The sequence below is a fragment of the Medicago truncatula genome, chromosome 5, assembly GCF_003473485.1.
Source record: "Medicago truncatula cultivar Jemalong A17 chromosome 5, MtrunA17r5.0-ANR, whole genome shotgun sequence".
Classification (NCBI taxonomy): domain Eukaryota; kingdom Viridiplantae; phylum Streptophyta; class Magnoliopsida; order Fabales; family Fabaceae; genus Medicago; species Medicago truncatula.
This window is the reverse complement of record NC_053046.1, coordinates 35,937,821-36,058,126: the sequence shown is the minus strand read 5'-3', so window position 1 is coordinate 36,058,126 and position 120,306 is coordinate 35,937,821. Positions and strand designations below refer to the sequence as shown.

General features: G+C 32.8%; 11 protein-coding genes across 14 annotated transcripts in view; 4 read left to right on the top strand and 7 right to left on the bottom strand.

The window, feature by feature from the left end:
• Positions 1–6,856: 6,856 nt before the first annotated feature.
• On the bottom strand, positions 6,857–9,692 carry LOC11409665 (uncharacterized). Its single transcript, XM_003616474.3, has 6 exons — positions 9,431–9,692; positions 8,563–8,620; positions 8,294–8,448; positions 7,973–8,048; positions 7,778–7,832; positions 6,857–7,092 (listed from the first exon to the last, which is right to left on the bottom strand). Exons 1-5 carry the CDS (start codon positions 9,572–9,574, stop codon positions 7,816–7,818), a joined length of 450 nt encoding a protein of 149 aa, XP_003616522.2. The 5' UTR covers positions 9,575–9,692; the 3' UTR covers positions 6,857–7,092; positions 7,778–7,815.
• A 16,079-nt stretch (positions 9,693–25,771) lies between these two features.
• LOC112422169 (protein FAR1-RELATED SEQUENCE 5-like) lies at positions 25,772–27,004 on the top strand. Its single transcript, XM_024784980.1, has one exon. It carries the CDS (start codon positions 25,772–25,774, stop codon positions 27,002–27,004), a length of 1,233 nt encoding a protein of 410 aa, XP_024640748.1.
• A 7,002-nt stretch (positions 27,005–34,006) lies between these two features.
• On the top strand, positions 34,007–35,125 carry LOC11426528 (probable glycosyltransferase At5g20260). Its single transcript, XM_003616469.4, has one exon. It carries the CDS (start codon positions 34,125–34,127, stop codon positions 35,046–35,048), a length of 924 nt encoding a protein of 307 aa, XP_003616517.2. The 5' UTR covers positions 34,007–34,124; the 3' UTR covers positions 35,049–35,125.
• Positions 35,126–36,369: 1,244 nt separating this feature from the next.
• On the bottom strand, positions 36,370–38,459 carry LOC120580687 (cucumisin-like). Its single transcript, XM_039834747.1, has 6 exons — positions 38,364–38,459; positions 38,159–38,247; positions 37,433–37,527; positions 37,107–37,272; positions 36,737–36,869; positions 36,370–36,639 (listed from the first exon to the last, which is right to left on the bottom strand). The coding sequence occupies exons 1-6, from the start codon at positions 38,457–38,459 to the stop codon at positions 36,370–36,372; spliced, it is 849 nt and encodes a 282-aa protein (XP_039690681.1).
• Positions 38,460–41,997: 3,538 nt separating this feature from the next.
• LOC11406697 (sister chromatid cohesion 1 protein 1) lies at positions 41,998–47,868 on the top strand. The gene is made up of 21 exons (XM_039834200.1): positions 41,998–42,196; positions 42,289–42,357; positions 42,440–42,498; positions 42,582–42,626; positions 42,775–42,794; positions 42,901–42,977; positions 43,665–43,776; positions 44,195–44,273; positions 44,356–44,425; positions 44,681–44,784; positions 45,513–45,586; positions 45,669–45,815; positions 45,907–46,081; positions 46,181–46,260; positions 46,348–46,483; positions 46,585–46,675; positions 46,828–46,946; positions 47,033–47,114; positions 47,196–47,320; positions 47,436–47,523; positions 47,631–47,868. Exons 1-20 carry the CDS (start codon positions 42,144–42,146, stop codon positions 47,516–47,518), a joined length of 1,800 nt encoding a protein of 599 aa, XP_039690134.1. The 5' UTR covers positions 41,998–42,143; the 3' UTR covers positions 47,519–47,523; positions 47,631–47,868.
• A 784-nt stretch (positions 47,869–48,652) lies between these two features.
• LOC11408143 (folylpolyglutamate synthase) lies at positions 48,653–54,097 on the bottom strand. Its single transcript, XM_003616465.4, has 16 exons — positions 53,915–54,097; positions 53,637–53,782; positions 53,279–53,344; positions 52,784–52,893; positions 52,411–52,471; positions 52,171–52,254; positions 52,011–52,067; positions 51,809–51,869; positions 51,617–51,663; positions 51,420–51,497; positions 51,079–51,243; positions 50,706–51,002; positions 50,483–50,561; positions 50,118–50,273; positions 49,828–49,979; positions 48,653–49,178 (listed from the first exon to the last, which is right to left on the bottom strand). The coding sequence occupies exons 1-16, from the start codon at positions 53,925–53,927 to the stop codon at positions 49,119–49,121; spliced, it is 1,632 nt and encodes a 543-aa protein (XP_003616513.1). The 5' UTR covers positions 53,928–54,097; the 3' UTR covers positions 48,653–49,118.
• A 1,440-nt stretch (positions 54,098–55,537) lies between these two features.
• On the bottom strand, positions 55,538–64,038 carry LOC11411297 (protein NEDD1). The gene is made up of 10 exons (XM_003616464.4): positions 63,663–64,038; positions 63,438–63,550; positions 61,588–61,848; positions 61,386–61,490; positions 60,830–60,895; positions 60,473–60,694; positions 58,357–58,917; positions 56,408–57,028; positions 56,004–56,174; positions 55,538–55,934 (listed from the first exon to the last, which is right to left on the bottom strand). Exons 1-10 carry the CDS (start codon positions 63,823–63,825, stop codon positions 55,827–55,829), a joined length of 2,391 nt encoding a protein of 796 aa, XP_003616512.2. The 5' UTR covers positions 63,826–64,038; the 3' UTR covers positions 55,538–55,826.
• Positions 64,039–69,193: 5,155 nt separating this feature from the next.
• Positions 69,194–74,048, bottom strand: LOC11406064 (serine/threonine-protein phosphatase PP1 isozyme 4). Its single transcript, XM_003616463.4, has 4 exons — positions 73,678–74,048; positions 72,308–72,867; positions 71,984–72,206; positions 69,194–69,627 (listed from the first exon to the last, which is right to left on the bottom strand). The coding sequence occupies exons 1-3, from the start codon at positions 73,901–73,903 to the stop codon at positions 72,018–72,020; spliced, it is 975 nt and encodes a 324-aa protein (XP_003616511.1). The 5' UTR covers positions 73,904–74,048; the 3' UTR covers positions 69,194–69,627; positions 71,984–72,017.
• Positions 74,049–98,816: 24,768 nt separating this feature from the next.
• Positions 98,817–110,529, bottom strand: LOC11406609 (uncharacterized). Its single transcript, XM_039834746.1, has 5 exons — positions 110,455–110,529; positions 99,418–99,682; positions 99,218–99,314; positions 98,997–99,124; positions 98,817–98,905 (listed from the first exon to the last, which is right to left on the bottom strand). The coding sequence occupies exons 1-5, from the start codon at positions 110,527–110,529 to the stop codon at positions 98,817–98,819; spliced, it is 654 nt and encodes a 217-aa protein (XP_039690680.1).
• A 2,932-nt stretch (positions 110,530–113,461) lies between these two features.
• Positions 113,462–117,910, top strand: LOC11408235 (protein DA1-related 2). Of its 2 annotated transcripts, none has more exons than XM_003616459.4 (12): positions 113,462–113,763; positions 114,175–114,329; positions 115,030–115,117; positions 115,211–115,334; positions 115,438–115,561; positions 115,658–115,741; positions 116,163–116,282; positions 116,397–116,609; positions 116,696–116,758; positions 116,881–116,996; positions 117,206–117,264; positions 117,344–117,910. In XM_003616459.4, the coding sequence occupies exons 1-12, from the start codon at positions 113,712–113,714 to the stop codon at positions 117,658–117,660; spliced, it is 1,515 nt and encodes a 504-aa protein (XP_003616507.3). In that variant the 5' UTR covers positions 113,462–113,711; the 3' UTR covers positions 117,661–117,910. The 2 variants fall into 2 exon arrangements, with proteins under 2 accessions (XP_003616507.3, XP_024639792.1); XM_024784024.2 differs by having other exon boundaries at positions 113,463–113,763; positions 114,993–115,117.
• A 120-nt stretch (positions 117,911–118,030) lies between these two features.
• Positions 118,031–120,306, bottom strand: part of LOC11406696 (mitochondrial substrate carrier family protein B) — a 6,239-nt gene continuing 3,963 nt past the window's right edge. Inside the window, exons 7-8 of one of the 3 annotated variants that reach the window (XR_003012297.2) lie at positions 119,748–119,914; positions 118,754–118,891 (exon numbers count right to left, since the gene is read on the bottom strand). Coding sequence is in view for 2 of the 3 variants with exons in the window: in XM_003616458.4 (XP_003616506.2) it covers positions 118,653–118,891 (239 nt within the window). In the remaining variant the exon portion in view is untranslated. Of the gene's footprint in view, positions 118,892–119,747; positions 120,044–120,306 lie in introns of those variants that run through there. The other 2 variants (XM_003616458.4, XM_024784025.2) reach the window with 2 other exon arrangements.

Here is a 120,306-nt window from a genome sequence, read left to right as displayed (position 1 = left end):
AATAATTATTTTCTATCATTTGACAACTAAGATAATTAAATTTTATTTACCAAAAGCTTCGACAAAATAAAATTTAATTTTTAAGAATTTTTATTACTCATAACAATGAATATTAATTATTTTTTATGACAAAATGTCAATTTTTTAATATGATCCTTATAAACAATGAAATAATGGTTTTTCTTATGAAATGATGTTTTCTAAAATATAAATATTGATAAATACCTTTTTATTTCATTAAAGTGATTGTTAATTTATAAATTTTGAAATAACAGTTTGTCCTTATGAAATAAAAAAAATAAAATCATATGTTATACGTTCATAAATTTTGTTCTATTCCAAAACCTAGAACACATGTAACGTGCAATTTCTTCTTCCCATCTTGATTGTTCAATTCTCTCGTTCTAGAATTGTCGCCGTTTTCCTTATCGTGAGAATCGTTGCCGTCCTTTTGATTCCAGACATTGTGAGGATCAATGTTGTTTCCATAATCACATCAGGTATCGTGACTTGATTTTTCTTCTTGATTTGATTTTTCATTTTCGTTTCTTTCTCACTACTAGTATCGTGACTTGATTGCAACTTTGGCATGAATTCCAATGATGCTTCCATTTTTAACTTGATTTTTCTTCTTGATTTAACACTTATAATGTGACAGTGGTGACTTTCAACTTTGACATGAATTCCAATGATGCTTCCATTTTTATTTAGGTTTTGAGTTTGATTGAGTTGTTTGAAATTATATAAATTTGTATTTTATCACACATATTTTGCATTTGATTAAGATAACTGAATCTTCAATGTGTTGATTTTTTATTTTATTTTTGGTACAATATTGATTATTAAATTTACTTTTGGAATTTGTTTTATTCAAATTTATTATATTGTGTTGTTATGTTGTTTCTGCTCCGGGTGAATTTTGTGTTTCCGAAATGAACATCTGTTGAGATTGTGAACACGGTGTGAGGTCGGTTAATGCGATGGAAGAGAAGACAAAGTGAAATTAATAAATAATAAATAATGCTAATACAAACATGAATTTCATAAGGTGGGTGTTAATTCATGAGCAATTCGTGGATATAGCTTTTGGAAACAACGACGATCTCACGATAATTGAAAACGGCGGCAATTCTGAAACGAGAGAATTGAACAATCAAGATGGGAAGAAGAATGAAGAAGAAATTGCACGTTATGTGTGTTCTAGGTTTTGGAATGAAACAAAATTTATGAACGTTTATGATGGGTGGAATTTGATGTGAAATTTTAATTGTTACAAGCCCTATAGTGTAAATTAATTAAGATTGTATACGTAAATATAATTAAATAAAAATTAAAAGTTACCTTAATAAAATTGATTTCTTTTTTATAGAATTTTTTTTTTGAACAAGCCAAAATGGAATTATATACGAATTAGTAGTTCCAAACGCACAAGGTGTGCCTTTAGAGACTACCTCAGAAACCAAGAGTTACAACGATTACATACAAAACACAACAGAAAAACCTTAGCCAATACCCAAACAAACAAGAGGGCTTGACCACCACTGCTGAGTCCCAAAAACAAAGGTAGCTTTTTTAGCTTTCAACCAACCTAGAGACAACAGCTTAATCTTATCAAGTAAACAGGGGATAGGGGTAACAACATGGTTAAACATACGGTTATTACGTTCATTCCAAACAACCCAGGCACAAAGAAGCAAATTGATTCATTTATTTGACATTTAATGTTATATTTGTATATTACATTTTGATTGGTTGATATCTTGAAAGGGTAAATACTCCCTAAACAAAAGAGGGTAATGTAGGCCTCACCAACTTTTTATGGATTGAACTTTCAGGTCCCGCTATTTTTGTATTTGCTGGAAATTTGTCCAAACACATATTTTTAGCATAAAAAAGTTAATTTTTAGCTTAAAAAAGGCTAATAGTAGAGATATGATTTGTTGAAATTTTAGCCTAAAAATGTTTATTTTAATATCCTGGTATGATTTTAGCCTAAAAAAGTTAATTTTAATATCCTGATATAATTTGTTGGAATTTTAGCCTAAAAAAATTGATTTTAATATCGTGAATCAATCACTAGTTCAATTCAAAGTAATGACATAGGAAAAATAACCATGAGATGAGAGCAAAGCATTAATAAAAAAGGGAAATTAAGCAACAAAAAAAAATTAAAGTGTGAATGATGATCAATTAAGGAATTGAGAGGGACTACGACACTTCACTGAATGAATACTAAGTAGCAAAAACACTTTGCACACATACATTTAGGGTTGGCAATGAACCGAACCAACTCGAAAATAGTGTGAGATTCAATTCAATAATTGATTCGTTGAACTTGATTCATGAATCTAATGAGTCGAACTTGAGTTTAAAATTAAGCTCGTTAAATAAATGAGTTAAACTTAAACTAAATATGGTTCGACTCGTTTGGTTCATGAACCAGCCCGATGAGTGTGTGTGTGTGCGCGCGCGCGCGTGTGTGAGAGAAGTGCATCTCAATTATAATGTAAAAGCTATACATGTAGTATATGGATTGTGCTGCAGTAGTAATGTACACTTCATAGTTTTACTTTTTTTTTTTTTTTTTTTTTTTTAAATATGTCAAATATTTTTGACAAAAAAAAGGTTTGTGAAATATACAATTCGAGTAAACGAGCTGAACCGAACTGTTCGTGAACAACGAGCCGAACTCGAACTTAAAAAAATGTTCGCTTCGAACTCGAGTCAAGTTTCGAGCCGAACCAATTCTTATCGAGTCGAATCGAACTCAGACAGATTCGACTCGACTCGACTCATTTCCAGTCCTAGTTATCTAATATCAACATCAATTGGAGGAAAGGTATCTAGATTACCATCCACATATTTCAAGACCGTGTATTATCTCTTTCAAATTTACCATCTTAGCAGGGCCGTCCTTAGGTAATTGGAGGCTCGGCTCTCATGTAAAAATAGGCCCCCTAATAAAATAAAAACATATATTTTTTTTAAAACAACAGTTATCTTTTAAATTGAAAATAAGATCTTTTTTTTTTTTTTTTTTTGGTAGATAGACGAAATGGCAAAGCCATTATAAACTCACACACATAAGTGGAGGTACCGGGGTTCGAACCCCGGTCATGGCATCCGGCCTAACAATTTCGGCATTTTTGCCAGTTGAGCTTAAGACTAAAAAAAGGTGTTTATTGTAACTAATACATAAAAGATCAATATTCTAATCAATTATATAAAATTAGAATTCAAGCGAATATCTTTATCAATCTTCTAGGTTATATTTTTCCTTAGTTTGTACAAAGCCAAAAATAAAAGGTTTGTAATGTTTTTTTAGAGAATAATTATAATGTTTGTTCTTGCAAATAAAAAAATTATAATATTTGTTGTTAGAGTTTAACTATCTTATACAATAAGCATCGACCAAAAATTACAAGAAGTGTTCTAACAAAATAAGAAAAAATAATTATATTATGTTTTCATTTGTAAATATATAATCAAATATGTTAAGGATAATTTGGCTAAATTGAAGAGATGATAGATGAACTTCAAATTCATAAAAAATAATGTCTAAGTCAAAGCCTTGTCATACTACAAATATTAATTATAGAAGCAAAAAGGAAAAGAAAATCATAAAACATGAAATGTGAGTGTTGAACCCATGACCAAAGCATTACCAGCTTTTTATCATAACACTAGGCTACTTCAACTAACATGATATATAATTAACGCTAAATATATTTATTATTTTTGACTGGGCTATAAATTTTTATATGAGGCCCATACCTTAGGGAGGCCCAGCTCCATTTAGCTGTTTGCATCCCTAAGGGCCGGGCCTGCTTCTTAGGTGTGACAGTGAAATTTAATTTAATTTGTCATCAATAACAAAATAGAACTATATATGGGAGATAGGGTTGGGAATAGGCCAGGCTAGCCTACAAGGGCCTACGGCCTGACCTGTTTTGGCCTGGCCTGACCTGTTTAGTTAAATAGGCCAGGCTTAGGCTTCCAGAAAAGCCTGTTAAGTCTAATAGGCCGGCCTATTAATACTTATTTATTAAAAAATATTTTTATATTAAAATAATTGCATACATTAAAAATATAAACATCTTTTTCTCTATCTATTAGTCCCTAAATAGGCTTTGTTGTTATAGGCTTTTAAGTAGGCTTTAATCTAGTTAAAATTTACTTGTAGTTAAATAAGCTTTTAAGTAGACTTTAAGGCATGTTTAGCTTATTTAGTAGGCCAAATAAACTATTTGATGACCTTAATATAAAGTAGGCCTGTAAGTAGGCTTTCAGGCCAGTCCAGGCTTTTAAATAGGTCAGGCCAGGCCAAGAAAAACAGCCTATAATAGGCCACAGGCCAGGCTCAGGCTTGTAAATTTTTTCGTAGGCCAGGCTCAAGCCTATCAAAGCCTGGCCTATTCCCACCCCTAATGGGAGACAACGACCATGAACCACGTGAATGGACAAAAAAGCATGAGCCATGTAAATGGACAAAAATATTTTAAAAAAAATACTTACTAAATAAAGGGATCACATGCAACCTTAAAAAATCATCATATCAACTTTAAATAATTAATACTGAATACAAAATACAATAGAAACTCGACAATTCTAAATGAAATGCAAAAACTCAAAACAATAAATGTAATGTTCCAATTTGAGTCCAAAGAATTTAAAACATTTCCATCTCAATTAGGAATAGATCTTAAAAAGTTTACTTGAACTTCAACTATAATAACTTTAAATAACTTGAATTACAAAATACGTTTACAAAATTACATAAATAACAAATTTAAACAAAAACGACAATGTTAAAAGACTGTAAAACTAGACTTTGACTGTGATCCGATCTTAGATGATACTTTAAAACGGCTTTTACCTGAAAAATGGAAATCAACATTGGGTGTGATATGAATTATCTCAGTGAGCTTCCCGACGTGGAATAAAATACAATCTTGTCATTGAACAAGATTTTCCATAAGATATAATTATAATTAGGAAATTATATATACTCGATCATAAGACATTAGTTAATTATTCACAATTAACATCACTATCCAATCACTAAGCAATCCTCTAGGTTATCAAAAGTGGGAAAACCTCAATAACCTAAACCATTATATAAATCATTTGGTAAGGCGGAGATAGATTAACTCCGATAAATGGTGTCCCGTTTACCCCTTCTTGCACGTCCCGTCGTAGATAGAGAATCCACCTAGCTAGGGAGAGTCCTAATACTCCCACTCATCTTATCAGTCATCTAAACAATTATGAGACATTTACATATTACATATAAGAAATGTCCAAATTCACATCGAATTCACCTTTAGACCAACCGTCACCATTCACTTAAATTTCATCATTTAAGACCTCTTAGAAAAGCATAGAACATGAAAGTATACATAGTGATGGAACAATGTATGAAATTAGAATGAAACCAGCACTTAAAACTATGTTCAATTGAAGAAGATGGAATTGAGATTCTGGGTTTCTATGGTTTTTAGAGAGAAAAGAGATATGAGTAAAAGATTTGTGTAATTTTATTGAATGAAAATTGTCATTTATTTACAACACATGAGTGAGTATATATACAACTGAACTGGACGTTGTAACAAACTCCTCTAACAAATTAACTACCTTGGTTAACACGCTAACCAAAGTTTATTACTAGACTCTGCTTCTGAAGACATCAAAAGCTGCACATCAGAAGTTGCACTTCAGAAGCTGTACTTTAAAAGGGGGGAGAAGCTGAATGTTAGTAAGAATAAAATTGGAGATGAATGAAACAAACGATAAGAGAATAGTACTTATGAGGGGTTGAGTTGAGTGCATATCTGAGTTCTTTTTGCTAAAACTAACAATTAACTTTTCCAAAAAAGTCAGTTTCCCGACTGCACCATAGAAGCTCCCTTGCAATATATACCATTTATTCTCATGAGAAGTACACAGAAATATTAATGTGAAATAAAAAACCTGAAAATGTACTCTAGTAATGCTTGTGAAAGATGTAAAGAGAGGAAATTTCTAAAAATTGTATAATGCACTTTATCATCCATGCATGCATGCAGGTTTATATTTTTAGAATGTGATGATTTGAAAATGTTGTAGTCCCCCGTAAGACAACTTAAACCTTGCAATTTTTTTTCCTTCAATTCAAGATAATCATAGAGATATGATAATTTTTTTTGTTTTGCTTAATTACACTTTCGGTTTTTCTGTTTTATCATACTCACAAAATTATCCACCTTTTTATAGATTGAACTTTCAGGTCCCACTATTATTTTATTTGCTGCAAATTTTTCCAAGTACAATATGGCTCGGGGAATGCCATCCCGCCCAGAAATAAATAGCGCAGATCATCAAATACAAAGAATAACTCGTCATTTATGCGAATATTATCGTTGCAACAACTCTTATTTGAACTTGGCATCAAACTATCTCAACCACAACCACCAACAATCTTCAATGACAATATTGACGCCAATTATCTATGTGAAAATCCGGTTTTTCACACAATTCTACAAGGTTTGAACTTATTTTTAAAAAGGACAACAAATTATGAAATTTGATTAGAACAGCTATTCTGTTTATTTTTCTTTTTTAACTGCAAAAGTTGTTGTTTATTTACCAATTACATGATGTCTCCAATTGCCAAGGACAAAATTTAAGTACATGAAACCTTGTTTTGAGTAAACGATCTTTTTTTAGAAAGCTTAGAATGTTTAATTTATGAATGTAAACTTTATTTTACCATGTATTTATCCAATCAATACAGTATCACTATTTTTGTCCAACCTGTATACCAATAACATATACTATGAGCTGAATATGAAGACCCAGAAAACCAAAAACGATCATATCATATAAATAAAATATAAATATATAACTTTCTTATATATATAAAATAGAAAAAAAATACAAAGCACGACGTTGTTTTTGCCCCAAACTACCTTAACGGTTTAGCTAACAAAAAAAGAACCCAACTTATGGGATGAAAGGGTAGTAATAACATAAACGATCTATAATAGTACATTAACTTATTTATTTCCACGGAACTAAGTAGAGCATACTCTAGTTATGTGGCCTATCTTCATCCTGCAACAAAAACAAAATCATGAAGTTGTAATATCTTCTTTCATTTGCATGCAAAAGTAATAAAAAATTCATAAAAAAAAGCACTTCGTTTTCACACTAAGGATCTCGACTATCACTCTTAATGTATGTTTGGAACTGCGTCCAAAAGCTTCAAACACACGTCCATATCTAGGTGTTTACCATGATTTCTACAAGTTATAAAGTGTAGTTTCTAAGTTGTCATGGTTCTTTGCCACGACTTTAAGGGACATGGAAGATGAACCAAACATATGCTTAGACCGGAATATTTAGATTACACAATAACAAAATCAATTTCAAATAATCTCAAGTTCACAACTAGCTCTCACTCCTTATTTTAAGCGAAATATACCTAGCCTATGTTTGGTATTATGGTATGTATGTAGAATCACGTGGCGATCCACCACGATATTTTAAAAATTATACTCCGTAGCTTTTGCAAAATCACGTTGGATAACCGTGATTCGGGTATATCCAGTATGATACCAAACATACACCAAGTCAATCTTAGAGAAGAAGAAAAGAAATACGGTGAACAATATTTTGTTGAAAAATTAATTAAAAAGAAATAATTTTTTTTTCTTTTAAAATTAATTGGTATGATCCATTCCATTGAATTCTTTGTATCTAGTTTGGTCATGGAAGATGAAGGAGAAGGAATCTGTACCTGCAGGATGCTAAATTTTAATACCATGCCTCACTGATTTAGTAATAAAGGGAACCTGGAAAAATCGAAATTGTGTAATGAAAATGAGTAACAAAGACATAATACTAATGATAGTGGCCATTTTTTAATATCTAGTTTTTAATTATGAAAACTTTTCTTAGCCAAAATAAATTAAATTATGGTTCCTAGTCCTACCTTCCCACCAGTCCCCTCTTGAAGCACTGCTGGAATTGTTACCATTGTGATCACCATGATTCTTATCTTTCTTGAACTGCAAAAGTGAATAATAACAATCATCTTTCTAGTGGCTATTTTGAATCATATTCTTAATAAAAATTATAAAGTCAACTCGTGACATAATATTCTTAGAATTTAATTTAGTTATTAAGTAAGTTTCAAACATTTCATTAGATCTCATCATTTACAAGATATTTGAATATTTTTCTAGGAAGGATATAATAAATTCCTCAGGTAATTAAACGAGGGCTTAAAAAGGATGAGAATGATGGCACTCACAACATGGTGGGGTTCAGTGGTCCTGTTTCTTGGGGAATAATTTTCTTGACCACCATAGTAGATTGAAGAGCTGTAGTAGCTAGGTTCCATTGTCTCATTCTGATAATTGGTACAAGTATTTTTGTTATAAGAGATGCCATCACTAGGAGTAGTGCCTAAAACGAATCCAAACATAAACATTACTAAATAAATGCAGAGATATTTAAAGCAGTAGTCTATATATAATCAAGATAGAGGTATATATGAGGGGAATATTTTAAAAGAATTACCTGTTGCTCCAAGATTTTTGCTTCCCACTTCTTGAGTTCTTGATCCTCTCCCCTCAACCTTATAAAAAAAAGTTAAGGTGATTAATAATATGCTGTATATATGTGCGTTTTTGGTACCATATTTGAGCTTATGGAAATAACGGCCAAAACACATTGAAAAACATAAACGTGCTTTTGTGTGTTGCAAATGAAAAACCAAACACACACTAAAATTAATGTCTGGTTTCTAGTTCATATCGAACTAGTTAGGTCAGTCTAGATTTTTAAATATTTAAGACATAACTTGTACAAAAACTAGATAGATAAAGGACTCCAACAAAAGAATATAAATACCAACTTACCTTAAAATGACAAAACATGTATTTACTATTGCCGTCATATATCAGACGAGTTTAGCATGATGTTCTTAACCACTCTATTTTTTTTCACTCAACACTATATTTTCTTAATATGTTAACTGGTGCTCCCGGAGCACCGGTTAAGGAAACCAAAAATAAAAAATTTAAAATTAAAAGAAATACTTTTTAGATTTTTAACGAGTTAACCTGCACAAGTTCTAATGTGATGTTACTATATTTGCTTCCTTAACCAAGACTTCAGAAACACCGGTTAATATTACCCTTTCTTAAATGGCCATTTTAAGGCATTGGGATAAACTATATGCAGGCATGCTATGAAAGAATATTAAAGTCAAAGATTTCAACTACCATTCACCATTACTAGCTCTCTATTATTTATTTATTTATTTTTATAAAAAAGGCAATTTGATAAATTTAGATCGGTCAAAATTTTCAAGTAAAACGCCAGCATATGATACGATAAATAAAATAAATCCTTGGTAAAAAAAGGAGTTTGTAGCCATGCATACAGATGGTGTTGGTGGTGGTGGGAAAATGGAGCCAAATAAGGAGGAAGATGACGCCGACGAAGGGTCCTTGGGACCGAAAAGTTGATCAAATTTCACGGTTGATGAAGAAGAAGAAGACCATGCTTGCTTTTTGTTGTTATCCATGTTTAAAGATGTGTTTCTTTTTTCTTTTCTGAAGAGGATGTTTAAAGATGTATTATCAAGATTTCTTGTCAAATATTGGATGAGTATTCACTAACCAAATATTGCAGGCAAAAGTTATAAAGATGAAGAGGAAAGGCAAAGAGTGTCTGCTATTTATAATGTCCGAAATTAAGTTCAATTCCTTTACGCGGAGAATTTTCATATAAGAAAAAAGATCATATTCCTTATCTTAAGATATTTTTTTTTTTGGAAGATTATCTTAAGATATTAATTAATGAAAAAAAGCTCCTTACAATAATAATCTTCAATTAATTTGTGACTTAGGAAGACAAGGGCAAGAGGACAAGTGATAGGGTTTACAATCCAATGTATATGTGCAAGCAGTCATCGTATTACGAGGGTTTGCCCAATGACTAGGGGGGCATAATAGTACAAGTTTTATCCAAGTGATATTACCGGTGTCTTAATTTGATATGTTTTTTGAGAATGATGTCTTAATTTAATAAGTGGCTTCTATCTTATACAAAAAAGTGACTTTTATTATTGAGAAATTCTAATATGGTCACATGACCTCACATGACCAAAGAAAAAGTGTTTGGTCACACACGTAAAAAAGTATTTTTTTTTAATAATAAGGAGAAAATTGATAAAAAAAGATGATTGAATATTTTGAGGAGAATCTTTTTATATGTGTGTCGAAACATTATTGATTTCGTCTTATGACCATAAAAAAATACCTCATTATTATTTGGGTTGCATGTGAGAATGCAATATCCCAAACCTTTGGGGAAAAGTATTTTGAAAATTCTCCTTTTACCGCTGCAAACCTTACTAAAAATTAGTGTAATTATCAAATATTCTATTTGGAAATCAAGTTGTTACGATAGATTCACACAATAGACTAAGGTTTGAATTCAAACTTGGAGTGATATTCATATTGTGTCCAACACACCTTACATTTGTTTATCTAAGAGGATAGAGCCTATGGAAAACCAAAAGAAAACAAATAGTTTTGTTGATTGTAGGATTTGAAAGGTGATAGGAGGATATTAGACTCTCGACTGATTGAGCTAGAAGATCACCTATAGATAGTTTGTCATATGATATATTTCATAGCTAAATTTATCTTCTTTTAAACATTTTTGTGGCACAAAATCTCAAAACCTAGAACGCTAACTTAGATTACTCGACCCTTGGGATAAAAAAGGAGGGAAACAATGGATTCTTCCAAAGCAGAAATTTCACAAACTCAACATATTTTTTTGAAGAAACTAAGCAAAATATATTAAAGCAAACTCAACATATTGAAGCAGACATATCTTTAGAAGATGCACATAGCTTAGAAAATGGTTTTGTAGAAATGTGCTTTAGAAAATGTACTAATATATGGCTTTAATTGTGGTTAGTTAAGCAGATAAAACATCAACCGCGTTAACGACTCTCTCACAAACCCTAATTTGCAATCGCCGCTTTCATTTGATACCCCCTTGTTCTTCTTATTGGGAGGGGTGATTTGGTGTTAATTTGGCCCTAAATCCCCCACTCCAAATTGTTTTTCCTTTCTCTTTTATGTTAAATAAGTGATTTTTAAATATATTTAGTTTTTATTTGATATTTTGGTATGATTTTGTCATTTTAGTGTGACATTTTTTTATACCCAAAAATAATATTTTGCTAACAATCACATGTAAATTCTTATTTAAAATTAAATAAATCAGGTGGAAATGGTGATTAAAAGAACCCAAGTAGGAGGAGGAAAGGTATGTGGGAGAATTTTATATGAATATAGAATTATTTTCGTTTACTATATATGTGATTCCTTTTGGATAAATTAGAATAAGGATATGCACCGAGGGGATTATTTTGGTCGGTGCTACACATTCCATTCCTTTTTTAGATTATATAAAACCTAACATAATCATCTTAGCAATAGTCATGTGTTTGTTTAAAAGAGAAATGTTATTTGAACAACTATTTGATGACAATTTTATCTTTGATCTTTATATTGTGTTTTTTCTTTCTTTTTCTATTATTTTTATTTTCATATCAATACCTACTTTTCTTTATTTATCTTTAGTTATCTTGTTAGTTGTCCCATAAATTGTTGTTCAAATAATATATCTTGTCTCAATTATCTTTATATATTTCTGAAAATTAAATGATAAAGATATGCATTTTAGTGTTTGTTATAAGTTTATTAAGTTTTATTTCTGGTATAAAGATTTTTAGGAAAGAAAATCATTCTCATGAAGAATGGTGAGAAGAATATAAAAAATTTCATACACATGAAAATCAACTCATGTTTAACTAAACATTAACTTCTCTATTATAATTGTTTTTGAGAATCTATAAATATTAACCAAACATTTATTTTAAATGTCTAAGAAAAACATTCTCTTTTTAATATTCTAGAAAAAGTTATTTTCAAAAATAAATATAGTAAACTTGAAACAAACGAAAGAAAACTAACAAAATTATTAAGCAAAATATGCAATATATTTTTTTTTTCAACTCATATAGAAGTAATATCTCGAACCTACATTAATCATTTTCAATCATACAACCAAATTCCCTCAAAAAGAAAAAAAAAAAAACTATACCACCAAATATCATCTCATGGACATGTTTTTTATTTTTTAAATAAGCAAAATAAATATTTATAGTTATGGAAAATATAAGCTTGAACCCTAATCTGATCCACTGCAAGTACAGTAATACTGTACCCTGTAAATTAAAGGGTATCCTTTTCCCTTTATTTCAAAGTTCAAACCACAGTTCTATCTCAAACCATATATACCGCATACCATACAAAGAACACAAGATGTAGCGAAGATTAAACCAAATCATTGCTACTATTCTATTAAATTACATTAGTCCTTATTTCATTTTGAATTTTGCCATGAGACAATAAGTATATATTGATATATGCTTATGCTTCTAGATTGTCAACTTTCGACATGCAACTTGCACACGGTTAGAAGAATTTATAGTTATGTATGTCTATCGTTTGTCCCACTAGTTAATGTCTAGAATCTAATAACAATTTGCAGGGTCAATTTGAAGATGTCGGATATCCATTTTTATGCATTTTGGATTGAACAATAATTTACTATGGCCCACAAATAATTGAGCTTATGCTTCTAACTTTCTTGTCAATAGTGGAATAGATGAAGTAGTGAAAGTAGAAGGAATTTTTGAAACTATACGAGAATCAAGACTTTTTAAAGAGAAGCGAAAAATTGATTTTTCTAAGTCAGGTCAAGATCTAGCACCTAAACTTGTATGTTGATAAAAAAAACCAAGATACTTACGAGAAGATAACTCAAAAAGTCTATTAGAAGTTATACATTTTAATTACATTTAGAAAAGTCCATCAGAAATTATACATTTTAATTACATTTAAAAAATATACATACTAGAACGATTACAAATATATAAGGGTTTGAATCTTAACCTAAACCTGTTCTAAGTTATCTCTTCTAACAGCTATTTCAGTGCAAACTTCTTTAGAACATGTTATATTCCATAAAAGGTCGTAATGATAGAATAAAATCCTTCGATGTCTCTTAGGGTAGATTTGACCACAACAATTACTTCTGATACTCAGTGGCGGAGCCAGGAATTTTATAGAGCCTGGACAAAAAATTTATCGCAAAACGTTACTTCCTTCCTGCGAATAATTTCACATTTCCTACGGATATATCTTTCATGCGGAACCTAAATCCTTGGCAAAATCTGTAGGAAATGTGTTTACTGCGGAATTTACACAAAAATCCGGAGGTAAATCCGCAGGATAAGCTAAAAATTCTAGTAATGGTTTGACTTGCTACAAAGAAAGTTGGAGCCGAGCCTGGGCACTAGCCCAGGCTAGCTGGGGGGTGGCTCCGCCTCTGCTGATACTTCTTCTCTTTTACTTTCTTCCATTTGGAGTTCTTCCTTCAACGAGTTGATACGAGCTTCTAGCTGATGCAAGTGTACTAAATTCTCATTGCACAATAGTATTTATAAATTCATCTTCATAGGGATTATGAAATTTCTACTTAACGACCACAATTATAATTATGATATGTAAATTAGGGGGTTGCATAATTAATGGTGAAAACTAATAAAAGAGCGATTAGGTCACGTTCGATTCCCTTCTCTTTTGATAATCGGTAGCCGGGTCCAAATCCTGCAATTGTTTACTTAGTTTCATGACATTCTAACAAAATAGCTAAATCGTATGCCTTGACACTAAACCTGGCTTCTCTGACCATAACCCCCTTGATGTCTTAAGTGAGCCTATGACCATCGAAAGGTTGTATTGTGCATTAAACTCTTGTCAAAAAGGCGGTAATAGAATATGATTACCTAATCAACAATTAATATTAGATTGAATCTCAAAAATTAAGGTTAATAATCATTCAAAACATAAATCGATTTATGAACATTCATAAATGCATAAAAGTACCAAGATCAAATATATTTAACCCTTCAATATAATATGGTTCATCAAACTTCTAAAATACCATATCATTTTTTAGGGACTAAAGATATAAGATCTTTTTCGATGTAAAAAATGTAAGCTTCGTTAGTAGTATTAATGAAACTAAAACTATTGGCCATCATGTACAATGATCATCACAAAAAAGATGTATTATTATATAGTACACTTAAGAGGTAAGAATACTTGAAGATAAATATACTTTTACACCATTTATGCATAAAATTTATTCACCAATTTTATTAATGAGATTATTAGATATGAGAAGAACTTTTTGTAAATACAAAATGATTGGTGTAAAAATAATACAAGTGAAACCGAGTTTTATGGCTTCATTTCCTTCAATGGTGGATCACAACATATGGGCGCCTAAGACAAGGTGGTGGGTTGCATATATCTCCTCTTTCACAACAAGATGTGTGTCACCTTGTACATTGCCAACTAGAGCACCTCCTATAGCAGCAAGAATCACCACAAACTTTAAGAACATCTTGAGTATATTTTCCATTATAACCAAGCTTCGTATGCAATGAGAAGTAAATTGGATATCTTATAGCAATATATACTACTCATTTATAGGCAAAGAAAGAATCCTCTAAAATATATATCACAATTCAAAATTAATATGTTAATGAATAGAAATCATTAATTCATTTTTTTTTATCTCATTAAGTATTTTTTTATATGTTGATTGACTTTGTTTTTATTCTTTAAGCATATGTTGACTGACTTTAATTTCTTATTATTTTATTATACTATAATATCTAATAATATTTAGTAATAATTGTGTTTTTACTCAAATAGCATGGAGTAAACAATATTTAACACATATATTTATAATCAAGCAGGTCCCAAGCTAAATGTATTTGTGTCATTGCGTTTGATAATAAATATATATACTCACCCAAAAATTCCAATAATAGACCAACATAATATAGATTAAGAACCAATCTTATTTATGCAATTTTATTACATTTGAGATGATAATTTCTTTATTATGAAATGATTGGTATAAAAGTAATAAAAGGTTGTGAAGTTTTAAGGCTTCACATGACTAGGTGGATGCTGGCAACATGGAGTAGGATGACAGACAGAAGGGTCGCATACTGGACCTGTGCAACATGGTGGTAGACGTCCTTGCACATTTCCAATTAGAGTGCCTACAATAGCAATAAGTAATAACATAAAATTTTAAAAAATCTTCAACATATTTTCCATTATAACAAAGCTTGCTATGCAAAGATAAGAGAAATAGATATCTTATAGTGAGTGGTATGTTAAAGAAATACATACTTATTTATAGACAAAGGAAAAATCCTTTAAAATGTCATTAAAAAGAAACGATATTCATTAATGCAAATTGATAGAGTACATCTATACAATGAAAATTCGCTAAAAACAAAAATGATGAATATGTGAACAAACTCACAACATCCATGTTAATAGTATAAAACGGCAAAGTACTAAAGCCTACACATATGACTATATTTAAGTCGCCAGAATACCCATATCTCCGGGTCTGCAACATTGACGACTCCAAAGTCATTGATTTGATCTGCACTGGATCGAAGCTGATCTGACAATCTGAATCGAGCAAATACCTGAACGAAACAAAAAAGACAAACAACGTCGTATAAAGATGACAAACATAACAAAGTCGCACTAGGACGACAAAATCACAAAAGAAAAAACAAAATAGATGTGAAAATCGCTTATTTCAATAAAAGGGAAATAGGAAAATAGGTTAGAGAGGTGATTTTGGATAAAAAAAATTGACTATAAATCATCCCTCTTTGGTCGATGAAGGAGAAGAAAACTAAGGTTTTGGTGACGGCTCGAGAGAAAGGGGATCCACCAGCAATGTTGGGAACATCTCTTGCGAAAAGCACAAGAAACATTTAGTTTTTGAGATCAAATGTGTTAAATGCCAACACCCGGTAGCGCAAAAGGCATCCGTTCTTGTCAAGAATCTAAGATTAATAAAGAAAAAAAGATAGTCTTATCTATGAAAAAAGTTCGTGTTGTGACCACAAACTTACAAGTATATTAGATTGAAATTTCATTAGGCTAATTTATCATAAGAAAGAGTCTAATTGTACATTTTAAAAGACTACAATGTAGTCACAATATCAAACTTATAATTAAATTTGGGTCCCAACAACTACAATGTGACCACAGCCAAGGTCGCATCAATTGTATTTACCATTGTTTAATTTGGATATTAGGGCCATCATTACCAGCGGAATGCGACGGAAATACACTTCTTCGCATTGCATGAAAAGTGAAAACTTCCAATGTTGATTAAATTTTGAAAATACTGGAGCAATGGTGTTGTATGATTCGGTACATTTACAACAAATGCTGCGAGGATGCACAATGTGACCCGTGCCCAGTTACATCTCTTTGATATTTGATATCCGTTTTACTATAGGAACCTTTGAAATAAAGTATTTATCGTGCACCAATTATGTGGAATTTGACTCAAAATTGTGGAAATTTCTAGAAGTTCTATTTGTAAATCGTGGCAAGGTTTTTAAGTCAGAATGTGGCTAAGTTATTCGAAGCAAAATCGTGGTGCGATTGAAAATTTCGTGGCACGATTTTTCGGATCAAGATATAGTATTGTACTATGTACGAGCTTTATCGTGACACGATTTAGACAAACAGTGACACGATTTTGACAGGGTCTGAATACTATTTATTTTATTTAGAAAAGGGTCTGAATACTATTTAACGCTTCATTCTTCAATTTTTTTGGACAAACTTCAAGATAGAGAACTTTGGTAAACCAAAGAAGGAAACTTTAGTGTTGAGCGTTTTTGAGAGGTTCTTGGGTTGGAAAACATTTCACAAACACCTTGGGTAGTGAGATCTCATTAGGGGAAGGTTACAAAGTTTTCTTTAGTGTGTTCTCTTAGAATTCATTGTGGGTTTTAGTGACTTGAAAAATGAGTAGAAATTAGGATATGTTCTTGGTGAGCTTGTAAGATAACATCTTGTAACCTCTTTGTATCACTCATTACATAGTGGATTAGAGAGCTGCTCTCTCCCTCAAATGTAGGATAAATTTATCCAAACTGGGTAAACAAATTTCGGTGGATTGTTTCTCCCATCTTTCTTATCTTTGTTGCTTCGGATATGCTTGTGGTGTTGCTTCACACTTAGATCTAGGTTTGTTTATTGTTGTTGCTGCTTGAGGCTACTTTACTCTTGATTACTACTTCCTTTACTCCACACATCTAAGTTTATTGGTGTGATTTTATTGTTCTAATTCACAACAATTGACACCCATTGTGGGGCAAATGAGCAAATTGGTTAAGTGTGTATCATGGGTTCAAAGTGTGACATTGAGAAGTTCATCGGAATTAATGATTTTGGGTTAGAGAAAGTTAAGATGCAAGCGGTTTTGACACAATAAAAGTGTGTTAAAGCATTAAAGGATGAAGCTGCGTCGACGTAAGCTAACTTAACACAAGCGGAGAAGTGTAAGATGATAGACAAAGCAAATAGTGATATTGTTTTATGTCTCAAAGATAAGGTTTTAAAGGATGTCGCGAGGAAAGCTACTGTGACATCGATGTGGGCTAAGTTGGAGCCATTGTACATGACAAAATCTTTAGCTCGTAGACAATTTTTGAAATAACAACTCTACTCATTCAAGATGGTGGAGTCTAAACCTATCATGGAGCAATTGATGGAATCTAACATGATTCTTGATGACTTGGCAAACATTGAAATGAATATCGAAGATAAAGACAAGGTTTTGTTGTTACTATGTTCCTTACTGAAGTCTTTTGAGCACTTTAAAGATATCATCCTTTATAGAAAGGAAGACACCACTACTTTTGAAGATGTCTAAACGGATTTGAGAACCAAGGAGTTAACCAAGTTCAAAGATTTGAAAGGTTGATGAAAGTGGTGAAGGCTTGAATATTACAAGGGGAAGGAGTAAGCATATAGGAAAAGGCATTGGGTAGTCGAGGTCTAAGTCTAAGTCCAAGGGATTTGTTTAATTGAAATATCGATGTTTCATTTGTCATAAGCCCGATCACTTCAAGAAGCATTGTCCTAAAATGGGGGCAATGGTAGTTCTTCGGTTCAAGTTGCAGTGACTTCCGATGAAGATGGTTAGGAGAGTGCAGGTGCACTAGCGGTCACAAATTGGAAACCAAAAAATAGTTAGGTCTTGGACTTGGGTTGCTCTGATCACATGTGTTCTAGAAAGAAGTATTTTGAGACTTTGGAGTTAAAAGAAGACGGAGTTGTTCGACTCGAAAACAACAAAGCTTGCAAGATCCAAGTTATTGGTACCATGTAAAGATGTCTGATAACCATAAATTCGTTTTAAGGGATGTGAGGTATGCTCCTAAAATTTAGCAAAATTTAATTTCCATAAGCATGTATACTTTCTTCAATTTATAAGAATTATTTTCATTGTATATATATATATATATATATATATATATATATATATACACACACACATTAGAAAAAGACGGGAATATCACAATTTCTATTTATATTATGTCAATTTAATATATTTTATTGATTTTAATTAATTTTATAATATTTACACTGCTCAAGAAAAATTAGTTTAGAAATAAGAATGACTAAAATTTGTAGTTAGTTGTTTAGTTTCTTAAACTGTGGCGTAGATTTAAAATTTTAAAAATTAATTTAATTGTGAAGGATATAATAAAGGCATGTTTTTTGTCGGTTAATCCTCTAGTTTTTAGAGAAAGAGGCTTCAGTAATTTGAATTTCGGTTGGAACTTGAATTAAAAAATAAGTTTTTTAACTAAATACGTTGAATTTGAACTATCTATATAGTTTGGCTCGCTTGATTCATATGTTGACTCGATTTTTCGTATAGTTGTCTGTACATGCGAGCACGTGCATGCGCATATATAAATAAGTACGACATTCAAACTTCAAAGATGATGTGTAAACCATCTAGTTTGAGAATTGGTAACGGAGAAAGCTTTAGAATCTCCTCTGTATTGGGCATTTGTAGCCTACATTATACTAGAAACAAATCTTTGTTAAACAAATTAAGCAATTAAACCTAAATCTTTGTTAAAGGCACTCTTTTTTGAAGAAAAAACAAGAGGATTGGTAACGGACAAAAAAGCTTTATCTGTACAGTAGTAGTAACTTAAATGGTTTCCACATCATAATCATACAAAGTAACAATTTCTTGTTGTATTCCTAGTTGATTTTCTTTTGCACGTTTTGTGAGATGTTTGTGTTGTGACAATTTGATGATATTAAACACTTTGACCAAATTCACAAACCCGTGGTAATCAACTTCTTTCTTCGCTATATCTGGTATTGGAGGTGATGTGCTCTATCTATGAATAAAAAGACAATTGGCAAATTTGATGAACAGAAGAAATCAAGAAAATTTGTTGTCTTGATTTGTGTAAAAAACTTAAAAGTGACAATTAAAAAAGAACAGAGAAAATACTAAAATAAGAATCGGAATCGCTTTTTTCGATGACTAAGTAATTGATTCCTTAAAATGTGATTAGTGTATCAGTAGTAGAAATAGATTATGGTGGGCACAACATTTAAATAGGACAAAAGTCCAATCTCAAAACCAATTAAGTAGCACAAACCAAACATATATGAACTACACTCTTCCTTGCTTAATTGTCCGGTGTCCGGATCAGCTGACAATGTTAAAGAGTCAACATAGGAACGATTAGATAAAATGATATCAAGTCGCTGCAACAATATAAAAGCATAGATAATCCAAATTCAAACGATGTTGGTGTAGAAAAGCATAGAAAACAGTTTGCAAGGACTTTCACTGTTCCCAGTTTGAAAATGCCAATAGATGGGATTTTGAAAATCAACATTAAAAATTACTGTTAAGTGTTGTTATCATAGAACATTCGTACTGAAGAAATAGAGTTATCAACGTTTAAGGTATAAATTCTCAAACTAGATGGTTTATCCATCATCTATGAAGTTTGAATGTCGTATTTATTTAGACACACGCACGCATGCGTTCGCGTGCACACATAATTATACATGTAATCAGGTCAACATATGAACCAAAGCGCCGAACTATATAGATAGTTTAATTTAAGTTCAATGCATTTAGTTAAAAAAAACTTAATTTTAAACTGAAGTTCCAACCGAATGGTAGTATCAAGCTCCGCAACCTATTTACAATTATACAAGAATAACATTTCAAAATATACACAAAAACAGTTGTCCAAGAAGGTACAAATAACTTTTAACTTATTTATTTATCCTTAATATTAAAGGGTTTAACGAAAATACATACCTTTGTTTGATATATGATGATGGATGTGCTAACACAGCAGATCCGAGACTAAGAGGGGGGAGAAGCTGATTATTAACACAATTTTGTTTTTTTTACTATTTATGAATGGTGATAGTGAGTTAGAGAGAATATGAAAATGGAGAAAAGCAATGTGCATGATGAGTGATGACAAGGTGTTGAGGAGTTGAGTGCATATCTGAGTTTCTTTTGCTAAGAGGAATGCTATTAACACTCACTTTTCTTTTGTATTGAAATATATACCATTTAATTATTCTTATGAGAAGTACACAGAAATATTCCTTAAAAAAAAAAAAGTACACAGAAATATGAATGTGAAATAAAAAACCTGAAAATGTACTCCAATGCTTGTGAAAGAAAATTTAGAAATTTGATAAATTTCTAAAAATTGTATAATGCACTATCATCCCTGTAATGCATGTGTGCAAAGTGTGCAGTGTGCTAGCTATTGTGTAGGCTTAGGTGTTTTTGCTAAAACTAAGGTTTAATTGTGAAGGATATAATAAAGACATTTTTTTTGTTTAACCCTTTGGTTTTTAGAGGAAGGGACCTCAATAATTTGAATTTTGGTCAAAACTTGAATTGAAAATGAAGTTTTTTTAATTAAATACGTTGAACTTGAACTATTTTTATAGTTCGGTTCGCTTGATTCATATTTTAACTCGATTATATGTATAGTTGTGTGCGCGCGAGCGCGTGCATGCGTGCGTGTGTCTAAATAAATACGACATTCAAACTTCATAGATGATGGATAAACCATCTAGTTTAAGAATTTATACCTTAATATTGATAACGTTTTATTTCTTCATCGTGATTGTATGAATGTTCTATGATAACACCATTTATTAATGTTGATTTTTAAAGTACAATCTATTGGAATTTTCCCTTGAATTGTATGAGAAGCTTTCATATCCTTAATTGATTCCCCTCACCCCCCCCAGCTCTAATACTCCCACATCCTCCGCCACTACATCATGCTTATCATGTAAAATCACTTAATTCATCTAGTCACCTTTAATAAAAGAAGAAGAATACTTTACCACCATAAATATTAAAAAGACTACTAATATTTTCTTTCGACATTTTTTCCTTGCCACATCCATCACCTAAAAAATCTATATCCAAAGTCAAATTAACTCCACTTTGAAAAAAAAAAATCATCACCAAAGTTTGATCGCTGCTCCTAAATAATTTTGGTATCTAAAACCACACTGTCAATCATAACTTTCTCCACAAAATTCAGAGAAGAGGTAAGCAGAAGAATTCTAGCAAAATCAAATACTCCATTACATTTTTGTATGTTTCTTTTTCAAAAAAACAGAATATTCACTTGGGTTACTGATTGCTTCCTTAAAAAAAAAGGGTGTGCTGATTTTATGTATTTTTATATTATTTACATATTATAGGGTAAATTTTTTTGTTGTTGTTTTATTTTTCAAACTTATCTTCTATTAATTAAACCATTTTAGTATCAATTTAATTTTATTTATCCAATCAAATATTATATATATAAGCATGTGAGCGAACAGATTAATATGCGCCATGTAGAAGCTAACAATAAAAGTGCTCTCTTGTGTCTTAAAATGATTGTACAAATACAGCACGATTCTATCTTGTTGGTCTATGGATCTTTTATCTTGTGAAAACTCTCCAATGTAGCTCTAAAATATCTCCCTCATTTTGGTTTCTAGAGGTAATATTTTGGTCTAAAGTCTCTTTCATAATATTATCCACAACAATAGATAAACTATTAGGTGTGGAATACAATGAAAAAGCACACCTCTAGATGAGATTTTTGTGATAAATCAGACTGGAAGTGGATCCCAAATGGCATCACTAACAATCTCCGCTCATCCTAGGTAACACTCAGGCTCGGGTATAGAGTCGTCTCACTCATAAAATGTGTGCAAAAATATGTATGTAGTGTGTGAAGAGAGCAAAATATCTAAAACTAAACAAATTTCATAAATAAGCAAAAGTAAGTATAGATTAAAAATAAAAATAAATAAAAGGGCTAGCACAAGTGGAGAAAAAATTGACTGAAAAAAGCGAAGAAAATGTTACCAAATATGTTCTATTTTGTTCAAAAAAGCAAATTTTGAAATTTATTTATTTTACAAAATAGTTTTTTTTTTTGAAAGAAAAAAACAAAGAAAATGTTACCAAACGTGTTTTATTTTGTTAAAAAAAACAATTTTAAAGTTTAAAGTTTATTCATTTTACAAAATAGTTATAAAATTTTCAAAAATAGTTATTATTAAAATATAAAAGGGTGAGAAGGGGGAGTTACCTGAAACTGAGAGGGAGAGAAGCTGAGGAGATGTGCTCTACTGGTATTGGAGGTGATGATGTGCTTGTGCTCTATCTATGAATATATATAGTAAAATATGTTAGAAAAAAGTAAGCTAAATAATTTTTTTTGACAAAACACAAATGAATTAAGGTATATGCAAATTAAAACATGTACATTCCAGAGTTAAGCTTAAATGTGGGCAGATCATAGTAACTTACTGTAATTAGTTAAATATGCCTTTATTTTTTATTTTTATCATTGATCACTATGCGCTCTTATTATAATTAGACTGTGCTTTTACTTTATTATGAATTTGTTTATTTTTTTGGGTTGTTTCAAATTTATTTGACATGAACAGTTGTATGGGTTATATTGTGACTATATATATTGTTGTTGTGATGTTTTTGGTGTGCGCGTGCGTGCATGCAAGAGGAGGACCTCCTCTTGGATCTATTTATTAGTACTTTGTTTTTCTGGTGTATCCGATCAAAGTGATAAGGTTTGGATGATTAAGATTTTCAAGGGCCTTAATCTCTGCGTTGAAGTGTTTAGCACCTTCGAAATGTTCACGGTACAGACGTTTCACTGCCACAAAGAATCCTTTAGATATCTCGGCCTTATAAGTTGATCCCAGTCTTCCACCCCCAATTAAGTTGTTTAGATTGAAATTGCCTGTGGCTTGGACAACATTTTCATATGTCAACGGAACACTGAGATCAGTAAAAGTTGTAACTTCTCTTTTGGAAGAACTTCTAGCCGTGGACTTCCGCTTTCACTTCAACTTGAGCTTCTACTTTTTGGAGAACATCTTACAAAAGAGTGTTTCTGAAACGCTAACCTATTTAATTTATTTTTCTCAACCTTAAATTTAACACAAACGCTCTTCCCTATCCCCCACATGCTCCGTCACTACATCATGCTTATCATGTAAAATCACTTAATTCATCTAGTCACGAGCTCCAATAATAAAGAAAAAAAGAAAGAAACTAAACAATAAATTTTTTAAAAGGGCAAAAGTTCTAGATAAGAAATATAAGAAATTTATTCATGTGGATATATTTAAAAACCGAATTAGATTGTCTAATAATAAGAGAAAAATAAAATATTTAACTAAAATATATGATCCTTTCTTGAATGGACCTTAATAGCATAAGAAGAATACTTTACCATGTAATATTAAAAAGGTTGGGAACAGTCTAAATAATTCTTCTTTAGAATTATATACTAACCTTTTGTAAGGTTGTTATCATTTTTTTCTAGCTTTAGAGTTTTTTGTTTTTTTTACTCCACTCTTTGGGGGAGAGAGAAGGGTTTGGGTTTCCTTTCTTTCTTACTTCCATTACATTCTTGTGCTTTTCACTCTTTGGGTTTTTTTTTTTTTAAAAAATAAATAATTTTTTTAGGATTTACTTGAGATTGAGAATGTGGACACTGCATTTCATTGATTTGCTTAGTGTGTGTCAGAATCATGTTTATGATTAAATTCTTTTACAAGGGTGGATGCTCAATTTTTAGGTATTAAGAATAAACATGGATAACCAATTTTCTTAAAAATTGTAAAATAGTAGCCATTGTTTATAATAGGTGATGGAGGGAGTATAATTAATGGTTAGATTAAAAGCTATCATCACATGAATTATGTATATATAATTTAATATTTATCATATATCAACGAGATACATCAAAATTAACATGTTGATAAAAGTTTATAAGACTTTAATTTTGATGCAATTCATTGGCACATCAAATGATATCCGATTAATATCAAATTTTATAAACAAGATCTATGTGATGATAGCTTTCAATTCAAAAGTGAATTTTGTAACATGATATGTAGTAAAGAAGTATCAAATGTGTCGTATATTAAGTTTGATACGTTGGTGTCAATTAATCTTTATGTGTGTGTATATATTCAATATTTTATCTATTCTTTGGTGGTATGGTACTTTACCACTCACAGTCCAACAATTTCCCCCAAGTGTGAGTTTCCACCTCATATATATACTTGATCCAATATCAGGATCTCATTCCTATTTTCAATTTCTCAGCAAGTAGAATCAGGACTCTGATACAACTAGTTGGAGAGTTCGGAGGAGCGTCGATACCAACAACATATCAATGTTCCAGGACCAAAAGAGAGTGACACATCATACCCAAAATATCAAGGAATTTTCTACTCCCAAATTTTCTCTTTAACTTATATTTTTCTAAGACTATAAGCATTTCATAATTCGACTTGGCTATCAGGTGTCTATCAGCATTCTCATGACTTCTCTACATAAGTGGTTACTAATTTGCAATAATTAAGAATCACGAAGTAATGCTCATCGACGTCAATTGCTTTTCACAATGCTTGATTTGTTAAGTTTTTTAACCCTTTGGTTTTTAGAGGAAGGGACCCAGTAATTAGAATTTCGCTAATGTCCGTTACCAATCCTCTTGGTGTTTTTGCTAAAACTAAGGTTTCTTTTGTATACTTGAAATATGTACCCTTTTACATCAAGAGAAGCAAACGGAAATATGTGAAAATACTTTCAAACATGTGAATATTCGTGCGTGGTCCCGGTATTAATATACGAAATGAGTTTTGTTTGGAGTCTAAATCTACCATTGGAGTTGAATTTGCAAACAAGGACATTGCAGGTTTGTCTTTTATTATTTATTTAAATCATTATTAAATCACATTTGTGCTTTTGTTTGTTTGTGTACTTTGATTTCTTGTTTTTGAAACCAAACCAAAAACACTTCTTTTAGTTAGCTTTTTGTTGGTTATGAAGGAAGGGGATGAATTATTTGACATCTTATCTTTATGTATGCTTTTTTTAAAAAGAAATGAGTATTGCATTAACATGTTAATTACATGACTCCATCCTAGAATCTGCATGGTAATTTGAAAATAAAAAAATAAAATTAAATCCAGAAGATTAGCAATTAATGAAAGAAGATAACATGAGTAAAAATCCTTTTGATCACGTCATATGATATGTACCGTACCTTTTCGGACTATGCAATTCGGACTGGATTCATGCTTTCCAAAGTCCGAAATCCAGACTGCACCAGTACAGAAACTGTGTTCATTTTCTGACTATACATGCACTGTTTTCAGATATGGTTGTTCCGATTGATGCCCCAAATTTTGATCTACCTAAGATTGAACCTCCTAATGCGTTGCTGCTTCTTTTACTTGAAGATGCGCATGATTCCGGTAATGCCAAATCCGAGAATCCCCCACCACCACCACCAAAACTTGAAATTTCTTTAGGTGGTTCGAAAGCAGAGGATGCTCCTCCTCCTCCTCCTATTCCTCCTGTTGTACCACCTCCAGTTGTTGTTGTTTGTATCGACCAGCGAGAACATTTTACCACTAAACACAAGTTTGCAACACGGAATGATTTGTTGAAGTGGGTTGGAGAGAAAGCTAGAAAGCTTGGTTTTTCCACTGTTATCGGTAAATTTGTTACTTTGATATGTGAAAGGGGAGGTTCATACACCGAGTATAAGAGAAAGAGTCGGTGCGAGATAGCTGGTTCGGTTAAATGTGAGTGTCCGTTTCGGCTGAGAGGTTACATGTTGACTGGTGGTGAATGGAGCCTCAAAGTTGGTGATGGTAAACACAACCATGACATGACAGATGTGTTGAAAGGTCATAAAATTGTCGGTCGTCTAAACCCAAATGAACGCGTTCACCTTGAAGAGATGGTGGATTCAAACGTTCCTCCGAGGCAAATGCTTACCAACTTAAAGAAGAGGAATTGTACCACTTCAACTACTATCAAACACGTTTGTAATGCTTCTTATAGATATAGGCGGTCCATTAGAGGTACGAGGAATGACATGCAACATCTCTTGAAGTCTTTGGTTGATAATGTTTATCATTGTAGGAAGTATCTTTATTCTGAGGTTGTCAGTGATGTTTTTTGGGCACATCCATATTCTATCAAGTTGTTTAAAACGTTCTCCACGTTGCTTGTCTTGGATTCAACATACAAGACAAATAAGTGTCGTCTTCCACTGCTTGAGTTTGTTGGTAACACCTCTACCATGATAACATTCTCTATTGATTTTGCCTATATGATGTCTGAGAGGCAAGACAATGTTTATTGGGCGCTTCAGAGGTTTTGTGAGATGTTGCACTCCAAAGATCTCCATCCCAAAGTAGTTGTCACTAACTGGGAATATGCTTTGATCAATGTTGTGGAATATGTTTTCCCTAAAGCTACAACTATGTTGTGCTCATATCACATCGGACAAAATGTGAGAGCAAAGTGTAAATTGGATTGCAAAGTGACGGATCTCAAAGGCAAGAATGGACAAGCAATTAAGCATGCGTCGGTGGTGTAGACTGTGATGGCTGCATGGATGGATATTGTGGACTCCGACACAGAGGAAACATATATTGATAATTGGACCCGGTTCAAAGTTCTATGCGCAAAATTTCCCGAGTTTTTGGAATATGTTGAAAAGAAAATTTTGGATCCGGTTAAAGAGAAGTTTATGAGCTTTTGGGTTGACAAAAACCTTCATATGAGGAATACTACAATAAATAGAGCTGAATCTTCACACGCTTGTTTGAAAAAGTACTTGAGTAGTAGTATGGGAGATTTGAGTACAAACTGGCAATCCGTTCATAACATGCTAGAGTTGCAACATACCGCAATACATGCTTCATTTCAAACGAGCATAATAATGCTTGAACATAGGTTCAAATGAAAGTTGTTGTGGTCTAATTTGATCCGGAACATTTCAAGGGAAGCTTTACATCATCTCGTAGTGGATTACAATAAAGCACTTGAAATTGGTGCGGATAAATCAAAATGTGGTTGTTTGAGTTTGATCACTTACGGATTACCGTGTGCGTGTATGATTGGTTTGAAGATAAAAAACGGAACCGCCCTCCGTTTGGATGAAATTCACACCCACTTGAAGAGGTTGAGGTTCGAGTACGAGGTTGACCCGTGATAGATACTTTAGCAAGTGTACTAAAAACGTATCGAAGTAATAAAAAATATCGTTCCCACAAGGACTGTGTTAATCTCAATTTAGAAATAAAGTAAATATTTAGGATGTATAAATTATTTTGTTTAGATTTTATTTGATTGCAAAAAATTAAATAACATAAAATAAAGATTGAGTAAGAAAATATAGATTTGGTTAGAAAATATGAAGAGAGATGAGATTAGGTCTTTCGAATCTTCTGAGTTCCCCTAATTGGTATAATGCACCTATTCTTATGAATAATTTTCTAGTTCCACGATAGTTAACAAAATAGTCCTAATCAATCCCTTGAGTTAGGACCCTCTTCTCAAACTACAACCCCTAATTCCTTAGGTGGTCTAATAATCTTTGAAGGTTTAAGCACGTTAACCTAATATCACTAACAAACGATTATCCATTCCTAGACTAACCCTGTTTATTAGAACAATTCAATTCTGTCTAAGTAGAAAGCTATGGTCAGTAGTCATTCATTCTCACTAAATCATGTTTATATTTGATCAGGAAATAAAAAAGCATTAAGAACAATTGAATTGAATAAAAACTAGATTGTCATTCACAATAAATAGAGTTTCACAGCAACATGGTTCAATTAGGGTTACAAAGAATCATCTCAGACCTAATCTCTAAGAGATTTAGCTACTCATAATTGAGTTTACAAATAGCATAATCAATAGTGGAATCAAAACATACATGAATTGATAGAAGGTTGAAGAAATCGCCCTCCTAGCCGTCTTTAGGTCTCAAAATCTCACTTTGCTCTCTCCAAATCGTAACCCTTGTCTTTGGAATAGACTTCAGCTTAAATAGGCACAGAATTCCGCCTAAAATCGTGCCACGATTTAAGTAAATCGTGGCACGATTCTCCTTGAATCGCAAATCACTGAATTAGGGTTTCCTCATATCGTGCCACGATTATGCCATCGTGACACGATTTCTTCAATGTCGAAGCTTGATTTTGGTCTTCTAAAATCGTGTCACGTTTTTACCAAATCGTGACACGATTTTCTTCTTTGTATTTTCTACTCTTTTGCTGCATAAGTTGCCTTGTGAACTCCAATTTGTGATCAAAATACATATAAAAAGACTCTAGAAATAGCGAATGACGGACTGTCATCAACCCGAAGCTTCCAAATAAAGAAGACATCTCTCTATTGCCAGAATGGGATATTCTTCAGGTAATTTTTTAAAAAAAAAACTGTATTACTTTAGGTTCTGCCCATGATTTTCTGTTTTAATTTCTTGTACTGGTGCAATCCGGATTTTATAATCCGGACAATGTCAATGACTTCCGGATTATAAAATCTGAAATGTAGCATTTACGCCACATGCAAGCGCATTTAAGGCTCATACAAAGGGTGTATCGGGAAGTTCTGGATTTAATATTTCGAATTATATAATTTAGTTCCGGATTATAAAATCCGGAATGTATCAGTGCACAGACCAGAATGACAGTTTTCTTACGATATTGCAGGCTCAGTTCAAGGACACCGCCGATTACAACATGAAGTTGCATTTGAATGAACAATTCCGGAAATTTGTTTTACCAGAGACCACCTCTATGCGTCCACCGCCAAATAAGGTCACCACTGTAACGCCATAGTTGTTATTTTTAGTATTTTAGAATTATTTAGAGTCTTTTATATATTTTTATAAAATTTGTGTGATTTATTTGGTGTGTATTATTCTATTTATAAGATTTAATTTAATATATGAGAATATTATGTGAAATAAGGTTATTTTGGAGTGTGGGGTTTTGATTAGTAATTAATAGAATTTAGGGGAGGTTTAATGTAATAGGGGAAGTTACACTTTGGGGGATTAAGGAAAGAAAAGTCAGAAAACAGTTTTAACGTGAAAACAAGTTTGAGAGGAGAAAAGCTAAGGCAAGGAGAGAAAACCAAGAACAAGGGAGGATAACCTAGGAGACCGTTTTGTTGTGCTAATTCTGCAATTCTAAGGTAAGGGTGGGATTATCTTTCAATAATTTAATGTATAATTTCTGAAAATCAATCTAATAGAATAGTTCTTGAAGATAAAATTGAGAATTAGGGTATGATGCTGATTTTGAAAGAAAGATGTAAGAATCATGTTTAATGTGTTGTAATTTGATGATCAGTATGATTTCTTAATCTACAATGTTGCTAGGTTCGGAATTGGAATGAAATTAGGGTTGATTGAATGAATTGATGAAGTTTTGTATGAATGTTGGAATGAGTTGAATTGATGTTGTTAATGCATATTTTGTGCTCCTTTCGGTGCCTAGTTGTGTATAAGACCTGTAAACAATTGCTGGAAAACATTTTGGGTGATCATGGGATTAAAATTGGGTTTTTGGAGTGAGAAGAAGTCTGAAATCGTAAGTTTTTACCTTGCCCAGATGAGTGGTCGCTTAAGCGAACATCCCATCGCTTAAGCGAGCGATCAAGATCGCTGCCCAGAAATTGAAGAAGGCAGGTCGCTTGAGCGACCCGTGAGCGAGCCGTAAGCGAAGAGCACTTTTAGATACGACATTGTGTTCGCTCAAGCGAACTGCGAGCGAACCGTGAGTGAGCGAGAACCCCAACCTTTTGTGAGCTGGTCGCTTAAGCGAGCTACCCTTCGCTTAAGCGAACTGAGCCTTAGTCAACCTTTTTCTGAACTTTGCTTCGTGCACTAGGGGACCCTTTTTAGTACTTCTAAGTGTTTCTTTTAGATTGTATAACTCTTGTATAGGCATCAAATCCTACTTAAACACGATGTTAATTGATTTGGTTAATTTTTATGAATTTTGGAGATGTTGAAGTACTTGAATCAAGTGAATGAACATGTTGCATTAAAAAGGAGTGGTGAGTCATATAATACATATGCATTTGTTGAAGTTGTATGTAGATATACACAAGTGGGTCAGTTGCATAAGCATAAAAGCGGTGAGGACCTCGGTCCTGGAACGCCTTGTCGTTCAAAGCGGTGGAACACTATGTTGTTCAAAGCGGTGTTAATGGTGAGGACTCATGTCCTGATAAAAAGAATGCTTTAACCATTCTATAACGGTGAGGGCTCCGGCTCTGATATGGTACCACATGCATAGTTGCATTTGTTGAGGAGTCTTAGTGGAGTTGTCATGTCTTGCATGAGTCTTAGCGGTGGAGTCGAGTTGTTGCATGAGTCGTTGTTGTTGGTTTAAATTACCATTTGTTGTTGATGTTGATTAATGATGATATACATATATATTGATGAATTATTATGATGATAGGGTGTTAGATTCATTTGATGTTATTATATATTAATATTATTGTTTGAGAATCTCACCCCTTCTGCTTGAAAATGTTGCCCTTCCTATGGGTAACTTGCAGGTGATCCTGAGTAGTAGGTGGTGGCTCAAAGTGTCTAGGGCTCTGATACGTGGGATGGGATTTTGTTGCTTAATTTCTTTCTTATGTATCAATTTTTGAAATATTGTTGTTGTAGCCCTATGGATGATTTGGTTTCTTTTGATGAGGCGTTTATGCCAAGAACAATTATTGGAGTTTATTTAAGTTGAAAAATATTCCGCTGCAAGTTTAATGATGGTTTTGTGAAGAATGTTTAATTAAATAGATTTTTATATATTCTATTTAATAAATTTTGATGATGTAGTGTGACATGCCCGTTTGGGTTTTACTCTGATTGTTGAAATATTATTATTTAATTGATTTTGGGAAACGGGGTGTTACAACCACCAAAGGAGCTCCTAAGAAAGATAAGCAAAGCCGATCGACAAGGCGGTCCCCTTCGCTATGGGAGATTGTTGACTCCCATGAGCAAGAGACACAGGGTTCATAGACAAGATCAACAGGGACGAGTAGGAAGAGTGCACGGAAAAGCAACATGTCACCTACTTTTCCTAAGCCAACTCCAAAAAACCCGAACAAGCCAACACCGATTAAATTCAACATACCACACAAAGACCAAATCCCAATTTTGATGCATAAATTTATTGAAAAGGTTACAGATGTACCTGGTGATGGCCATTGTGGGTTCCGAGCAGTTGCGGTCCTACGTAACTTGAATGTTGATGATCACACATTAGTCCGATACAACCTTTACAAAGAGCATATCGGTGTAGAAAATGCCCGTTATCGGACGATGATTAATAATGATAGGCGGTATAAAGAGGTCTTAGGCGCTCTATCCTACGCCGGTATTGGGAATGCACCACGGGATAAATGGATGACCATGCCGGATATGAGTTTCCTCATCGCACAAAAATTCAACCAACCGATTGTTGTGTTGTCCACTGGGTTAGGGCCATCAACAACCTATTTCCCTCTATGTGGTCCACCGCCGCCGCCAAGTATCTCTCCATTGATGTGTCTGGCATATGTGAATGACAACCATTTTATGGCTTTGGATTTGAAGGATGGTTGTCTGATTCCACTTCTTGCAATCTGGAGACAACACCACCGAGAGGATGCAGACAGCTGGCCTGATAGATATGCCAGCCGGATGGTAGATTATAATGAGTTAAGTTGGGCGACGGGTCAAGCGGTGGTAGAAGATGATGAAGAATTGTACATTATTGAAAATCTTATCCCGATGAGAGGGTTGATCATGCTGGTCCTGGTCTTGGTGTGAAGGCTGAAAATGATGATAGCTCCATTGATCTTTCGCCGCCATAAATTAGATATATATCATTGGTTTAGTTGAAATGTATATCATTAGGTGAAACGTGTAATGATATAAATTCAACTCTTTTTTGGTATAATATATATATATATATATATATATATATATAACCTTTCAAAAAATATATATATATATGGGTGAAGATCATCTCCATTTAGCAAAATAAATGGAGTTATGCAAGTTGGAGAGAGATAGACAAAAAAAATAGATGGTGGATCCTACCACTAAGTGGGTCCCACCATCTTTAATTATATTTTACTTTTTTTCAAAATTTTGTGTCTTTATCTCTTCAAATTTAAGAAATGGAAAACATATAAATGGTGAGGATCCTAACCCTATATATATATATATATATATATATATATAAAATCATTTTTTGATATAATATTTAAGTTAATTGCCTTTTATAACCATGCTATATGAATATCTAATTTATGCTAATCTGTTTCAGTTCTGTGTACTGGTTGATTCCGGAATATATAATCCGGAATGCTCTGATGGTGTTTTTGAAGAAAAAAAAAAAAGGACGCGCGAGGAAAGACATAGGATGAGAAAAGTAATACTCAAATCCAATAAAGTATCTCATCCACACGTGGCCCACATATGCGCCTCTACTCCGAACTCGTTTGGTTGTGCGTTTGCAAACATCAAACTTGAGTTTGAAAAAGTAAACGTGAGTTTATTAAAATATAAAGTGTTTGGCTAATCATTTTTTGAATTGATTCTAGCCCTCAAAATCGATTCACATAGAAGCTGGTACTTATAGCTTCTACGGTCGCGGTGAAAATTCATTCAACTTGATTTGTTATTTTAATGATAGCTGCTCCCAATTTCCTTGTTTATCCTTATTTCCATTTCATTCAACAACCTTCCGTTTTTTTTTTTTTTTTGAAACAACAACCTTCAATTTACTGTTCTCTTGGCTTTGAGTTAGCAGATTAATTTTTTCGGTGAATTTCAATTACCTTGGGTGAGTTTCTAACCAATTATTTTATGTAATTTCAGAAAATGAAAAATAAATAAATAGATTATATATATGGATAACAACATACATTTTTGTGGTTAATGAAGTACAGAATTAGGGTTAATTACCCAAATAAATTTTTGTTGCAAAAATCATCGTTTATAATACAATTTTTTATTTTCAAAAAACAAAAATTTAGCAAAAAAGGCATTGTTCATCATATTTATCCGGTAAAAAGGGCATATATCACCATTGTATATTGTCTACTTTGTGTGTCCAAATAGCATTCATGTAACATTTTACTGATAATACTTAGCTGACTAACTTATTATAAACATCAAATCTAAAAGAACCGCAAAAGAAATTTAACCTATTGTTCGAATTCTCTTGGACCATCTAAGTCTATGTTCAATTTAGTACTTACACATTAACCCAACTTAATTCTACGGTTCTACTTTGTATCTATAAATGAAGTAACATGCACCATTCGAAACTCCCACACACGTCCATGAATTTTTGAATTTAAACTCAAATGAAAATGTTCAGTTAAAAAATATCGATATTATCAACTAAATTAGACTTTACAACAAACCATCAACAAATTTATTTAATTTTTTCAAAAGTAAAATAAAATACTCCCTCAAATTATAGTAGCGTGTTCGAACAAGCAACACCAAAAGGTCAAGTCAAGGAAATTAACAAAAACGCATGTTTGCACATGCAACTCAATATTCATTCAATATACTACAAATTCGGAAATTGTTAAGGTTTGACGCTACCTTTTCTATTCATATTCATTTCAACCTCCAAAACTTCACAAACCAAAGCTCATTAGTTTAATCATTCACAAAGTGTAAAATGTTGTTTTTCAGAACAATCTTCATCGTGTTCTTACAATTATTACGTTCCTCTTCATTTGTGTTATCATCACTTCCTCAAAACAATTCTTCTCCCAATCCTTATCTAACATCCACAACACTCTTCCTTCAAAATTATCAAAAAATGGCTCAAAATTTCAAAGTGTTTATGTATCAACCAAACACAAACACAAACATAACACAATTCAGTTTCAAAACAGAACAAGAATCTCTGTTCTATTCTTCACTACAAAACAGTTCTTACCTTACCCAACACCCTGAACAAGCACACCTCTTCTTCCTCCCTTTCTCATCAGACACCTCCACGCGCTCGCTCGCGCGTTTCATCTCACGCATCCGTAACGATTTTCCTTACTGGAACCGTTCCCTCGGCGCTGATCATTTTTATCTTTCCTGCGACGGAATTTCGCACGTAAACGACCGGAACATCGTTGAGCTAAAGAAAAACGCTATTCAGATCGCGTGTTTCCCCACGCGCCATCGTAGCTTCATCCCACACAAGGATATTACTCTACCACCGATTACAAATCCCCACGCGCCGGTGAGATTGAGTAATGAAGAGTTTTGTGTTGTGGAATATCAAAACGATGACGTTTTATGGCTAGGTGAAGCGCTGCGTTTAGGGTGTGTTCCTGTCGTTGTTACGGAAGAAGCTGTAAACGACATGCCGTTTATGGAAGTGCTGAGGTGGAGGGAAATGGCTGTGTTTGTGAAAAGTGGTGTGAATATTGAAACTGACACGTGGAGGGAAAGGAAGGGAAATATGAGAAGATTAGGTGTGGTGGGGAGTAAGCACTTACGGTGGAATCGACCTGCTCAGCCGTTTGATGCGTTTAATACTATTATGTATCAGTTGTGGCTTAGACGTCATACTATTAGATATGAGAGTGTTCAATCAAGTTGATCATTATGTATATTGCTGCAGATCTTTGATGCTTATATATATACACAAGAAACTGAATAATATTTATTTTTGGCTTAGATTTACTTGTAAAGTTTAGGTTTGTCAAAGATCAATTTTTTAATTCCCGCGAGCTTAACTCAGTCGGTAGAGATATTGCGTTTTATATGCAGGGGTCGGGGTTTGAATCCCGAACACTCCACTTCTCCACAATTTAGGGGCCGGGGTTCGAATCTCGGACACTCCACTTCTCCATAATTTAACTGTGTGAGCTCTAGTCACTAAGCTACTTGACACAGAAAAAAAATCAATTTTTTATATTGTGCGTTAATCTTCAACTCATTGAAAAATGAGACCCTTATAAACCGGAAAAAATAATCAAATTTCTTTTTGCTCGATTTAGTGCATGAATTCAATCTTATTTTAGTTTAATCCCTCATCATGAACTCTCGGCGTAAAATTCATCAAAAATTTCGATTATGTTACAAAATGATAACTTACATGATTATCATGCGGTACTTATTTTCTATGTTGACCATCAAATTGGTCTCTAAAACTGCAATAAAATGGCAATTTAGTCTCTGTATTCAATTTTTCAATTACGTGCATTTACTAGTAACGTTCTAATGTATCTACAACCGTGGACCATATAAGTACTTAAGTAGTATAAGATCAGTGATTATTTAAAATTTATTTGTAATAGTGATTCTATTAGAGACATTGTCCAATAAATTGTTCAAAGGTTGAGAGATTTCCGGTATGAGCAGTGCCATTCATAGATGCTTCGTGAAATCCAGCGAATGCCACGTGGTCAATTTTTAAAGGAAGAGAAGGCTTAAAGTTCCGCTATTCTAAGAAAACATGGGGAGTGTGGGCGGTGGTTGAAGTTTGACAAACCAATAGAAACCATTCGCTAGGAATTCGCGACACTTCTTCTCGCGAGAACAAGCATTTCCGTTTCGGTATAAAACAAGTAAAATTGAGTAATTCACGAATGCTATAGAACGATTCGTGTTGTTTGTTGCTGTTGCTAGTGAAATTACAGGACAAGGCTATACAAATAGTCTTTGATGAATCAATATGAATTCAAATGTAATCTAACTCTATATGATTCAAATAAAAGTAATTCCAAAATAAAGTAACGCATTTATTGTAATCTACTGTATTCAGATTACATTATCAAATTACATAAAACAATTATATATCTTGACTTATATTTAAGAAATGAGATGATTGTGCGACTTTTTTTTTAAGCAAAAGAAGATGAAATAAAAAAAATTCTAGCATAGAATAGAAAAAGGGATTTACCTCGTAAATTTTGTTATCACCTAATTGGACCTATGAACTTTCTATCTATGGTACTTGCACCAACAACAATTACCCAAGGTGAAAAATTTGTTAAGGATGAACGTTGTGGACCTGAATTTTCAGCCGGAAGTACAGTTAATATTCCATTTTGCATTGCATGGAATGCTCCAATGGATAATACATCTCTAAAATATTTACTATTGTCCCTCTTTCCTCCAATTGAGATTGATATTATGTCAACCCTATCAGCAATGGCATCATCAAATGCGGCAAGAATGTCTACTTCCTTACAGTTATCATACCAACATACTTTGTAAACTGAAATCCGTGCTGATGAAGCCCCCGCCTCTTGTTGTCCCTTGGCCTAGACCCAACATACTTGCCATGCTAACTAGGTTCCCAGCCGCTATTGATGATGTATGAGTCCCATGTCCATTTGTGTCTCTTGGAGATATGATATTTTTAATGAAGTCATCTCCATACATACTTCTATAATATGTAGCTCCAATTATTTTGCTACAAAAGATATTAATAACTATCTGCAAAAATATTGATTTTCTATAGTCGACATAACTAGCACTAGCGATATATCAATTGCAGAATGAAGATTATATAACTCGTACATTGATCAATTTTATTTAAAGTTGATTTGATGATGGTAAAATAAGAGTCAAACAACATATCCGCTTTGAAATAACTAAACCTTTGTCCAACTATAGGAATATTCATGTATAAGAAGTCGAAGCATATTACTTGTTACAGGCGAAATCAGAAGCTTGGCAAATGCCCTTCCATTTGCTTGGTGGTGGACTATATTCTTTATCGTTGAAACTTTCTGATTCCGGCCAAATTCCAGAATCAATGATTCCAGTTATGACATCACATTCATTGTGTTCTCTCTCCAAGTATTCAGGAAATCCTATAAAGTCCCAAGATCTTGTGTAAGGAGTTGTCTCTTTTCATCAGGAAATACAGACACAACACCATCAAGTCCTACACTTCAAATGTTCATAATTAACAAATATTCAAGTAGCTAGAATGATATATATTTATTTAGAAAAGGTATCGTCTACACATACCAACCATTTTGTCGGCTTCTTCCACTGTTAGTTTTGCCGTAAATCCACTGAAGGCACGCTTGTAATGGTGGAGTACGGACTTTGGTGTAGAATTACTGAAGTTATGATAATGGAAAAAGGATAAGATAAATAGTTTACTATGCCATTTAAATTTATTTTCTTTTTAATAAATAAAAACAAAATTTAAACTCTTAACAATGAGTTGAAATTCTCTCCATTTCCTAAAATAAATGCAATTTCTATTACTATAGTTTTGTAGTAAATACATGGTTTATTTATTTTTTACAAAGAGTAAATACATTTCTACAATAAATTATATATCTATACACCAAAACTATACTAATGAAAATTGTCATTTATTTTAGAAAATGGAGAGGATCTTTACTCCTTAGCAACATGCTTAACCCATCAACAATTTTGTCATTTCTAAAGCTTTCGATATTTGATATCGACCAAGATATATTTTGACGACATTATTGATTGACATGACTATAAAAAAAAAAGTACTTAATGAAAATCATGCTCATCGATAATTAGCAATGAGAGTTTACAAAAACATGTAAATAAGATTTTTTGACACCCAAATTCTCCATATTGGGTCTTCAATAACATATCAGAAATGTTTGATAATCAATGTCTATTTGACATTATTGAAGGCTTTCGGCCGTCAAACAATGACTTTTTTTATTATAATAAGTGGCTAAAAAATTGAGGAAATAATCTAACCTCTTTGCAACTTGTTGTAGCATATTTTGGTAAAGGAACAACGAAGAAGTTTCATCGTTGATGTTGTTTCCAGTGTAGACAATATAAGTCTGCAATAATGAAACATATATATTGTAAACAAGAAAAATTCACTTATTCTAGCAAAATTAATTCAGCGGAAACAAGAACCACAAAAAATTTAAAAAGTTGAGCTTTAGTGTTTTGCCTTTAGATCATCTTGAGACGATGAGTAACATTTCACCGGAAGATAAGTAAGACTAAGGAGGAGAAACAAATGCCCAATATAATATCTATAATCCATTTTCAAGCTAGCAAAATGACACAACAACAAAAAAAGGTTAATAACATGTGTTAATATATGCATGCATGCAAGTTCCTTTAAGTAAACTTGTGTGTTTTATATCATATTTGTTTCCCCTTCAAAAAAAAAATCATATTTTTTTCCGAAGAAATTCCCACTGATCAAGGAAGAAACAAAAAAGAATTTAAAAGAAAATTTGATAGAAAAAATAAATTGTAAGTGTAAATAATAGTTATTGATTAACTTTTATCACTACTAACTTCTTACTTATCCTAGGTTTCCCTCAGGTTTGAGTATAGTGCCTCACTCAAAGTGTGTGTTCAAAGTGTAACTTGTGAACTGTGAAGAGATCATACAAATCTCAAATCTCATATGTAAAAAAAGTAAATAATGATGATGATGATGATGATATGCAGAAGTATTTGAAGCCCAATGCAACCTTCCTTAGTTGCTTGTCTCTTGGACTGTGGCTGAATAAAGACAAATAATATGTGATCATTTTGATTATAAAAAATAAAAGTGTGTGTGTTTTTTCTTTTACAAAGCAAATTCATTCATAATAAACAATCTATTCCAAAATGTATGTGGTTCATATTATAGACCACATACATCATTAAATGAATGAACTTAAAAAATTAATTTTGCTTATATTAAAATACGGAAGGAGTATTGCGAAGAAGAAGAGTAGTTGACTTTGACAAGAATATTTATTTGTTTTTGAATATGCCCCAAATGGACATTATTTGAGCATTTACATAGAGAGTACTCGTTAGCCATTACACAATAACAAAGAGAGGTGATAGGTAGACACACAGCCATACCACTCTACCACCCTTATCTGGCATTTTATTTTAATATTTTTTTTTTTTGCTTTAATAATTATATGGAAGAAATTAATAATTAATTAATAAACCATCATCACTGTTAATCATCCACACATCATGGTTTTGTTTTGGCTCTTCATCATCCTTCCTCATCAACACCATCGTCAGAGACCAACAACACCACTTCAATAATTCAATTGCTTCTCATGTTAACCATTAACACAAACTTTCCCACCAAAAATAAATCACAGATCTGAATCAGGTAAAACTCTATTTTTAAGCAACCCACAACCTCTTCCTTTACCCTTTCACTCATTTTTGTGTTCCTTTTCTTCTTCTACAGCCCATTGCTCTTGTAGACGTGATAATTATCACCATTCACCATTCAACAAAGATAAAGGGGTGTTTCAATAATTCAATTGCTCTTGTTTTGTGCAGTTTGACATTAAGTAGAACAAATTTGTGTTCTTTTCATTTCATGTGAATGACCCATTATTCCTTATCTGATTTTGATAAAATTATCCTTTAAACTTAAGTGGAAAATTGAAAGACATTGAACAAATTTATGGATGATGATCATTTTTAAGTTAATGAACAGAATAGAGAATGAGTTATTGGAGAATGAGTTGCCGGAAATTAAAAGAAGATGGAGGCGAGGAGGAGTGTGGAAAGGGAAAGAAGAGAGAGGGAAAATGGTTAGAGGAAGAAACATGTGAGTTCAGAGTGATGGTGAATGAAGAGAGTATGAATGGACAAAACTACCCTTGCTGAAATTAATAAAAAATACCACATATGAGTGGTACAAGAGTGGTTTGCCACATAAGCATGTTTATGAATCAATTCTCATAACAAAATATCTTCTTCTCAATTGTTGATTCATTTGATCCCGGTATTAATATTTGGGTTAATTAAGTTTTTGGTCCCTATAAATATCTGCAGTTTTGTTTTTAGTCCCTATAAAAATAAATCACACTTTTTAGTCCCTACAAATTTTTCTGTTAGTGTTTTTAGTCCCTGTTAAATTAAAATTTGTTTAATTATGCTTAAACTTCTAAATTTTTGAAAGATTTTTTACATACATGTTCATAACATCATAAGACACTCTTTTGTAAAAAAAATTTATTTTTTTAACATGTAATGAATTAAATATAAATTTTTCTAAAAGCCAAATTTTCAAGATTATATTAATGAAAATTTGGACCAAATAATAAAATTTTAAGTTACTTTTTTGCGGATGAACTTTGTATAATATTCTAAGTAAGTATGTGAAAAATATGTTACAAATTTAAAAGTTTAAGCACAATTAAGAAAATTTTAATCTTATAAGGACTAAAAGTATGTGTTGGTCCCTGTTAAATTGAAATTTGTTTAATTATACTTAAACTTTTATATTTTTAAATAATTTTTAACAGACATGCTAAGAACATTATAATAATCTCTTTTATAAAAAATTAGAATTTTTTAACATGTAATGAATCAAATATAATTTTTTTAAAACGCCAAAAATTCAAGATAAAACTAACGAAAATTTGGACCTAAAAATAAAATTTTGAATTAATTTATTGTGGCGGAACCTTTTATAATGTTTTAAACAAGTATGTAAAAAATCATTAAAAAATTTAAAATTTTAAGCATAATTAAACAAATTTTAATTTAACAGGGACTAAAAACACTAACGGAAAATTTTATAGGGACTAAAAAATGTTATTTATTTTTATAGGGACTAAAAACAAAACTACAAATATTTATAGGGACCAAAAACTTAATTAACCCTTAATATTTTTTTGTCAATGTCTTTATTCCTTGGGAACATACAACTCTTTGTCTTTGTTTATTATTGAAATTGGTAGTCTCTATAACATGTGTGTGATAGTAGTAGATTAAGTAACATACCCAACACTTCAATTTTAGATGCACACACAAAACCAAGAAAAAATAAATAAATAAATTATAATATATTAATTGATGTGACTAAATACTTTTATTTTATTTTTGTTAGTTTTATGTGAGTATGTGTCTAAAATTGAAGTGTTGGGTATGTGTCCAACCAAGACTTTCTCGTGTGATATTCATTTTAGTTAGTTCTTATGTATGAGAAATGCTAGGAACATTCTCTTTTGAGCACTCTCTCTAACACTCACTTTTTTATTTGGTAAAATCAATGTAGGACCTATACTTTAGAAATGGAACCCACATAAAGCGGTGACACATACATTGATTTTACTTAATAAAAGAGTGAGTGCTAAAAAAAAATGTTGTTAGCATTTATCTCTTATATATTCTTTATTGGATGGTTAGTTTGAACCTGAATAAATTTTATAGGACTAAAATAAAACAAGAATCAAAAGCAAAAAGTAGTATGCTTCCAATGATTAAAAACAAAAACAAAAAAAATCGACTTCAAAATTATGTATATGTGTAGGAAGTTTGTGACTCCATTTCAAATTCGATTCCTCTATCCACCATATATAACCAATTCACCTGATTCACGTGGGGCCTACTCTAACAACCAAGAGTGAACTGAACTGACTCTCACTAAGCAATTCTATTCTCACCCTGAACACCATCATCTAATCAAATCCAAGCCATTAAAAACCACACGTGGAAGAATCCTACCTCATAACATTGATCAATCACGTAATCTCACGCGTAACTCTATCAAATTCCACTACCTCCTTCACCGTGCGCTTCTTGCTTGCATATTTGGCGGGTACACTATAATACAACAACAACTAATTCACACATTCGTTCATTCACATTTTGAATTTTCACTACAACCAATTTTCTTCACCTTGTAACAACAAATTCAAATTTCTCATAACATTTTCATCTTCTCCATAGTTTCTAGAAGAAATAAACAATGTTCTATTCACACCAGCTTCTAGCTCGCAAAGCACCTCTCGGTCAAATTTGGTATCAATCTCACATTTCATATTCATCTCTCTGTTTTTGCGTTTTTTTCAATGTTACTAAAATGAGGATCGGAATCGATTTTTTGTTTGAAGGATGGCGGCAACGATGCACGCTAAGATCAACAGGAAGAAGTTGAATAAGCTCAATATCATCAAAATCTGGTAACTATAATCTATTATTCACATTCTTCTTCTAACTTTAACCGAAATCGTTCTTACGGTGTCGTTTTTTGCTTCTTCACAGTGAAGAAATTCTGAATCCAGCGATTCCCATGGCTCTTAGACTTTCTGGAATACTCATGGGTAATATCTCTCTCTCTCATACTTCTTTGTTTGCGTTTTCATTTCTTTGCAATTCTTCATAATCGATTTTTCGTTTTTATCAGGAGGTGTTGTGATTGTGTATGAACGAAAAGTGAAGCTACTCTATGGTAAATTTCATCAGTTTTTATTTTAATCATTAATTAATCATATGTTAAAATCATGAAATCCTGTTTCAGTTATTCAAAAATTTTGAACAACATTTTTGAATTCTCACATTATTATTATTTTTTTTTAATTTTATCTTTTTTTTTGCAGATGATGTTTCACGACTTCTGGTATAAAATTCAAATTCAACTTCCACATTTTTTGTTATTATGTTTTTTTTTTTTTTCAATTGATTCAAATTTTGCTTTATAATTGCTTTAAATTTGAATTTGTAAGGTTGAGATTAACGAAGCATGGAAGGTTAAGAGTGTTCCAGATCATACATTGCTTCCTAAAGGAAAATCTCAAGCTAAGTGAGTCACATTTTCTTTAATTTGTTATTTTCAATTTCAACTTTATTTTAGGTAATTTTTAACATGTTTATGGTTTTGAACTAGGGATATAATTAAATAAGTTAAGCAGAATAGGAACTTGTTTAATAGTATGGAACTTTGGATAGTTAAATACGTTAAGCAGAATAGGATTTGTTTGTGATTTGAAACTTCGGTTCGGATATAGTTAAATAAGTTACTAAAACATGAAATTTGTCACACAAACGATTTGTCACTGCCAAAGAATAAAGAAAAGAATAAGTGTGATTATCACGAGAACAATTTGTCGCTGTCATTATAGTCTTCTCATTCGAATTAATTCTTCTGTCAAACCTTTAATCGTTTGCATATATGAATGAAAGTTTAGATATCCTAATTGAACTATTGATCAAGTTTTTGACTCCCCTGTATCTGATTGGTATTATGGCTACAGCTTGATTTGTCTTTTCCCTATATTTACAAACATAGGATTGTTTTTCCTTATTTGATTATAATGTCATCAGTAAGTTCCACTCTCTATGATATAGAAAAGTCATTAGGCTTGTCTGCATGGCTTGAAACTTTGGATAGTTTAAGTTAGGGCCTTTAAGTTATTACCAAGTTAGTCACATTTACATTTTCTTTTTCTGAATTTGATTTCCCTTTGCTATGTGTTTAACTTTTTGACAGGAGAGCGGCAATCACTTTGCCGGGTAAAGAACAGATGACTCTGGAAGAATTGGAACTGTCCCGTCAGTCCAATGCAACCACTACATTTAATCGTACTGCTTATTTTTCCATGGTATGTAATGCATTGTACAAATTATGTATGTAGCATTTAAATCATGTTTTTCAATTAATCATGTTGAGCCTGTGGCATCAAGAAATTTATACCACTAGTGATCTACTAATGGAAGTTTTGCTTATATAGAAACCGTAATCAATTTATAATTTAGTGATGCCTTGCTATCAAAGAAACAAGTTTATTTCAGGATGATCAAATTTTTAATTGTGTTGATCATAATTTACTTAGTTGCCTTACCATAGACAAATTTAAGGCATTAATGGCTTATATAAAAGTATTTGGGGTCTGATCAACAAAACTGAAAACTATGAAAATCCTTGCAGACTGTTTCTGCTTTCCTGTCTTATGGTTTTCTGTGCTTTTCTATACTAACACTGTTTAAATTTGGATTATCTATGTTTTCCTATTGTTGCAGAGACTTGATACTTTGGATGAATCATTCCTTGGTAATGAAGGAAATGTGGAGGAAGATCCATCGGTGCATCACCATCAAGGTTTTCATCTTTGAATTTGCTAAACATTTACATGTTTGCATTATGTCTGATTGTTCCTATGCTGACTCTTTAACATTGTCAGCTGCTCCCGAGAATATTACCCTATTTGAACCTTTCCAAGCTGATGCGGTTCCTTACAATCGGTTTGAGAGGTTTTTGCTTCCACCATCCTTTTGTATAATTGTGTTCTTCTTTCTAGTAGAATTTTTACTTCATTTAGACATTTTAATTTTAAACTTTATGCTAAGTATATCAGATTTTAGATGCAGTTGTAAATATTTTCATGTGCCCTGCTAGCAGGACCAATGAACCATCTGTCCTGTTAGCTCATTCTCAAATCTTGAGAAAATGATTTATTATTATTATCTGCATCATTTACCCGTTTGTCTTTGTGAGTGCTGTGTCAGGTTTGATATCGAAGGAGATGACGAAACACAAGTAAATGTACCTTCAGGGGATTATGCTCGATTTCCAATACCCTCCCCCCCTCCACCAGATGAACCAAAGATAGGTGAGTAGCATATCAATCACTTGACTGCTTGTAAACACCAAGATTTTCAATAAAGCTTTTCAATAAACCTACTTGTAAACTTGTACTAATTTCACCTCAATTGCAGTTCATCTAATTTAAGCCATATTTTGATTATTTTCCATATGATGTGCCCTACTTGAACGTATCTGGCAATTGAAAATATATCTACTATTAGAGTTGAGTTAAAAGGGGTCAAATTTGTCAGGCACTCTTACCTACTAAAAGTTTGAATCATTTAAAATTTATCCATTTTCATTTTAATCTGTTTAAGCCAGTTTGGCATTTTTTTGCAATACATAAACCTACAATATCTTGCTACCTAGTGGTTGGCTGTCAAAAGCAGGAGTAAAAGTGTAAATAGTGTTGAATTTGTTTTGGACTGGGTGTGCACACAAGAGTTAAGTACTTTGGGTCTGCTATTATGTTTTTTGACTTTAAAATGCATTGATTCTTGTCTTTTAATAAAATGGGAAGCATGAAGGACTGGGTGTGTACGCAAGAGTTAAGTACTTTGGGTTTGTTCTTATGTTTTGACTTTAAAATGCATTGATTCTTGTCTTTTAATAAAATGGGAAGCATATTTAAGCTCTTAGGATTCCCTTTCTACATGAACTTGAGTTTTAGAACTAAGTCCAAGGAACATAGTGATCTAAAGTTTGTTTTCATGCGTATATTTTTCATCTGTCACTGATATAACTATTCTTCAGATGATATAGTTGAAGACCAACACCCTGAGCACCCGATCATTCAGGAATATAATGATAACATGAATGCTAGAGAGGTACTATAATCATTTATCTGTTCAAAGAACATGACAATGTTGTGAAAACAAAATGACCAACCGCATAAGTGCAATGCAACAGGAACCTCAGAGGCGAGGGCCAGCTAAACGGAAAAGAGGAAAACCAATACAAATGGACTACGAGCAAACCATGATCCCTGCTCCTAATTACCAAAACTGGCTTCAAAACCCTGCTGATTTAGTCTCAAGAAGAGGAGGAATGGAAAAGGTTTTCATTTGCTATTCACTATGCATCTAGAAATCCTTTGCCTAAGATTTAGACAACTATATACTTACGCAGTGTAATACCGTTCTTTTAGTTGAGGCAGCGACATGATATCATGTCTTCAACTAAGATAGCTAACCTCATGGAGGTGCCACCTGTTGCTCTAAATGGTGGCTTATTGTCAAGGGTAAACAAAGATATATATTATCCAGCACCTCTTCTTGACTTATGGATTAAGAGCACTCAACCACCACATAATTCACCTTCAGGTCTATATAGAGTTTCTCTCTCTCTCTTTTTGTGAAACTACTCAAATTTGACGTTAAAAGGGTTAAGCAGAAGGTAACAAAGATCAGTATTCTATGCAGTTGGAATTTCATCAGACCATCCTCCAGAACCATCATCAACATCACCTCTAGGAGTACATAATAATGGCTTCGAAAGATATGTTAGTCTCCTACATCCATCTTTTGGTTTTCTTTTCCATATTTTAGAAGTATAAAACTTCAGTCCTGATAAATCTACAAATGTGAAGGGTTTTGAAGAATTTGATGGTAGGTTAGACAACCTATTCAATGCTCCGAGAGAGCAGGTGCTGCCGGTAGACAAGGAGCTGCCAGAGAACATGCCAGTACATGAAGATACTCCTCCTGTCTTATCAGAGAAATCTGGTATGTTTCATCATTACTTGGTTATCATTCATATTTCTAAATTAGTTGTTATAGAGTATACCAATAATAACTAACAAATTGTGATGCATTCGTTCCTTCAGACGTATTTCCAAGAGGAGGAGACAACACATATTCCGTGGGTACAGCATCTGATCATGGTCCTTCCTCACATTCAGACTTGGAAACAGGAAGGTAATACAATAATTTAAATTTGCCACTTACAGAATCCAGTTAAATGACCATACCATATATTGATAACTGACTTGTCAAATTGCGATGAAAATTCTGGTCTAGTTAAAAAAGCTTGTCGATGATTGATGTTTGAAAACTATTAATATTAACAGATTAACAAAGAAAAAGCGTTTAAACAGCAATGGAGGGTTTCATACAGTACCTGAGAATGAAAAAATGTATGCAGATTTCAATCCTAGGTCGCCTGACATGTTTCCAACACCTGATCAAGGTACATTACTTGTTAATGCTTCTATACCAGCATTGATATTCTTTATCCACTTAACACATATCTGAGCCTTGTAAGTTCCTTTTCAGTACTTCTTGTGGAGACAGGTCCCACGCAAACACAAGGAAATCCCAATCATCCTAGTGACAAGATAACCGAATCAATCCATGCGTATGAATCTTTTATTAACCTACATTATAGATGATATTTTTGGTAACATTAAAGCTTATTTATTGATTTTGAATGTTACAGTCAGTTGAAATCACACTTTGACACTCTTAAATCAGTAAGTGGAGCTCCTCAATTTGAGTCTCTAGATGTCTTAGCTTCTGGAATGACCAGAAAATCAGCAGCTCTACTTTTCTATCAAACCTGTGGTATTACTGCTCGTAGTCCTCTAACTTACCAGTTATATTAATATTTTACTACTGATTTATCAAAAGATCATTCCCAAGTTTCATTATATATGTGTTTTAACTTTGATGTGCACAGTTCTTGCGACCCGCGATGTCCTTAGAGTTGAGCAGAAGGAGCCTTATGGGGAGATTCTTATCTCGAGAGGACCAAAGATGTGATTAGGGTCTGGTTTCCTCCCAAATTATGCATGTTTCTTCTAATTTTTATTCTCTTCATTGATGTATTGAACGTATATGTAGAGCATTGCTAAGTACTTGTTATCTTCAACAGCAGGTGGATGTTGATGGTTTAACTTAGGAAACGACAAAGATTACTCCATACATATGCAATCATTAGTTACTATACCACAAACTTACTCCTTCAATACATACATCACACGGCTGGATTACACATATAGCAACTGCTACGATTTAAAATATTATTATTATTATTATTATTTCTAGACATTTTGAAATATTGCTTTTTTGTACAAAACATTCTGGAGTACTGTTATGCCTAATGAAATATCTGTAAGTATTATGTGCATGATGAGATTTATTTTTGACATGTTTGGATACTTTGAAGTAGATTTAACTTTTTTCTTCAAAATATGAGATTTGAAACTTTGTCTTTAAAATCAATTTTGAGGCCTTGGAGTTTCAATATATTATTTTTGACAAAAGTGGGTTTCAATAAAACCACTTAGGTTGGTTTGGTGGTGTTAGATTGGAACCTTGGACTGTACTCCTACTTAAGGTCTTGGTTCTATTCTTCTCGTGTCAATTTAGGTGGGTTAGTTAACTTATTCAAAAATAAGATTATTGAAATGAATTCAGAAATTATTTTATATACAAGTATTGAGGCATATATAATATGCACTTAATCTGACTAATGCGAGTTTGTGATTTCAAGCAAAACAAAGACGGCACGCACGGCTAGCTTATTGTTAGGAATTTAACTTTCTAATTTTTAGTTAAAAAGTTCAAATCCTTTTAAGAGCAGTTGTAAAATGGTTATTGTTGTCACTTTAATTAATAAAATAATATTCTCTTTCCCAAATTATAAAGAAGGACTCACACATACGTTAAATTTCCGTCACCCTCAATAAATTTGTCTAGTTCTGACCTTATTCAAAATCAATTTGAGGCTCAAATTGTTTTTTTTAGAGGAGAGACTCAAATTGTTAACCTTCTCTTTTGAGGCTCAAATGGAAGGCACAACTGACAAAGGCTATAGAACTAACCATGTTTGCCACTGCAATTGAAATTACAGTAGAAGGCTATAAAAAATAATCTTTGCTGCAGTGATATGAATTTGAATGAAATCTTCCATTTGATTCAAATAACAGTAATTTCAATATGCAGTAATTAAAATTCCAATGGAATCTACTATATCAAGATTGCATTAATTCATAGGACAGCTCCTTTAGAATCAAAAAAGGTGGCCCCAACTATGTGCATTCACACAATAAAATCAGAATATACAATCCGAACATCTTGAAACTTGTAACATCTTGAAACTGAACATCAATAGTTACCATACAGTTGAAATACAACAAAATTTTCTCTAATAGAAAGTCACCATCCTAAGGATGAACCAGGGTTGTTGGGTTGATGACCATGGGCTGGGTTGGAACTTCTCAGAAGAACCAAAGTGTGTACTAAAGAAAATTCATGGCATGGAATAAAGTCATGAATATCATCAACACTTGCTGTGTTTGGAAATTAGAATGGAAGGTTACAGGCCATCTTGAAGGAAGCTTATAATTTGTGCAGTGAATCACTTCTTGACTAATTTCAAAACGTCCCCAACAAGATGTAAAGAACCAGTTACAAGGACCTGATGCATCAACAAGACAATTTTGCATGCTAGATCAATATACCCAACAGGGATATATAATTCAGATAAGGAATGTTAGTTATTACAAAATTGTTTTGCAAGAAACACATGAACACGTATATGTCTTTAACTTTAAGGGGGGAAAAAGCATTTAACTTCAATTTTGACGGTAAAAAAAGAGAGGTAATGATGTATGAAATAACCAATCATAATATGTTTACTTTTTGTGAAATATGTTTTGTAAAATGACCATTTCTCAATTCAGATTGACAAAGAACAACCAATTTTAGTCAATACGTATATACTTTCTAGACTAATACACAGAGTAGTGCTATTAACAACCTTCCTAACACTCTTTTCAACATTTATTCCAGTATTCATTGAAATTCATACAGGTCCTACTACTTTTAAAATGGGTCACACCATACGGAACAATTGATCTACATGAAATTCAATTCAAACTAGTGTGTTGAAAAGAGAGTGTGTAGTGAACACTTCTCATGCAGACAATGTGAGCTACAAGGTAAGAAACATACAACAATGTGTATCAAGTGCACATTATATTAAAATGAGTTTATTTTTTCATTAAATATATTATCTTGTGATGTGAAATCAGATATTTGCAACTCTTTGGTGTAACTTATGTTACCTGAAAACGAACTGACTGATTTTGTTGACTTCTGTCCCTAAGCCATTTGATTGCTACTGGCAATGACGAAAACACGGCGCTGTGTTCACAATTACTGGCACTCATTTCCACATCATCTTTTAGTTCTTCAGAAACAATGTCAGTAATTTTACCTGCCAAGGCAAGGGATCACAAACTAAGGTAATAAGATAATCAATAATATGGTTCTAATTACCACAAAATAATCGTACATAATCAAATTAGAAGTCGGAGTTCTGAAAACGCAATTTGTATGTCATGAATCAAAATACCTTTGTTGCCTTGCATGAGATTTTCCCACACTCTTTGAAGAGTGATCTGCCATGACAGATCAACTTCAGAATCAGTCGATGTTGTTGATGCTTGAGATCCAACTTTGTTATACACAGACAAACTTGGTACAAAGAGCGCCTTCTTGAAATAAACTCCTACAATTTCAATTTAATCGTTTCTTTATTCGATGCACAAAAAATATCTTTCTTTAGAAGATTTGTCAATAAAAAATAGTTTGCCTTACATTTTTTTTTCTAGTAAACAAAAAATAATCACATAATTAATATAGGGAAAATCCACTTATTCACCAATTTGCCAAAACCATTATTGATAATCGTGTCCTAGCAAAATCCAGAGTACTGACCATGATCAGCACATGTTTCCACCAGACGAGGAAGAAGCAGCTGAGGATCTCGTACAGTCAAACAGTTGAACAGCAATATCTGCAAGTCATTCAACGACTTTAACTCAGTTCAATTAAAATATGAATCATCAACTCTGGTTAAAAGAAGTAGCAATTCTGCTCTTTTCTCACATGATTATATTTTTCTATATCCAGAAACTAAAAGTTTAATTATGTAATCTACCGGAGTGGATTTTCTCTGCACTCCTTTTTCTCCATGTTGCATCTTTACTACGTCATGTGAGGATTTAGGATTATCAAGTTGTCGATGAAACAATGTTTGGTCCGGACTGTTATCTTTGATGGCAAGAGAAAACCACCTCGCGCATACTTCCATACTTTCAGGACTATGAGCTCCATCTAAAAAGAAAACAAGTTTGTTTGATTGTTCACTCTTGAAGTGCGTGTCAGCAACAATCTGAGCCCTTCCTTGCAAACTTGCACTTGTTAACCCTTTTATGAACTGTTCTGACAAAGTTTCCTTCATGCAGGTAGACAAACCACTTCAGCAAAAAGGCTTATAAAAAGGCGAAAAAAGAACTACTTTTAGAACTTACAGTTCGTTCCAAGTATATGTCTCCAAGATGCCCCGTCCTTTTCAGCCATGTAGAGCACAGTGCAATGGCAAGACCGGCATTTAAATATTGATGCTCACCTTCGAGACCAAGTGTTAAACCATTTAGCAATTTGGCATCTAATGGCGCTACAACTTGAAGAGGTACCTGGAGTTGGGAAAATTTTCTTAGCTGATTGAACTACTAATCCTAATTAAGCACATTGCGAAATTGTGCTCTTTTACTTGATTTTTATATGTCAATATTATAGATTAGGCCAAGTGATGATTTATTCATATTTATTTGCAAAGAAGTAGAAATGATCATGATATGATAGAATGTACTTTTAATTGAGAAGCCTTCTCTTCAAGGACGTGCATTGCTTCTTCAGGTTGTGGCACTGTAAAAGCTGGAATTCGATCCTAGAAACAAATGAACACAAGGAATTTATCAGGAAGAAAGTACACATTGTTGATAGTCGTCAAAAATAACTTTCGTTCTTGAAAATAAGAAAAAATGTATTCTACAGCAAAAAAATTACCTTAAAGATACCAGCCTTCTCACCAGCAATTTCCCCAAGAGTATTTCCTGTTAATTGCTGAACAAATTAGTGGCGTAGAAACATGCGTATTCAACCATGTTCTGATACGTATATTTTTGAAACGTATATTTTTGTAGCTATAAGCATGCATTAAATTAGTGATTACCTAGAATGCAAATATAGAAAACTAACCAAGAATCTCCATGTGGTCATACCCTAGGGAAGTTATTCCACATACGATAGGTGCCTGAACCTGAAATACAAAGAAATGTACATGAGCCTGTTCACCAAGATATTAACTTCTAAAAAAACTAGTACCAATACCAAGATTCAAAATTCATGTAGTCATGTAATGTTAAGATTTCTGCTGAAATAAAAACTAAACTATACATACCACATTTGTTGCATCGTATTTTCCACCTAATCCAACCTCCATGATAGCAACATCTACCTACACAAAAATTAAAAATAAGTATCCGTTAATAACACCAAACACAAAATAAGTATATCTGCCAAATAAGGTTACATAGAAACTCAAAGTGAACGGATCAAACCTGCTCAGCTGCAAATATCTTGAAGGCAAGTAAAGCGAGGAAACGGAAATAGTTAGGCATTGGAATATTATCATCAGTTTTTTCCTGTGCACCGTTGAAATGATAAAACCAAGTTTCAGATAACATTTGAATTGACAGAGCCTAAATAACAATTACCTCAAGTTCAAAACACAACCTTTTTATTCATTTTCCAAATTAATTAACACTAGACTCCTTTCTGTCATGTGCATGGAAACATACCTTTAGTCTATCATAACACCACCAGAAGTATGCTAAAAATTTCTCTTGGCAGATTTCTATGCTGCAGAAACAACAAAAATAATGCTTAATAATCAAATAACTGAACTAATGCAGCAATAAAAGGGACAATATAATGTATTTTCCTTGGTCCGCAAAATAAGTAAAGAGACGAATGCATTAACAAATTATCAGAATTCATAAATTTAATTAGCATGCACCTCTGACAAAGCTTATGACAGACACGATACATTTGAAGAATTCAATTCAACATTTAAAATAGAAAATGAATTCAACATGGCCACACAAAAACACACAAGCATACCAATGCATAGGAAAAAGCAATATAATCAACAAATGAATCTGATGCACTCACCCATTTAAACGAAATCTTTCTCGGATATCAATAAGATGAGGAGATGTAAAAAGGCCAGTACGGAAACCGCAGTTGCGTAATATAGATTCTGTGAAGGTGCATGTAGATCCCTATGGCACCACAATTCAAAATAACAACATACAAAATTACAATTTGTATATAGTACTAATTAAAATATAAACACAGAATTATAAAAGACAAAACTAAGGTACGGTGCTAAAGACATTGTTCCTATTATTTTCTACTAAAAAAATAGTATGACTGTCACCAATAATTTTAAAAGAGAGTTTGAACCTGACTCTTAAAATACAATTGCCGCTTATGGTATTGCATCTATGTTTTGTCCAATTATAAATCCACGGCTAAATTCTCTCTAACTATAAGAAGCCATAAACTACAAGCCACGCATCAATAATTGCAAAAACAAAATTGAACTTCTCATGATGGCTTCAGTTCCAAGCAATCAGATAGCCATAAAAGTAAATAAGAAATTACCTTCCCTTTGGTACCAGCTACATGGATAATCTTCATATTTGAAATCTGCTCCTCCAAATCTAGCATCTATAAAATTACATTTTATTATTAACAACTAACATCCTAACAAAGTCACCAAATACTCAAAACCCAATAAACCAATTCACCTAGGTAGCACACCCAGAGTTGGCATGTCTGGTGTCCAACGCATGTCGGTGTTTGACAACGATACTATGTGTCAGTGTCAGTGTCTAGCGTCAGCACCATACTAAACATATGTAGTTACATTCAAGTAATTCCATTTTCTTAAATTATTATCGGTGTCTACGTGTCAGTGTATCTTAAGTCATAGCAAATCACAGACTTTTTAAAATTTTACCTTTAAATACTCAAAGAGAACATCAAACTGATCACCAAAATTGGTACCATCAGCACGAGTGCGTCTAATGATCAAAGAAGACAAAGCCTCCAATGCTTCTTCATAAGGAGTCAACGATGATGATTTCGGTGACCCATTACCACCTTCTACAAAAATGAAAACGCCACAAAATAAAATAGTGTAAAAAACAATAAAAATCAAATTTTTTATTTGAATTGAATCACCCCAAAAGTGAAAGAATGAACATAAGATTAAAATGAATAAGGGAATAACAATACCTTGTTCAGACATGACTTTTGAGGTTTGAATTGTGAAGAAGAGAGTGAAAATGGAAGGTGGAGTTGAGATTGAAGGAAGGATTAAAAGGGATAAAAAAAAGAGTTTATTTAATTTGATGTGTGGTATATGCGTTTTATTTTGATTCCATTTTTGTTTACTGTTGTTGATGTTACTGGAGAGAAATATAACAGAAAAAAAGGACAACTTCAGATTTAAATGGGTGAAAAATGATCTATTTATTCACTTCTATCTCCTCTAATCTATCTATTCAGAATTTGTTTTTGTTTTTAATCGAATTTACTTTGCAAACAACTATAGACTAATCTCTCGAAACGATCTGTGTTTTAAATTTCTTTTTCAAAATATTTAACATTATTGCATTGTTAAAGTCCGATTCAAACCTAAAATCTTTGATTAAGTTGAAAGGGAGTAATCTCATCCATTCCTTCCTTTTTTTAAGAAAACTCAACCTTTCTTTTTTAGAGAAATTCATTCATTTTTATTTTTTACAAAATATATTATTATAATTAAAAGATCACACAATTCATCCATTAAAAAATAAATAATAAATCTCAGTAAATTTAACTCAACTACCATAATCAACCAAGGAAAAAACAGATTTTTCAACAAAAAAAAAACACATAAGTTAGGGGTAGATTGTCAATATATAGTGGCTAGTTTGTGTCCGGAGGTGGTGGTGGTCAAATGTTTTGGTTAAATGTTGATGGTAGACGATAGTGGTTCACAGACAATTATTTTTTGTATGAACCGTGTATCTCTTGCACATCAATGTAAATATTACTATCTCTAATCAAATAGGATTTCAATGGATGAGAACTCTAGATTCAAACTCAATGTCTTCGGCTGAGTTGGAAGAAATTTTTATCATCTTATTTAAGTGTTATTGGTGTCCATAGACAATCATTTTGAAATGATAAACTAGTTTAATTTAGAAAAGTAAAGTAGTTGATCGATTATTCATCCGTTAAAAAAAAAAAAAAGAATGGATTAACGTTTTTGTCTTTCCTACTAAGAGCAACTTCAGTTTGAATTTTTTAGATGACGTTTAAGGATTTTATTGATTTTACCTTTGAAATGATTCACATGTGAAAAATGAGGGCTATTATAAGCAATGCATTCATAGCATTATTTAGTGGGTTGTGCCATTGGTGATCATCAGTAATGATGTGGGATTTATGTTATCCAATGTTTAACCTTCACCTACGATTTATTTTGTCTTGTCATATCATTGATGTAGGGACTGACACATCCTTGCCCTTTCCCTCCATAAAATCTCTTCTATCCCCTCCTTCTCTTCCCTTCAATAAATATTTTTCCATTCATCCTCTCGTTTGAACCATACTGACCCTTAAACCAAATATATCTTATATAGACTGTCTTAACCAGACTGAAGTATCGTTAGGTTTTTTCAAATCTTAACTTCAGTTCAAGTCTACAAACGTCTACAAATTTGACCAAATCAAAATTTAAAACTAGTACAAGTGTAATTCATCAACTTGACCCACGAACGGTGTTTGGAGTGGAAATAGTGGTTCTGGTGCCGTTTATTAACGAGTTTTCTTATTTGCATCTGAAGCTGCAAAGAGTTGTCTAAAGGGTAGTTTTGTGCCAAGCAAGAACTCAAGTATATATATAATCTGCCAAATATAGATCACCCAACAAATAGCTTCCACAATTAGAAAACCATCACCTCTATACATTCTCAATAGCCTATTGACAGTGACAAGCAATTCTTGTGATATTTTTTTTCTTTTCCAACCACCGTCTAAAAGCTGAGGCACAATCGCCTAAAACAAATTAAAGACAAATTGCTAGTCTATAAAAGATACAAGAGATCACATGTGATAAAGACACTGTCAGAGAAAAATGTCACGACCTTATTCACATCCATCAAAGCAATTGTCTAAGCTGCTCGTTTTCCTTACGCAGAGACTTAACCTCTTTCAGCAACTCAGCTTGGTTTTCCAGAATTGAGTTCATTGCGGTTGACATTTCCATCTGTTGAACAAGACATTTAATTAGAGAAATGAAAAATGCAAACGGCCTTCGCTTATTCCAGATGCATACCTCTTGCAGATGAAACTGTCTTAATATTTCAAGATGGACGTTTCTCACATCCTCGTGTATGGATTTCTGAAAGGAATCTAGAGTTTCATTCAGGGTCCGCTGAAAAAGCTGAAGCGTAAATGAAGATCCTTGTGCATCTGACTGAGATGCTTTCTGCTGCGGTATTGTTCCCTATCATCAAATTACACAGATCAATAACATTAGAACACTAGAGGAACAGAAATAAATTTCAGAAGAACGAGAATAGAAATAGTTCTTCCACTTTTAAATGCAAAAACCAATACATGCAATTCAATAAACAGATCTAATTAAAAGAATAGAAATAGTTCTTCCACTTTTAAATGCAAAAACCAATACATGCAATTCAATAAATAGATCTAATTAAATTGTAGATATTAACATACATTTGGGAGTAGTAGAGAGCCTGATTCTGTTGGGATAGATACATCTGACTTCAATAGCAAGCTATTTAGAAGTTCTTCTCTGGTTTCTGCTCCTGATTTCTTAATCTTAGGTGAACCAACTGAAGCTCCATCACCAAAGGAAGATGCAGTGCCTATTCTTTCTGCGTAACTAGAAATTCTTTTAGAAAAGGATGACATTCTAGGAGAATCAGATATTTTCGGGGAGTCGATGTTTGCCTGTCCAAGGCTGGTTTTTGTACTGATGGACAAAGGCATAGAAGTAGAGAACAAGTGATCAGTAAACCCCAATGAAGTCTCCTGGCCTGTAGAAACATCTTTGGTGCGTAAATTGGAAAAATTTAGGCTTGAACTGGTATAGGAACTGATACCAGATGATGAGAATGTATCTTGCAATCCAGAAATCATTGATCCTGCTGTCTGACCACTGGAAGCCAACATCCCAAAGCGAGATGGTGCATTTACAGGCTGACGTGTGTAAGTATATTTATCAGGTAACTTCTCTCCACCCCAAGCTTCTGGAGGAGTGATGGAAGACTCTTCACTCTTTGCAGATGCAGGGGGAGTTAACCCCACAAGTGGAAATGAAGACTGAGTGATATCCTACAGCAAGTTGGAAGTATAACAACAAGTCAGAAGAGGATTAAATTATCCACCTGGTAAAAAATAAATATCAAATGTATGGAATGTAAAAAAAAAGAGATTTTATTTGTAATCCAAATCATATGTTTGGAATGTACAAAAATAGGAAATGATTTCGTATATAAATCCCATTAATTTCACTGCTATAATTTAACATCATCAGATTTATTAGCATTTGAATTCATTTTAAGTAAATAAACTATTGCACCCTTGCTATCTTTTCACATTATACATGAAAAACTAGGGATGACTTTGATGAGTGAATTTATAAAACAAGACTAATAGAATGATATTTTGTAGTATTTTTCCTGCAAAGCATAGTTAGTTATATCAAATGCATAAACCATCTCCTTAAAATTTCTAGGCTTCAAAGAAATTCAATCTTTAAGATGACAATTTGGAGACAGAAGCCTTGACCGTTAAGAGAAAAGAGAGACCAGTACTTGTAATACAAATAGGATCCGGGGATAATTAAACTGAAACAGAACCAATGCCAAAAGTTTGCGGGCACAAGGGCATCCTTGAAATTGGATGACAAAGTTCAACAAGATAAAAATGACCTTTAAATTAAACAATTCCAAATATACAGCCTTTTTCAACAAAGAAGTTCTCCACCCTTTCATATTCGGGTGTGTTTGTATCAAGGTTTATGTAATTACGCCGCGGAAAGAGAACTTGGGAGTGTGAAATTGTAGGTGCTATACAAGCTTAAAATGTTGGGACCCGGATTGCCTGCTGTTGAATAAACATGCATCGCATCTCGACCGTTAATTAGAGATTGGAGGTTTTTTTTTTTTTAAATTGAGATTGGACGGTTTATGTTACACATTAAAAATATCAACTATAAACGATCTCAACCATAAATTTTGGATCAGACGGCTAACACGTGAAACTGCGTGACACAGTTACTGCGTTAAATCCAAATCCCATATTTTCTTGCTTTTAATTCACATGACGAGGGTAGGAATGTTATTTTCCCATGGGAATCGAAGTTAATTGGGAACCTGCCCAAACATTAACTTCTGCTCCTACTTCGTTCTACCACATCTGTTCTCCCACATTTTTAGTTTGTTTTGATTAAATAATGCTTGAAAATTGATAACATTAATCTACACATTTTTATATACCCATGAATAACAGTCCTGGTCATAGTTTCAAGTCCTACACATTAAGAATGTTGAATTGAAAGGCATGGTTGGTAGGATATAAAGATTTATTGCAACTTGAATTGATGATTTATTCATAGAGATTTAACAGGAAGCTATTCACATTATTAGGGAGATAATAACCTGTTTGGCAGTTGGGCCAGACTTCCAATCAGCTATTGAATGGTCACTGCTTACGTCTTCTGAACTTGGAAATCTTCGACTGGCTGATGGAAACAACATAGGTTTCCTATCTGAAAATAAACTATCCTTCTTTACCCCATTTTCATCCCACAGTGAAGGTGTTAATGGTGTAACATCCACAATAGGGGAGAATACCTCCATGTCATCCTTGAAGTTATAACTACCGCGTGGAGCATGCAACCTGGACAATGTTCCACCTGGCCATAAATGGTTTCGGAGCGGCGTTTCTTCTCCAGTAGAAACATTTTGTAGGCTTGTTATAAATCCACCGCTGGATGTTGCAAGCGAAGATGTGTCAATGGAAGTACTCAGCCGACCAGAATTCCAAGTACTAGACACTGATGTAGATTGGGAAATGCTTGATGAAGTTGCAGAAGGTAAAGGGTCGGGCATAAGGATTGAATCTTCAACAGAATCTCCCACAAGAGCAATCTCAGCAGTGCAATTCCTTTCATCGACAATAACTGGTTTTGATCTTTGCCAACATAAGCTTGTAACAGCCTGTTGCAAGGTACAAGAATTTAGAATAAAAAGAGGACTGAGAATAATATAACTCGAAACATAATTGATAACCCACCATCAAGAGATTCATGCACTACTTTAATGATTAAGCAAATATGTTTCCAATATTTTTGTTCCGTACTGCATTAAAAAGATTTCGCGCAAAATTTTAATTAAAAAAACGCAATAAGTAAAACAAGCATACGGAACCACCAGTTTGTTCCTCGTGAAAAATGCTAATTCTAAAATACAAACCCAATAAGCAATTTGCTACTGAACCACCAATCTGTCGAGAGAATTAATTGGATTCGTGATGAGTGGTTTTTGCATTATTGTGTTTTGTGTGCTCTCCAGAAAATTACACGACACATTGAAAAAATGAAAACATAAGTATATGTATATGTCTCCAACAAGACTTTACTTTAATTGAATTTTTTTAATCATCGAAATTTATTGAAAAGCGATACCCTGTAAACAAGAGTTACCAGGGCAAGCACCAAAACAATACAACAAGGGAAGGCAAGGCCAAAACCTCTCAAAACAAAGATGAGAACTCCATAGATTGGAAAACTATTAACCCTAAAAACGGTGACAGGGGCAGGTTCAAAAACACCAACAGCCCAAAGAAAGAACACCCAAATTGCTTGTACTACACACACAAAACGGCTAAACAGTGTCATGGCTGGCAGCAACAGCGTTAAAAAAACAATGTATAAAACAAAAGAACTATTATAAAAAGCAAATTACGATTATTCCCATTCATTGAAGTAGTTTCTATTGAGTTTTTAGTAAAAAGCAAGTGGGAGTAGGCTTGGTAACTTACTCCTTCATGATTTTAGGTGGGAGTAAGTTAGCAGCCCCCATAATTCACATTTAATTAAACACCAGAAGCTAACAATTAGGAAATCAGGAATGAATTATTTACCAACGGAATAAAGTATGCTACAACAGGTTTTAAAACCTCAGTCTATCCACAATATCACAAATCACAGTACTGAATAAATATACTTGCCATCAAGCAACATCACCAGCAATCTGGTTTTTTATTGAACTTATAAAACAAAATACATTTTGACTTGGATAAACTAAATGCATATGTCAAGTCAAAATCAATGGTTTATCATGAGTGTGTGTGCATGTATTTCTGATGTGGCGGGTGGGGGAAATTGATCATTGAATCTTTCATGATGGCTAACTGCATGAATAAAGTAGCTCGCCCAATACAGTGCAGCAAGAGAGTTGCTACCAACGGAAAACAACAAGATCCAAGTGAATCAATCTAGTATAGATATTATGCCTACTTACCCCACCTGAATTTGATAAAAATCAATTGTAAGTAATCATAGAAGCTGAAAGTAGCCTCTATAGTTTCATGAGTACTTTTAGTTCAGAGTGTTAGATGCAAAATACATCAAGCAGTTCCAAAATACTTCTACTTCCTTGAGTCCATTTGAATGTCAGGTGAGACAAATATTACAAAGCAACCTACTCATGTTTAAATGCAATAAACCATGCAAACCAAGAGAAAACATTGTAAATGAAGCAAAAGAATTACCTCTGAACTACCATAAGCGTGAAGAACACCAAAAGGTTGTGGTTTTCCACGGACATCATAAAAAGCCACACGCCCATTGCTAGTTCCAGCGGCCAGCATCCATCCATCATCTCTGAAGGCCAAAGAAGAAAACGGAGCTTCGCAAGAAATGCAAGATGTTGGTCTTCTAGATCCAGAGTCATAAGTGTATAATTTTTTATCAAGGCCAACACTAGCAATGATCTGTTAATTGGAGAAAGAAATCAGAAAGAAAATTATATTAAGCATAGAAAGGGTAAAATGTTCACAGCATGATAAAACAGCCTCACTACGTATATAAATCTAAAACAAGCATTGAAAAAAAGAAAGAAAAAAAACCTTGTCGTTGGATGGAGAGAAGCTAATGCCAGCCGTTGGTGCAGAATGCTGCTTCAGCCATGAAACCTTGATAGTTTTCCAAAAAATATATACTGTCAACTTGAAAATATCCATTTGGAATAATGAAGATAAAAATAAAAGGTCAAAGAAAGAGACAATTCCTGCAGAAGGAGATAACTATTGAAAAACAATAATGCCAAACTGATTTCTAATAGCATGATTTGATGATAGTTTACACACCCAAAACTGAGTTTCCTTCCCAAATAACATGTTTGGTAAAACCATGGCTGGATATGTTTAAACATAATCTTGGGTCTCAAACCATGACTCAACTGGTAATGCAAAAAAGTTACTTTTCAGTTTGGACAAATCATTTTTATACAATAATTCAGACAATAAAAAGATGCCATTATGAATGATGTAGATGGGGAAGATGTTACAAGTAAAGTTATACTTTATTACAATTTTGAAAGGAAAAGACCGATTCATTGCTTCAACTATCAACCAAGTCCAAAATCGTAGAATTTGCAGTATGTTATATGATTATTTTGCATACCTTAGGGCTGCGTCCAGTTGTATCCCACAAATGTACCGTTCCATCATCACCAGCTGTCGTGAGGAGGTGACGACTAACCCGAGAATAATCCAGAACTCTCAACATCTAGTCTTACAGTTTCAAATATAGCAGATTAGTCTATATACACTTATGCAATGCCAAGCACCAAGCAGAAGGTACAAGTTCAAAAAATGAGAAAAACCTGTTGATTGGGATCTTTGAGTTCAGCAGCCCTTTGACCAGAAGCAAGGTTATGAAGTATAAGGTCCCCACTGAGGCTGATAGAAGCCAAATGTTCGTCTTTACAATTGTACATTACACCTGTGACAGTATTAGTATGACCCTTTAGCCATTTAATACAGCGCTTCTTTTGCAAATCCCATATCTTTACAACTTGGCCGCTTCCTCCAGAACACACATATCTGGATGCCTTGTTACTGAAACTGATAGCCAATATTGACTCCTGCCAATAATAAGTTCACAAGTCTTAAAAAATCAAAAATCACATACAAAACATGAAGCTTTCTAAAGTTTAAACATAACATAACAATCAAAAATCAAATCGCTAATGCACCAATCAACCATATCATCCTCTGTAACATTAACATTTTTATCTTCATCATCACCTCCTTTATCATAACTTTCTTCAACATTAGGAACATTCAATTAAGCTACAGGTACAGTTGATGTAGCACTACTACCAACTTCTTCAATACGAATCAAATCATTATTTAGATCAATCATAGCCAGACAACTCACACCTGCATTTTCTTCCTCACCCACATACCAATCATCATCAAAATTAAATATTCATTGTTTAAATCTTGTGGTCTCCTTTCAGCCTTCTTGCCTAATCATGCATTTGCCATCACATACATAAGATTGCACGATCTTTTTGTGATTTTCAGTTGCGATTTCACTAGATTTCACCAAAATGTGATTGTGTGTGAGATCTGAATTGCAAAGCACTCCAAACATCGTAAACTTGAACGGTTTTACAAGTCAACACGCGATTTTGACTACCATGGTTTAAGCTTTGAGTATTTTCTTTTGTAGATTTGGTTGTGTTACATTTAAACTTTAGAAAGTCTCATTTTCGTATGTGATTTCGGATTAATTAAGACTAGTTAAGTTGTTTTGTATGTTACTTAAGTTGTTTTGTATGTTACTTATGAACTTACGATTATGGATTTATGAGATTTTTGTATGCACTATTAGTATAATTTTAATTTTGGTAGGAGCTTAATCTTACATTTTACGATCTTGCTATCTCAACCCAGTCCTAGGTAATTATTTTGATAGGATCTTATAGTCCTTTTTTACCATTTTGCTACCCCATCTAGATCCTTGGCAAGACCCAGAACTTGAAAACATTATTTACCTAAAGAAAAAATTGAAGTATTGCACAAATGCACCTCCATGTCTTGTTGATCCATCTAAAAAAGCCAACATCAACATAATGTTAAGGCTCCCGTTATTGAACCAAAATAGATTTTCCTTTGTTAAAGTTGGGAGATCAGACGTAAAAAAAGAAATGAAATATTACAACTAAAAACCATTCTCTTATGAAAGCTATTCACATTCGATGATCAGAAAGAGCTAACTAATTCCGACACGAGAAGAGGTTCAAGTAGATTCTCCAATGTCATTTTCTATCTCCAATTCTTTAAAGAAAAACTACAAGATATACACCAACATTCTCACAAGCAATTGTATGCCAATATTAATAACATTGCTTATAATCTCTCTTATATTCTGAATACAACAGCTTCAAACAAGTGCAAAAAAACAGTATTTATGCAAAACTAAATCCCATACAAAGCTTTGAACTTTCTATGCATTGCATTAAAAATTATAAAACCCAATATCAAAATTTACCTCAATGTTGTGAACACTTTGCACTACAAATTACAAAACTAACATAAAAAAATTACCTCAACACAACAACTTCAAACAACAGAAATCAATGATTAAGCAACACAAAACCCATATAAAGCTATGACCTTTTTACACAATGCATTACAAATTACAAAACCCAACATAAAAAATTACCTCATTGTTATCAACACTATCCATACCAGCAACAGGAATAGTCCCCATACTCTGTCCATTCTTTCTCCACAAAGAGATCCTCTTATCATCACCAGCACTTGCAACAACCAAATCTATTCAAAAACACAATTCATACCAAAATCAATCAACTTCATCAATTACTAAATTTCACAAATTGGGGAAAATGCAAACCCTAGAAATCAAAATAGAGGAAAATAAACTCACTTGTGTGATTCCACTTGACTGAATTGACTTGAAATCCAGAAGTAGGAGTGAAGCTAAGAGTGCAAGGATCACCTCCGGGTTTGACGGAGGAGGAGTCAAAAAGCTTGCCGGAGACGTCGAAAAGTTTGACGGTGTCGCCGCCACTGGTGGCCAACAACGACATTGATGGCGGATCGAACAAAAAATTGGGCGCTAATAAACGAAACTGGTAATGGTGCGAAAATGGATTTGGATTTTGGAAATTGAAATTGAAAATGCGGAATTAGAAACCCTAAATTGAAACTGAATCAGAGATTGGGAATTTAGAAATTTGAACAATGATGTGTGTGGGGAACCTAGCTCTCAATTACCCGTTAACTTTTATTTTTTTGAATTCCTTTATGAAAAATTCCATACTTAATTAATTAATACATTTTTTTTAATACATTTATTTATTTAGTTCCCAACCTAATTGGCTAATTCTTGTAAAAAATAAAACCCTAATTGGCTAATTGTGTCTAGGAAAAAATTGCTAATAATCATTTTGATTCATGAAGGTGTAACGAGTAATTGGAATAATCTTTGTATCGAAATTTTATAATTGTCTCTTATTGTCCACTACATTAATAAAAATAGTTTCTCGTGTTAAAATGGTTCGTTAATATTGTCATATCGGTCCTTTAATATAAGTACTTATTATCATATTATTCCTTGTAAATACTTATTTATTATCATATCAATCTCTATAGGAAAAGAGTTGTTATCAATATTGAGAAACTATTTTTACATCATAGACTATTTGATTAATACAATACACAATTAGGGATTTTTTTTTCTTCAAATTTTGATATATTGAGTGACTATTATGTCTAATCCTTGCACATTCATTGAGTGACTATTGTGCCTAATCCTTACACATTTAGCAACCAAAATCACTATTACCAAAAAAAAAGTGGCATGGCTAATTCGATTTTCCTTTTCATTTATTTTTTATTGCACCACATTATTAGGGTGCGTTTGATTTGTTAAAAAATGAAGGACATGACAGAACAACTCTAGTTGTCCAATATTTGATTTGTAAAACTGTTTCAGGTACAGGACAAACTAGAGGCAAGGGACAGGACAAAAACTCATATTTTTGTCCCTCACCAAACCACATCACAACTTTTTGTCCCACGTATAAGTTGTCTAAAATACCAAAATAGCATTTTGTTCCCCAAAATTCGTATAAAACAAAAAATTATTCAATGCCACAAAAAATTTATCATGTGTTGTTCTGCCTTGTGTTGTACTGTTCTATCTTGTACTGTTCTGTCCAATACTTACTGTTTTGCAAACCAAAAACATCCTTTGATTATGTTTGGTAACATTTAAGCTAGCTCCGTGCCTTATATATACACAATTTATGTTTTGATAATCATTAAGCACAACTACTCAAAAAATAATCATTTTTTTTACGTTAAAAAATAATCATTAAGCACAAAGTTAACCATAAAAAAATTAATTACATAGCTTGAAAAAATCAAAATGTATCTACACATTTCAAATGATTTATGAGTGTGATAGTAAAGAGTATTAAGATGAGATGGATGGTCACAAAGTAATTTTATTTAAAAGTCAAGAATATTATAGTAATTTTCTGTATAATGTTTTTCTATGGAGTGGGTTGTGGCTCGCTTAAATCTTAAAGGGCTCGCTCCGTCTATGAGCTAGCTTATAAATTATTGTAGTACCTTATATAAGTTTGTTTGAACGTGTTTGGCAATTATGTTTTCTTCCTAACTTATAGTTTTTCTTCATATGCTAATTAAAGTAGTGTTTGAGTTTATAGTTTTTATTTATTTATTTTTTTTAAAAGTTTTTAAAATTTTATTTTACCACTTTTAACATTTACTCTTATTTTTTTATTTTTTTTTGGTCAATATTTACTCTTATTTTTTATTTTTGTCAAAAGTGACAATTAGAAGAGATTGCGGGATCGTTTGCAAGAAGATAATTAAATTAAGAAGCGACAAATCAAACTGAATAAATGATTTCTTAAAAGATGAGTATTAGAGAGAGTGTTGAAAAGTGAGTGCTGCTGACATTCATCTTCTCAAAACAGAAAGCATCAAACTGAACTGATATATCACCTTTTTCCTGATGGTATATCACTTATTATGTTGCGAAATTGGATCAATGTAAGTTGCGATGGTGTTGGTAAATTTTGAATATATTTTGGGTGTAATCAAATAATTTAGACTCTATAATAATTAAGTGTCCCTAAGATCGGATTAAATTGAACGAGGTTACCTATAACTTAAAGTGTGAGTGAAATGAAATTGTAGGATTAACATATATTAACTTTTTTCTTTTGAGAGTATCATATATTAACATTTAAATAACATAATCCTTGCAAATGATAAATAAACACACCATCACTTCATTCATTACATTATAAGTTTGTTTTGGATAAACAAAGAGACCTAAGCCTAAGAAAAGAAACCAAACAGCAATAAGATAGTAAATGAAGCTCTTACAATATCATAGAGCAAGGCATGACCAATTTGGACATGAGACTATTTTCCATAATCAAATGAAGAAAATAGGCACAATCCATATTAGCTAAAGCGTTCAAAAGGAAAAAAATGGGAAAAGGGAAAATTATGCCACGGGATAATTCCACATATTGTATTTAGATAAACAAGTTATTCAAATGTTTATGTACTAACTTATTCTAAATAATTTAATCAAGTACTTATTTTGATGCTTGCTGTTAATCAGGGAGCTGTTGGCACTTGAATTTCGTCACCGTGTTGGCGGTCGATCCACTCACCATTCTTAAACTCTAATCACTCCCTGTCAATGTTCACTTTTCATATTTTTTTGTAACTTGGTTTCGTGCCCGTACACGGGTTCGCGGTTGTGCCTTTGAATAATGAATTTTTGTTAGAGTAGATTAGAGTTGATCCAATTGGACTGATTTATCACGATATATTCCCATTTGAATTTTTCCTGGGTCAGGTCCATGTCCCCCAGTCTTTATATCTGTTTCTTTTTATTGAATATATTACCTTTTTTGGCCAAAAAAAATATATTATATAACTTTATGTGTATTGTTAACAAAAAACTTATTTTTATGCGTGTACTACACCCTAATATAAGTATTTATGTCATAAGATAAGTGTAAGGATTTATACATTCATTGAAACACTCCTTTACTCTATTTTTGTTAGTTTGATAAAACAAATAATCAAAACAGATTTTGTTTAGAGGAAATAATGAAAAGAGATATAATATGAAATAGATGCGAAATAAAATTAATATGTTAAAATTAATTTAATGTTACAAACCAAAATAAGAAATTTAAGTTAATATTTTGGAAGAACCTGTGAACTAACTCAACTGCTAAGCACATTGCATAATATATACAGGACGGGGATTCGAATCCTGAAAGCTGCACTAGGTATATAATTGAGTTCTATGAACAGGACTAATGTGTACACACTTCATCTTTTTTTTTTTTTATCAATTAATAAGCTTTCTAATGAATTTTTACATTATGAATAAAATTTTGCTTTCTACCTCTCTTATCGCATGATTCTTCCTTCCAATAACTTTTTTTTTTTTATAAAAAAATTACAATGTTTCATTCATAAGATTTATTAAAAAGATGATTATGACATGTTAGAATATTAGTCAATAATCGAAAGATAGACAATGTGATCACTCTAACAAAAACATATACAACCTCATTTGTTTGTATCCCAACAAACTCGACATGAGAATATATAACATTTATTTGTCTTCCAACAAACTCAAACTCAACTTAAGACTGAGTATATAAAAACAATTATAAAGACATCTAAGTTCTAAAAGGATTCCTTACAACAATCAAATTGAATCTTAAATATTTTTTTGGGAGATTTCACTCAATAGCCCTTGCACTCTCTCATAACATCAGGTGACAGATATCATATTTAAATTATAATGTGACAATGTCTTTTGGAATTTGGAATGTCAACCAATGTCTTTTCACACGGTTAAAAAAACAATTAACATTTTGACAAAAAAAAATAAATAAATTGTCTTTTCAATTCATTTTTGCCTGCTCTTCATTTTATTATAATATGTATGGAGTTGAACATGGTATCTTGGTACGAAGATATTTGATTGAGATTCAATAGAAAATATATTTTTCTCTTACATTACTTTCTCCCCAGCCTTATTATTTCCTTTTCATCTTTCTCTCTCACAAAATTACCTTAATCTTACCGTAACTTTCCCACCTTAAAGTCATTGAATCTCAATCCGAGGTTATTACTATAAAAAAGAATAGTGTCTTTTGGATGGTGTATTTTTTTTATTCTAAAAAACATCAAATTAAAATTACATGTGTGACATTTCAAGCTAACGTTAAAAATGTCTAGAAAACAATTATAAATGTTAACTTTCTTAATATTTAAGTGGAAAGAATTCGTGCAAGTGGGCAGAAAATAAGTCAAGAGAAAACAGGTGATATGATATGAAAATAAAATGACTAAAAATATTGTGTTTTTAATAGAATATTGAAAGAAAGAATCGTAAAATTTTCTCTTTGGTTAAGGTGAAGCAGCATGTAATAGAACATTCTTCGGTACGTATGTCTTCTCAATACAAATATGAAGATGCAAAAAGCTTTGGAAAAAATCAAGTTACACTCTAATTTTTCATACACTGTCGGTATAAAAAGTTTTCGATTGTCAATAAATCACATCCAATCATGTAATTTTAATGTTCGTGTATAGTTAGTATCATGTAACATACCTAGATGGTGAGAGTGCTAAAGTTGGTTAAACTAAAATGCATCTGATAAATATTGTTAGAAATGTTTTTATAATGAAATAAAAAAATAGTATTGGATACTTGCTTGGTATGTATCACAAAGTATCACACCCATGTCGATATCAAACATGTGTGTGATATCGATACTTTGCCATGTTCGAAGTATTCTGTGCTTCATAGTTGCAGATAAGTTATTGCCTTTTTATTTGTCATAGCTACTGCAGAACAGAACCTTTGGTTACATGACAATGACGTTTCAACTTCAAAATTGAATCAGCAAGAGAATGAAATAATAAGAAACTCATTGAGATTAGGGATTGGAACAAAAAAGGAAACAAAGCCAGTTCTAGTTTGGTGGAAGTTGGAAGAGTACTACAACACATGAAGTAACCGAAATTGAAAGAAAAGGCCTAACTTAGGTTACATTTGAGGTGTTTGTAGAGTTATGATTAAAATTTAGAAAAGAGGTAACATGTAGAAATAGAAGCGTGGATTAGAAGAAGGGTTTTGAGGGGTATTTGAAACCAGGTTCACTACTACCTAGGTGCTCATCGCCCGCCACGCTCATGTTCCTAGTGGTTGAGGACCTTGATAAACCACTATGAAAGCTGAGTGTGGCTGCCACACGAGTTAAGGGACATCTATCTTCCCTCACACTAGACATTATCCATTTTCTCTCTTCTCAACTTCTTCCACCTTTTATACAAACAAAATACAATAATAGAACTGAAAAAATGCAAACATACATGTTTCCTGATAAGGTGACAAATAAAATTTAGACGGATACAGAACCATGTAATCCACCAATGGCATTTTATCTAAATAAAATTGGGTGATAATCATCACAACACAAACTTACCTATCACTAATAGTCAGATAACTAGACCATCTTTGAGAACAAAGTAGGTCAATCTCATAGTCATCTACAACACATATATGTACATATCGTGATGTAGAATAAGGGAGAAGAAGGGAAAAAAATAAAAAAAACGGAAAAAAGGTAAATAAAAAACCTTCACTTTTATGGTCAATCACTGGTGTTTTAACATTCTAGAATCATTATATTATGCCCCAATGTCTCACTGGATGGATTTAGGGTTCAATTTGATTGACCACCTCAGAATCGATATAATTGACCATGCGATCTACGTCTGCAGATTTTAATTTAACCTGACGAATATATCTGTACCAGAGCAAACAGAAAAGAAATGACAAGGGTTAGCGACTAACAGTAAAACAGAACACATGGATGGTAACATGAAAAATAAGAATAAAGGAAAATTAACAGATAAATGAAAGAAAATGAATACCGAAACTAAAACTAAAACTAAAGAAAGTAATATGCTTCAGTTCTGACCTAGTTATTATCCAAACTACAGAAAATTTTAAGCAAAACTAAAACTATCACTTACAGAAATGAATGAAACAACAACATTTACAAGTATTATCCGAAAAAACAAAGAACAAAGCAAGTCTTTAACTATCACTAGTTTTGTATTGAAGGACTTTGGCATGCCTTACCAACTGTCAAGGACAATGGACAGTGTTATATCTCCAATGTAATGTGTTATATTGAAGGGCGGTAATGATTCTGAGAAAGGGATTCTTACACCTCTTTCTTAGCTCAGTGGCTAATGTTTTGTTCCAGAAAATCCCAAGGGTGTATGGAGAGGTATCACGTTAACGGTATCATGGTTCAAATGAAGTTTGGGTTTTTCACTTCCACTTTTTCATGACATTACTCTTCTCACAAAGGAAGATGGTGATGTTTTCAAGGAACAATAACAAGAACCCACCTCTCACAAGTCATGCGTCCGCCCATCTTCCCTAAACCAAAACAACCTTCATGAATAACTACCCTACATCCATCACTCCAACACCAACCCCCCTTCCATGCCCATCCAATCATCAACCTCTTCATCACCTCTGCGACACCATCATCTCATAAAACACCTCTCGTGAAAGCTTCATGAAACTATCAGCTAACACTAGGCCTTTTACATCGGATCAAACTTGTTACCATCAACACTATACCCATAAATTACTTCATTTGGAATCACGCACACCAACAACACACCACCACTTTTTTCTCATCGAGTCGAACCAAAATTGCCAACCCCAAACTCATCACTCTCTTACCTCTACAAACACAGCTGCACTCTACGGATACACCCCATTGTACTATCTTCTTTGCACCTGCTATACCGCAAGATACAACCAACACACCACCACGAATATACCCAACTACTGCTATCATAAACTCTATAACCTATAGAGATTAGAGAATAAAACAATATTAAGCCATCACAAGTCCATAGCTATCATAGAATCACCAAAACATTTGCGCTCATCCCACACCTCCATTGTCTTCTTCCCCATTACCATGTCACCACCGACCCATACTAGTCACTGCCCTTTATCTTCTTCAATCGTCTTCTCCGACAAAACGTTGTCTACAGAGGCAAGCGTGCTCACTTGGAAGGTCATACACTTAAGACATAATGAGCTAGAAGAGTATCTAAAGGTGCATAGTTTACTCAATTTAGTAGCGGTTTCTTCTTCGGGTGTCACCATTTGTTCCATTTCTGAGAAGACAGTTGGGTCAAATCCAAAGTTGGAGAGGTGGGATCAAAGCTGGTGTGCTGGCTAGGGATTCCGAAAATCCCAAGTGCAACTAAATGAGTCAGTGGGGGGCTCCAAAAAAAGAACTTCCACTTCAGCTTGGAGGGTGATTGGTTTTGGACGTTTCTTTGATACTTATGCCCCTTTGTGTGAATCAAATTTCTTGTGTAAGTTTCAGTGCACCGTGACCTCCCCGCTTTGTGGAATCTCAATGAGATGGTTTAACTTGTGACAGATGGATGTTTCTTTAGTGTTGAGGTGATTTGCAAGGTTCTTGTGAGCTGAAATATGTTTAAGAATCAACCATGTTGAAAAAACTTGGGTTGACTATTGGGTGGCAAGTTAATGATGGACATCACTTGTTTAATCTAAAAATTAGGACTGGATTGACTTGAAAGACATTATTGGGGGAGAAAAATGACACACAATCCAAACAAGGACCATAAATGCAAATTAAGCCTGACTATTATTTATTTGATAAAATCAAATTCATAAAATGAAAGGAAACCATAAAATACATTTAAGTAGAGATTTCAACTAATTTGATAATGGTTGGATAATTATATACTTATTAATAATCCACTACATGAACCTCTTGAAAATTTAACACTATGAATCTATCTACAATTGTACTCGAAAAAATTATTAATGTAGTTGTTGAAGAAGGTATAAGCTGGAAAAGAAAAAATAAGTTGACCTTTGATTTATACTATATCAATCATTTTGAAATAAAAAGAATCTAAAAGATCAATATTCTTTTTAGCAAGGATGAGAAACAGTCTTTCTAAAAGAAAAGCTAAACTATCCCAATTCAAAAACCACAGAAATATCAAATAATGAATGTATTGCAGTTAAATGTGTATGTTTGATTAACACTTTTATAAGACCACAAAAATCAAATGCAATAAAAACCAGACCTTAGTTAATTAAGGAATGCTGATGTAGCAAACATCACATCTTGTTTGACATCACGAACTTTGTTTTCTTCTCTGCAGGCTTAAGAATCTGGAAGGAGCACATTAAGTTCTCGTCCACACTCATCATTGCACCAGCATTGTCAAATTCACCACAGTAGTTTGGAGCTGAAAATATTGTAACAAGTTGTCTGTCTGCAAAAAATTCATACCCATCCTCTACAACCTGTAGAAATATTACAGTGTCAGTTAGCATTAAAGCAACACAAGTTTAGCCCTTTCTCAAAGAATGAGATGAAGGAGGGAGGAGCGAAAAAATATAATAACCTGATGAGCACGACAAATAAGGTCCAAGTCATGCCTTGTCAAAAATTCAGCCACCTTATCGGGGCCAAAAGTGTAGGACACTCCTCTATCGTTCATGCCCCAACCCTTCACATCTTTACCAGGATCAGACCAAAGCAAATCACAGAGCAAACCAGTGTCGGGAATAGGAACTGGACGAGGCAGATTCCGGATTTGGTCCAAATTTGTGAGGTCAGGGGAAAGACCACCATGCATGCACAATATTTTCTCATCTATAAGAGCTGCCACAGGAAGGCAGTTAAAAGATTCTGTAAAGGCTTTCCAAAGCCTCACATTAAACCTTCGCTTGCATTCATCATAAAAGCCATATATCCTATTAATGGAAGCACACTCGTGATTTCCCCTCAAAAGGAAAAAGTTTTCAGGATATTTGATTTTATAAGCAAGCAAAAGACATATGGTTTCTAAGCTCTGCTTCCCACGATCGACATAGTCCCCTAAAAAGAGATAATTAGATTGAGGGGGCAAACCCCCATACTCAAAGAGTCTTAACAAATCACTGTACTGCCCGTGAATGTCACCTGAAAATTCAAAGAGCAATTTCAATTTTAACTATACCAGACTAATAAAATAGTACATTCAATTCAACCACAACACACATTTAAAAATAACCTTAGCAACAATCTAAGTCTAAAGACAAAGCAAAAACAATAAACACTTAAAGAGAAGTTAATAAACATAGTTTTTGTCACAAACCTCCAAACTTTATATGCCCTAAAAACTAAAAGAGTAACCCACATTTTATTATTCAATCCCTACCAAACAACCAAATATACCCTAAAATTCAAAAGGTTCTAACTTGCAACAAATTAAGCACACCCAAAAACATCAACATTAAAAACAAAAAGTAATTTAAACCCAAAAAATAAAATATATCAAATTGGGGTGGCTGTAAAATAAAAAGATATAAAAAATAAAAAAAAAAGGTATCCAAAAAATTTAGGATACCTAAAAAACATGAATATTTAAAAAATGTTTAAACCCTAAAAATGTATTTTAAGTTAAACCACATTTTCTTCTTCAATCCCTAACAATCAAATCAAATACATCCTAAAATAAAAAGTTTCCAAACTTGCAACAGATTAAGCATACCCAAAAGTATGAACATTAAAAAAATTAAAAATAATCGACATTTTCTTTTTCAATCCCTAACAATGAATCAAATTAAACATACCCTAAAACCTTCGGAAAAAACCCTAAAATCAAAATCTCCAAACTTGCAACAAATTAAGCACACCCAAAATCACAAAACAACTGAAAAAACCATTCTAAAACCTAAAAAAACAAAAACAAAATGGGGGGTCAAAAAAAGGGTAAGCATAAAATCATACCACAAATCTTAATAGGAGCTTCAAGTTCAAGCAAATTAGGTTGTTGAAGAAAGATATCTCTAGAAGCAGAACAAAGCTGCTTGATCTCAGCTTCAGATAACTGAACTTGCTTTCCAGGTCGAGATAATCGGACCTCCGTGAGTCGCCGGATAATGTCATCCAGCACCGTCTCATCAATCACCTGAGCTTGTAGCTGTGGTGGTGGTGGTTGTCCTTGTGCACTCATTGATTCTGATTCTGATGAAGAACACAAGAACAAGAACGAAGGCAAAGGGTGAACCAACCAAGAGAGAGTGTTGTGTTGGTTTGGTTTGGTTGGTTCTCTCTCTGTCTCCGCGTTACTGTGTTTTTGTTGTTCTTCACAGTTTTTATTTTTCTTTTGTTTTGATATCACTATATATATTTTTGGTAATTTTTTTATCAGGGTTAAATATGTTTTGGTTTCTATAAAATTGACACCTTTTACTTAATTTTAATAGTTCTTTTAGTCTCTAAAAAAAAATTGCACTTAAAATTATTTCCTCCTCAATTCAAATTTGTTTAATTTATGCTTAAACTTTTGAGTTTTTGTACAATTTTTTCAGACGTGTTAAGAATATTACTAAAAGTTCCTTTGCAAAAAATTGTCGCAAAATTTGATTTTTACGTCCAAATTTTGTTAATTTTATCTTTAACTTTTGTCGTTTTAAAAAATTTATATTTAATTCGTTTTATGTTAAAAAAATTTAAATTTTAGTAAATGAACCTTTCATAGTGTTATAAACTTGTCTAAAAAAAATCGTTAAAAAATTTAAGAATTTAAGGATAATTAAACAAACTTTGTTGTAACAGGGACTAAAATTAGAAGTAATTTTCTTTTGCAGGAACTAAAAAACCTATTAAAATTAAGTAAGGACTAAACTTAGTAGTTCGTAATTTTATAGGGACTAAGAACATATTTAACCCTTTTTATTATAATAAAAAATTACTATATATTTGATGATTTTTTTTTTTGGTAATTCATGTTTATTTTAGATATTGATATTTGATGATATTCTTGTCTAAATATCGTTTTGTGGTTGAATTTGGTGGTCTCTTACATAATTATGTTGGGTTCTATTTATTAGAATTCTCAAGATTCATTCAAAATTCATCTCATATTCTCCAAACGGAGCTTTTGACAGTTTACCATGGTCTTTTGCGGGCGAAAGAAATGGCAATAACTAATCTTGTTTGTTACTCAAACTCTCTTGCACTTTATTAATCTCATCAACGACCCCTAATGAAGTTTCATACTATGCAGTAATGATCCATGACATAAAGAACCTCGTTGATCAAAATCAATGTTACTCTTTGTCACACTTTAAGAGTAGGGGACTAATGTGCAGATTTTTTAGCAAAACTTTAAGCTTCCTCGAATATTGATTTTTCCTTCCATGATTCACCTCTCGAAGGCCTTCGAACTCTTCTAAGAAATGGCGCAGTTGGAACTATTTTCCCTATAGTGTAGTTTGTTCTTTTGTTCTCTTCATTTGTTTGTTTGATTAGTTTTGTAACAAAAAAAATGTTGTTTGTGGTTTTCTGGTATGGAAACTGACGGTGTAGTGGAAATTGAAAAAAAAAAAAAAAAGGATTAGATTAGTAGACAAGAATGATGATAATTATGTTTTTTTAAGAAGTTTATTGATTAGAAATTCATCATTAAGATGTTTTAAATTTTAAATTCGAAGTTCGAACCCTGATATTTGTATATCGTAATATTTTTATCTTCGAACTCTGATATTTGTATATCGTAATATTTTAATCAATTGAGGTAAGCTCGAGAAGACGTTGATAATCATGGTCTTAATGTAAAGATATCGAGTAAATAACAAAATTATTAAAACAAAGGTTAAATATGATTTTAATCCATACACAATTATAAGCTTTCAAGTTTAGTACTTAAAAAAATTATTCACATTTAATTTCCATTTGTATTTTATAGGAACTATTTTGAAGGACTAAAAGTATTATTTTTTAGAAAAAGTTTTCAAAATAAAGAATATTCTAATAAATTACAATATTATAAAAGACTAATATCACCAATAAAAATTTATATAACTAAACTTGAAAACTTATGATTACGTAGGGCCTAAAAACAAATATAATATATATTTATTTTTTTAAGAAACCAAAATGGAACCACCCAAAAGAAATACAAAGTGAAATGTCTGTTGTCATAATGCACAACGAAAAAAATAGCAAAAAAGAACTAATTCCCAACACTCATACATAATAAAGGGTGAAGGTGTGAAAAACACAAGAAGGGGGGGTTGAATTGTGTTTTCTTTTTCTCTCTAAAAAATCTTCTTCTGATAAACCTTCAGAAGCAGTTTGTGAGTGTTTCTGATGAAATGATCAGAATTAGATATGCAGCGGAAAAGAACAGAGCAGAGAAAAGAAAGACAAAGACACAAGCAGTTATCCTGGTTCCTTCCACAACACGGAAGTAGTCCAGTCCCCCTTGCACTACCAAGGAGATTTCACTATAATCACAAAAATTACAAATGCTCAATACTTTCTAAGTATGAGACTTCACAAAAATGCTCAAGCACACACGCAAGAGTCTTCCAATGCTCAAGCACTAAGCAAGAGACTTCTAATGCTCAAGCACGCAGGCAAGAGACTTCTGATCAAACAAAAATACAGAGAATTGAGTTTGACTTGAACACTTGATATACAATCAGTGGTGTTCACAATACAATACAATAAAGACTCTAGACTTTGAATTTCTAAGATGTATCAAATCAGTGCAGAAATTCAATGTGCTTTGTAGAATCAACTTGACAGAGTTTTGGCGCTTTTTAACTTGTGTATGTCTCTCTTTTATCTTCAAGTCTTCACTCCTTTATATAGAGGCGTGAAAGAGACGTTGAGATAATCAGCACGTCTAAAGAGTCGTTTGAAATCCTTTGATCATCCACCAGTAATCCTTTGCCTGATTTGGGTGTAGTCCTTTGAAGAATAAGCTTCAAATTCATTCCCATCTTGAAGGCACAAATTCTGCAGACATAGCTGTTGTCTTGTCTTGTAGCGTGGACAAAACAGAGTAGTGGAGGTAGTGGTTGTACACTTGTACTTTGTCAACTCTGTTAACGAAGGACAAATGCTCAGTGCTATCCAAATGACCGTTGATACCTCCCTTTCAATTCTTCGTTCTTCTTAGATAAGGTTGAAATGAGAAACAACTACTTTGGATCTTCAGTTTGAATATATGGATTAAATGTAGCTTCTGGTGATGATATCGCTTCTGATGAAAACCTTGCTTCTGATGACCTTCTGCTTCTGATGACGTCATCACTTCAGAAGCACTTCAACTTCAGGAGCAGTTTTCTTCAGATGCTTGGAATTCTTTTGCTTTTCATTGTTCTTCCAAGACCTATTGAAATTACTTGACTAGCCTTTGGTCCTGTACACTTGAACAATAATTAGTAATAACCAATTGACAATTTTTAATACCTTGTTATCATCAAAACTCAATAAGGTTCATTGTGAAACACATTTTGTTCCAACAAAGGGTGCCGCCACCGGTCAGTATAACTGAAAGCAGAAGTGAGAGACTTAGCCTTTAACCAAGAAAAAGACTTAAACTTGACGGTTTATAATAACTGAACCACATCTTATATTTTACTATTGAAAATCGTGTTGTTTTTTTCCTTCCAAAGAACCCATACAGAAGTGTGCCAAATAACTTTGAGGAAGGTTTAAGTAAATCGTGGTAAACCTGCTAACTGACCGAAATGATGGAGGTGGCCAGCCACCGCCTGTGGAGAAATGAAAGAAATACCAACCCAACGTAAATAAGGTGTCATATGCTACCAAAAATGTCGGATCTGAGAAGGAAGTGAACTGCCGTCTCCTGCCTGCCACACCCTCCAACACAAGCTGTATTGTCATGATGAAGTACTCTCTGACGCATTAGATTATCCTTTATGGAAAGTCGGTTGCGAAGGAGTCGTCAAACGAACACTGAAACCTTCAACGAAACTTGCCTCAACCACACCATGTCAGCATATATATATATATATATAACTCTTAAAACAATTGAAACCATTTTTTTACAAACAGGATATAAACCCCAAAACCAACAAAAATAAAATACCTAGAAATATACAAACATGACAGAACTTAAGATATATACAAGAACATCAACATTTAAAAAAATAATAATACGAACGTCAAAACAATAGTTTGACTCACGGTATAACTCAACTCATCCAAAGGTGAGTTGGAATCTCATGCAGCCCATTGTTTTGATTTGACTCACTAATAATTGTTAATACTTATCTATGAAGTTGCACATCAATCCACGACTTTGAAGATCTCACAACACATGACTGCTCAAAATTCTTTTCGATCTAACTATAATACACTCCTAGTTGGCTTTGATCAATTTAATTCTACCCTTTGCATCACATTACCAACAAAGAAATCAATACTATCTTCCATTGGGACATCATCATTGAGCCACAAAACCATCGCGTATGGACATCCTATCAAGACAATGTAAAGTAGTTTTTGGATCAACCTCACACTTACTAGTTACTACACCAAGGATTACAAATCTTCATAACATGATTTTGGTAATTTGTGATCAATCTATCATGTAACACAAGCTATAAGAAGTATTTAATGTTTTCCTGAACCTAAAGCTTCCAAATTTTACTACATGACGTACTCAAGTAAAATTACATATTTAATTTTTATGTTTCTATGTCAAGTAAAATTACATAAAACCGATCTATTGCAAAGCAAAACCGGTCTAAATTCTCATTCACAAAGTTAGGTTGAGAAAAGTCAGTAGTATAGTTGACATTGCTGATTCTTGAGCACTCCTCTTGAATAGTGGACATTTAATGTTTTCCTTTTCCTTTTCCTGATAAGTGGGACTTCATCCAAGTCCTCCACTTCCTCTTGAATAGTGGACTGATGGGATAAAACCGCAAGTGCACGGTCTTACCGAAGTAGTAAAATATGAGTATCGTTCCGACAGGGAGTTATGAATTCAATTAACTTTTAATAATGATTAGATGAAAGTTTCAAAGGTTAAAAGTTTGGATTTTTAATTATAAGAAAATAAAAGAAAAGATAAAAGCCTTGGAATCATTGGTTCATCCTAATGACAAGTCCTTCACAAACCAAACTATTAAACTTATAACCTTATGTTAGACCTAATTTCTCAAGACAGTTTCTCTTTTGTTCCTCTAGCAACCAAGCCTATTTCGCTGACTTGATTACTATTAGATTTTGGTTCCTTTAACGACCAAGCCTATTTCGCTGACTTGATCATTATTAGTTCCCTTGAAGATCGAAACTATATGTCTCAAAGATTGCAAAGCCTATTTCGCTGACTTTGCAATCTCTGTCTAAATTCACTTGTTCAAATATCAAAACTCCACTTTCGTTTTATGAATTGATATTTGAGATGATGGATAAACAATTATCAAACCCTCCACTTTCGTTTCCACAGTTTGATAATGGTTGATCCATGTTAAAGCGGTGAATTTAGATAAGGAATTAGGGTTACATAAGATTAAGGTTTAAAGCTTGGTTTGATTAGGATTATGTCATTAGACTTATCCAACAATCCCAAGACAAGAGAAGTCTACTCACTGACGTTCATCGTAGACAAGGAGAAGAAGAGAGAAAGCATAAAAGTAAATAACAATAAAGTAAATGAACTTTTATTAGAAAACAATTGTCACATATTGCATTCCAAGAAAAGATGAATATTTGTGATGGCTAGCTACTCTATTTATAGTACACAATTGACTTAAAATCTAAGCAAGTATATTCCAAGAATATTCCTCGGTAGATTGTGCGCCAAAATAGAATAGCTTGGAGTCCAAGCAAAAGCAGCAAAAGGTCTCTGGAGGGTGGCACGGCCGTGCCAAGGCTAGCACGGGCCGTGCCAGGCTTCTGACTTGTGGGAGATATATTTTGTTTCCCAATCTTTGTATTTTCGTGTCCAATCTGCTCCAAATCCCTTTCTTTTGCTCCAAGACTCAATCCATCCAATATTCTTCCCTGAAATATAATAAATTGCAATTTAAAGTAAACTATCCTAAAAAGGAAATAATACTAATATAAAATTATATAAAATCTAAATAAAACTAAACTAAAAAGCATATTAAAATAGCATATAAATGACTCATCATGGACATTGCTGATTTTTCCTTCTTAGCTTTTTGATGCTTCTGAGCACCCTTCTCAGTAGCATCATCAGCAAGATACTCCTCCTTGGTGATCTGCTTTTTCTTGGACTTTCTGCCTTTGGCCACAGGCAAAGCACCACCATACATCTCCTCAGGGACATCTTTCAAGTCAATCTTCTTCTTGTAAGATTTGTAGAAGTCCATGATGTAAGTCCTTTGCACATCCAGGGGATTCTTCTTGCAGATAGGGATGTGATGAGTGACTAGATCAGATATGACATCAGATTCATGCATATCAGAATCTAGTTTCTTGTGAGCATTTGTTGGAATCAATTTCATCTTCACAAGAGTTGATCCATTGATTATCTTTCCAGTGACTGCTCGCAACTTCTGGTTATCATAAATGCCAACATCCTTCAAGGCACTTAGTATTCCTCCTTCTTGAAAAATTACAGAGAGCAGCCTTCCATAAGGAACAAACTTCCTGTTCTCCATCTGACTCTTCTTTAGTTCCTTGATCATGTACTTGAACATGTACTTAGGAACATTCATCGCGGTCTCTTGAGTGATGGTGTGATGCAGGAAAACCTTGTGTCCAAGTGAAGGTTGATCACTTCCTCCACCTTTGGGAAAGATGTTCTCATTTTGGATTTTCAGCAGCAACTTCTTCTCAATGCTCAAGGTGCTGTAAGGTTTAACATCCTTAGATCCATAGATGGTGTTATTAACAATTTCCTTCCAGGGGCTGGTTCTTGGATTAGGAATCTCTTCTCCAAAGTACTTGCCAGAGGTATCCCTTCCCATGGCTTGAGCAATAATCTGCTCATTTATGGTTACAGGAATACCCATGACATTTGATCTTATCTCTGTACCAGTGAAGGAGAGTAGACCCATTTCTTCTCTGGTTTTTCCCTTCAGAGTAGGATCAACCAGAATCAATTGAGCTTCTTCCTGTCTAGCAGCATCAATGTCAAAGATTGAAGCCCTTACCCAGAATTGTCTGACCAGAACTTCATACGTTGGACCATTGAGAAGACTGAAATAACCCATTAACTTTTGTTTCTTGTAGAACCTTACCAGGTCGCATCCATGGTGGGTTAAGGAGGCGAAATCCACTGAGTTTTCTGCTTGAATGATTAACTCCCATTCTTCAATAGACATGGTTCTTCCTTTTATCTCATACGCAGGAGTATCTATTTCCATGTTTGAAGATGAACCTAGAGCATAACTTGAACTTTCCATTGATTGATTGAAGATTGAAGAGGGTTCTAGGGTTTTGAAGTTTCTTAGCAACGAAGGTTTAGAAAAGAAATGAAAGTGTTTGTTGTGAAGTGAGTAGTGTGTGAATTGACTTAGTGTTTTTAAGTAAAACGTTTGCAATTCAAAAGAGACAAACAAACATAGCATTAATGACAAATTGGGGGCGCGTGTTAGTATGTTTAAAAGCAAATAAAACATCATTGCCCTTTTTGTTATACTCCAATACAAATAGACCACGTCAGAGACTTTTCAGAAAACTAACTTTTGGGTAATGGGACAGCTGTTACCAAGAGTAACTGCCAACGTTCCCACTAGCCTTGCTATTCAGAAGCAAAGAATAGCGCTTCTGAAGTCTTAGTGCTGACGTCATCTTCAGAAGCACATTTTCCTCAGAACCTCAGTTAAGAGCTTCTGATGGACTAAATGCTTATGAATAGACTTCAGAACCAAACTTCTTATTCAGAGGCAAGCAATTTTTCAATCAGACACAAAATGCATGTTCAAATTTTTCTTAATAAAATCAAATCTTTCAACAGATAAAGGTTTTGTAAATATATCAGCCCATTGATGTTCAGTATCAATGAATTGTATATCTAAAATCCCTTTTTGAACATAGTCTCTGATAAAATGGTGTTTGATCTCAATATGCTTGGCTCTTGAATGTAGAATTGGATTCTTTGACAAACAAATAGCAGCAATATTATCACAAAAGATGGGAATACTGTTAGCATTAATCTGATAGTCTTCCAACTGATGTTTCATCCAAAGTAGTTGTGTGCAACAACTTGCAGCTGAAATGTATTCTGCTTCTGTTGTAGACATAGCAATAGTTGCTTGTCTTTTGCTTGCCCAGGATATCAGATTCTCTCCCAGGAATTGACAATTTCCACTGGTTGATTTTCTTTCAATCCTGTCACCAGCATAATCAGCATCACAGAATCCAATCAACTTATAATCTAGGGATTTCCTATACAGGAGTCCAAGATTAGTTGTTCCTTTCAGATACCTGAAGATTCTCTTAACTGCAGTTAAATGAGATTCTCTAGGATCTGATTGAAATCTTGCACACAAGCATACACTGAATAAAATATCAGGTCTAGATGCAGTGAGGTATAACAGAGAACCAATCATACCTCTGTATAGCTTCTGGTTTACTACTGTTCCAGTATCTTCTTTGCTTAAGGTGCAGGTTGGATGCATTGGAGTTTTCATCACTTTACAATCTTCTAGCTTGAACTTCTTCAGAAGCTCCTTTGTATATTTTGTTTGATGAACATATACTCCTTCTTTACTTTGGTTGATTTGAATTCCAAGAAAGAACTTCAATTCTTCCATCATACTCATTTCAAATTCATCCTGCATTAACTTAGAAAATTCTTTGCAAAGAGATGCATTAGTAGAACCAAATATTATATCATCAACATATATTTGTACAATCAAAATGTCCTTCTTAAGAGTCCTTCTGAAGAGTGTTGTGTCAACTTGTCCTCTTTCAAAATCATTTTTAATTAAGAAATTACTTAGTCTATCATACCAAGCTCTGGGAGCTTGTTTCAAGCCATATAGTGATTTCTTAAGTTTATAGACATGGTCAAGATGCTTAAGATCCTCAAACCCAGGAGGTTGTTTGACATATACTTCTTCTTCAATGACACCATTAAGAAAAGCACTTTTGACATCCATTTGATACAATATTATGCCATGATTAATTGCATAGGATAGAAGTAACCTGATTGCTTCCAATCTTGCAACTGGAGCAAATGTTTCAGTGTAATCAATGCCTTCTTGTTGACTGTAACCTTGAGCAACAAGTCTGGCTTTGTTTCTGGTTACTTCTCCTTGTTCATTCAGCTTGTTTCTGAATACCCATTTTGTTCCAATAATGTTCTTCTGAAAAGGTTTGGGTACTAGATCCCACACATCATTCCTTTGAAACTGATTTACCTCTTCTTGCATAACTAATATCCATCCATCATCTGAGAGAGCTTCTTCAACAGTTTTAGGCTCAATTATTGAAAGCAATCCTATTAATGACTCTTCTTGTCTGAAATGTGATCTTGTTCTTCTAGGACTATATTTGCTTCCAATGATTAGCTCTTCAGGGTGTGAAGATTTGTGCTTGAATTTAGGTTGAATAACCTGCTGAGTGTTATCTTGAATATCCTCAGAAGCATTTTCATTCTGTACTACTGGACTAGGTTCTGCTTCTGAATTAGACTCAGCTTCTGGAGTGATTTCAGCTTCTGGACTAGATTCAACTTCTGAATACTTTTCAGAATCAGAAGGTTGATCAGATTCTGATGCATCTTCAGAATCAGTTGTACCTGCATTACTTTCACTTTGCTCTGGAGTTTTACTTCCAGGCTCTCTATCATCAAATTTTACGTGCATAGATTCTTCAACACAATGTGTTTCTGAATTATACACTCTGTACGCCTTTGACCTTTCAGAGTAACCTAAAAAGATTCCTCTTTGAGCCTTGGCATCAAATTTCTTCAGATAGTCTTTAGTGTTTAAGATGTAACAAGTACATCCAAACTGATGAAAGTAAGAGATATTGGGTCTTCTTCCTTTAAAGAGTTCATATGCTGTTTTCTCCAACATAGGTCTGATATAGATCCTATTTTGAATATAACATGAAGTATTAACTGCTTCTGCCCAGAAATGTTTAGCTAAATTGTTTTCATGGATCATGGTTCTGGCCATTTCTTGTAAGGTTCTGTTCTTTCTCTCTACAACCCTATTTTGTTGTGGAGTTCTAGGAGAAGAAAATTCATGGAGAATCAAAAAAGTTCAAATGGCTCATTTTCAAATTCTCCACCATGATCACTTCTGACTTTCAAAATTTTCAATTCTTTTTCAGATTGTATTTGAGTGCAGAAACTGCTAAACACTTCACATGCATAGTCTTTACTTTTAATGAATTTTACCCAAGTCCATCTGCTGTAATCATCAACAATGACTAATCCATATTTACTTCCATATAAAGATGCAGTATTAACTAGACCAAAAAGATCAATATGGAGTAATTCTAAGGGTCTGGAGGTTGATACAATGTCTTTAGATTTGAAAGTACTTTTCACAATTTTCCCTTTCTGACATGCACCACAAAGTGCATCTGAATGATAATCAATGTTAGGCAATCCTTTGACCAGTTGTAACTTGCTAATTTTAGAAATTAATCTCCAATTAGCATGTCCCAACCTTTTATGCCATACCCATTTTTTATCATTCATTGACAGAAGGCAAACTACCTTATGATCAGCCAGATCAGAGAAATTTATTTTATAGACATTTTCAACTCTCTTTCCCTTGAATGTAATGGATTTGTCACCCTTGTTGACTAGTGTGCAGTTGGTCTTACTGAACATTACATCATACCCATTGTCACAAAATTGACTAATGCTCAATAGGTTATGCTTCAGACCATCTACAAGCCACACATTATTAATTGAGATGGAGGAATTACCAATAGTACATGTACCAATGATTTTTCCAGTCTGGTTGCCACCAAACTTCACTTCTCCTCCATCTTTCATTGTAAGGGTAAGGAACAAAGCTTTCTCTCCAGTCATGTGCCTTGAACATCCGTTGTCTAGGTACCATGACCTTTGTTTCTCTCTTGCCCTTAGACACACCTGCATTTTTAACCAATTCGGATTTAGGTACCCATATCTTCATGGGTCCTTTTGGGTTAGTTCTGGAGGCTTTACTTTTCCTCCCTTGTACCTTAGGGTGAATGCTGAGAGGCTTCTGATCATTCAATACTTTAGGTTTGACACCTTTTAGTATTGTTTTCTCAGAAGCAGTAACTGCTTTATTCTTCTGATCCTTTTGCTTTGGGATTTTAGATTCTGGTTTAATCAGACTCTGAGGAACAGGTTCTGATCTTTTCAGAATTTTAATCCTTTGACTCTTAGGATCAGATTTTGTCATAACCTTGGACTTGAGATTTTCTGGCTTTGATGTGATCTTAGCCTGTGAACCAGAAGCTTCAGGTTCTGACTGAACAGCAGTTACAGCATTTGTACCTTCAGGCACAAAGGTGGATTTCAATCCATCCTTGATACAATCACAGTAGCTCTTGAGACTATATTCTTTGGATTTCTCCTCAGAATATCCAATCCCTTTGCCATTGTTCTTGTATGTGCTGTAGATCATAGAAGCAACTTTGCTTCTGTCTATTCCAGCCATAATAAAATTATCCAAGGCAATCTCATGTTTATTGCCTGAACCTTTATCACATTTTTCTTGTAGCTTCTGACAAAGAATCTTGAGTCTATCTTCATATGTTGTTGATATGAGTTTAAACCCTTTGAGTTCTTCTTCAGAAGCTTTCAGTTCCAATAGAGTTGTCTTTTGTTGTTTCATCAAATCAACATATTTTCCTTTTAAATCTGTCAACTCATTGGTTCTGTGTTCAAACAGTGATAAAAGTTCTTTTAGAGAATCAACAAGTTCTTGTCTAGGAATTTTGGAATATACCTCATTTTCATCTTCTGAATCTGATTCAGCTTCTGATACTGCTTCTGATGATACTGTTGTCACTAACCCCATGGCTGCCTTAGCATCATCATCTGCTTCTTCTTTATCAGAACCAGATTCACTATCCAAATCTTCCCAGATCGCCATCAAGCTCTTTTTGATTTGCTTTCTGAATTTACTGGAGCTGAAGCTTGATTTCTTAGATTTGCCTTTAAACTTCTCCTTCTGAAGATCAGGGCAATCAGCAATGAAATGACCAGGCTTCTTACAATTGAAGCATCCCTTCTGATCTTCTTTCTTGGAGTTCTTGTAGCTACCTCTCTTGCTCAAAAATTTCTTCTGCTTCCTTGCCAGATACTCAAGCTTGTTGGACAACATAGCCATCTTTACAGATTGATCTTCATCAGAATCTCCATCAGGTGATTCTTCTTCAGATTCACTGGCTTTGTAGGCTTTGGAAGATTTTGAAGTCTTTCCTTTAGATGGTAAAGCAATGGATTTACTCTTCTTAGAGGTTTCATGCTCATTTAAACTCATTTCATGCACTTTGAGTGAGCTAACAAGATCTTCAACACTTAAAGTATTTAGATCCTTAGCTTCCTCAATAGCAGTTACTTTGGGTCTCCATCTTGAAGGCAAGCTTCTCAAAATCTTACTAACATGATCAGAAGCAACATAGCTTTTCTTCAGTATTTGCAATCCAGAAACTAAAGTTTGAAATCTTGAGTACATTTCTTCTATACTCTCATCATCCTTCATTCTGAAAAGTTCATACTGATGAACTAGCATCAAAGCTTTAGCCTCTTTCACCTTCTTGCTGCCTTCAAAGTTTGCACATAGTGAAGCAAACATAGCCTTCGCAGTAGATTTGTCACTCATCTTCATATATTCGGTGCGAGGTATAGAAGCCACAATGATTCCTCTTATCTTGTGGTGTTTCTTATAAAGCTTCTTCTGAGCAGGAGTATGTATTCTTCTGTCTATAGCAGCTCTTTCTTCATCTAAATCCAGATCATCAACTCCATCTTCCAGTATATCCCATAGCTCTTCATCCAATCCCATGATAAAGCTGTACATATTTGTTTTCCACCATGAAAACTCTTCTGGATCTCCATTAAACTTTGGAGCTTTTCCAGAGTCTGTTTTCTTGTCAGCAGTATCATAGTCATGCTTGACACTTGTGTATTTTGTAGTAACTGATTCCTCTCCTCCAGACATGTTTTTCTAATAGATCTTGAACTGTAACACGGTTAAGTGCTGTGATAACAGAGCAAGCTCTGATACCAATTGAAGGTGTGAAAAACACAAGAAGGGGGGGTTGAATTGTGTTTTCTTTTTCTCTCTAAAAAATCTTCTTCTGATAAACCTTCAGAAGCAGTTTGTGAGTGCTTCTGATGAAATGATCAGAATTAGATATGCAGCGGAAAAGAACAGAGCAGAGAAAAGAAAGACAAAGACACAAGCAGTTATCCTGGTTCCTTCCACAACACGGAAGTAGTCCAGTCCCCCTTGCACTACCAAGGAGATTTCACTATAATCACAAAAATTACAAATGCTCAATACTTTCTAAGTATGAGACTTCACAAAAATGCTCAAGCACACACGCAAGAGTCTTCCAATGCTCAAGCACTAAGCAAGAGACTTCTAATGCTCAAGCACGCAGGCAAGAGACTTCTGATCAAACAAAAATACAGAGAATTGAGTTTGACTTGAACACTTGATATACAATCAGTGGTGTTCACAATACAATACAATAAAGACTCTAGACTTTGAATTTCTAAGATGTATCAAATCAGTGCAGAAATTCAGTGTGCTTTGTAGAATCAACTTGACAGAGTTTTGGCGCTTTTTAACTTGTGTATGTCTCTCTTTTATCTTCAAGTCTTCACTCCTTTATATAGAGGCGTGAAAGAGACGTTGAGATAATCATCACGTCTAAAGAGTCGTTTGAAATCCTTTGATCATCCACCAGTAATCCTTTGCCTGATTTGGGTGTAGTCCTTTGAAGAATAAGCTTCAAATTCATTCCCATCTTGAAGGCACAAATTCTGCAGACATAGCTGTTGTCTTGTCTTGTAGCGTGGACAAAACAGAGTGGTGGAGGTAGTGGTTGTACACTTGTACTTTGTCAACTCTGTTAACGAAGGACAAATGCTCAGTGCTATCCAAATGACCGTTGATACCTCCCTTTCAATTCTTCGTTCTTCTTAGATAAGGTTGAAATGAGAAACAACTACTTTGGATCTTCAGTTTGAATATATGGATTAAATGTAGCTTCTGGTGATGATATCGCTTCTGATGAAAACCTTGCTTCTGATGACCTTCTGCTTCTGATGACGTCATCACTTCAGAAGCACTTCAACTTCAGGAGCAGTTTTCTTCAGATGCTTGGAATTCTTTTGCTTTTCATTGTTCTTCCAAGACCTATTGAAATTACTTGACTAGCCTTTGGTCCTGTACACTTGAACAATAATTAGTAATAACCAATTGACAATTTTTAATACCTTGTTATCATCAAAACTCAATAAGGTTCATTGTGAAACACATTTTGTTCCAACAAAGGGTGCCGCCACCGGTCAGTATAACTGAAAGCAGAAGTGAGAGACTTAGCCTTTAACCAAGAAAAAGACTTAAACTTGACGGTTTATAATAACTGAACCACATCTTATATTTTACTATTGAAAATCGTGTTGTTTTTTTCTTTCCAAAGAACCCATACAGAAGTGTGCCAAATAACTTTGAGGAAGGTTTAAGTAAATCGTGGTAAACCTGCTAACTGACCGAAATGATGGAGGTGGCCAGCCACCGCCTGTGGAGAAATGAAAGAAATACCAACCCAACGTAAATAAGGTGTCATATGCTACCAAAAATGTCGGATCTGAGAAGGAAGTGAACTGCCGTCTCCTGCCTGCCACACCCTCCAACACAAGCTGTATTGTCATGATGAAGTACTCTCTGACGCATTAGATTATCCTTTGTGGAAAGTCGGTTGCGAAGGAGTCGTCAAACGAACACTGAAACCTTCAACGAAACTTGCCTCAACCACGCCATGTCAGCATATATATATATATATATAACTCTTAAAACAATTGAAACCATTTTTTACAAACAGGATATAAACCCCAAAACCAACAAAAATAAAATACCTAGAAATATACAAACATGACAGAACTTAAGATATATACAAGAACATCAACATTTAAAAAAATAATAATACGAACGTCAAAACAATAGTTTGACTCACGGTATAACTCAACTCATCCAAAGGTGAGTTGGAATCTCATGCAGCCCATTGTTTTGATTTGACTCACTAATAATTGTTAATACTTATCTATGAAGTTGCACATCAATCCACGACTTTGAAGATCTCACAACACATGACTGCTCAAAATTCTTTTCGATCTAACTATAATACACTCCTAGTTGGCTTTGATCAATTTAATTCTACCCTTTGCATCACATTACCAACAAAGAAATCAATACTATCTTCCATTGGGACATCATCATTGAGCCACAAAACCATCGCGTATGGACATCCTATCAAGACAATGTAAAGTAGTTTTTGGATCAACCTCACACTTACTAGTTACTACACCAAGGATTACAAATCTTCATAACATGATTTTGGTAATTTGTGATCAATCTATCATGTAACACAAGCTATAAGAAGTATTTAATGTTTTCCTGAACCTAAAGCTTCCAAATTTTACTACATGACGTACTCAAGTAAAATTACATATTTAAGGTTCTTAAATTTTATGTTTCTATGTCAAGTAAAATTACATAAAACCGGTCTATTGCAAAGCAAAACCGGTCTAAATTCTCATTCACAAAGTTAGGTTGAGAAAAGTCAGTAGTATAGTTGATTTTTTTTTTTTCTTTTCTAATTCATTAGGATTTAGGAACATTTCACGTTCTTCTCACATTATCATAAGTACTATTACAATGATCCAACCTATTTGAACTAACAAAATATAGCTATTTTTCATGCTAAGCTTAAATTCCCTCAAAAACTCTTCTACTATTTTGTTCAAATTAAATTTTTAGTCGTCATTTCTAAATTCGAGTTTTTGGTCTCATGTTTTACGGTTTTCAAGATTTTTCACCCACTCAATTTTGGAGGTTTTGTTTTCCTTATATGATAGCATAGCATTACTATTAATGTGGCAATGAAACAACTATGTTGAGATTGATTATTGAGTGTCATCTAACCCTATTACGATGATATCACATCATTGTCATGTTATCAGTGATGATGTCACAACAAAAAAAAAACTCTAAAATAAAGTGGAGTGGAAAATCCTAAAAATTGTAAAATAAGAGACGAAAATACTGGTTTTAAAAAGAGGGACCAAAACTTTAACTTCGGTAAAACATGGAATTATAAATACATTTAATCCTTTACTCTTTATTTTTTAAAATAAATAATTGGTGTTTCCAATGCTCTCTTACTCTAAGAGCATCCACATCCATGCCATCCATTTGGGTGGTATAAACGGGTCCCACATAATACATTATATTACCTCACACTTCCCAATTATTTAAACCATTCAACTACATTTTTTAAATATCCATACCACCCATTATAAACTCTAAAATGGGTCCCACTAATCTCACAATATACTCTATATTAATATTTTATATCAATATATAACACCTTTTAAGGTAAAATTTTAATTTTATATTAATTATAAAATCCACCAAAGCACAAACCACGGTAGCAATACAATGCTACGGTTGCCATTGAAAGACACACCCAAAATATAAAATATTGTGCTTATTCTGACATATGGTGTCTTTGGCACAGTTATGCAACCCCGATAATCATGCTCTAATCTTCTCCAAAAATATCAATTTTCACTATATCATGCCAAACCTATTTGTCATCCTCACTCCTCTATCACATTTACCCTTCCTTCTCCTCTCCTTTTTCCCTACACATGTATATGAAGGAACTTTTGGCAACAAAATAAGGTTGCAACGAAAGTAATGCATGTCTTCAAGGACATACAATAAGAAATATATGGTCTCGGGAAGTGTGGGGCTCGAGCCAGATGTATCCAGAATCCGATGAAGCTGAAAAAGTAGTCGCTATTTGGAGCAACTCTTACATAGACAATAACTTAAATAAATTCACTTGGCACAAATACATAAATGATAAAATTAAAAAGTGAAATGATATTAAGTGATGTGACTTTATTATTCATCTTTTAAATTTTATTATTTATGTGTGTGTCCAAATAACACGATGAAGTTAAGGTGTGAGTCATTTCATGAATAAACTACTTAAACATGATGAAAGTGAATACAATACTTCCATACCAACCCGATGAAGTTATGTTGAGTATCTATCATCAACATAAAAAAGAAGTATAGTTTTCTTAATTGTGAATGTTAGAAGAAAAATATATCCTTGGTTTTGATTGTAGCCCAAGTACACTATTGCTTTTGTAAATGTACCCAACTATGTTTAGGGAAACTATTTTAGCTCATATGAAGTGATCCTCAATTTGTCCATGCTCATCTTAGCAATAGAAGAATTTTTTCCTTATAAGTTCTAAGTGTATTCCTTCGCCACTAACCTTACATTGTATCGATCAAGAATGACATCTTATTGACTTTGAATGTGTAGATCCACTCAACTAATAGGTTTTAATGCCCCTAGCCTCTCAAAAATCTCCAAGTTCCATTCTTTTTTCAAGTGCTCTTGTCTCATCATCTATAGCATTTTTTAGTGGGAAACAATGTCCATATCTTTAACTTGGACTCAATATATATTCTCGAGTAAGCTAAGTATTCAACATATATTGAAATTTTCACTGAGTCAATAAATATAGTAAAACTTTGATATTGCGTAAAAAAGTTGTATAAAGAAGACAAATTTAGAAATAAAGAAACATGTCATAAAACTGGGCTAGGTTAAATATGAGAATAATAACAAATAAATAAATTATTTTAAATAAATTCCTGTAGTCAATAACTAAATACGATTAAAGTTGGTTTGGACTGGGTTTCATCTTTCTCTCCTTTGATACCCCAATGTTGCATCATTCCACATTGTTGAATGTGTCAATTTCTACAAAACATAAAATAATGAACACAACCAAACAAGGTAACCCGGGGAAGATATGGTTGAAGAAAATCCAAATTCATGTTCGAATGTTATCTCCCTGTACATAGAAGTGAATGAAGATGACACATATTTATGGAAAGGTGTGATATCTAGAGAGACAAAGAAACTATAATTGGAAAGCTTATATCATTTGTACCCCTTTTGTTACATGTATAGAATAGAAAGACAAATGGGTTGCATTATGGACAAAATAAATAAACATAAATATTCGAGATTCAATACTATGCATTATTTATAAGAATAAAAAGAAAATGAGAAATCATAAACAAAACACGAACATTGCATAAAATAACTGACCAAATCTGATTAGTCATATACATATAGCCAGCACTAAAATTGCTTCTCCCCATTATGAGTTCGTGACATATATTTGAAAAGAGAATGAATTGGGCAATTTCAAGAAGTGATAATTGTTCCTTTATGCAACCTTATTTTATCGTAGGTATCGCCTCTTGTAAATTCACATGATGTTATGTACTATTAAAGTTTCAAGAAGTGACATATTCATTTTCATTGTCATGATATAATCTAGAGAAATGATAGTTGTACATTCATTTTATGATAAATTTTTGATAATATTCTCTCTCATACTCACATTATACTCTTATTCTATCTCTATTTTTCTCTCTCCATTATTTTTGACCAATGAAAAGAGAGAGAAAAGAAGTTGTCACAAGAGTTGTCTCAAATAGATGTTCAAATATCTCTATAATCTATAAAAGGGATATAAGGTTGAATTGTGGTAGAGGCCGTGGGAAAGTCCTCGTGAGCTTATTAATTCAGTTGTTATGAACAATACATAAAATATGTAAGGTCCGAAGTTCAAACCCCGGCCACCACAAAAAGAGTTAAAAGAGTCTATTTTAGAGTAATTCACTTAAATTAAGGTAGAGGCTTTTTGAAATATTTTTCCTTCTTCTTAATCTATCAATAAATTTCTCTCTCTCTCTCTCTCTCTCTCTCTCTATATATATATATATATATATATATATATATATATATATATATATATATATATGTTTTAAAAAACAACAAATTTAGAGCCTGTTTGAAATAGTTTTTGTTTTCAATTTTTGAAATATACAAGTCCTCTTCTCACAATAGTTATTCTTTTACATGTTTTAGTTTTAGTCTCCAAAACTAAAAAATTCAAAACAAGTTTCAAAAATTGTAATTTTAAAAAATAGTTTAACAAAAAAGTTTTTAATTTTCAAGTTTTTAAAAACTAAAAAAGTGTTTTTGGGAAGTTTTTCAAAGAGGCTCATACTCTCTCTCTTTTCAACAAATTCATGTTTTTTTTTACACACTTTATCTCTCTCCAATAACAAACAATTATCAATGGTCTAAAAATCGTGCACAAGATTTTTTAATAATTGGAAAGCAAAATAAAATATATTTCAACTTAACATTAACCAAAATTTAACTTTGTTCTTCACTTAACCAAAATTTAACTTCCCTCCAACTCCTGTAATCAACATATGCATGCTTCAACTATGATCTCAGCCAATTCTAGGTTTGAATGTTTGCAACTCTTAATGGATCTATTATTATAGGCAACAAAATTGTGTTTAGATTTTTTTTTTCTTTTCAATTTTTCAAATTTAAATCATTAATTAGTTTTATTGAAAAGGAGAAAACAATCTTTGTTAAAAAAAAACTAAACATGATTTTTTTTTCTTTCAAATATACAACATTAATTAGTTTTATTGAAAATGAGTAAGTAGAAGTAATTGAAAAATAGTATAATTGACAAATTATAACCTTAAATTATCAAACGACAGTTAAATAAAACACAAAATTCGTACTCAAATGACATTTAAAAAAAAGTCGAGAGAGCATATGATTTGATCGTCACTCGCAACATAATGCTAACAATTACTAAGAATATTAACATCCACTGTTAAAAAAAAATAAAAAATCTTTCAAAACACTTATTCAAATGGACTTTGTACCATATGATAAAATTAATTTTTTTTGAGGGAATATGATATGATAAAATTAAATGAAAAGTTTGAATACGTATGATTTATCTTTCACAAGAAAATGCATGTTACTCAATTACAATCATCAGTAAAATAAATCTTTCAAGCACTTGTTTGAGTTGGGAGTTGCAGTATGATGCACTAACTTTTGAATGTCAAACGAGTTAGCTAGCTTATATAGCATATATCAAGTACAATTCCTTATCAGGTTTGAAAATTGAAGGTTCTGCATGGTATTTTCTTGTGGGAATTTGGTTTCTGGAACTATACCTTTCTAATCTGAAAACTGTTCAAGAAATAGGTTAACAAGTTCTATTCCAGAAGAGATCTTCTTTAGTTTGCCACAAGATGAGTAAGCTTCTGCTTCTTGAAAATTAATCGATGCGAAGTTGCCACCGTGTTGCTAAATGTGAGTCTTTGCTAAAGTTAACCAGACGAGATTGCTAATATTACAGTTCTTGAGGTTTTAGATGTGCATAATAACCACCTTGGTGGCGAAATTCCGTCGTTATTTGAGCAAGCTTATTCTCAACAATAATATTATTAATAGGTTCAATTTGAAAATCTGTACCAAATTTTCAGAAGCTAACTTTTTTGGATTTGAGCTATAACAGCTTATCCAGTTGCATGCCTCAAGAGTTTGGTCATGCAACAAGCTTTACAATAAGTTTGTATTTGAGCTCAAATGAATTCACATGTGAAAATTATTATCCGTAACCACAATGAGTTCATTGTCACATTCCTCGTTCCAACACTTGATCCTCTCACTCTTTCAATGCATCAAACCTTGAACATTGTTGTTAATATGTACTTTGAAGATATTTGATTTTTGGTTTGGAATTGGCTATTAGAGGCAGGTCACTTTAAAAATACATATATAGAAGATCTGTAACATTCTGAATAAGCATTGATTATTTTGATTTTTCGACTGAAACGTGCAAAATCGCAATCGATGCTCTGCTAGTAAGTGCACTTAAGTGTTGTTGAGCCAACTGCAGCTGGCTCAACGGTAATTAACTGCAAGTTGAGAGTAAAATGGTATTTTTCATGTGTTTTTAAGCAAAACTTGTTGTGAGAAAAACAATTTTCTACACATAAATGGATGTACCCCTACATTTATACCATCATCTCTATGAAGCCCGGATACTCAAAACAGAGACGTACCCGTATCGGCTACCAATACTCCACGGATACTCGCGGATACGCACCCACGAAGTATCAGAATTAATTATTTAAATTTTAAAAAAATATTTTATCGAATACTTATATGATACTCCACAAATACACAAGGATACTTATAAGGTACTTCACAATGATACTTTAGATATGCATCACTAGAACTGTTTTTCGATGAACCACTTAAAATTACACGTCTTGTGGATAAAGGTAATGAGAGAGGTGATTCAATTAATCAACATTAAATAAAATTTGTGTTGAGTTCTTTTAATCAATGTTTATTTTCTTCAAGTATTTTACACATATATATAAGTTTTAGTATAAAAATTTGTTAACGTATCTTAGACGTATCGTATCTTAAATTTTGAAAAATTCGCGTATCCACGTATCCGTATCGTACCTTACCCGTATATGTATCCGGGCTTCATAGCCTCATCCTAATAAACCATTAAAAATAACAAAAAAAAAAAAAAAAAAAATCAGTTTTACCTTTGTTCTCATTTGACTTCACCCCACAAATTTTTGTGTGGAATTGAGTAACAAAATACTTAAATAAAATTTTCGGAAACTGCATACTAAGGGTCTGTTTGATTGAATTTTGCTTTTCAATTTTTAAATTCTGTTTTATAAATCACTTTTACAAAACACTATTTAAGATTAAAGTTAAAAAAAAACGTGTTTGATTATCTTACTTTTAAATCAGTTTTCAATATTTTAATTTTTTAAAAGATTTACTAAAATGCCATTAATGAAAGACTTCCGTGTTTTTCAGTTGAGAGAAAACTTGAAAACAAAAAGCAAAACAACTTTTGGCAGTTTCCGTTTTTCAGTTTTTAAAACAATAAAATTGGAACAGTTTTTAAAAACTAATTTTGAGAAGACCTTCATCAAACAAGTTTTTAAAATTTTCAATTTTATAAAACAGAAAAACAGTTTTTGAAAACCATTTCAAACAGGCCCTAAATACTTTCACTCCTACAAACCATTAAAAATTTGTGTGAACTGGAAAACTTTAAAATTGATTTCCAGAATTTTGCAGATTCATAGACTTAATTCGGGACTTTCATCTCGATCTAGAGATTACTATGTGATAATGAATTGGCACACGTTGAAGACAAATCTAGATCTAGAGTTTCTAATTCTTCTTCGTTTCAACCTGCTCAAAATTCCCAAGCAACAATTCTAGGTTCTTCTTGCAATTGGTTCTCTTCATTGTAATCATCTAAATTTAATTAAAAAATTTACAAGTGCAAATAGAATCGACATTATATAAATTGGTCACTACTTGATTCCAAAAACCTATGTTACATAAAAATCACTCATACCTAAATAACAATAATAAACCTTCAAAACAAAAATCAACTATTCTCAAAGGACCCAAAAGAAAGATTTTTAGCCTTCAAAATCACAATTCCTCTTGTTGTATTGTTTTTGTGTCAAAAGCACCATAAGTTGAATAGTAGGCCCATGCACATGACTTTCCTCATAAGACAAAAACACCAGTTTTTTATAGGTTGAAAAAATAAATCAAATATTCTTAACTTTCAATAACGCTTAGAAACAACTGAAACTTTTGCATTATCTCAATCCACAAACAAAATAGAAGACCTTTATATTTGCTTTAGGCACCTTAAGAAATTCTATGTAAATTGTTTTCCTGAAATGAAATGCTAAACACAATGAGCAAAGAAGAAGAATTAACAATAATATTTGGATTGTTTTATTTAGCTTACAATTCTTTAAACTAATCAACAAAAAATTAAATTTGCATTATATCCTCCACAATATCAAGAATTTTTCAAAGGGGTCATTCTATTTGTATGACAATGATGAGAACTCATGTGTGTCCATGAAGACCAGCTATACGGATAAGTGTTATCTATGGAATTGGTATTGCCATTCATAAAGCCTTTAATAAAAAATATTATTATGATTACAAAACAACAAATCAGCAAAGCAGTTTATAAAAGAGTGAAGACAATAATTTTTACCTAAAGAGGATTATGAAGAGAAATAAATCTCAAAAATATTATATGAATATAAAACAATGAAAGATTATGTTATAGTTAACATTCACACATGCAGCTAAATGACTGGTTCATATTCATACCCTCTGTGGAAGCATGTCCTACGTTTTATACACTAAATATATTATGTTGTCACATTTCCATCAATTGATAAGAACTTACAGGTATAAATTAAGATAAAGAAGGCATTAAATGTTAACAACTAAAAAGTGTAACATCTAAGAGAACAAAATGCGGGACAAAAACATTGTTAACCAACTAAAAGACAGAAACAAATCCCTTGTAGTTAAGTCTATATAATTTCTATAAAATATAGCATGATCACTTTTCACCTCCTGCTAGAAGTTTACACAAAGTGAAAATCAAATCAATGTATATTTTCTGAGTTATAATCTTAAATATTGCAAATGAAAGTTATATTTATAAAATCTCCTTACCAAATGAAGAGACTAAACTCTTACTCACCCACCAATAACATTAGCAATTGTTGCATTGTGAGGATTTGCAACTGCACATGATTTTTACTTCAAGATAGGTACTATTTGAGTTGTGCACACATAAATAAAGAAACAAAATAAAAGAAGACACTTAAATCCCTCAATAAATTGTTTATTTGTTAGGGGAAGACTAAACAAAGCTAATACGGCATTCTATCGAAGGAAAGAATGAAGAAAAGCGAATGCATACTTACGTTTAATTGAAAGAAAATGAACACGGAAAAAGATCATAATATCGACATCGTAGTAAAACTGCAACAATGGAGAATCTGAAAAATTGTAAAATCAAGATTAAGAAAATAAGAGACAGATGCCGTAAAAAAAGAAAGTCCAAATTGGAAAGAGAATAAAATCTGGATGCTTAGATTAAAATTATGAAGAGAATTTAGCAAGAAAAAGGGAATTTGTTAGGAGAGAAAATAGGATTGGATTGGATTTAGTAGTGAACTGTTGTTTTTGATTTCAGAAGCATTTGAAAATAACATTTTGATTAAATGGAAATAATAAGAAGAATTTGTTAATAAGAGTGATTTTTTTTTTTTAATGTTTATCTGTTTATTGTTGTGTTGGAAACAAAATAGGAGGAAATTGTTATAGAAATAGGAGGAACGATTTTTAAAGTTTATCTCTTAATTAAACAGGTTTAATTGAACACGGGGTAACAACGTAAAAGTCATCATAAAATCTAGGTTAAAATTAGGTTAAAAATTGGCTTACGTGTTAACTTTTATATATAACTAGACCATTGACCCGTGCTAACGCACGTGTCATTTAAAAAAATTAATACTCACTGAAAAAATAAGACACTGTAGTTCGCTTGAATGTAAAAATTGTCGTGAATCAAAGCAAAATGACAATTACCATAGACTTTGTTATTGTTCCATAATTCTAGTACGTAGTTCCTATAACTGAAGTTCGTTGACATGCAAATACTTTCAATAAGTAAGAAAATGAATAGTACCCAAAAAAGTCCTACACATTACGGAAAACTTCTCTGTAGACCACACTTGATGCAACATCGGTATCATCGCCGTCGTCGTCATTAATCAATATCTTTAAACCACCCCTCGAAGTAACCTGTGATATTGCAATGTACAACTGTCCATGTGAAAAATAACAAAGATGAATCCAAAACGACATCTAAAAATTTCAATAAATAGATAGCTACCTCAGTTGACTCAATCATGCTTTCAATTGTCATTCGGTTAGTGTTGAGCAAGTCATCTGATAAAGACGCGGAGCTGTTCGTTGAAATTTGGCTGACACTTCGGGTGAACTGTATTGATGCATTTTTCATTCTAATAAAATGGCACCAATGTTAATAGAAGAGTGGTGAGACCTCCAGACAACTTAATTATGACCAAAAAAACTTGTCTTTATTCTAAAGCATATGAAAATATAAATGGTTACCGTGTCATGTACGCAGCGACATCAGGCAAATCGCCATTAAGTATCAGCTTAGTCCCATTAAAGGCATTAACAACTCCCATAGCACCTAATTTTTTTAAAAATCAACAGCAAGTGAACATAATTTCCCATTTCATTGTTGATATCAGCAGAAAGCAAAAACTTAAAACACGACATACCTAAATACACGCGTGTCTTGCAAAACTGCAATATCAATATAGTAGGTGTGTCGTTGTCATGGTTGCCAAAAAAGGTCACAATTTTGTCGCCATGTTCACCCCAAAGAGAGCAATGCAAGCGGTTGTTTCTGTAATAAAATATTACCAAAATATCAATTCAGAAACATAAGGTATATTAAAATTATATTACAACCAGGTACAAAGAAAGAGACAAATCTTACTCAAGATCTTCTAAAGTGAGATCAATAACCCTGCTTTTCCTTCTGTCCTTTTCAGTTTCCCTTATATCACCTCTTTCAATTACATGACCAATAACATCTGAAATTACGTATACAAAAGCAAAACCAAATGTATGAAATTCCTAAACGAATGCTTATAGGTAGAAATAATGTACAACACACATTCAGAATTCAAGTCCTACCCGTAGATACTTCCTCGACAGTTGAAGAGAGAATTTCATTGAATGGCTTGAACTCAAAAACGTTCATAGGGATAGCAGGCAAGTGTACTTTGGTAAAAGTTGAATTGTGCATCATACTAAGCTTATGTTTGTGTGAAGTTACCTTATAAGGACTTTCATTAAAATCTACAATTGCATTTTCAAGCTGATATGTACCCCCTTCTTGAACCATGGACCTGAACTTTGCCACCAAATCTTTTCTAGCTGTGGCGTGAATACGTCCACCCTGTTGACGACAACAACAACATTAAACAGCTGGTTAAATTACATAACTAAAAAACAAAAATGACATTACTTTAATTTTAAAGTTAAGAGTGCAAACATGCAGAAACCTTTTCATCGACCAGTAACATGTTCATGAAAATGATGCTAGTGGGGACCTTCTTTTCTCGAATCAACCAAATGTGAGCAACTCGCACACACATCTTGAGATTCTTTCTTCCTCCAGAAACAGCTGAGATTGGAGTGTATTTGGCAGACATCATTGGCTTGTTTTTTCCTTTCCAAGAAAGAGGATGCTTATTTAGATTGAGATGGTTTGGCTAATAGGTTATGATATATTTATAGGAAAAAGGTGGAATATGTGTGAGTAGGATATGTCGGTTGAGCAATAAAGAGTATTAGTTATCAGGATAAGCACAAAATAGTGGAACAAAATTAGGAAGTGGCCAACATTTTAGGATAAAGATTAATATGAATAAAATGAAATTAATATTGTTGATGGGGCACTTTGTTTTAATTAAGAATTTACATTTTTTTTTTACTTAAGAATTACCATAGTTGATTCGCCAAAACATATTTTAGAGATGTGGATGAAATGTGTAATAGTTACTTGAATGAGATGAATTATGATTTTTAGTTTGTTTCCACCCAAAACATATTTTAGATATGTGGATGAAATCCCCTACTTATTTGAATGAGAGAAATAAGGATTTTCGTTTGTTTCCACCAAAAAGTTACTTTAGAGATGTGGATGAAATCTCTTAGTTACTTGAATGAGAAGAATTAGGATTTTTAGTTTGTTTCCACCGAAAACATATTTTAGAGATGTGGATGAAATCCCCTACTTATTTGAATGAGAGAAATAAGGATTTTAGTTTGTTTCCACCAAAAAGTTAGATTAGAGATGTAGATGAAATCTCTTAGTTACTTGAATGAGAGAAATTAGGATTAGGATTTAAGTTTGTTTCCACCCAAAACATATTTTAGAGATGTGGATGAAATCTTTAGTAGTTACTTGAATGAGAGGAATTAGGATTTTTAGTTTGTTTCCATCCAAAACATATTTTAGAGATGTGGATGAAATCTTTAGTAGTTACTTGAATGAGAGGAATTATGATTTTTAGTTTGTTTCCACCCAAAACATATTTTAAAGATGTGGATGAAATCCCCTAATTATTTAAATGAGAGAAATAAGGATTTTAGTTTGTTTCTACCAAAAACTTAGTTTAGAGATGTGGATGAAATCTCTTAGTTACTTGAATGAGAGAAATTAGGATTAGGATTTTAGTTTGTTTCCACCCAAAACATATTTTAGAGATGTGGATGAAATTCCCTAATTATTTGAATGAGAGAAATAAGGATTTTAGTTTCTTTCCACCAAAAAGTTAGTTTAGAGATGTGGATGAAATCTCTTAGTTACTTGAATGAGAGAAATTAGGATTAGGATTTTAGTTTGTTTCCACCCAAAACATATTTTAGAGATGTGGATGAAATTCCCTAATTATTTGAATGAGAGAAATAAGGATTTTAGTTTCTTTCCACCAAAAAGTTAGTTTAGAGATGTGGATGAAATCTCTTAGTTACTTGATTGAGAGAAATTAGGATTAGGATTTTAGTTTGTTTCCACCCAAAACATATTTTATAGATTTGGATTAGTAATTGTTAGTAATAATGTTAAGAGGAGACGTTACACAACTATGCTACTAAATTGATTCTAGTAATTGTTACTAATAATGTTACTAAAAGCCATGTTACTAAAATGCTTCAGTAACACAACCATGCTACTAAATTGATTCAGCAACACAAAAACAAACACAAATATATAAATCAAAAAGCAAAGCAAGCAAGGCTAAATTATTTATGAAATTCAAGGGACATTTGCTAAATTCAAAGACAAAAAAAATAGATGCTTCCAAAACTTTAAGAAACTAAAACTTAAAATTCAAATTGAAAAGGTCTTGCACAATTTATCTAAACATGGACTAATTGTAAATAACATCAAGGTAGATGGTATCATGTGACCCAACCATCGGAGCATCCCCTCTGATCTTCACACCTTGTTGGACTTAGGATCAGTCAATATTGCATAGCGCCCAATTTGATCTCCGAAATCACCGCCAAACATGTTTGGCAAGCATACTGCACCCTAAAAAAATAACAAACAAAAACATCACAAACATTGATAAAATAGAATGCAAATAATTAAGAATAGGTATATTTCGCAAAAAACACATACAACATCAATGTCATATTCAACGATATATGATCTGTATTTCAGTCTGAGCTTGTTGATTGCTTTGTCAAGATCGGAAAAAGAGTTTTTCACCAACGGACCTACAAAAGATTGAAAGGGATTGAAAGAATGATTTATACTTTCAAACAGCGAGGAATAAGAGCAAAAATCTATATATTTAGTTTAAACCAGAGTGGAATGAAGATATGGTTACCAGTGAGGTAGTGGTATGACAACAAAGTTTGAATGTTTCTGGAAGCCATGTTGATTAAGAAATTTCGGTTTAAGAGAAAGGTATGGTTTTAGAAATAGATTTCGGTTTAGGAGAAAGGATTTAAATATATTGGTGAGGGTTTGGAGGAGGGGAGTTAGGAGATATGGTTTATGGAAATCAATTAGATAGGTTTTAGGGGGAGTGAAGTTAGGAAATCATGGTTAGGGTTTCGAGGAGGGGAATTAGGAAATATGGTTAGGTTTTGAAGGAGGGAAAAGTTGCTAAAATATTAGGTTAAAATTAGGGCAACCAAGCTTTGTTTAGGAATAAGAGATAAAGATGCTATAGGAATAGGTGGAATAGGATGAACGATTTTTAAAGTTTATCTCTTAATTAAACAGGTTTAATTGAACACGGAGGTAATAACGTAAAAGTCATCATAAAATTTAGGTTAAAAATTGACTTACGGGTTAACTTTTATATATAAAGATGTTATAGGAATAGGAGGAACGATTTTAAAGTTTATCTCTTAATTAAACAGGTTTAATTGAACACGGGGATAATAACGTAAAGTCATCATAAAATCTAGGTTAAAATTAGGTTAAACATTGGCTTACGGGTTAACTTTTATATATAAAGATACCTTTTTAAACTTTCATATTGTTTGTACCAAAAAAATAAAAAACTTTCACATTGTTTATTTATTAATTTTGATTTTTGTTACTACTTTGCATAATTGCATGTTAAATATTTCAGTAGTTAAAAGAAGATTCCTAATTTAAGCTTAATTAACCGAGTTCAAACGATTTTAGTTGAAAATAGCCTATTACTTTACATTTTTTTTAATAGCAAAATTTTATTAATATAATCAAGTCCATGCGTAAGACGAACAAAGTTGATAGAAACTAAAAATCAAAAGGCGTCGTATCTAGGCGAAACATCAGAGGCGTTCCTGAGGGGGTGCAAACAGCTCAAACGAGCTGGGCCTCCCTCAAGGATGGGCCTCATTTTTTTTTTTATATCCAGTATAATGGTGGTTTCTTTTTAGGCCCCCTTAATATCTCTTAGGCCCCTAAGATTATTTCATTCCCTCACAAGGATGGGCCTCTTTTAGGATTATTAGAATTAGTTCCTCTTGATTTTGTTGTTAGGTGGGGGTTCCTCATGTATACGGTAGTCATTTTCACCTCTGGGTGTACCGCATATATACGGCACCTTGTATTTATCTTTTAAAAAATATAAATAGAACATTGCTCTTTTAAAAAAAATTATGTTTTGATTTTATCACTGGCCTCTTTTCATTTCCAGAGCCGAGCCTCCGAATTCTCAGGGAAGGATCTGCGAAACACCCAACAGAAAAAACAAACACCTCATACATCAATATTCCATTAAATACACTACCCAGTTGATGATTACAACCAAAACAAAACAAACAAAAAAATTAACCATCAAAATAAAACCACAAACCAAAAGAAAACAACAAAAAATTTGCATGATCTAGCGGCGGTAGACCAAAATCGGAGGTCACCACGAGCAGATAGCGGAAGAAAACAAAAAACCTCCAATTCTAAATTTATGAATTTGCAGATACCCATTCTAAGTTTATGAATATGCAATATTCATGGAAAGTCAAGTGACAGCAGAGACAAAACTAAATTTTTCAATAGTTTATCGGGGTAAAGGTATAAATATAGGGGTACATGGTACAGTTTCCCATATAAAATTAGGGTAAGAAAATTGTTCTTTAGGCAACCATGGGTTACACTCAAGTACCCTAAATTTACCAAAATGACCCCAAGCAGCAATTAATTACCGTTTACTATTAAACGGTAATTAATTGTCGTTCACTGCTGAACAATTATAAATTATTGTTCCTTACCTGGTCACATACCAAGCCTGGTTCACTTGCACCTCACTATTCCTTGACAACCTTTCTACCCTATTCCATCCGTATATAAAATTGTTCAATTTTTTTGACGAAAGTATTTCTCAAATCATTGAAGAATGATGGCAAATTTTTTTTTACACTCATTTGACATCAAGAAATTGCAGCTTTTAACCCGTTCACATACATTGATGAATTTTTTTTACTGTTTTTCGCGTCTGAGAAGATGATTGTAATAATTGTTAATTACCGATTCTACGAATGTTAATTGATTAACGTTCTAGGAACAACAATTAAAAACTATTGTTGCCTTTGTACCAAAAAAAAACTATTGTTGCCTTTAACAATTGAATTAATTTTTAATATTTTTTGATTTTTTATTGATAATTATGGTTGAAAATGTGATTAATAATTATTTTCATTTTGGGTATACATGCTCATTCTGTTTATGAAAATATGCAAATTTTTATATTGGATTTCACTTGCTTCATTTCGTTTTACCTGTCTTTTGTATTTTAAGTATTTTTTGTTGTGTTAATCCTCCGACCTATAGTGTAAAAGACCCATTAATCCGTAGTTTGATTCTGAGATAATTATAACTTGTTAAAGAATTGAACCACCAAAAAATCGAACTTAGATTCTTCGAAATGATTCGTTCTTTGATGAAGCTCCCGTTGAGTTAAATCAGTTAATTGAATTAACGAAATTTGACTTTAATTTGACCCAACTATTCTTCCTTTATATAAATTTTGTTCCCGTATATGTTGGGCTCTAGCCCATTATATTGGTGTTTATATTTTACAACTATTTAAGGTTTTTTTTTTTATTAAAAGGCTAAATAATTTATTTATTTTTTATTACAAGGCTAAAGGAAAGACAAAAAAAGAAAAAGAGACTAACTCTAATGAAAAAAATAGTTTATGTTGCATTCAAAGCAAGTATATCTCAAAGATTCGGAGGAGGGGAGGCATGAACCATAATGTTAATATCCAAAGAAACATCAAACTTAGTCAAAAAAAATCAATTCATTGATTACCTTCACAAAATACGTGGACCTTGTGGAAGGAAAGAAATAACAGAGTTTTTCAGTCTAAAGCTTCCACTGCTTTAAAGCTTATTGATAATGTTAAGCTTCTATCATTTTGGTGGCTAAAAGCTCAAAATAATATTGCTTTTGATTACCACATGTGGTGGCTTAGCCCTTTATCTTGTATGGGCATGAGATGAATTTTATTTTTGTTACTTTTGTGTTTGTTTAAACTGTGATGTAAATCGTTTGGCTTCTTTCTCGATACACCTTGTGCTGAGGAGAATATTGTTCTCAGTTGAATATATATTTCATTTTGGTTTCTTAAAAAATAACTTTCCCCCATTTTTATTTGAGTGTGAAGGTGTCAAAATGAATCGTCTAACCGACCCATTTTTAGATTGCATAACAAAACACAAGTGTGGTCTCAACCCACTATTATCCAACTTAAGGGTTGGTTCATGGGTTTGTGGTAATTGATATAAAAATCAATGAACTTTTTGTTGACGTACACAAATAAAAAATCAATAAACTTGATGAACATAAAACCAAATTTAAATACTTATATTGAAGTTTTTTTTTTTTTTTTTTTTTGAGGAATTATATTGAAGTTATTATAAGTGTTAAAAGTTGGATTCTGCATGAAGCCAACTGTTTCCCTCCCAGTCCCCACCTTGACATCCAAAGTATCTTTACCTATAATATTAGCAAAAAAGGAGTATTATACATATAAAATTGTAAGATATATAGTTTTAAAGTGAAAATTGAAATCCAACCACAGCACCAACAGTTTGAGGTCGAGAGCGTTGACATAACAAAACTTTATCACCTCATACTTTTGGAAAAGCTCCACTACAAACAAGTCTACATGTACTTTAGATCGATAAGAGCTAACCATTATTTCTGAGGAATCTCCCTTACGTAGGAACTTGGATATCTATATATAACATTATTATATATTATTTTGCATCATAATATAAGTAGGAGCTTGTAATGGTATAGGCCTTACACACTCAATCTAAATATATTTTAGATTAAGCATTGAAGAAGGTTGCTTTAAAAAAAAAAAAAAAAAAACGGACCTAATTGTACAACTCAATACGAAGAATGAATGACATGTCGTCGCCGGCGGAAGGGAATAACATAAAGTGAGAATTACTTCTAACGTCACCTCAGAAAACACACATATTAAGAGGCTTAGGTTCTTGAAACATATGCGTGTTTATCATTATGCACATCAACATAACTGAATGTCGAGACAGGTGACAACGCCATTTGATTTGAATAAACTTTATGATGTGCATAGCGGTAGAAGCACACATATGCTTTAAGAACCTAAGCCTATGTGTGTGTTTTCTAAGGTAACGTTAGAAATAATTTCCACTCTATGTTATTCCTTTCTACCAGCGACGACATGTCGTTCATACTAATTTTATCTCTTTATTTTTCTAATTTTTTTTTTTGGCTTTTTATCTCATTATTTTTCTATTTTTTATCACTTTTTTTAGTAGTAAATGTTGTTGTGTACAAATGTAAGTTATATGTCCCACATTGGATAGAAAAGTAAAAGTTGAACACCTTATAAGTAAGAAGACCCATAAACCGATTGCCTTAAGGTTTTGGGTAAGAGTGTGGCGTCTCTCTTGCTTGTGCGGTTGTTCTAGCCTCGATGTGGACGGTTTCCCAAGCTCCCCCATGACCCAACAGTAAACACATACAAACATACATGGTTAAAGAGAATCAATAAGGGGTAGAGTCTTTATCACAAATGCATGAATGTAAGTAAGTCTTTGTTTCATTTAGTCTATAAATGATGTAACATTATCGGAAAAAACTAGATAGGTCCATGGCTTTAATTAGAAACCATCCTATCTATATAGAGCCTGGTCTCAACTTGTAAAGTGGATTCTTCCAAAATGGAATTGCTTTAACAGTTTTGAATTTGCAAAGTTTATGATTCTTCAAAAACTACCTCAGCAGCTTACTCTATATGCTTTTCTTTCCGTCTTTCTTTCCTTTTTCTTCCTCCTTTAATTCTCCTTTGTTCTTGTTATGAATTTATTAATAACATGCTCCTTTTTATTTATGTGCTTCATTGACAAAGAAATTTAAAATTCTGTTAACATGAGATGAGAGCATATATCATTGACTTGTGTGTTTGTGTCGGTCCATGTGAATCATATAAGAAAAATTTAAGGAAAAGAAACTAGGGTATATATATCTTGTTTATATATTTTCGTGAAAAGAGATATAATTGATACTAGAATGATTTTCTACTTTGGTCAAGAATTCAATCATAATTGAGCGGTGGTGTTTTTTTCCTCGTTTCTTTTCACAACCTTTAATTCAATGGCTATGCAAGGAGATCATGATTCAATTTCAAAGATCCAGATTTAATAAATGTGTGGATGTAGTAGACTCTATCATAAGGATACATGGATTCCATATAGTTGGGGAAATCTACATGCATTCACTTATTCAGTACATCGACAACGATGTAGTTAGATGTCTAGTTTTAAGTAGAGCCTTCAATTTATGCAAACCCACGAAACATGACCCTAACCATGTGTGTTTGGGGTGCCAAAAAAACCCCCAAAGCATAAAAATAGCCCACTTATAGGTTGAAGCAATAAATTATTACTTCAACAATTATTGAAGGAATAAATTTATCAAGAATTAATGTACGTATGTTTTATCAAATTGATCTCACTTAGGTTGATTTGGAGATGTTGACTTGAGACATTAGAGTGTGATCATCTCAAAGTTTCATGTTCAATTCTCTCCAATATAAAGTTTGGTGGGTTAGTTTGATTCTTACAATTTTTTTCCTCCGCATATTTCAAGAGACATTGCAAGTATTAATAAGAGGTGTATTTTAAAAAAAAACAATAATAAATACATCTAAAAATTTGTAGGTGATCTTATATTTATAGATAAAACTTTTATTTATAAATGGTTTTATATTTAGGGAAGCGAAGTATCAAAGAGAAAACTTATAATGACATGGAGAAATATTTTAGCAAAAACAATATAAAAAATATGTCCATTTTTAGTTGTCAATGTAATATTAATTATTATTATTATTATTATCATTATTTCTAATTATACCCCTAGTGTAGTACGTTAGTCTCAAGTTATTATATTCCTGTATTAATTAATGATAGTGGGAAACACAACAAAAGCTAACAAATGTAATTTGGTAAATACTATTATATATGTCTTCATGAGCATGAACATTGCTAACTTGATAGATACAATGTATTTCAATATGTCGACATCGAGGTTGAAACTCCATATTTACTTTAAAGAGTGAAACTCTAGCCACTAAATTATTTGGAAAATAAAAAATAAAAAAACTATTATTTTTCTTCTATTTATTGTAATTCTTAATAGTAATATGTGCATGCAAATTTTAAATGACATTCACTTTAAAATGGAGACAAGAGAGGATCTAGATATTTGGTACACATGTGGGGCTAAAATTTCAAAGAAACAATAATGCAAATTATATTAAAAATAAGAAGTAACATTGTTTGATACAATACATTAAAATGAAAATCATCTCGTGTCTATTTGTTGAAAATGAGCTAAAATGACATCATTGCTAATTGTTAAAATTACATCTCTTTATATATAAGTTACAAAACGGTTATTTAGCCACCGATCATCCATTTTGTTACATGGGTTACTCTTCACAACTTTCATAGCTGTAAAGACACGTTCAACACTTGACATTTGATAAACAAACAAATATTAATTAACGGCTTAACCTTTTTGAGAATCTGAACATATTTTATAAAATGATCATATGAATATGTATTTAATCTCACCTTGTACATTACTACTAAAGAACATTAGGTTTTAGATTTCGCAACCAAGGTAATTAGTTTTATTATTCTCAACCAGATATCACATGCTTTATCTTTGGAAATGATTATGTATGAGCAAGCTCAACACAATTATCAAAAATTTGAGCACTATGCATGTGTGGTTTTAGCCACACATAACCCTTGATTGCATCCGTCCCTGAATGGAGAGTAGCAAATTTGTTTTCTCATCTGTGTGGGCTTAAAAGTTTACACAACATTGTTTTATTGATCGGTACAAAATTTCAAAATTTCTAGGAAAAAAATAAATAGAATTTTCCATTATTTTATTATTTTTATACAAATATTATTTAAAAAATAAATACGTGGCATTATTTATATAATTAGTGAAAATAAAAAAATAAAATCCAGCATGCATGCCATTAGGTTCTGTCACGTTAAATGTCCTCTGATATATATGTCTAGGTATTATTAGAAAAGTGAAGGCTTTATATATAAAAAAGATAAAGGAAAAAAATGAAAGCTTATTATACAAGAAACTACCACAACCGAAATTGTTTGTGTGATGAATGGTTGAAAAATTATAATCTTCTAGAACAGTAAACAATTCTGCAAAAAGAGGAAGCATATGCCAATTGCCAGGTGCAAATTTGAAAATAAATTCGTAATAGGTGCTTGAATTCAAAACCAACCAAAATCAAAAAGCATGTTATATATAAAAACAATATTTAAGATTTTATATTTTTGATGGATTATGCTGTACCAAATAAAAAACAAGGAATATTTGAAAGCATATATAGTTTAATCGACTTGACCTTCATTATCAACTCCCTTCTGATCAAGTTTCAAGATGCTGCTACAATTTTAATTGATAAAAAAATAGAAAGAGGTATCATAAGGTGCTCCCTAACATGTGGTCTGAGTCATATGTTATACCTTTCTAGCACAGAAAATCTAAAGATGAGATTTGATGATGAAATAGCTTTCCTTCTCCCTTCAATATTAATTCATTTTAATATTTGTTTGTACCAGCAATAGAAGAAAGCTTAAAGCTGCAAAATAAAATGTAACTGAATTATATGTCTCAATACTTTAGGTTATATATAGACCTAATTTGAAGATGACAACATATTCACTTTTGATATCAAAGACACATTTGCACTTTATCTTGATAAAATAAACAAGTGTTTCAAAAAAGAGGTAGCAAATTGGCAATGAAGTTGAAGCTCAATTGGCACTTGTGCCAAGTCTTTAGGATTTTGGGATGTGATCTTAATGTCAGAGATTTGATCTTTTACAGCTTGCCATCTTCCTCCATTCCCTACCCACATGTTTGCTATACAAAAGCATATTAGCAACTTTTGTTCCCTAATTATATGTATGAAAAAAAAAATTACTTTACAAATTAAAAGAGCTTCTTCTTAAGAATCATATGAATTTAATAGAATTAGGCCAGGTTTGGAGAACTTCCATAAAATTTTAAATGGCCCTTTACGTGGAAAGTAGTTATTTGTATTGTATTGAGCACAATATAAGTGGCCCCAAATCTGTACATCACAGTGCGTTCGGCAAAATCACAATGCTCGATACCTGATTTTGTGAAGTTCCGTTTTTGTCAAAATCGTAGCGGTTCACTGCGATTCTACCAATCTTATCGACGTGCATTATACAAATGTGCCACAAATATCATTGGTTATCGGTGACCAATTATCGAAGATATAAAGATGGTTTCTCCACCAATCATAATATATATTAAAAAAAAAAAATTTATCACTAAATTAATTGTGATCAATTATGAGGCTACTTGAGAATCCAACAGCTATAATATATATGATGGTACAAAAAAAGGCTGGTTCATATATACAAGCAGAACCCTAAAAGGAAGGTGGCATATGGTTGTAAAATGCTTTATCTGACTTTACTACAAGGCTTTTGAAGTTCCTAGCTTTCAGTGCCCCTTCTACATATTTTTATTTAGTACAATGAAGATCACACTTCTAATGTGAGACAGAGAAGCCTTTTCTTTTCTTCCTTGTCTTCTTTTCATGCTATGCTATGTTAGTTACTATAATAGATGAAACTAGCAGATTGAGTTGCTTTTTAGATGCATATATAGTATGCATATGCAAAGGTACATTCTTTTCTGAAAATTTGGAAATTCAAAATAAAATTATAGATCTGACTTCTTTCTTTTCTCTGCACCCTCTCAGCATTATTATTTGCTTTGATGTAATAAAATACTTAAAGTAGAAAGGTAAGCAGGCAGCTACAACATGAAGAATTCTGCCAGTCTTGTGTGTATTTCTTGGCCATTCAAACTTAATTTGGAATAGTATAGTAAGAAATATTTTGGTTGGCCTACATAGGAATTTTCCTTTAGATATTGTTCTAATAATTTCCATGCCATAGGTTTAAGTTTAATTATGCTCATGATGTATGTTTCAGTATATTTAATTTATACATCAAAATAATACAATACCTCAACTCAATTTATACCTTGTAATAATATATTGGAAAATGACCATGTCCTTTCAAAAGAGATATATAGAATTTCAACAAGAGTTTATAAGGAAGTGCCACCTTTGTAAATTTGAGGCAAGTTTTATCCAAGACTTAATATAGTAATCCAAAGCTAATGCTTATACATTGATGCTCGAGCTATCTACTATATGATCCATATACCAAATGTTGTGACAAGTTTGAGGTGAGTTAGAAGTCTCACGTTTCATAAAAAAAGTGAGTGTTAAGCAGTATATAAGTGTGAGGGTTCATAAATCTATTGCCTTGTGGTTTTGGATAAAGACATGGTGTCAATGTCTCTTAGTGATCCTGAATGTTTAGCCTATTGCGACTCCCCCGATTCTCCAATTAAGATTTTAGGTGCAGACGTGGTCTTAAGGTTTTGAGTGAAGATGTGTTGTCTCTATCTCTTACGATCCTAGAGCATTGTCCCGATGTTGCTCTCGTCTCGTTTCTCCGTTCTCCTCAACACCAAATTTGATTAATTAAGTGTTAGACATGAAAAAGAAGTGTATTCTAAAAATTCAATTCTCACATGAAAGATAAATAAATTCTCAAAAAAGTTAATAGACAAAAGACATCCTCAATTTACATGTAGATTTATCCAAAAGCACTTGATGTGATGAGAAGGAATTTTTTTAAGTTCAATCAAATGTATTGAGTTCAAATTCAGTCATGAGAATGCAACATTGTTAATTCTCTTAAGAAAAAGTTTTGCAATTTCTTATTGATATATCCAACTCGAGTAATTAATCTTTGAAATTGCGTCAGAGCGTACCTGGTTTACTAAACAAATATTACATGTAGGTTTCTTAAGGATATAAGCTACTTAGGTCATGTCTAAAAAATCTAAAAAACCGTCGATGTGGACCGTAATGTTGTGCACTTGAATTTTTCAAGTTATTTTGATTCTATTTATTTAACCCGTGGGTGAAATTTAAAGTTTGAATTGGGTTGAAACAGAAAATAATACAAACTCAATTGTGTATGATAAATATTTGTTTATCACATGTCACGTCAAATTGAAGACAAATTGTACACCTAAAAAATTGAAGACATGATGAACTTAGCTTTGGTGGAGGGAATAAAAGGGCAACACTTTGTATTCGCAGCATATGAATGGAATTTGAAAAGGAGATTAAAGAGTGAGTTGACAATAACTACTATTGCAAATAATGAATTGATGTAGTTAGTTATTGTCAAATACAAATATAAAAGAAAGTACAAATAATTTTTTGATTACTATGTGCTATTGTTGTTGATTTCAGTCCTCCAATTTTGAAACAATGGTGGAGATTGTTAAGTAGTCATTTGGTTAAAGTTTAATGTGATTGACCAATCTAATTCAATGATAAATGCAATGTACTAGTAAAATTGGATCAAATATGTATACCGGTAAAAGTGTTTTTTTATTTACATAAATAAAATCAACTCATTTCATTAATCATAGCATTATCAATACAAGATGATATATTTTTATGAATTTGAGAACTAACATACGACAATAATATCTTTACTAATAAGTAAGTGACATTGTTTATTTATCTTCCGCTGAAATTTATCTTAAAGTTTTATAATAAATTAAGTAAAGCTCTACAAGTATTTAGAATATCTTCAAATTAAAAATTGGTACAAAGTTTACTAGAGATGTCATCAACCACTTGCTTACAATAAAATTTAATAGACACCAAGACCATCCTCATACTACAAAGCCAAACTACTGTCTCCTTTAATTTGTTTTATTTGTGTATATGCACCCAAATAATTTTGAATTGAGGCGATGTCCAAATAAATATTTCTCCAAATTTTATGGTGTTAAGCCAACCAATGACATGTTCAATCCATGTGATTTTGGAAACTTCTATACATAGTATAGTAACCAGAAAGAAGTTGACCGTTAGTACAATGGAACAAAAAAAAAGTCAAAAAAGATGGAATTTTTGCCACACTAACATGAGATGAGCTTCAACTTGAAGTCATGAACATAAAACATGAACATGAAGTACATGCGTGCAAACACAGCACTATATATTATGATTTTGTATTGTTTTTTTCTCTCTCTAATTGGTTCTCTGCAATCTACCCTTAACTTAATATTCTCCTCATCAGCAGATTCCCTAAAACACCATCTTTCTGCCACTTTCTCTTCATTGCTTTCCAAGCCAAGAATCTCTCTGATTCCTCTCCTCATCTCTTCACTTTTTCAACCACTATTAACCATCCATCTACAATGCCTCTTCTTTTCCATCTCTCTCTCTTTGTGTCATTTTCATTCTTCTTCTTCTTCCTCCTCCTCCTCTTCCTTCTCCCCTCACTCTCCCACCCTTATGGCTCCTTCTTCTGATCATATCAATCATCTTTCTCATCCATGTATATATGGTACTTTCTTTTCTCTTTTTCTATTCATCAAAATTTTAACCTTATAAACTTCGATATTCAAAGTTATTCCCTTTACACAATTTTACTCCAACCACTTAACAAAAATTTGATTTTTACAAAAAATTTAACTAGCCCATGAAGCTATTATTTGAACTTCAAATTCTTTCGTTTGATTTCATTAAAAAGGTATTCTCAAAGTACACGCACACTAAACATGGACACTGACACATCGATATCAGTAATAATTTCATAAAACAAAAGTGATTGAATATAATCACATATGTCAGTAGTGTCATACACCTTTACGTGTCTGACATCAAACACGCCTTCATTTGGGTTTGTGATCACTATTCAAGAGGTCCTAATTTAAGTATTTAACTTATTGAATCATGAAAATTTGGTGGTAAGCAGGGGATTATGTGTCTTCACACCCAGAGAGAAAGTCTGGTTTCATGAAATGGCTCAGTAAGCTTTTCAAAGGTGGGTCCAATAGAGGAAGGAGTGGTCGTCATCATTATGATTCTGCAGAGGAAGGCATGTCTTGGCGTGCTCCATCTAGAGCTTTGGTAAACACCACCACTCAATTCAGTTTTCTTCAATAATATATAGTTATTATTCTTGTTTGTTATGAATAGAAGAAATTGCACTATTGTTCTTAAATGACACAAACACTTCATCTGTTGACATTGACCTCCCCTTAGTTACACATATATTTCCAACATTCAATAAGTTCCAACATGTGTGTGATTTTTTTGAAACATGGTGGAAAAAGAAGCTCTCTTATTACTTTGTTTAAAGCGAAAAATTATACTTATGTACTAAATCCACGGTAATCCTCTTACAAATCACCAAATGACTACTTATTACATATATTTAGGAGAGGGAGAAGCACTAGTTCATACATTCTCGATGGAGATTCGAACTCTATCGATTTTGATTACAAAACTGAGAAGTCACCACTGCGCTAATGTTCACGACATCATCGCAACCTCATAAACTTTAGAAAGTATACTTTTTTGACTTATTTTTGGTTGATTATATAGCCTATTGATCTCATCAAGATGAAGTGAGACTTAGTATTATTTGGGCTAATATTTGGTTTACCAGTAGTTTGTATTCCATTCCCTTGACTAAGATGGAAGAGGAAATAATATTTTAACTATATATTCAATTATTATCATGATAAGTATGATTAAGGATAAGATGTGTTTTTCTTTTTTTGGCTCAAGGATAAGATGTGTTGAACAATACTATTGATGTAATTAGGATGATCGTGCTAGAGCTCAGAAGGAGAAAGAGGATTTGGGCCATGCAATGTCACTTTCTTCAGCTGAAGATATGAAGAGACCAAATGGTTGGTACTTAATTTTCAAAAAAAAGTGCTTTTTGTTCACTTGGTATAGTTAATTAAATTTCTGATCCAAGATTGAACTTTTATTTGCATTAGCTCATCAAGGATATAGGTGGGGGGAAGAAAATAATGAAGATTATGGAAAGGCACTTCATGATAACTTTAACTCATCTGCACACCCTCCTTATGCACCTGCACCATTTTATCCCAATGAATATAGGTAAAATCATGCAGTTCCACTTATGTTTAACCTCTCAATACATGAAAAGCAAGTTATTTTGCTATCATTTATAATTGAGAATCTGTGTTTTGGCATTGAACAGAAGACTATGCGGTGGCTGCAATCAGGAGATAATCTATGGAAATTGTTTAGGCTGCATGGATACTTATTTTCATCCAGACTGCTTTCGATGCCACTCTTGTCGTTCTCCCATTACCGAGCGCGAGGTAGTTTGATCCTCTTTATGAGATTTTGAGATCATCCGTTTTAGACATTTTTTTTTTCCTATCTGTACCTGACTTTTTTTTTTTTGTTGATCCAAGTTTTCTTTGTCAGGGAAGCATCCATATCACAAATCTTGTTTTAAAGAGTTGACTCACCCAAAATGTGAAGTTTGCTTCCAATTTGTAAGATTAATCTTCCTTTGCTTACTCAAGTTGTTCTGCTTTATAGTTGTTACATTTTATTGCATTTCACATACCTTACTATGAAATGCAATAACATCTTCACATTTAGGCCCTGTTTGCGAAAAGCAAGCTTAATTAACCGCTTATAGCATAGACACGCATTGCACAAGTGGTTATGTATACGCAATTTCAATAACAAAATAGATAATAAAGTCAATCTGTTTTCGTATAAACTATAAGCAGTTTTCAAACGCTATCATGTAGAACTTATAAAATAAGCTGAAAATAACTTGTGAGCATTTCATAAGCTGTTTGTATAAACTCTACCAAACAGGCTCAAAAGTGCTTATGTACATAAACTCGAAAAAGCTAGTCAAGACAGGCTATATTAACACTCATGAGATTTTGATTTTACTTTCAGATTCCTATAAATGCTGCTGGTTTGATTGAGTATAGATGCCACCCCTTTTGGTCCCAAAAGTATTGTCCATCTCATGAATATGATAACACAGCTCGCTGCTGTAGTTGTGAAAGATTAGAGGTACTAATTTAACTTCCACTTCAAATTATTTCATAATTCATATTTCCAAAACAAGCTAATGAACAACTTTAATCTGGATCCTATTTTGTTGACGCTTTTATCTTCCTCTTGAAGCCACGGAATACGAAATACTATAGACTCGAGGACGGGCGAAGCTTGTGCTTAGAGTGCATGGAATCTGCTATAATGGATACTGGTGACTGTCAGCCTCTATACCATTCAATCAGAGATTATTATGAAGGAATGCATATGAGAATTGATCAGCAAGTTCCTATGCTTCTTGTTGAAAGAGAAGCGCTAAATGATGCTATTGTTGGAGAGAAGACTGTAATGAAAATTTCATTCTTTGTTTCAGTTAATTTAATTAACTAATAGTTCACTTCCTCTTAATTGCTCTATATTGTTTCTGTCAGGGATTTCATCATTTGCCAGAAACAAGGGGTTTATGCCTTTCAGAAGAGCAAACTGTAACCAGTGTATGATATATTTTAACACATGTTCACTTGTTCTCTTTGATTAGAATGTGGAAGGTATCATGAACAAGTTAGAAATTGTTTATTTGATCATTTAACTATTTTCTGATTTTATGTTGTTTCAGATACATAGAAGGCCAAGAATTGGAGGCCATAGACTTATTGGGATGAGAACTCAACCTCAAAAGCTGATAAGAAAATGTGAAGTTACAGCAATTCTTGTTCTATATGGTCTACCAAGGTAACTATGGACAGTGGAAACTTGGCTTTTTGACCCCTCAGAAATTACCTTATGAAAAAATTGTAGTTCATAAATTTTTCCATTTAGTGAATCATCAATTTAGTGCTTGAAATAGAACAGGTTCAGTAATTTGATCACCAAAATCGACGATATCCTAAAATTATCCGTAAAATTGAAATGTTTTTACCTGATATTTTTATGGCATGCAGGTTACTAACGGGTGCTATACTAGCCCATGAGTTGATGCATGCATGGTTACGCCTTAAAGGTAATATACACATATTTTTCATCCTTATGATGGTATTCCAACGTCTAAGTATACATCACTTTCATCTTGAAATAAGCAGGTTATCGCAATCTCAGTCCTGAAGTAGAGGAAGGCATATGTCAGGTTCTGTCATATATGTGGCTTGAGTCAGAAGTTATGCCAACAACAAACTCACATTGCATGGCATCAACATCCACAGCTGTTGCTTCTTCCTCAAAGAAAGGTGCAAAGTCTCATGTTGAAAACAAATTGGGTGAATTCTTCAAGAATCAAATTGTCAATGATTCTTCTCCAGCTTATGGTGGTGGTTTTAGAGCTGCAAATGAAGCTGTTAATAAATATGGTCTACGTAGTACTCTCGAACATATTCGTTTGACTGGTTTTTTCCCTGTGTAATAAGAACACATGTTCTCTAATAAGTATGGATTGAAAAGCTTGTTGTCTTCTTTTTAATTGTTCTACAAGTGACTATTGGTCTTTTTTATCCAACTTGGTCTCTTGTATTGCTTCAAAACTCAGGGCAGACAGACGCTCGGACAACTTCTATATGGTCTTGTGAGGATGTCAGAGTACAATTGACAAAAAAAATTATGTATTCTCTACTTTCATTTCCTAATGTATTTAGCTTATTATTTTCATCAATGAAGTTGACAATATGCTGAGTAACGTTGCTTTCACAAATATTCTTAAGCAAAGCCTCCCTCACTTGTTGATTTTTTTTCCAACATAATAGCAAATGTGCTTAAAGAATAATTACAATAGAAAATAAAATGTTATAATAACTTGACCTATTTGAAGAATTTTGTCAGCGAAATATTCCCTATAAATTGACAACATTTTTAAATAATGTTCAGAATGACCCTATAACAAATCCAGAGTCCTTGATAATGAATTTATCACTTTTACTACGGGCCAAATGAAAACAATGGACTACAATTAATATTCTAAAGTGTGACAAAAATAAAGAAAAGCAAAGGTGTTCATGTAACTATCATTGCTATAGGAAGAATGGGTCACTTCTCAAAAGATTACATGGTGCACAACACTGCAACGGGACTGGATGCCTTCAAATGTACTTGTGAAATCTGTCTCCTTAAGGCATTGAGTTGCAGTTGCAGCCTTGCTATATAGTAATTTCATTAGCCTTTCATTTTTTTCTGAGTCAAGACCCATAAGTAACAGCCTAATATTAAATGTTGTTCAAGTGTCTGTACAGGCAAAAATGCGATCCCCACAGTAGCACTACAAAGTTGCCCAACCATGAGAATCTAGGAAATGAGAACTTCAATCGATAAATATAACTTAACGGTCTTGACCCTTTTTTGCATGAATAAGTAACCTTATCGTTTCACTTCTTGCAGATCAGACTCCAAAGTTGATGGGAGTAATCATACAGTAGTAATCTCCGCTAAAACCATCTTCAGTGTCTCATAGGTCATAAAACAAATGCCTACACCAGGCACCACCTTATAGTATTCAGGCAAAATTCCTCTGTAAAGGCCACGCAAACCTTCCGACCGGAATATATGCTTGAATGTACCAAAGAGACCTGTATTGTATACACGGGCTCGCCCACCAGCCCCCTCAAGTTGCTTCCTCCGTCTAACAAGATCCAATGGAAACGTTGCTGCATATAAGATAACAGATGAATTCAACCATAGGCATTCTAGTCTACAAGAGATTCACTATTACATGATCCCTTTTAATGTGAAATGCAACATCAAATCAAGTAATGTTATAAATTGACAAAGGTAAACAACAGTGTTTGCTGTCAATGTTAGAGAGCAAAACACAAGAACTAATTCCAAAACCAGAAATCTAATCATATTTGAAATGGATAAGCTATACAGACAAAGCATAATTTGTTATTGAAGTGGTCATGTGTCTTTGACAAAGTTGCAAGCCTGCACTGGACAATTACATTTACAGGTCATGCCTAAGAAAGACACCACTACACAAGTATTGAAATCACGAGACTCTCCACAATTTGTTGTCAAATTGACAAGATATTGATGAGCAAGTTTTTCTTATGATAGCAGTATTTAAACAACTCAAGAACATGAAAGATGCTAGCTATGAAAATCACATGCCTACCTTAACATACAGATAGAGTTGTTGTAGCAGTGGCTGAAAAACATACTATTGCTGAATTGGTTCTTCTAGAGTTTTATATCCATGTAGTTAGTGTCAATAGAATACAGTTTTGACAAAATCCACCATCCAATTGATAATATATGGTTTTTCTTTCTTTGAAGGAACTCTAGATCTTTCCTATCCTATGTTGACAATTTCATTTATCCATTGGCTTTTATCATGAGCAACTATATTATAATTTCTAACCAAAATTTTCTTCGTTTAGGATTATGCTGATCGATACTATTAAAACAGTAAGAATAGATTCCTCAGAAACATGTGAACAAGTACAGAAGAATTCTGATATCCGTCCAAACATCAGGTGAAGGTAACCTAAGTGAGAAGCATACCTCAAAGAGGACACCTCTCACATTTGGTAACCGATGGAATGATATAGGTTCATCCAAGAAATGATCCCACGTGACGGAATCAGCTGCATAACTTGGGGTGACATGTCATAAAATAAAACTTGGGAACATGATTACTTCAGCAAGATCTTTAGATAATAATAAATTTCCTGAAAAACAGGAAAAGTGTCATTTTGTTGTCTTCCCTTACTAAATTTTCAAATGGCAGATAAAATAACAACTCCATCCCGGTCTCTGGTTCTAGGGGGTCAGTCTGGTTAGATGCTTCGTGCAGTTCTCTGCATCAAAAGCATAGCAAACCACTACAGATATTAACTTCTTTAATATTATTTGTTTCAACAAATTCAATAGTTTGACTGAAGGATTCTTCAATTTTAATTTAACTGGTCATTAAATATTTGATGCAACAACACTAAATTGAGCACACTTGACGCCAGATATGTAGGAAAAAGGTAAATACCAAAAGAATATGCAAACCCCAATTGCAAGAAACATCAAAAGGCAAATTATCAGGAATCTGTATCGGAGAAGTAACCTCTGA

Coding starts and splice junctions, on each gene's coding strand:
- LOC11409665 (XM_003616474.3), bottom strand. CDS start 9,574: ATGGATAACAACAAAAAGCAAGCATGGTCTTCTTCTTCTTCATCAACC. Junction 8,449..8,562: donor CAAAAATCTTGGAGCAACAG/GTAATTCTTTTA, acceptor GATTCGTTTTAG/GCACTACTCCTAGTGATGGC. Junction 8,049..8,293: donor CCACTGAACCCCACCATGTT/GTGAGTGCCATC, acceptor TCACTTTTGCAG/TTCAAGAAAGATAAGAATCA.
- LOC112422169 (XM_024784980.1), top strand. CDS start 25,772: ATGGTTGTTCCGATTGATGCCCCAAATTTTGATCTACCTAAGATTGAA.
- LOC11426528 (XM_003616469.4), top strand. CDS start 34,125: ATGTTGTTTTTCAGAACAATCTTCATCGTGTTCTTACAATTATTACGT.
- LOC120580687 (XM_039834747.1), bottom strand. CDS start 38,459: ATGGATTATAGATATTATATTGGGCATTTGTTTCTCCTCCTTAGTCTT. Junction 37,273..37,432: donor AGAAGCCGACAAAATGGTTG/GTATGTGTAGAC, acceptor GGGACTTTATAG/GATTTCCTGAATACTTGGAG. Junction 36,870..37,106: donor TCTGATTTCGCCTGTAACAA/GTAATATGCTTC, acceptor TATCTTTTGTAG/CAAAATAATTGGAGCTACAT.
- LOC11406697 (XM_039834200.1), top strand. CDS start 42,144: ATGTTCTATTCACACCAGCTTCTAGCTCGCAAAGCACCTCTCGGTCAA. Junction 44,426..44,680: donor CCTTACAATCGGTTTGAGAG/GTTTTTGCTTCC, acceptor GTGCTGTGTCAG/GTTTGATATCGAAGGAGATG. Junction 45,587..45,668: donor ATAACATGAATGCTAGAGAG/GTACTATAATCA, acceptor GCAATGCAACAG/GAACCTCAGAGGCGAGGGCC.
- LOC11408143 (XM_003616465.4), bottom strand. Junction 52,068..52,170: donor AGATATTTGCAGCTGAGCAG/GTTTGATCCGTT, acceptor ATTTTTGTGTAG/GTAGATGTTGCTATCATGGA. Junction 51,870..52,010: donor AATACGATGCAACAAATGTG/GTATGTATAGTT, acceptor TTTGTATTTCAG/GTTCAGGCACCTATCGTATG.
- LOC11411297 (XM_003616464.4), bottom strand. CDS start 63,825: ATGTCGTTGTTGGCCACCAGTGGCGGCGACACCGTCAAACTTTTCGAC. Junction 63,551..63,662: donor AGTCAAGTGGAATCACACAA/GTGAGTTTATTT, acceptor GTTTTTGAATAG/ATTTGGTTGTTGCAAGTGCT. Junction 61,491..61,587: donor TCAAAGATCCCAATCAACAG/GTTTTTCTCATT, acceptor CTGTAAGACTAG/ATGTTGAGAGTTCTGGATTA.
- LOC11406064 (XM_003616463.4), bottom strand. CDS start 73,903: ATGAGTGCACAAGGACAACCACCACCACCACAGCTACAAGCTCAGGTG. Junction 72,868..73,677: donor AGCTCCTATTAAGATTTGTG/GTATGATTTTAT, acceptor TTGAATTTTCAG/GTGACATTCACGGGCAGTAC. Junction 72,207..72,307: donor TTATTTGTCGTGCTCATCAG/GTTATTATATTT, acceptor ATATTTCTACAG/GTTGTAGAGGATGGGTATGA.
- LOC11406609 (XM_039834746.1), bottom strand. CDS start 110,529: ATGCACGTCGATAAGATTGGTAGAATCGCAGTGAACCGCTACGATTTT. Junction 99,683..110,454: donor ACGGAACTTCACAAAATCAG/GTATCGAGCATT, acceptor TGTCGTCAACAG/GGTGGACGTATTCACGCCAC. Junction 99,315..99,417: donor TGTCGAGGAAGTATCTACGG/GTAGGACTTGAA, acceptor ACGTAATTTCAG/ATGTTATTGGTCATGTAATT.
- LOC11408235 (XM_003616459.4), top strand. CDS start 113,712: ATGGCTCCTTCTTCTGATCATATCAATCATCTTTCTCATCCATGTATA. Junction 116,283..116,396: donor GTAGTTGTGAAAGATTAGAG/GTACTAATTTAA, acceptor TTCCTCTTGAAG/CCACGGAATACGAAATACTA. Junction 117,265..117,343: donor TGCATGGTTACGCCTTAAAG/GTAATATACACA, acceptor TGAAATAAGCAG/GTTATCGCAATCTCAGTCCT.